Raw genomic sequence first — 144,179 nt, forward strand, 5'->3', positions numbered from 1 at the left:
GAGGAAAGGAAGATAGAGATGAGGAAGGAGTCCACATGGCCATTCCGAGATTTGGTGAAAGCATATGAGAAGGTTCCAAGAAAGGTTATTTGAGCAGTTCTACAATGGTTCAAAGTCCTGGAAACATTGGTAGAATTAGTGCAGGTTATGTACAAGGACTCAATGACACAAGTACGAATTGTGTTCAGACTCACAGAGGGTTTCCCAATGGAAGTGGGAGTGCATTAGGGTTCAGCTCTAAGCCCACTGTTGTTCATACTTAGATAGACTGAATTATAAACAGGTCAGAGAAGACAGATCAACAAATCTACTGTATGTAGATGATGTGGCATTACAAGCAGACTCTGAGCAGGAACTTCAGCAAATGATGGAAGAATGGCATACAAAACTGAAGGTACATAGGATGAAAGTGAATACAGACAAGACAATTGTCATAATAGCAAATGGGGGAAATCTGAAGAAGTTGAGAAATGAGATAAAAAAGAATATAGTGGAACAGGTCAACAGCTTCAGGTATTTGAAATGGGTGGTTGAGGAGAAGGGAAGTGTGACTCAGGAGATCAAATCTAGAATCAAAAAGGCTTAAGCCATCTGGTTCCAACTGTAGAAACTTCCAAGAAAACAGATTACGGTGGTTCAGGTACCTGTGCAAGATAGCAGAAGATGATTTGATGAAGACAAGTTGGGAGAGCCAGGAAGAAGGCAAGAGAAAAATGAGAATGTCCAGCAAAGAGATGGATGGATTGTTTGAGAGTTTGGCACTGAATCAAGAGAGGTAGCAACAGTTCATAGGACACCCAGCCATGTGTAAAACAAGGGGAAAGGGGTAGATGGAAAGGAAGGTGATGCACTATTTATATTTATTGTAGTAACGTGTGGACTAATAGCTTTAGGACAAATAGAGTGTGTATGTATGTATGTGTATGTATATATATATATATATATATATATATATATATATATATATATATATATATTCTTTATTGCAAGGGCTAAGTCTCACTGTCTCACAACAACATTTAAAAGACTACCTATTTCAGCAACGTTGCTGATACCTGCAAAGAAACACAACATAAAGAAAATGCTGGAAAGGAATCACCAGAGAAATACTACAGTGGCAGAACCTGTAGAAGATTACCAGATTTACAGCATGGAGACCAAGCATGAATACAAAAGCCATTGGAAAATGTTGCAGTCTGAAGATGAAGCAGATGAGCTAACAGCTGAGTCAGGATTCTTTGTTGTTTATGGAGAGGATAGATAACTAAGCAGATGGACTCACAGGAGAAATATCTCAAAGCCAAGGTCACGGGAAGAAGACCAACTGGAAGTGTCACAACCAGTACTGTTACAATAAGATAGAGAGCATAAGAACTGTCAGGAGTTGCAAGAAGAGTGTTGGCAAGCCACACCTACACAATGAGCAAGAAGTGTCTCAAAAGGAAACTCAGATGCTCATTGTAAATAGCCTTGTTAAATATTTTACAGGTAGAAAATGGTTGAAGAAACTGGACATATATGTATGGACTATATGACAATTAAAAGCATTCTAACATCTGAACTATTGCATTTATTTAAAATACCTTTCATATGGAAGACCAGTAAGAAAATTAGGCGGATGTACGGACTGTTTCATAATTACAAATTATTCTAAAGGGTGCAAAGTTATTTTATTTAAAATATCTTTCAGTAGGTTTAGAAATTATACTTTAAAGTGCCTATGACATGTTTTCTTTAGAATTGTGGTTAATGTCAAAATGATCAATGTAATACAATGTATACTATTTTTCAGACTGCACATGACATATATTGACTTGTACATTTTTGTAAGCAACAATGGGCTATATCTTTAAATGCTAATGATCTAGTCACAGGAAATTGCCTTCTTTATGGCATATCTTGATAAAGACCTAATAGAGTTGAGATAACATACTCACTATCTATGTGATATTTATTTACTATCTTGCTAAACCCACATATGTATTACACCCCCACCATAACCCTCTTTCACCACACACAGCCTCTCTTGCTTCAGAATACTTATAATTGAGCTCTGTGTTCAAAATGAATGGAATCTGAAAAGTGATTCTATCATCTACTTAAAGGAAAATAATGCTGCAAAGGACACATCAATAACAAATAAAGTAAGAAGCAAAGAAACCAATAAATGAAATAAGCCATTTTGAGTCTATATCTGCTAAATCAAAGCTTTTTGCTAAGGCTTGCATGCATCAAAATAGATAATTAGTGTAAGATAATGGAAATCTTCCTTAATTTATTGTTACAAAAATTATACTGAAATTTTTTCCAACCATGGCCTAATCAATCAATTCCACCACATATATTTTCAGGATTTTCCTTATTACAGTTATGCTGTCATAGTACAGATGAATAGTGGGGCCAATAAATGAGGAAGGTATCAGTTATGCATAATAACACATGGGTTCTTATATGGGCCTGATTTTTTTGATAAGTTCAAGGTGGAGTTGCATGGGGTCCACCTTTGAAAAAAGTGTTTTTTTTTTCTGTCTGATGGAACTCCTTACTATTAGCTATGCAATGCACTGAGAATCTTATACATTAAAAAAGTCAAACCAGTGGATTATGTCACATGTTTGACCCTGGAATCCACTGGTTTATCTTTTAAATAGCTTGATTAGGCACCGAGTTCGGATTCCATAACACTGAACATTATTTATTTATTTATTTATTTTTGTAGACACCATCATGAAAGTCTTGAGACCTCCTCTCTTGAAAATATACCATCTGTGGTTAAAAGCTAATAGCAGTGTCTTGATGAGCTTTAAAATAAATAATTTTAAAACATGTTTAATAAATTCTTACATCGTAAACAATGACACAGATACACTTATAGGCTTTTGAATGTGAGATCTAAAATTAAACAATGATTCAAAGTTAAAAGTCTTCCTTATTGTAAAGAATTTTGAAACATTTAGAAAGACAAAGTCATTTCCACAGAGGTTTCTAGAAATTAATGTTTTAAGTGTTGTTAAAACAAAAAAAATGTTTTCTCTTGCTCATTTTCTGCCCAATAAAGTGGCAATAGAGAGCAGGTTGATTTAGGAAAGTGAAACCAAAGAGAAACATCACTTATTTGATTTGATTAATTCCAACACTTTGTGCTAGGAAGAAATGTGCCTGAAGGATGGATAATGTACTGTATGCAAGTGTTGGTGATCCTGTGACTAGTTTTAACAAATAAGTCTCTTATATGGTCAATGGTAGGCAGGACTTGAACAATGCATATAATTTTGGAGTGAATGTTAATTATTAAAAGCATATTTGTACATAGCATGAAACTAATGAAAGATGTTTAGAATGTTTTTTTTTCCTTAACAGTTTGTGTACCCTTGTTCAAAATGTGTGAAGTTAATAAACGTTTTAAAAAAGTCTCTTATATATGATGTTAGAGTAATATATTACTTGACAACATATGCCATATACTGTGATTTTGCATAATACTGAGAATGTGGGATCCTAAACCCTCTGCTAAGAGGCTTGGTCTATGATTTGCCTAAGAATCCTACACAAAATACTTCTCCATAAGCCTCTGTGCTAAACCCTCCTGACTGTGTTGTATCATTGTACTGCAAATTGACTTTAATACTTTTTAATGAAAAAAAAACAGACTCGGTAGCAGTTTTATTTAAAAATTTATTTTAGCAATTGATTTTTTACAGTTTTGATACATGCTTTAATGAAGTATTATGAGAATTATGTCAGAATCACCAAGACAACTGAAAATAATGTTTGAAATCCTTCAGCATTTGTGAACCGTAGTGAAGATGCCTATGGAATATCTTAAAGGCTTCCCCTACTACTGATGCTGTAACCAGACATAAATCGTACTTTAAGTTCAAAAAAGTTATACATCTAAACATTCATCTGTTGTATACAGAGCTATAAATTGAAACACTCACCTGTTCTGTAAGAATAATATGAATGTATTTACAAGATCACAGATAAAACTGACACTTTTCCTTTTTTCTCCATTTGTCTGTCCAGAATGGACCATCAGCTGCCCAGCTCTTACTCTCCATTTATACTTCCATAGCTCCACCCACATATTCCTCAAACCAATACTACTGGTCCCAGAAGAAAAAACATCAACAGGAGTCTCCCAATAGTAACACCCACTCTAGTTTACCAACCAAGACTCTCTCTCAAACTGTCCTACTCCTTGCCCCCTATAACTATCACATTACATCTCTACAACCCACCCAAATACCCTCCCAACATTTTCTAATCCTAATTTACAACTAAGATAAAACTCAAGTTAAATAAGATGCCCCTAACTCAGATTATTTTGCTATTACTCCTCAGTCTACTAGCCTTCATCACCAATTTTCAAACGCACCTCCTTCAATACTTAGGAATTTAACAAGTCCTCACAAGGATATCAGCATCTACCCAGCCTGTCTTTCTCCAGTAACACTCTGTCTCTACAAACAAACCACATCTTATTTAGTAATCAATAAATATCTCAAAACTAAATATCCAACTTTATGATCAAATACCAAGCCAAGACCAAAATATAACTGGATACAGTGTTCTGTCTGTAAAATATTGATTCAAAAAAATTAGCAGAGATATTCACCCTAACCCAGGTCTCACTGTTCATAAAACCATCACTTCCAACCACAAAATAAACTAGTCATCTAATACCTCTCAACAAAAAACAGAACCCAAACTCACCTTAGTAAATATGAACCTAAGACGTATGTTCAATAAAATCCTTGACATACATGCCTACCTTGCTAAATACACTCCTTATGGAGTCATAATTTCTGAAATGTTGTGAAAAAAATAAAAATAAAGAACAATGATCTCAGCCGCTCCCCTGATACAATATACTCAGGCATGACAGACAAAACAAGTGTGCAAGCAGTGTAGCAATCATCTATAAAAATTCCCTAACTGTCACCATACTTCCATAGCAAATACCCAAATTTAACAATGCTGAAATTCTTATAACATTCCTAAAAACAACAATAGGAATATGTTTAACAGCAATTTATATGCCATCAGGGAATAACACCAATACTGCTGAAAGCATGCTGTATTGGATATCCCAACAAATTAACCATGGAACTATAATATTTGGAGACTTAAATGTAGACTGGCAATTCATAAATTACACTACCCTCACTAAATCCATAAACTTATACAGCTTCAAACAATTAATAACCACACCCAGTAGAATCAATAAAACTTCAGGGAGACACTCAACATTAGACTGGATTCTTACAAATAAACCAGACAAAGTGGCAAAAGTAGGCTTTTTCTCAGATAGAGGAAGTGACCACATACTAACATATGCCATTAGAACTCACTATAACCTAGATAATCATATTATCTATAATCAAATACAAAATACAACCTATTTCAGCAAAGATGTTTTTAATGAAATGTTAAAACAATATAACTGGAATGTACTTAGAACAATGTCAGCAGATACTGCTGTAGAACACTTTAATAACATATTCTTACAGACCTTAAATAATCTAGCACCAGTACGTAATGAAAGAGTAAAGTCCAACCCTGAATCATGGCTAACAAAAGAAACAAAAAAATGTATGATAAAAAGGGACAAAGCCTGGAAAATGGTATAAAATAGAACTCAAAATGCCTTCCAGAAATTTAGACATTTTAGAAATCTTGCAAAATTCAATGTCAAACAGGACAAGCAAACACACTAAACCAACCTACAAGACAAACATCAAAACAAGCCAAACCTTTTTTGGTCGTCACTAAATAAACTACTCCACTCTGGCAAGAGCACCGCTCCCTCTCCAAAAGCAGACAGTACGACAGACGTTATCCCTCCTACTCCACAGTTTAATTCCCATTTCATACAATCGATATTATCTCTTTTAGGCACTAATACATCTGACCCACTCTCTTTGCCCCTGTCCAACCAAAACCAGCCACAGCTCTTCAATTTTAGTCCAGTACCCACATCACTCATGATAAAGTTGCTCCTTAAACTAAAAACTACTTTCATAGCTATAGACCAACTACCATCAGATTACCTAAAAATAGCCTCAGAAGTTATAGCCTTCCCTGTGTCCATGCTAACTAATAGGTCCATAGCAGAAAGATACATCCCACCACTGTGAAAAAAATCTAAGATCATACCACTGCACAAAAATGGCACATCTATAGAGTTTAATAACTACAGACCAATAACGATTCTCTCCCCCTCTCCAAAATATTAAGAAATGCATCCATATGCAGTTGATGCAATACCTAACCTTAAATACCCTGCTTTCAGAAAAACAACATGGCTTTAGGTCCCAGCACAGCACCACTACTGCTCTACTACATTTTACCCATATAATAAACCAACATAGAAACAACGGTCTGCTTGTGTCCGCCATGTTCTTAGACTTGTCAAAGGCATCTTTTACTGTCTCACACCAGCAGCTGTCATTCGACTCTCCTCAATAGGACTTCCACAGTACTCCTTGTCATGGTTTCTTAGTTAGTTATCTGGAAGGCAACAAGTCATTAAATGGCAACAGACCTACTCATCCTTTCAACCAGTTACTATAGCTGTCCCTCAGGAGTCTATTCTGGGTCCTGTCCTATTTAATATATTTATTAATAACCTCCACACCTCCACTCACCATGCTAGTTTAGTTCCGTATGCAGAAAACTCAACATTCATTTGTGCGGTTTCAAGATATTACCAAAAAAATCTTTTTCCTCTTTAGAAACCTGGCTGAAAGAATCAATCCTCCTACTCATCCCCAAGAAAACTAAGCTAATACTTTTTACTTTAAAATTTGCCAAAATCAAAAGCAACCTTTAACCAAAAAGTCAGCAAATAATGCTGTCACTGAAACTGATACGCAGAAAACTTCTAGGCATTACAATAGATGATAATCTCAAATATGACCAGCATATACTGCACACCATTAACTCTAACCACCAGAAGCTAGGCTCCCTTTATAGGATCAATTGATTCCTTACAGATACTGCAAGAAAATCTCTAGCCATCACCTTCTTACTGCCAGCTCTCTTATACATTACTCCTATGCTAACAAACATAGACAATACTCAAAGAAAGAAACTTGCCTCCCAATAAAATAGCTAAATTTGCTATCAGTATCCCTCATAGGACCCTCGATTGTTTTAGCTTAAAGCAATTAACCTGGCTTGAACTGCACAACTACCTAACATATTCACAACTAACTACAACACACAAACTCATTCATCATCCAGAAAAATTCCCTGTACTACAAATCCTATTACTGCCCCACTGTCCAGCAAGAGACTTCCATTTTTATAATAAATTCTTACTGCTCATAAATAAGCAAAATAATGTTGCAGGAGACTCGCTTTACTCACAATACATTGTTAAACTCTGGAACAGTATCCCCACATAGGCGCCAGAACCATAGAGAGAGGGGGAGGGAGCACCCCCCACACACATTTTTACAGCTGCAAGACCTTATTTTTCTTTAAGGAAGACTCATGCGTGCATCACGCGCTAATGTAAATTTTAAAAACACAAAAGTGCGCGGAAAATGTATTTCCCAATTTCATTGCTGCTAGTGGTAAGCCTGCTGCCAGAGTCATCCACAGTAAAGAGGACTCCATTTATTACTTATATAGCTGGTGCTCCATTTGCTATTTATATGGCTGGTGCTGCACCATTTACAATTTATATGGCTGGTGCCCATTTACTATTTGTATGGCCAGTGCTGCTCCATTTACTATTTATATGGCTGGTGCCCATTTACTATTTATATGGCTGGTGCCCCATTTACTATTTATATGGCTGGTGCCAGTTTACTATGTATATGGCTGGTGCCCTGTTTACTATTTATATGGCTGGTGCTCCATTTACTATTTATATGGCTGGTACCCATTTATTATTTATATGGCTGGTGCTCCATTTACTTATATGGCTGGTGCTGTGTGTGTGTGTGTGTGTGTGTGTGTGTGTGTGTGTGTGTGTGTGTGTGTGTGTGTGTGTGTGTGTGTGTGTGTCCTGCAATGGGCAGGTGCCTCATCAAGGTTCATTTCTATCCTTCATACCTACTCTTACCAGGATAGGCTCCAGCTCCCTCTGCAATCCTGAATATGATTACAGTGCTATCAAGAATGAATGAAACAAACAAATTTCTGTTTGGCTAACATCTGGTAGGTAAATTCATTTCTTTGCATGAGCAGGACTGATCTATGCATGCATATACATGTGTATGTGTGTGTGTGTGTGTGTGTGTGTGTGTGTGTGTGTGTGTGTGTGTGTGTGTGTGTGTGTGTGTGTGCGTGTGTGTGTGTGCGTGTGTGTGCGTGTGTGCGTGCGTGTGTGTGTGTGTGTGTGTGTGTGTGTGTGTGTGTCTGTGTGTGTGGGTATGTACAGGTGAGTTTGGGGACTCTCTTGTTGCTGACAGTATCCTTTCTTCTCAGCTACTGGTGGCCATTGATCATGAGTATATCAGAGTGTGCAGAAGTAAACAAGTTATACCAGTTTTCTCAGTCAGCAGTTTGTTCTTGTTAAGGAAAGACACAAAACTAAGATTTTAGCCAAGCAAAAAAATCTCTTTATTTAAAAACACGATCACGGGAGACCAAGTAAAATAAACCTGTGTCTTCCCAAGCTAATGGAGAGCTCATATTTTTATAGTAAAATCACACAGTATGAATTAAATTATTATTCAATTTCTGCTGACTGACTAGGAAAAAAAGCGTATGCTTTTATAAGATCCTGCTGGCAGTCATCCTCATGCTTTCTTATCATAACCTTGACCATACTGATTAACTATTCGTAATGTGGTATTGAAGTTGCTGAAAAACACTGGAAACATGAGCCACAAAGCATTGTAGAAAATGATGAAGTTTATATCTCACTGGATCACCCATTACCAACAGTTAAAAAAGTACATGCGAGAAAAAACAGATATAGTAGTCCATGAAAAGAAGACAAAAGTAGCATTGATCGTTAACATAACTACACCCAATGACTACAGTCTCTTATGTACAGAGAGACACACAGAAATGAGGGCAATGTGGAAGAAGGATACCCAGACAGCTCCAGAAATAGTAGTAGGGGCAATGGGTTTTATAAAAAAAATTACACTCACACTTAGATATGTTACCTACACATGTAACTCCATATGAATTGCAGGAGTCATTATTGGGCACATTGTGGGTGGTGGTGGTTAGAATTACCCAGGTTCAAACCATGTATCTTAAGGTACAGCAGCCTGCATTTTCTACCCACACCACCACTTGTGATTCAGGGAGTTCATCCCATAGCTCTCAACTGCCTAGATTTTCACAGAATATTTGGCTCATACTTTTGGTCTGCTCCTCTTAAAATCTGTGTGGTTTTCTGGCAGGTCTTTGGAAACACATGGTAACACAAAACACTATTTTAGCAACTTTCTAAGATTATACAAGCCATATTTAAAATGTGTACCTGGTTTTGGGCCTTTGCCCCCCCCCAAATAATTTTTGGCTTTTTCCAGATTTCTTCTGCTGTGAAATTGAGAGCTTTAGCTGTGTCAAGTGGATGGTGCAGTGGTGGTGCTGTTGTTTCACTGCCAGAGGTTCTCTGGTTTGATTCTTGGCTGGGGTAGAGTATGTATGTCTTCCCTGTGTTTGTGTGGGTTTTTTCCCATATTACAAAGACATGCATTTGGAGCATTTCTCCCTGGGCCTCTGGTGAAAATTGGCTTTGTTCCAAGTTGGATTTTCCTGTTAAAGAAATGCAAACTTTTACAAGGAGCTGAGAGCTACAGGGGAAGACTAGTGCTGCTTATTCCAAATCCGTTTGCATTGCTAGTAGCACAGCAGGTAATAGCATTACTTTTGATGCAGAAGGCTGTGGGTTCTACTCCCACAGTATGCAGATATATTGCTGATACTGTACTGTGTTGTACTTTAAAGGGAATGAATGCTGGAGTCCTGTGAATGTCCTCCTTTGGAGGAGTTACCTAGTAACTATGAACCTGTTATCAGTTTGTCATCCATTCCCTATTGCAATATTACTAATTTATCATTTTTAATGTAACATAGGCAATTTATTCTTCAAGGGCAACAGCCACTTTATTTTTAGATGAAAACAATGAAATATAAAGTTGTTTCCTAGCAGCAACCTGTCTGAAATCCCTTTAATGTGGAATTATTTAGATGACTTACTTCTACAGACATTTTGCATATTTACTGATATTGGTGGAGTGTAATGACAGAAGTTTGAGTGACCTTTTATACTTGAAATTTTCTGAACTGGGTAATTTTGTCATTATTGGCTCATGCATTTTGTTTCATTGCTTACTAGAAAACTGCTCAAAACTGCAAATTTAAAACACATTCTAACAACTGGTGCTGTATTATACAAGGAATATAATTTAATACAATCAGGAAGGTGTATCAAAGAATGCATACATGTATGTATGGCCCTAAAAATGTGTTTGAAAACAGCCCAGAGGAAAGTGTGAAAGGCTCAAAATCATGGGCAAATTTTAAGCTTTACTCTTGTTACCAAAGCAGTGGATGAAGGTAAAACAGTTCACACCACATTACCTTCACCTGGCCAAGACCTTTGACACAATCCCCTACTCAGGTGTAGTGCAAAAGATGAATAATGTTGGAGCAAACACTTGCATCACTAGCTGGATTGCCATCCTGCTCACAGGATGCAGGAAATCAAAATAGGGGAAGAGACCAGTCACCAATGATTTCTCCAAGGGGTCAGTGCTGAGACTTTTTCTGTTTGTCATATACATCTCAAAAGTAAAAAGAAATAACAAAGGGCTTTGGCTGGCTAAGTGTGAGATGACTGCAAGCTAGGAGCAGTTATTGAACCCCCAAATGACTTAACCATCATGCAGGAAGGTTTGTCCCAAATAATAACTGGTGTCAAAATCATGACAATGCCCTCTGAGAACTGACCCAATTGTTTGGCATTTGGGAACTTGTGTGTACAGTGACCTAACTTTTGACCAACATGTTCCCAGAGTCATAAGAAAGCCTTTCTATATTGCACAGCTTATAAACAAATTGATTGTGACTAGATCTAGAGATGTTATTGTCCCCCTTTACAAAGCTCTTATTAGGTCAATCATTTTGTATAATGCCCACTTTGGTATGTATCTGTCCAGCCCCATGCAACAATTGGAATACCCACAGAGATACCTTACTAAAAGGGTACAAGTCCTAAACAGTAGGTCTTGCGTGGACCACCTCAAAGATTTGTTACTATACTCAGTATCCTACAGAGTACTTAGAAGTGACATGTCTTGTATACAAGGCATCCTCTGACCTAATACAGATGGACCTACTTGAACATCAGCAAGTCAAATGGCATCAGAAATACTGAGTCCAGGTATCTAAACTGAATGTTGTGGAGAGATGGATATATATCACAGAGGCTACCACTGTTCCAGAACAGACTATCCATAAAAATAAAACAAAGCTCATCCGTCCATATTCAAATGTAACTTGGATCTAAGGATGGGTAATAGAAAATGTACTCCAGGATTGCCCCTCATGGTGCTAATTGGTAGAGGCCATTACTAGATGCTGTATCCCTTACATGGGTCCCCTCAAATTATGTATGGTATTATCACAGTTATTCTCACTAGGGCAAATATACAATTATCAGCCATGGGATAGGTACGACCAATCAGAAAATGTTAATTCAAGCACCAAAAGGGAATTGGCTAAGCTTAAAATGTCCTCCAAGTGAACCTATGTTGTGGTAGCAAATAGTTGTAAAAAATTACCCTTTTTAGATCACTAAGTGCCCTTCTCACCCTCTGCCCCCCATTCTTCAACAGCTTCCAGTGCCTATGTAGCCCTCACAAATAAATCTTTTCAACAAACTCAATAGTTTTAAACCACTACTTAAACAGCATCTTAACCAGTCCTGCTCATCACCAGGTTAAGACTTTGTGCTCACCATACAATACTCTCCAAATACTCTTGTTAAACAGTATACTCTTATCCTCTCACTGAAATGATAAAACATTTTTTATACATAACTGCTGCCTGTATAATCCATTAAGTTACAAATGAGCTTTCTCTTTAGTAACTTCTACCTCTGTAAAATGTTAGAATGTATGATGTGTATAAATATAAATAGAAATGTGACTACTCTGTGTTTTACTGTAACTTAGTATAATGCAATGTAAGCAAATGGAACTTTCCTCTGTGGGCCTCCGCTGAAAATGGGTATTAGCCATTTGGACTTTCCTGGTAAACAAAGGCAAATAAATAAATAAATAAAACCTCTGCTTGCTATGGCCAGAGATATTCAGGTTGATAATGATGCAGTTATTTTATAAGTGCCTGCATTGCTCACTGCTGTGTGACATTCAAGGCAGATCTTCCAGGGTTATATCAGACACTCAGCTTTCCAAAATATCTTGCATATGGTTCCAACAGTAACACCCTGACCTGGCTGTGCAGTAAACAGAACATAATTTTACTGTCCTTTGCAGACCAAGCAGGAACTCTGTGGAGCATTACCACTGGCAACCCATTCCATGAATGTACAGCAGTGCTGCATGGCTGAGTGAAAACAATGTGTGCTTGACTCATGTACAGCACACCACAGTACCCCCTTGATGCACAAAGCATGCTATTGACATACAACAGAACGTATCTGTACCTTATGTCAGTAGGGTGTTTCTTAAAACATGGAGATTCAAAAACAAAACTGAAATTTTGCCTAATTCACATACATAAGATGCAAACTAGTGCTTAATAGCAACTTTCATGTTCAGTCCACTAATTTGAATACCAAAACTCACATCAAGGGAAAATAAATAGCAGACTCATTTGAGCAGCCTTTATGACTTTTTGGCAGTACTGAAGCATTGAATTGGTAAGAAAGAGTCCATGAGAGGTATGTAATGGTCTACATTAATGTGGTAAGAGATATAGTACCAGTGTCAGAAACATGTAAATTTTTGTCTGTAGAGTACCTCTTATATTTGTAAGATTATTAAATGTGCATTACCACTCATGGTACAATAGGAATCATCACTTGTATCCTATTGCAATCATATGCCTTATACAATCCTACCAGGATGGCAGCTGACTGACACTGTACAGCTGCCCCTTCTCTATCTATGCTGTTGTAGACTGTGTTACACCACTGTAATATACTGTGTATGGTAAGCAGGAATAGCCAATGGCAAACATAATGGATGAATGGGATCAGTGCAAGCCCTGAATGTGCTAAACTCTAGTAGATCCCTGCACACAACTGTGGGATGGCTCTGTCAACATCCCACGTAATGAGCTTCCTGCCACAGGTACAGCTGCAGGGAATAGGTACATATTTCTGATGGTATTACCTCCCAACCTCCCCAGACCACCCTTGTACATTTTCTCCAACACGCATGCCATTAAGAACACCTGGATCCCTGCAGTACATTTCCCAGTCATATCTCTACACAGGCCCACTCATAATTCTGCATGCTGTGATAAACACTGGGAGTCCCTATGTGCAGAATCTATGTGGTCCCCACAGTCTACCCATCAAAGAGTAACCCAGTAATGTCCTACTTTGCAGTCTGCTGCCATTGTGACATTACTACCTCTGTACAGCCATTGTATGCCTTTCCAGTTTATGCTGCATAGTACCCCTACTGGTACATTATCCCCCAAAGGTGGTTAATAGCAGAGGATGGCCAAGTTCAGTCTTCCAGAGAATGATGTCTTGTTGCAGGTACTTTGGTGATACAGGCTGTAGCTACTCAGGAGAGGGAGGTACCCATTAGCCTCACCAAGACGACAAATGGGAAACCATATTGCATAATGACACTCTTGTGGGATGGAGGATCCACAGCACATATCAGTGTGTCAAGCCTATAAATGACATCACATGACATGGTTGTGCTCACAGAAGGGACACACTATGGCGGCAGAAGGGATGGTGACAGGATGTTGTCCTCTGTCAGGCTCAGCACTCACCCAGTAAGAATCATTTCTGGCATTCCTGCATGGTAATGATGAGGGTAGACATTGTGCTGATAGGTGTTAACATAGTTCTGTGAGAATCTGCATGCCATGTACCCCTCATGGAGACCAACCCGATGAGCACCCATATTGCAACTGCAACTGCACCAGTGCCACAGTAGTTACACTAATTATTGCCATTGTACTACATAAGTATATCAGACATAGAGAATCTGTGGACCACCGCCACAGAAAGGCAGTTTATATATGCTTGTGAGAATCCAACTGTCATTTTCCAGCACACCATGCAGAATGAGGAGTTGTGGGGTGAGCAGTATCAGATAGTTATGTACTGTACTTCTACCCGCAGGGCACACTACTACTACAATGCCTGTCCCCAGCCAGAGTCTAATGATAGCACCAACATGTAAACTGACTCTCTACCTCAGGACACATTGACATGTCCACATCTGTTCTTGGTGGGCATATAGGTACAGTCCAGGATGACACTGTAGCATCCCACATGCCCCCCCTCCAGACTGGGTAGATACCAAACTGACAACCTTGTCTGGGAGTCCCCACTTTCAGTGATGTCATGGCCACTGGTAAAGGTAGGCCAGCAGGGGCAGTTGAGCACACTGTATCTGATGCAAAGGTACCCCCAGTATAGCAAGCTAGAGGTTCATTACAGCACTGTCCATGGTCACACCAGGACCCTGACATGAGGGTGACAGTCAACATCAATTAACAGATGTGCAAGGCTATAGTCTGGGCACAATTCTTAGCTACCCATGCAGTTATGGTGATGGATGGTGTTATACATGGCCTTCATGAGACAATGGATTCCAGGGAATGATGCAATGATTAGCTCTGTGTGCTCCATGGTGGGACATTTCACTTCCATGGTCACCTTCAATCAGATAATAGCCACTGCTCCCATCAGTGCTCTGCATCCCAGTGTTGCCTGTGATGTTTGGGGTGTCAATGCCCATGATGAATGCATTAGATGACCATCTCAAGATAAATCATCTGCACCTGCCACAAATGAGGGTTCCAACCTACCCAAACTCTAGAGCTGGCCAAGCTGCAGATTCATTCAGAGAGATTCATGTCTGACCTCCATTAGGGAGTGTATCTAGGTCTGCACAACTTTCACTGTCCCAGTGCCCTACAGCACAGTTCCATAGTGCCTGTGTAGCACTTCCTTATCACAGTGACTCCACTAAATGATTTCTTTGTGGCACCACATCTCTGCCTCCATTGACCTGTGTTTTTTCATCCCCCAAACAGCATAGAATGCAATGTGCCCATTTGGCCCTTAAGACTTATGGAAATTATGACAGCTGTGGCCCTTATCACTCCCCTTTCTATGTGGTATATTTGGAGGTGTCTGATGCACAGGTTGACTCAACCATAGACTGCCCAACATAGCCATTAGGTAAGACTGCTGGCTTCAAGATTTCTGACCATTTTTACCAATGCAGTTATGATGAACAAGAAGTGCACACTGCAACCATGGATACACTGCTAAAGTGAGAAACAGAGGCATTGCTTTATATGGAGTGTAATGAGAATTATATCACAGTCAGCAGTGCACCTAAGAACAAGATGAGATATCCTGCAACATTTGCATGGGGTAGTAAAACTTAATAATATAACATCTAAGAACTGCAGTGTCCTAACACTTTCCCCATCTATTGCTGCTGTATTGTGCATAAACTTTAATTTTTGTTAAAAAGGCTATACATTTATAGTATAAGAATGATATCAATGTGGTTAGTACATTCACTGATAAAACTGGCATTTTTCAAAGTTGTAGATGTACCATGAGCAAATATATAAACAAAGCATAAAATGGATACATCCAGTCACTAATAAAGTTTTTCTGTTGAAAAAACTATACAGATCCTTTTCTCTTTAATTTGTTATTTAATGATTCATAACCAGCAGAGTAACCCTATTACTTTAATTAAAGTATTATATCTTTATTGAAATGTTTGTTGTTGTCTGGTAAGAGATATGCAAATGTTTATTCATTTGAAGAGTATACCAGACAGTACAAATTGTATTAGTTCAGCATTTCAAATGTTTTTGTATGTTTGTTCAATATTTTTTATTCTTACTAAATGCATTATTCTGATGTTTTTTTTTTCAATAAAAAGTTGTTTGTTTAAAAAATATCATATGCATGATGCCCTCCCCCCACCCAAAAAAATGAATAGACAGAGAGGAAGCTGAAAATTAGAATAACAGAACATTTTTTTTTATTCAAGAGGAAGGTCAGCAGCACTGTCCTGTTTCACATATTGTCAATAACAGTTCACCTTTCAGGTTTTAGATTTTACTTATAAGAATGTGAGGGGTGGAGACTTGTGTAATTATTCTGAATATAAAGAATTTCACTTGATACTGTTGCAACAAGCGAACACGTTTCCTGGATTAAATGAACATGTATTTGAAGCCTGTGCTATAATGTAAACCACTGGTCCGTTGGATAACTGAATGCCAAGTGACTACAAGTGACTAGGCATACTAAAGTAGGTTCTGAGACTCCTATTTGTAACACTCTGATGTATTTTATATAAAAGCTCAGTGCCTGTGAATTTTATTGAGTATTTGTATATCTTTTTTCTGTGTTATTGAATTTTGTGTAAGTTTGTATTTTGTTTGTAAAAATTTTTGCTTTATCATTTCATGTACTGAATATCTTTATCCATCTTGTGAAACAGGATGACTTTGAGTGAAGTGAAATAATTATTGGGTTGCCACCCATTTAATATCATGTGCAAAGAGTTTGTTATAATTTCTTTTTGCTGCAATTGTGCTTTCATCACATAAAGCAGACTTTCTGGTTAAAAAATACATGTTTTTACCTTACTTCGGTGGTGCTACATTTATTAAGCTTAAAAAACATGTTTGCATTTACTGTGTGCTGAGCAGCTGACCAATTACTTCCTGGTTGTGTACCATCTGGTTCTACCCTCTGATGATGCAATTCTGGGGAAAACAGTTGGTAGTAAGAAGATGCAGCGGGTAGGTGCATTTTGCATTCTCTGCAGTATATTTCAACATATAGGTTCATAGGTTGGTACTAGGCTATTGGCCCTAGGGCCTATACAAACCTAGCCATAACAATTCCCTAGATATTTCTTCCCACAATATTTACTTCCCTGGATCCCTGTCTAGCAAGGCGACTGACATGATCCCCAGAGTGAATTTCCTATCTCACATCCAATCGTCAAGGTTCCTTTTGAAGAGGGCCAAGGAGGCGCTCTGCTTGACATGTATGGGCAGTCTATTCCATAGTATGGGGAGTCTCTGGGTTAGGAACCTATCCCTCGAGCAGGTTTTGTTCATTGTGATGACAAGGTTTAGATCCCTGCAGCGTGTGGCTCTGAGGGATTGGGATTTCTTTAAGTGGAGCATGTCCAACAGCTCAGGGTTTGCCATGGCCTTGTATGTTAAGCAGAGATCGCCTCTGAGTAGACGATATGCCACAAAGTATAGCTGGAGTTTTTTTAGATGGTCAGCATAGGGCATCTGCTTTAGGCCTGTGATTCTTTTAGTGAGGTATTTCTGTGGCCTTTCCAGCTGTTGCAGATGTCTTGTGAGGTACATACCAAATGGGGCACTGTACTCCATAATGGGTCTAATGAGGGATGAGTACAGTGGGACAATGACCTCCTTTTTTCTGGATGAAAAGCCCTTCATGATGAGGTGTGTCATACAGAAGGATTTAAAGGATATAAAGTGATACACAGAGCAGCACGATCACTCAGTCAGTTATTTAGGCAATGAATAAGCCAAAAACTAAATGCATCTATAATCAAGTAAAAAGAAACAGAAGCAAAATGGAACACAGTACAATTCCTACTAAAATGTATAGTGCTTGGCATTCATCAGTTCACTCTTACCATTACAACTGATCCCTATAGTGACCTGTGAGCAGCTACCACCATTCATGGAGTTTACCAGGCTTGGGGGAAACAGAAGTAGTGCGCAAGACCTTTCTTCCGTATCACACATGCATGGACCCACAAATTTGGGTTATTTAGAAGTCACCAATTGAACTACCACATGTCCTTAAAATGTGAGAGGAAATCAGAGCACCTGCACCTGCAGAAAACCCATGCAAGCACAGGGAGGACATGTAGACTTTACACAGAAAGCACCTCAGTTGAGAGTTGAACTAAGGAACCTCTTGCTGAAAAGTGGCCATAATGCAGGTGTAAAACGGTAATAAACATCTATCATGGAATGTTGGCTTTTAGGAAGAAAACTACAGATATGAAGTAAGATACCATGCAATGAGCAGTGGAGTTGCATGTTGATAGTGTATGTATTAAATAAGAATATTGCATACTGGCAACTGCAGGTGTTTTCTGTTAATTCTTCAGTGGAATTCATATACCCAAAACAAATCCCCATGAGTCCAGATAAAAATAAAACTTTCTGCTAAACAGGCCAACAGTTAGTTAAGGCTAGCTAAATTGCCATCAGGAAGAACATGGTAATTAAGATAGAGTGTGTTGATTCATAGAATGTCCTACACGTTAATGCATTTCACTGGGTAATAAGTACTTGTAGATACAGCTTTCCATTTGACTACTGACATGTTACACTATAGTCATGTTACTGCATGTTACATCATAGCAATTGTAACATGGCATAGCAACCCATGCTGGCAGCATAGTGAATGTAGCACATCGGAAACTATCTCCAGTTTAAGTATTTACTTCTGCTGCTTGAATCAGCAGTTATGTGTAGCTGACTTTGTTCCTGTATAGTAGCAGAGGCTTAATTCAGCTGCAAAGTGGAATAGTTATCATGGAGTTATTAGGAAAGTATTAGCAGAGTTTCATTTTTTATACATTACTTGAGTACAACATCCATTTATACAGATTTAAGATACTCCCAATTCCAAAAGGACTGAAATGTGAAACTGAAGGAATTCTTGGTACTTTAGAGAGGTACATGTTGGAGTCCTCTAGCAAGGCAGCTCTTTAAGACTGAGGGAGCTAGCAGTGCTTTCTTTGGACCTGACACTATCACCATTGTAAAGTTTGAGAATAGTATTGAATAAGAGATAATTAAGCCAGAAAGCTTTGCTATCATTATGGATGTTTTGTCTCTAGTTTGCATGTGATTGCATATGAATTCCTTTCATACTCTACAGCAACACCTGATGAAGATGATCAAAGTATGTAATGACTGTAGAACTCCTGGACACTAGATTTAGGGTTTATTCGGTATCTTCATCGTATCTTAATCTAAATTTTATGGAATTCATCTGTATATGTATGCTTGCCCATCACAAATCATTTCATCATTAGTCTGCATTTTACTTGCCACAAGGAATGAGAATGACTTTGAATGCAGTGCACTGTGGTTTCATGTGCCTTTGGTCATATGGTGATGATATATTGTCCTGTGCTGTGATTCCTCCATCTCCTACTAGTTGTAAGGAAGTATCTTTAGTTGTCTGTCTCTGAGCAATGATGGGTGTCACAGGTGGAAAAGCGACACACTGAAAGGCTTCATCAGGTTGATGATCCAACTGTTGCACTCTGCTGCTTTGATGTCACTCTTTTTCTGTGACCTTAATTATGTTGGAGTGGTTCTGTAGGTTCAGTTTTGATGGTATGGACAAACTGAAGAACTGAACCTGATAGTATTTTTTCTGATATGTTAGGCATTATTGTGAAGACTGTGAACTGTATTACTATTTTTATTATTTTATTTCTGCAGTAAAGTAACATTTTAATCATTACAATTTTACTTACGTTCATTTATAGAATTTTTTTCCAGTTCTATTGCAGTTTATTCATACTGCTTTATTAAATTTCTATGCATACTGAGGTCCATGCTTTGGCTTTTTATGCTAGGATTTACTCACAACAGTAAATTTATTGAGACCACTGATCTGCACATCACATATGGTACACATGTATGCATGTATGTATATATGTATGCATGTATGTATCTATGTAGTTATTTACTAACCAGCTAGGAGTGATGTTAACATCTTAATGAGGGTGCTTACCTTTACAAACTTGATTGAGTCATAGAAGTGTGAAGCAGATTGAGAAAATAAGGACTGACAGCATAACTTAGAAATGACATGCTTTAACATTCATATTAAACTACAGAAAGCAATGAGAAGCAATGCATAATAATCCCATTTGGGAAAAACAAAATACCTACAAACTACCACATAGATGGGAATCCACTAAGTACAGAAGAAGTAATTAGGGACCTGGGTACCCAAGTAGATAGCATGCTCTCCTTTGATAACCACATAGCCAAAATGGTCAGGAAATCCTTCTATGTGGCACACCTGATCACAAAGGGTTTCGCATCCAGATCCAAGGAGGTGATTGTGCCCCTTTACTCCTTACTCATTAGGCCCATAATAGAGTATAATGCCCCATTTGGGATGTACCTCACTAGACACCTGCAACAACTAGAAAGACCACAGAAGTACCTCACTAAGAGGATTAAGGGCCTTAAACAATTACCCTATGAAGCACGACTAAAAAAGCTCCAGCTCTTCTCAGTTGCTTACCGTCTGCTCAGAGGTGACCTATGCCTGACCTATAGGGCCATGTCAAACCCTGAACTAATGGACATGCTTCACATCAATAAAACGAGATCCCTCAGAACCACTCGTTCTAGCGACTTGAACCTATGTACAACAATAAACAGGACATGCTGGAGGGATAGATTTCTGTCCCAGTGACTCCCCTCACTCTGGAATAGAAACCCAATCCTTATTCGACAGAGCCCCTCTCTGACCCTCTTCAAGAGAAATCTTGATGAGTGGATGGGTAATCATAAGTTCTACCCTGGGATCACTTCAGGAGCCCTGTTGACAGAGGCCCAGGTTACTAATCTAATGGGGAGGCGAAAGCCATCACTCTGTGGCTAGGCTTATAAATGCCCATGGGCAGATAGCCTAGTACTTACCTATGAACCTAAGAGTAAGTATTTAGCAGGGGTGTTAATGAGAGAGTAGAAATTTGGAAGTAGGGCTAATGTTTTTAAACAGAAAGAGAAGGACAGGTGGGATTAGAACTAAAACAGGAGCATATAGAAAATTCCTGAAGATATTCTAGCAATGTTATGGAAAAAAGGGTTTAAATAAAGACATGTAAAGCACACACTTGTTTATATCTATTTAAAGTAAAAAAAGCAAACGTATGCCAACACCATGTTTATAATAATAATCTAAAAATCTGGAAATATTGGAAAAGACTCCTTACATAGTATTAAAAGTTACTATGTTGAGTATCTAGAATGCATTTATCCTAAAGGATACATTGTCAATGGAAAGTTGGGTAATGAAATATATTTATGGAGTTATCTATCTTTAGATTTAATGGCCTCTGTCAGGATTGGTATCTTTGAATATTTAATAAATTATACTAGGATGATAAGGTTCTGTCCCATTTTTGAATTACATTTTTTTCAAGATATATATATATATATATATATATATATATATATATATATATATATATATATATATATATATATAAAATGTATTAATCCATTATATTCCCTAACAGCACTCCTTTAAACACAGACACAATAGTGTCTTCTGCAATGCATGTGTTTGGTAATATATGACTTTTCTGAAAAAAATTCTTAGCATAAATTAGCACAGGGTCTACTGCATCTCATTTAATATTCTCAAGTGATATATGTGGACTTAAGTATTCATAATCCCTTGAAAAGTTAACTAGTTTAAAAATATTCAAAGAAAAAAAAGTCCAACAGGCTGGTAAAGACAGTTCTAACAACAATGTACTTAAAACTATATCAAAAAGAAAGAACGATCACCATGATTCAAATAAAACCAACATTTTTAATAAAAAATAAAACAGAACAACCAAGAATACAAAGTAAGCACTTTCACAGTCCTCAGACTGCTTCTTCAGACCTATTAAACAGTGCTACACCTACTTTTTATTAATTGGTTTGGTTTTATTTGAGCCATGGTGATCGTTCTTTCTTTTTTGATATAATTTTTAGTTTAAAAATATTGTTTTAAATTTCTGCCTTTCTCAATTGTATTTCCATATGGTAGAGTATATCACTGTATTATGCATTTTTATTCTAAATTAATGAATAATCTACAATAACTGCCATGACATGTGATTTTGAAATCTTGGGCTAACTTCACAGTCTTGAATTCTGAACTTGCATCCTTTACATGATAAGAAAAGTAATGCACAATGTCGTGAGCTGGAAGTTGTATAGCTTATCTTCATATAAAATATGACACTGGCATACATTTTTTTATGTTAAAATGCTTTAAATTCATTTGATTGCTGTGTCTTCACTTCTATGTAAAATTTTTAAGTAATCCATATTTCAGTTTCATCAAACTCTCTAGTGAGAGTATTTTTTTATTTTCTTTCATTTCCAGAGTTTCATTGTTTTTTAATATTTAGTTAATGTTGCCAAATAAGAGCACATAATTTCTAATTCATTATTTAATTAACTAGCTAATTTAATAGACCAATTCACACTAATGAGGCGTTTCATTAGCTTTATATTAACCTCTGTGTGTGTGAATGTATTAATGTTTCAACAGCTTTGAGATTTGTGAATAATTTAATAAAATGATAAGAGCTTTATGATCTAAAGCTCTTTTATATAGCTTCTATGTTGTAAAATGTTGTTTCCTCCTTGTTTGCACTGTCTTTATCTCAAGGGGTTTCAGTTAACAAAACAAACATTTGGCAAAGCTGTTCTACATAACCATGGCTTGCATACGCTTTTTTTTTTTTGCCTTTACTGCAGAATTGGAAAAACTAAAGTAATCTAAACTTGACATTATGTTAAAAGAACGTAGCAGGCATACTCACTGAATAAAATTGTAAATTTATTGAATGTTTCTCTACTATCAAATGGATTTGTACAATCATGCCGTTTAAGTATAGACTACTGAAGTAGTTATGGGGCACCACAACATTTTCATATGTGATTAAACTGCCATTGATAAAATAGCATTACATGTAACCCACTTACATATGTAACTTCTCATCTGAAGGGAATATTTTTAAGATAAAACAAGAACTAAAAAATATGTGTACATTTTCTAAGCTGAAAATGAAACAGGTGAAGTCTATATGCACATTTTTAAAACAACAAAAAAAACATTTTTCAACAAAATAGGTAGTTAATAGTCAAAAGAATGGAAAAGCATGTATTCTGGATGTTTAGGAATTTTGTTTAAGAGGGAGTTTAAGAGGGAGTCTAAAACTGTCCCACTGGTTTTGGTGTAAAGAGATTTTTTAAAGCTATGATGAAAAGTCATGTTTTGTCTTCTTTAAATTCTGTAGAACAGCTTTGCATACACTGCAACTTTTATTGTTCTATACATATGTGTGTGTGTGTGTGTGTGTGTGTGTGTGTGTGTGTGTGTGTGTGTGTGTGTGTGTGTGTGTGTAGCATGGTTCCTCTAACTATTGTTTGTTTTTCTTAAGAAGATAGTGCTTACAAAGCACTGTAAAACAAAATAGCTGTTTTTATGTTTTCTATTAAAATATCACAGAGTTCAGATAACAGTAATATTTTTTACACTATGCCTATTGAATGAATGATACATTTTCTAGGTGTTTTTACCTGCTAACAATCAGACATCTTTGCCTTCATCATTTCACATTCATTGCTAATTACTTCTGCATAGTTGTATTCCACATCGACCTATGGAGGATCCATGGTCTTTGAATTTACTTAGCAGCAGCTCCCGCTTACATTATCTGGGGATAAGAGTGTCAGCTGTGTGGAAAGGAAACTATCGTTCAAGCATTCAAAAACAGTAGTTTGGATTTTTTCCCTGTCATATGTGCTAATCCGGATTTCTGTCACAACCTCGAAATCTGACAACATCGAAAGTCAAAAAGTCGAGGCAGAATGTTGAAATTGCAAAAGCATGCAACCTGACAACAGTGAAGTGCAGAACATCAAAAACAGCACGATTTAACTGCTGAAGTGGAAATATTCGCTGTTCAGCTGTAGATGCCAGTATGAATACGTCACAGATGGCTGCAAAGTATCCCGGAAAATTGGGCAATACTTATCAGCTGACAATGTCACAGAAAGGCAAAGGAATGGTTGTTTTAGATGCTATTTATACCACCTAGAATAAGTTTATAAGGAAATAAAATATTGGGCATGCAGATTGAAACATGTGCAAAAATGCAAAGGTTAAGCTGCCATTGAGACTGTAGCTTTAGGTGAACACTTGAGAAAAAGCACCATGAATCACCACCCAGGTGATGCAACTATGGTAGAAAGTTATGTAGCATGTACTGAATTAAAGTGTAGAGCTAAATTATCCAGTGATATGCCATGTCTTGTAGTTGATGATGTAATGGTAGGAACATCTTTAGAAAGTACTGCTGCTATGCCAAATAGGAAACGCATAGGATTAGATGACAGCACAGTATAATGACCATGGGGGTGGAAGTTGCAGTAGAGAGTTTAAATGTTACTGAGTTTAAATTAAAAACAGGTGAATTTATTGAGAGACATATGTCTGATGTTAGCACGTGCACTTATGTACTTGTACTTTCAGCCTTACAGAATTTAACAGGTCTTCTTTGCACTACAGTATGGTTGATGGATGGAACTTTTCTAAAGAAAGAACAGTGTGCAGACAGTTTTACAGTATACATGGTTTAGTTAACTACTGTGGAACTCAGCGTATGATACCTCTAGCTTTCTGTTTAATTACTAAAAGATCTTTTAAAGCATACAACTATTTCTAACAATGTCTGTTTGAGCTATTGCCGTAATGCATTTGGTCTCTAATGTGCAATATGTAATCTGTGACTTTGAGATAGCAGCTGTGAAAAGTGTAAGCAATCACATCAATGCTGTTGTCTCTAAGGTTTGTTTATTTCACTTCAGCCAGAATATCTGGTATAAAATGCAGTCATTGGGTTTAGCTCTTATTTATGGAAACAGTGGCAATTTTTAATTAACAGTGAAAAAGCTAATAGCACTGACATTTTTGAGCAAGTCTGACATTCTGTCATGTTTCGGTACTGTAGCGAAGGAGTTTCCTATGGAAGCAAAGGAGTTAATGAAATACTTTACTTATTGGTATGTGCTTGGAAAACCATGGAAATTTGCTACATGCACCAGTAAGTAGATCTTCATATTTTCCTTCATTAATTCCAATCAAGCATCGGAATATATCAGATTTGAATACCCTTTTTCTGTCTCAGACACCGAATTCTGTTGAAGGCTCTCAGACAGACATTCATAACAGAGGTAAGGTCAGATATACTGTTTCCTAACAGAGCAAAACAGAGCGATGAATTGCATATTCGCATGAATACTAGATATCCATCTTCACTAAAAAGTGGAAACTTCTTGCTCAGCAGGAGCAGTTTTCACATGTGCTGAAAAAGTAGGAGCAATATTCTCAGGAGGAGTTTTTGAAAGCTGTAGCCTTACTACTTTGCATGTATATGTTCTGCTTTTTTGCTGATCCATGCACTCGTTCTTTATGCTTAGTTGCACATGTGCAAATATCATTTGAAGTGAAACTGAAGGAGTCATCTTTTGTTTATTTTACTTATTGATGGTGTTTTGGACAGGTCGCTATGTTTCATGGACTTTACAGGACTCTTGCATATGATTTAATTTAGATTGGATGCATGTGGAGCACACATTAACCTTATTTGAATTTGAAAACAAGACAGAGATGTATCACAGCAGAAAGTTCAGCAACGCTGCTATTTGCAATGTTCTAAGATTCAATGTTTTGCATTTTGCTGTTTTCGGGTCTTGTGCATTTGCAGTTTCGGCATTCAGGCTCTACGTTTTGACTCTTGTTGTTGTCAGATTTTGAGGTTGTGACAGGGATTGACTTATCCCTGTGGCAGTGTGACATTTGAATACACTCCTAGAATGCTGGCTTGTAGCATGTGAATCCTCCATTGTTCTTGACCAATGTATCTGCTGTGTTATGCACAGCTTTGTGGGCGGATACTTTTTCCCATTCACTGTATACTTTATGTCCTGCTTCCATTGACTGTCTTGTACAAATAATGAAGACAGCGCCCTGGTGTAACACTAAGTGTGCACCATAGTGTAGCACTGTCCATATCACACATCTATACAACCAGCATATACACACAGTAGTATTTATCAGGATTCGCAAATACTATGATTTGAAAATACCATGCTTTTCAGGCAGAAATGAGGGCAATGTAGAAGAAAGACATCTGGACAGTTCCAGTAGTAGTTGGAGGAACAAGTCTAATAAAAAAGAATTTGCAGTCATTTTTAGATATACTACCAACAGATCTAATTTACTCTATCGAATTACCACATCTCCAAAATCTGCATGATTGAGTTGAGATGAGATGAGAAGTTTGAAAGTTCAACAGAAAAAAGACCACAAACATCAGAAATTCGAACATCGAACTAGGTATATATTTTAAATGCAGAATGCCTTTCAGTCAGGATCGGGAAACCTACTCTTTTACTCACCATAGGGCGATCTCATATATAGTTATGTGAAATAGTCAATGAGTTACTGCATACATACATACATACAATGTTCACAGAGGGTCACAGAGACAGATAACCCTTATAAAATTGTTACAAATAGTTATACACTTATTAATAAAACTTTCAACACAGGATAATAGTGAAAGGTGAGTAAACTTATAATGCAGACATTAAGTGGTAAAGTATTTTAACAGATCATCGATAAGACAGTTAAACTTGCTAACTTCAAAGGCTACCGAGATGCAATTATAGCAGCTTCACATACACTCAGCTCTAGCAGCACACACCGCAAAACATGAAACTATAACTTATGGTGCCTAAATTCTAAATTCCTTAAAACAAACCTCCATACAACCCAAGTTCCATTGTGAGAAACACTCATGCATCACGCACCAGGCTGAGCACAGTAAGGGGCACGGTCAGTTGCTAATTGGGGGGAAGGATTTTTCACATAATGCACACACTCAAGTCCTTGCACCACACACACACACACACACACATATATATATATATATATATATATATATATATATATATATATATATATATTTGTATGTGTGTATATATATATATATATATATATATATATATATATATATATATATATATATATATATATATGTATGTATATAATATATATATGTATGTATATAATATATATATATATATATATATATATATATATATATATATATATATATATACATAGATTTATATAAAATATATGTGTGTGTATATATATATATATATATATATATATATATATATGTAGACACACACACACACACACACACACACACACACACACACACACACACACGCGGAAGTACTGCATTATGCTGACACACCACAATGTTGATGGCAAAAACATCGACCACAAAAGCTTGACAATGGAAATGCCGACATTCAACCATGCTTGAGTAAAATCCTTGCAACATGCAACCAAAAAAAAAAAAAAATAAACAAACAAAATAACATTTTTTTTGCACAACCTCTGCTAACTCCGAGACCGTACAATCACCAGTGAAAGGGAACATTTCCCCACCCAGGGACTGTCAAGCTATCCCTCCTGTTGACTATCTGCATATGTCAACCTTTTGTGGGTGATCAATCGGTCGTCATCATTTGTGATGTAGCCCAAACCTCTTCACCAGAGATGGCCTGAACCTGTCCGTAAAGGCTTTCGTAAATTGCAAAAACCTTATCTACCCTCATAATGCCATTTTTAGACAAAGTCAGTGTTTAAAGTATCCAGCATAACAAAACAATATTCAGATCACATGAAGGTACTGATGTTCAATGCTTTAGCTTTAGCAAAAAATCCACTCCTCACAGGCACTCTTGACCCTAGAATGTATTGTCACAGTGACCTTTGGAACAAGCTTCCTATTCATGTTAAACAAAGCCCCCTGTTGGTCCTATTTAAGCATAATTTGGATGATTGGATGGGTAATCAGAAATTCACCCCCAAGGGTTCCATCCGTGTCCCACTTGAACAGGGGCAATAGGTGCTGATTTTAGTGTCTGCTTGAACCAGACACCCTTGTGAACACGGGCTGAAGCTGACTAAGCTTGTATGGGCCCTGAGGCCATTAGCCTAGTAACCTCCTATGATCCTATGATCCTATGACCTGTTTAAAGAAAACTGAAAGCACTCCATCAGTTCAAGGTTTCAATGACAACCACGTGTTCAGACCCACTGCAATAGATGAAGGAACTAAAGGCAGCTTGCGCTCTATATTTGTAAAACAAAAGTTCACCTCCAGGCTCATTATGCAGGATAACAACTTAGAACTCCTCCATGCCCAACTTTCAGTTAATAAAACCACATAATACAGTGTACCAAACTTCTAAGTCCTTCTTGGCCCATACCTCCTAACTGACTTGTTTGGAATCCCTATGCATTTAGCCAAACACCATTTTCTTAGAGGACTACAACTACCTCTTCATTACATACATTCCCAAATATGTATGTCCATAGATTTTTGAACTTCATAATTACAAATTTGCTGAACCAGTTAGTTTGCATCTGTAGCAGGAGAGACAAAATCTTGGACTTTGTTTTCACCAATATTGGACAGCTCTGTTCCCTACCAATTGTAAAAGCCTCCTTAGTCAAAATCGACCATAAATCATTCATATTCTCCATAAGACTGAAGCCAGAAGCATCCTCAAATTAACTCAGTATTCGAAGATTATGCTAAAGTTAATCTGATAAAACTTAGTGATTACCTGGAAAAATTCAACATTCCCTACCACACTGATGACCATTCTACAAATGCAAAATCCATCACCATCAAATTCTATGCACACGTAAATAGCTGCATAGAAGCATCTGGCCCTCGCCAAAATAAATATAATGACACATTTAAAAATAAACCCATATGGTGAAACCCAAATGTTGACTCTACAAAAAAAGGAAATAGCTCATTGCATGTAAAAACATATGTAGACCTCCAAATGCAAGAAATGCTCCTGCCAGACTTAACAAGGAACTCTGATCTCTGATCAAATCTTCCAAAGCTAGATATGACAAAAATAGCTGCCAGGCAAAAGATAATCACAAAGTCTTCCTTAGCTATGTTGGTTAGTTAGTTAGAAATAATGCTCGAAACTGTGCAGAGATAATAGTAAATGATAATGCATACTGTAATCCTGAAGATATAGATAATCTGCTAGCAGATACATTTAGGTCTAAATTTACCCCCACCCACAGGCACACACACACACACACACACACACACACACACACACACACACACACACACACACACACACACACACTTTCCCAGATCACATAGCAGCATCAACATACACCCCATCTCCCAGTAAGAAGTTACCAAAGTGCTATCCAAGGCCAAGAACACTGCTTCTGTGGGGACTGATAACATACCAGGATACCTACTGGTAAGGCTGAAACAGGAACTGTCAAACCCCTACAGAAGCTCTTCAATATCAGTGTCCAATCAGAGTTTGTACTGGACAAGTGGAGTGGAGGACTGCATCATCAGTCATCCTGCTACACAAAAGTGGAACATCAACTGACCCAGGTAGAGACCAAAATATTTTTTTAAATCTTGGTTACACAGAAGCTCACCTTGTTGATAAAGTCTTTCTGTAAATAGCTGTTGGACACTCAGTGTAACATTTTTGGTAGCCAGGTAACTAGAGTGTAATAAAAAGTTTCAATAATGACCCTATCAAAGATTTAAACAACAGCACAACTATTTCATTATTATGAGATGTTATGGTCCCAAATATTACCTTTTCATTTCAGTGGGGTTCCACATTGGCCATGAATAATACACAGTTGATGACAAAAAAGCTCTCTGAACAAGAAATTTCCCATCCATGGTTCATAGGTTCGTAGGTTCATAGGTTCATAGGCTGGTACTAGGCTATCAGCCTTAGGGCCTATACAAGCCTAGCCAAACAATTCCCTGGATATTTCTTCCCAGTAGCCAAAGTATTCCATCTTAATTCACACACATGTGTAGCCAGATTACGGACTATGTAAAGAAAGACAAGATAAGAGCACAAGGTAATTTCATCTACAGAAAGCCCCCACCCCTACCAGCAGTTACAGCTACCTTGCTGACTATATACAGTCCTTATTGCTATAAAGAAGTAAAGTACATGTACTTTATTTGTAGTTTGAGATGAATTACATGACACTGTATAAAGATCACTTGCATCATACCAAAGAGAACTATTACTTATGCAGTGGTTGCTTCTGGCAAACAACTTTGCATTCCAGTCCTTTATCTACAAATATGGTGCCTGCTCCCCTTGAAGAATAAATTGCCTATGTTACGTTAAACAATCTGTGTGCTGGTGATATTGCTGTAACATTTCCTGAACTAGATCAGATATGCAATAGGGAATGACTGGCAAGCAATGACAACAGGTTCAGAGTTACTAGGAATGCAGTCCCAGAGGTCATTAAGAAGTCCAGCCCAAATTCCCAAAGCACTGTCTGATTAAATAACTTGCTCAGTGTCACACAGTAGATAAATGAAGATGGAAAGATTCAAACCCTTTACCCTTGCCACAGGAATCAGCTTCTTAACACGTTAAAGCTTTTGTCCTCTGTGCTAAATACCAGACAAACATTTTTAACTAAATACTGAAACTGTTTACTGGCAGATCTTGTAGAGAAAACTGCATTAAAGTAATATGCAATAATGACTACATAATGGACGCTGAAGATCAAATTGTTGTGATCATCACTCCAAATAATGCAGACTATATGATCTGACAAATGTCAACCTCTTTCCAGTTGCTGGAGGCTGTAAAGAAGGTACTTTTCGCTTGTCATATGTTATGATTCAAGATGAACCATAATAAAGCATATAAACAAACTACCCTGCCTGTTCGTCTTGAATCATAACATAGGACAAGCAACATGGTATCAGAATGGGATCCAGAATTAAGACCAAAAGGCACTTAGTTAACGTTGGAGGAATATAGAGGAATGGATCATCCTTACTGCATGTACAACTCGCAAAACAGGTCAGAAACAAAGTCTACATACTAAAACTTGCTTAAATGATTTCTTACACAAAGAATATAAAACAAAGCACTCAGAATGCTCAAAATGGATTTCTGATTAAATGAAATGTCCAAAACTGCGACATATTGATAAGAAATATTCAAAATAGTTAATGAAAATATTTGAAACAATGTCCAAATCCCATAAAATGTATAAAATAAGGAAAATTACCACATTTTTCACCATGTGCTACTTTTTCACATTAATTAAAGCTATTCAAGATATCTGAAGTATACAATGTGTTTGCAAGTTTGTGCAGTACTACAGTGCTGTTATTTTACAAAATACAGCCATTTCCAAGCATATTTCACAAAGTACAGTATTTCAAAGAGTTTATTGTGCATTTGAATGTTATTACAAGTACCTGGCGTGTCTGCATGTTTGTATATAATTACAAGGGCCATATTTGCAGTGCGTCTAAACATACTTTGTTGTCATGGCTGAAATATTTCAGAAACCTGGTCCACTTGTGTTTGATAATAATATGGCAGAGAATTGGAAAGTGATTGAGCAAGAGTATGATATTTTCATACACACTGCATTTTCTGACAAAGATGCATGTACAAAGGTATTTATTCTGCTTAATTTACTGGTTCAGAAGCCATTGAAAGAGAGTGTTTATTTGTGTATACACCTGCTGTGTTTGCAGGGGAGGGGGAAAACCGCCATATAGTGGTACCGGCTGAATCAAGGGAAGACCTCAAGTGATTAAAATGTAAATTTAGAGAAACATGTAACCCCCAAATGAATATTACAATGGAAAGACACTTATTTTACAGAAGGGATCAAAAGCCTGGGGAAGCTTTTGCAGCATATATAACTGACTTGAGAAACAAAGTTAAAACATGCAGATTTGGTGATTTATGGGATGAGTTGATAAAAGACAGACTTTTTGTAGTATTAAGGATGATGCTATCAGAAAGATTTTGCTTTGAGACAGTGATTTAACTTTGAAAATGGCCATTTAGATTTGTCAAACATATGAGCTCACAGAAAAGCACACAAGTATGCTTACAAATGAGAAATGCATGCTTCCAGTATATTCTAGTGCTAATGTTGATAGTATGCAGCACATGGTTAAAAGAAACAGGCCCAAGCACATGGTGGCAACTGTGAACCCTGTAACAGTCCCTGGTAAACCCCGTAGCTTTCTAGCAAATTCCAGAGTATGCATAGTCTCAGTGAAGCACAAGGGTTAGTCAGGAAACTCAAAGCATGTGCCCTCACCTAGCCTCATAGTCAGCTGTCATAACTGTGGTGGCAATCATGAGTCTAAAAGAGAAAAGTGCTTAGCTTTTGGTCAGCAATGCAACAGATGTAAAAAGTGGAATAATTTCCAAAGATTTTGTAAATCAAAAGGGGCTCATTCTTTTATTAAAAGAGAACATTCAAGGAGACAAATTGATCAATTAAAAAGCTGTGACCCTACTTTTTATTTTGATAGTGTGTCTGTGCTTAATGAAACAGTTAATGCAATAGATTTATGGTCAAAGAATGCAGTATTTTGTACTGAACGGATAAATGGAAGACCCATAGAGCTCAAAGTTGCCGCAGGTTCAAAGTGCAATGTTATGTCAGCAGAAACATTTGCTAGATTATGTACTGGTGAGAAGCTTGATTTGGCAAAGCATGCAAAGCTTGTTGCTTATGGTGGTGAAGAAATTCACACTGAAGGTTCAGTAGTGCTTTCATATTACTCTGCTGGGAACAGCTATGACTTGTAATTTTACATAGTCAAAAGGCACGTACAGTCATTATTAGACCTCAGAGACAGTTTGAAAATGGGACTGCTTTCATTTAATAAGGAAGTCCACCATGCAAGCTTGAAAGACCACTGTTCTAATTTTGCCCAGACTATTTTTCTACCTATGCTGATCTTTTTGAAGACAATCTAGGCAAACTTCCAGTTGTGTAATCCATGAAGTTATTCCCTGAAGTCAGTCCAGTTGTCAGACCAGCCCAAAAAGTTCCTGTAGCTATGCAGAACAGAGTCAAGGATGAGACAGATAAGATGGTGCAGCAAGGTGTGATTTGTCCAGTTGACAAACCAACTGAATGGGTATCTTCCATGGTGGTATCTCATAAGAAAAGCTCAGATGATATCAGAATATGTATTGATCCAAGAGATTTGAACAAAGCACTGAAAAGACCCCATTATCCAATGTTCACAGTCAAGAAAGTCACTGCTATTATTCCAAATGGCACTGTTTTTTCTGTCTTAGATGCAAAAAATTAATTTTGGCAATTTTTGCTTGACTGGAGTCATCATTGCTAACCACTTTCAGTACTCATTTTGGCAGGTACAGATTTTTGAGAATGCCATTTGGAATAAATTCTGCCAGTGAAGTCTTCCAATGTGCCATGGAACAAATTCTTTCTTGTTATCCATGTGCTATTATAGTAGATGATATTCTAGTAGGAGGTAATGTAGAAGCCAAGCATGACAGAAACCTGAAGAAAGTTCTGGAAAGAGCATGTGACGTGAATCTAAAGTTGAATCCTCAGAAGTGCAAATTAAGGCTATAAGTTACTTATGTTGGTAATTTGTTTACCAGTTCATGCTTATGACCAGATCCTTCCAAGCAAACAGCAATTCTTGAGATGCCAACTCCAGACAATGTTCAAACCTTATATTTTCTTGGCATGGTTAACTATCTAGGCAAGTTTATTCCAGACTTGAGCCAACTTGATGCTTCGAAGTTTGGTCTTGGTGCAGTCATTCTTCAAGAGGGTAGACCAGTAGCCTATGCATCCAGAACTCTAACCCAAACCAAGATGCAGTATTCACAGATTGAGAAAGAGCTCTTGGCAATTGTGTTTGCATTTTTGAAGTTCCATGATTATATTTATGACTGTCCAATTCAAATCGAAACAGATCACTAACCTCTAGTCTCTATTTTGAGAAATCTTATGCATACAGTTCCTGCCAAATTGCAAAGCATGATGCTAAAATTGCAAAAGTATAATTTCAATCTTGTCTACACAAAAGGCAAACTTCTTTATCTTGCTGATACATTATCCAGATCACCCAGAAATACCACTGAACAGCATGAAAATGAGAAACTTGATTTTGAAATCATGAAAGTGAGAACATTTTCTTCCACGTGTCTTGATGAGCTAAGAAGTCACACAGACTCAGGTCCAATACTTCAGAAGCTCAACCACTTTATGAGTCAAAGATGGCCCTCAAAGCAATCTTGTTTACCAGTAGAAGTGCAACCATATTTTCCTTACAGTGATAAGATTTTGTTTGACAATGGTATCATCATGAAAAGTCCAAAAGTGATTGTTCCAAAATACTTGCAACAAGACAATATTACCATCTGGTATTGGGGCCACCCAGAAACTGATTCTACCAAAAGAAGAGCAACAGGGCAAGTATTTTGGCCTTCTATGTCAAAGGATATCTAGAGAGTACTTTCATCTTGTTCTGTCAGTGATAGTACTAAGCCATATCAACAGAAAGAACCACTTCAGCAAAATCAGACTCCTGAACTACCTTGGTCAAGAGTAGCTATAGACATTTTTGAATGGAGTGGTCAGCATAACTTGGTGTTAGTAGACTCTTATTCAAATTGGTTTGAGATTGACCTACTTCCCAATCTAGTGTCCATTACTGTCATTCCTAAGTTGAAGCATCATTTTGCAGTCATGGTAGTCTGCACAAAGTTATTTCTGACAATGGTACACAGTTTATAAGCCAACAGTTCGAGAGATTTGCTAAAGGGTGGGACTTTATTCATATTACGAGTAGTCCTGAGTACCCACAGTCAAATGCTTTGGCAGAATGTGCAGTTCAAAGTGCAAAACAAGTTATTAGAGAAGTTGAAATGAGACAATAGCGACGTTTTTCTGAATCACCTGAATCTCAGAAATATTCCTCATGATAAACATCTTGGTTCACCTGCACAAAGGCTTTTGCTGAGACAAACCAGAACCACTCTTCCAATTAGTTGCAATCTATTGGTTCCCTGCACTAAGAACAGCAAAACAGTGAGAGCTCAACTTATGAAAAGGCATTTGTCCCAGAAGTCCTATAATGATAAGCCCAGCAAAATGCTCAGTCCATTACAAGAAGGGGAGATACTGAGGATGCAGACGTCCAAAGGTTTTGATGAGATTGGAGTTGTGAAAAGTGTATGTCCAGATCCGAGATCGTACATTTGGGAATCACAAGGAGTAGAATGTAGATGGAATCAGCAACATTTAGTACCAGTGTCCAAGCCTGTATTGTAGCATCTTGCCTGTGAAAAAGACTCTAGATCTTTTTTAATTTCTCCAAATTTTTTGGGTTTCTAATACCATAATAGGAATGGACCCCATTCCTAAGTCAAGGTAAATTAAAGTTCATAAAATTAGTATTGTTTCACTCTTTGATGACAGCCAAAAGTGCTCTTCACAGCACACGCAATGTGCCCAGTAATGACTCCTTCTGCAATTTGTATAATATCCCCTTTGAATTGTTATCCCTGGGCTAATAATTTGTCCTTTATCATGGCTTAATTGCAAAGTGGCCTGCTACTGTTTCATGGTCACTGTAACGTAGCCGATCAGTGTAGGGTGTATCTTATACATTTTTAAGTGCTCTTTTAACCGTGAACGAGGGATACTGTCAAAGGCTTTTTTGTAGTCAATCCATGCCATACTTAGATTCTTCCCCTTTTTACAGTTCTCCACTATGACTTTATTTAACAACAAATGATCCTTTGTTCCATATTACTTTCTTTTATTGCCCTTTTGTTCTACTGCCATACATTTTCTTCTAAATGACTATAAACTCTGTCTGCATCAATTCCCATGTATAGTTTATATATTGTCAGAAGGCAAGTTATTGGTCTATAATTTTTGGGATAGCTTGCAGGTTCACTCTTAAGTAGGAGCATTGTTTTTCCTGTTGTTAGCCAGGTTGGTGTCTGTTCGGGGTGCGCATATAAATAGTTTTTACTCATGACTAAATCTTTGTGCAAAGATGTTAGTACTTTTAACCAAAAGTTAGGTACTCCATCTGGGCCTGGGGTTTTCCAACTAGAGGCTTTTCTAAACTTTGTTTCAATCTCTCTGGATGTTACTTCATCCCATTTCATATCCTGTAGCTTTAAACTTCTTATTTTTTTACTTCTTTTATCCATTTAGCATCTTTGTTATGATCCATAGGATCTTCATAGCTACTTCTCCAAAATGCATCTATTTTTTTCTTTTTTGGTGGTCTTTCAATTCCTTTTACCTTGTTTCCCAATTCTCTATAAAACTTTTTTGGGTCATCAATAAATTGCTTATTTTGTACTTTTCCTTTATATTTATATGTGTATCTTCTAAGTTTTTTCACCTGTACTGAAATTTTTCGTTTGTTATTTACGATAATGCATTATAGATCCTGATCTGTTCTAACACTGCACATTGCTTTTATTACGTCTATTTTTGTGAGCATTTCTGTTGCTCTGTTCCCTCTTCTATACTCTTGTAATAGTGACACTTCTTGTCTTAGTTGCTTTATGGTTTTCTCTATTCGATATTTCCATGATGGTATTCAATTTCTCCCCTTTCTTTCCCTCACTACCCTGTGTTCTTGTAGTAGAACTTTATCAGTTATTAATTTAGCTGCACAGTAATATATCCTGCTTACTTCTGTTATATTGCATGAATCTCTATGGACAGTCCTAATTACTGTGTTCATTCGCTTTATCAAACTTCTGACTTTTTTTGGTTTTATTGACTTTCTGCAGTCTATTTCTTCATTGATCTTAATATGTCTATCGATGTCTATTGAGTCAAGCAATTGCTTCCTGTTCCACTGGTTTCCCCTTAGTTTGGATATCCATTGCTCTATCCTGGTGTGGTGCTTTCTGAATTAGATTTTCTACACTGAATCCTTCACTTTGCAGGTGCTCCATAACCTCAATTTCTATTTCTTTGACTTCTCCATTACAAATCTCCTTTTCTACTTTTCCACTTTGTCTTCTTATTTTTTGTATTGTAAAATTTTACATATCCAGATTCCTTTGCCAGTATTTCTCTTCAAATATTCTTGGTGCTGCTTTTTTCATATTGGTTAATTTTGCTTTCTCCTGTGCATAAATATTACACTATAGTAAATCTCCTTTTCTTTCCCATGTCCATATTTCTTCTTCAGATGTCTCCTGATCTTCCTGTTTCTCCTTACTTTGAGACCTCACTCCATCGTGCTATAACGTAATCTGTGCTAGACCTTCTACTTTAAATCCTTCTCTTTGCAGGCACTCCATAACTTCAACTTCTATTTTTTTAATGTCTACTTTACTAATTTTCTTTTCTCCATTCCATCTTTGTGATATTATTAGATTTCAGAGTGAGTCATCCAGTTTCAAGTTCCAGAGGGCATTCCAGCAAATATCCCTGTTCCTGATATGATTCCCGAAACTCCTGAAACTGATTAACCAATGACTGTCCTTGTTGCTAAACCCAGTCCTAATTGCTATATCACTAGATCAGGTCACATTTACAGACCATGTTCCAGATACATGGCAACCTGGACAAGAAAGTTGTTTATTTCTCAGTGTCTCTATAAATTGTATTTCTTTTTCAGTTGTCATTTTATTGTGAGCAATTCACTAAGGAGGGAAGATGTAGATCAGTATGTATGTATACCTTTAAGAAGCTTTCCATGGGCTTGCACATGTATATAAATACTGAGCATGTGTGAGCCAGACTGCCATTTTGTACAGAGCTGTTGAGATGTAAGCATGCATGTATGTAATGGTCTGTCAGTTAATCAGTTTGTTTATATGTTATGTTACTGCTATCCATTCTGATGTGTGTCTATATAATAAAGCGTATAAACAAACTACCCTGCTTGTTCATCTTGAATCATAATATAGGATGAGCAATAGTACTGCTAAAATATATTATGAAAATCCAAGTTTATTTAAACGCAACATAGACAGACTATATTACACAAATCTTAACCAATTAGTGAATGCATTCATTCATTCATTAGTGCAGTGAATAAAGTAAAACAAATAATCATCTTTTCCTCCTCTTACACTTGCTATTTCTCACCAAGAACAGTAACCTCCATAATTTTCACTATAAATAAGAATCTTTCACTTACCTCCTTCATCCATATTACACAGTAATAGTAAACACCAGAGAATTACTCTTCTTACTGCTTCATAGACTACATTGTATTTATTGATTTATTGTCATATATATTGACTTGTAATGTAATTAGTTTTTCTTTCTTCTTGCTTTTATATTCTTAGTGTAATGTTTTCTGCTCTTTAATGCTATTTTCAATGTAATGTCTATTTGTGGAGCTTTTCTCCCCAGGCCTCCGCTGAAAAAGGGGTACTATTAGCTCAGTCAGACATTCCCGGCCAACAAATGTAAAATAAAAAAAATAAAATAAAAATAAGTTAAATATAAATTCTGCAGAACCTTTTATTCAACAGCCCTTAAGTAATACAAAATCAGAAATATTACCCATACAATTTTATTTGGGGGGCTTACATGCTTGAAGGACATGAAAATCTCATCCTGACCTCTCTGTCTTCTCAGTCAACAAGAATAGCTATCTTATATCACTCAGTACAGGTCTGGCCTACATGAATGGCTATGTGACACCACTGCACTGGCCCAGTAATCAAGGAGCCTCAATCCTCACCACTAGCATCATTGAGGAGAGTACACATTGGGAGGATGACAATTACACACACACAGTAAAGTACAGTTTCCCTTAAGAGCACACAAAGATCACAGTCAGTCTGGGGCTGGTTTAAAGTACAATTTCTTTTAAGGGCACAAAGTGATCACAGTCAGTCTGGGTCTGGTTTCTCCCTCTTAATCCAGATCCCCAATAAGACTCCCCACTAGCACAGCTTTAGAGTTGAGTCCTTAGCCAAGATTCCAAGCCAATTCCTGCCAGCATTATCTCTGTCCAACCAGTGCTTCCTGTCCCTGCACAAGAAGCTGACACACGCACACACACACACACACACACACACACACACACACACACACACACACACACGCACACACACGCACACACACGCACACACACACACACACACACACACACACACACACACACACACACACACACACACACACACACACACACTTTGTGATTTGATTTATAAAAAAAGCAAATACCTGGGAAAGGCTAGCACAAGGTTACTAGCTATGCACCCTTCTGCCCAGAACATAAGGTAGTTAGCATTGCCACCAGAACCCCTTATCAGCTACTTTAAGGCCCTTCCCAAAGGGTGACCAATCTTACTGTGTAATGTTACTATTATTCAAATGGTAAGTGTGACCAATACTTTCAAGGCTATATAGGAGTGGCCTGTACAGTGTCACCAAATACATATGCAAGTACTGTAAGAGATTAAATGTCTCTAAACAAACCAGCCATAATTAAAATGTTTAAATATATTTAATAATAAATATAAAAAAACAAGACAATATTCAATAACTCAGCACAGTGACTACAGAGTTCAGAATCACAGGAAATATGTTAAAACAACATTGCAGGGCAGTCTCAAATAAATACAGAAAACATCTAAACTAATCTTTACTATATTCCTATCTATATCTAAGGGAGATTACTGTATCCTGGTTACTTACTATTAGCAAGGCAAGTGTTGATGAGAGGATGTTTCCAGGTCCAAAGACAAATACAAAATGCCAGGCTCACTCTTTGAGATAGTTCTTAAATTAATAATACACATTACTGCTGGGTTAGCCAAGATGGCATCACTCTTTGTCACCTGCCTTCAGTTCCCAGACTCACTTAAAATTTAACATTTCTCTGTGATAAGTACATATCTCTTAGAAGTTTGCCTAGAACTGTAAAACATTTAACACTTTTACATTTGAAACCTAGTAATTATTTCTGTTTCAAGACAATATAAAGAAACTTTTAGCTCTAGACATTCAGTCTCCTTGGTGCACTGAAACACAATCGTAAAACACTTTACTTTTCAAATTATTTTCTTGAGAGTTTGCAAGTTAACTCTGTATGTTCCAGCTTTTACCATGAAAACACACATTTGCACAGGTACACAGTCCATATACATTTCTGTTCTTTTCCAGTAGGGTACACTGTGGTTACATTCTTGAAGCTTAGTACATACACACCACACACGTCTGCACAAGTAGTTTAATATCCACATAACACATAGTTCTCTTACATTTGTAAGACATGCCTATGGATCATATTAATGTTCACAAACAACATATGATTATTTACAAAATTCCAGATAGCTGGGCTGCTGTTGGGCTTCTGTCAGGTTCTCCTGGGCCAAGACCATGGTTTCTCTGAACCTTGTCCTGAGGTTTAGGACATGTGCTACAACAGACTTCTTGTAGGATTCACAATCACCCTCCCACTCATCTCGAATCAAATCTAGAGGTCCCCTTATGCTATGTCTATATAGCAACTCAAATGGTGAAATACCTGTGGATTCCTGGGGAATCTCTCTGTAAGTAAACAACAGATGGGGCAAATATTTGTCCCGATCCCTCTTAAACTTGTCTGCAAATGCCTGTAGCATTGTCTTGGGTGTAGAGTTTATCCTCTCAACAAGACCATTAGTCTGGGGATGGTAGGGGGTGGCTTTAGGTGCTTCACCCCACAGTACTTCCACAGACAAGCCAGCAGGTCTGACATGAAATTGGCACCTCTGTCAGTCAGTGTTTCTTTTGGTAAACCTACCCTGCTGAAAGTCTCTAGCAAAGCATTTGCCACCTTTTCTGCCTCAATGGAGGACAGAGCCACTGCTCCTGGGTATCTGGTAGCATAATCTACTACCAGTAGGATATATGTTTTCCCTGTGGAACTTGGGGTACTCAGAGACCCCACAATATCCATAGCTACCCTCTGAAATGGCTCCTTAATCACAAGGGAAAGGCATCAAAGGAGCTTTCACCTTGTCTCCTGCCTATGGTGGATTGGTATTTTTGGATGTTTTCTCCTGCCTTTCCTACCTTTTGGCACTGTTCACAGGATCTGCAGTACACTGTTACATCTCTGAAAGTCACAGGCCAATAAAAGTTCTGCATAATACATCTCTTTGTAAGTTTTATGCCCATATGACCTGCAAAGGGAATATCAGGGGTTATGGCTAGAAGTGCCAGATGGTAAGGCTCTGGGCACTACCAACTGCTGTATTCTCTCACCCTCTAGCCTTCTCTCAGGGGTCCACTCTCTATACAGTAACCCTTTGTCCCAGTATACAGATTCCCCTTTACCTTGAGAATCAAGTGCCTCCATACCTACCTCTCTCAGGTCTTGTAATGTAGGGTCTGATAGCTGAGCCTGTCTCAACTCTCTCTTTGTAACCCTTCCCAGCTCACTTTCCACAGGAAGTCTGATATTCCCTGACAGCGGTGCGTCACTGTCAGGCTGGGTACTACTAGTCATCTCTGCCCTTGCAGTCACTCTGTCCAAGGGAACATCAGTACCCTCAAGCAGCTGTGGCTCACCTTTAGTCTCACTGCTACAGGGTAGCTCCATCTCTGAAGTAACCACTTCACCAGTCCTGGCTGCAAGTGTGCGATCTGTCTGGGTCTGCCCCAGACTACCAGACCCACATGCTTGTCTCCAAGCCTGACTGCATGTAACAGCATGCACACATGGTACTGCATTATCAAAATCATTCCCTATCAAGACATTTGCAGGGATATCCTCAAACACATCTACTTACTGGGTTCCTTCCCTCCCAGTCAAGGTGAACCCTAGCCAAAGGTATTTGGAATGGGGTCCCTCCTAAAGCTCTGACTGGAGTAGACTGCCCAAGCAAGTAGTGCTCCTCCGTAACCATTGCAGGCTTCACAATAGTTAGATCAGAGGCTGTGTCTCTCTTAGCCATGGCCTCTTCCCCATACACTAAGATAGGATATAATCTCTTGTGGTAGTTTGGTACCCTTGTTATCTCGAGTCAACTTCCTGCTGGCATTTTGTCATTCTCACTTACTAGCTCTCCCACCTTTTATTCACCACCTTGCCTACATGGACATCTATATGCTACATGGCCCCACTGGTTGCATTTAAAACATTTAACCCTTGGTCATGGATGTGTACCTGGACTACTGGCTTCCTTTGCTACTGCGGACTCTGTTGAGGCAGTCTGGGCTGCCTACCATGGGTTCCCTTAGACCCATGAGCAGCACTGGGTGCCCTTTTCCTGTGCAGTGATGCCCTGCTTGCTAGGTATAGGTCTCCCTACTTCCCTAATTCATCTACAGTATTGCATTGTCTATCAGCTAACCAGGTTCTCATGTTCTCAGGTAAAGTGCTAAGGGCTTGTTCCCTCACCAAAAGGTCTGCCTGCCCTTAAAAAGTGGTGACCTGACATCCACTCACCCACCTATGAAAACAAGTGCTTAGTTCAGCAATATATTCGCACACACTTTCATCTGCCTTGCATCTATGATAACAAAACCTTTTTCTATAAGCTTCAGGTGTTAACATAAAACATTCTAGAAAACAGTTCTTTACAACATTATAATTTAAACAATCAGTATCAGACAGTTTGGAAAGAACAGATACAGATTTACCATGGAGTAAGGAGGTCAGGAACCGTACCCAGAGCCCTTGGTCAACATTATACTGTTTACATACCCTCTCAAACATATGAATGAAACTATCAAAATTATCCCCCTCTGTAAATTGTGGAAGAAATTTACTGACCTTTGTTGCTTCTGGGGTTCGGTTACTACCTTCCCCTTTACCTCCATGACTCTGGTGAAGAAGTCAGCATCTCCTTTTCATGTTGTGTCTGCCTCTCATTCTCCTCAGCTTCCAGATGTCTCAGTCTCTCTACTGCTTCTATTTTCAAATCCTTCACCTCCAACTCAAGCCTCTTTAACTCCAGACGGATTTTTAAGTCCTCTGTGGAAAGGTTGAGCTGTCTATTTCCTGAGATCTGTACACCTCCACGGCCAGTCTGATTGTCTTCCTGGTTGCAATTCTCTGATGCAGCTGTGACTAAAGCTACAGTCCTTTAGCCTGGCACATCTCAGCGAACTGGCTCCTAGTCAGCTTGCCATACTCCTCTGCTGGCATGCTTGCCTGCTCTCCCTGACTAACTAAACTAACAAAAAATAAATAAATAAATAAAACAATTGTGATATGAACTCTGAATGTTTACTGAGTGGCTGATTGAGAGTACAAACACCTTCAGTGACCACTGTACACTGGCTACAGGAATTCAGTATCCACAACACTACAAGCCAGTTAATATGTGATGTGGCTATCTCACCACAGTCAACCAATTAATATGTGATGTTGCTATCCCACCACTGCCAAACAATTAATATGTGACATCCCTGCACTGGCCCAGTAATCAAGGAGCCTCAATCTTCACCACTAGCACCAGTGAGGGACGTAAACATTGGGAGGATGACAAGTACACACACAGTAAAGTACAATTTCCCTTAAGAGTACACAGAGATCACAGTCAGTCTGGGCTGGTTTCTCCCTCTTTTTCCAGATCCCCAGTAATACTCCCCACTGGCACAGCTATAGAGTTGAGTCATTAGCCAGGGTTCCAAGCTAAGTCCTCCTAGCACTCTCTCTCTCCAACCAGTGCTTCCTGTCCCTGCCCAAGTAGCGGATACATACACACGCACACACACACACACACACACACACACACACACACACACACACGCGCGCGCGCGCGCCTCCTTCTGCCAAGACCATAAGGTAGTTAGCACTGCCACCAGAACCCCTTATCAACTACTTTCAGACCCTTCCCAAAGGGTGACCAAACTTACTGTGTAATGTTACTATTATCCAAATGGCAAGTGTGACCAATACTTTCAAGGCTATTTAGGAGTGGCCTGTACAGTGTCACCAAATACATATGCAAGTACTGTAAGAGCTTAAATATCTGTAAACACACAAGTCACAATTAAAATGTTTAAATATATTTAATAATAAATAATAAAAGAACAAGACAATATTCAATAACTCAGCACAGTGACTACAGAGTTCAGAATCACAGGAAATATTTTAAAACAACATTGCAAGATAGTCTCAAATAAATACAGAAAACATCTAAACTAATCTTTACTATATTCCTATCTATATCAGACCAGCTATTGCTATATGGGTTGGAGACAGTGGCATTGATAAAAAGGCAGGAGTTTGAGCTGGATGTGGCAGAGTTAAAGATGTTAAGATTTACACTGGATGTGACGAGGGTGGACAGGATTAGGAATAAGTATATTAGAGGGTCAGCCCAGGTTGGAAGGTTTGGAGACAAAGCCAGAGAGGCAAGATTACATTGGTTTGGACATGTGCTGAGGAGGGATGCTGAGTATATTGGGAAAAAGATGCTAAGGATGAAGCTAACAGGTTACAGGAAAAGAGGAAGGCTAAGATAAGGTTTATGGATGTGGTGAGAGAGAACATGCAGGTGGTTGGTGTGACAGAGCAAGATGCAGTGGACAGGAAGAAATGGAAACAGATGATCCACTGTGGCGACCCCTAACAGGAACAGCCGAAAGAAGATGATGATATAAGAGAGATTACAGTACCCTGGTTACCTACTATTAGCAAGGTTTTGTGCTGATGAGTGGATGTTTCCAGGTCCAAAGACAAATACAAAATGCCAGTCTCACTCTCTGCGATAGTTCTTAAATTAATAATACAGATTACTGCTGGGTTAGCCAGGATGGCATCACCCTTCATTACCTGGCTTCAGTTCCCAGGCTAACAAAAACTTAAAATTTAACATTTCTCTGTGAGAACTACATATCTCTTAGAAGTTTGCCTAAAACTGGAAGTCATAAAACAATTAACACATTTACATTTGAAACCTAGTAATTATTTCTGTTTCAGGACAATAGAAAGAAACTTTTAGTTGTAGAAATCCTGCCTCCTTGCAGCACTGAAACAATCGTAAAACACTTTACTTTTCAACTTATTTTCTTGAGGGTTTGCAAGTTAGCTCTGTATGTTCGAGCTTCTAGCTTCTACCATGAAAACACACATTTGTACAGGTATATAGTCCATATACATTTCTGTTCTTTTCCAGCAGGGTACACTGTGGGTACATTCTTGAAGCTCAGTACATAACATACAGTTAAACGCACACTTCTGCATCAGTAGTTTAATATCCACATCACATATAGTTCTCTTACATTTATAAGACAAGCCTATGGATCATATTAATATTCAGAAATGTCATATGATTATTTACAAAATTCAAGATAGCTGGGCTGGCAGTGTCACATTTCTATACAAATCATGTTAATATTTTCAGCTGATATATAATTATTTACAAAATTCCAGCTAAATGGGCTGGCAGCATTTCGGTTTGTCACAGGCTAACAATGCTGTCTTATTGCAGCATATACCTCCAGAGTCAATAGATCCAGATCATGAACAAATGGGTCCCTATGCAGGGTATTAAAATCTGACCCCTGCAAGTATTACCAATGTCCCATTACTTGGTTATCATAAACACCATTCCAATCTGTCAGTCTGCATACTATTTCCTTCTTTACGTTTACATTATCAGAGATCTGGATTTCATTTAAACTTTTATTTAAAATTTTACGGAAAAAACACTGACGTACATTTTCTAAATAAGACAAAACAAAGCACACTTACATTTAAACAGACCTAGCATGAGAAATAGTAAACTTCTCTTTCTCCTTCAACTTACATTTAGTGAAAATGCATCTGTCAACCAGTTAAACTACACCAGGAGCCACCAAGACAACCAAGATGTAAAGCACCTTGGAGATACACTATCACCCAAAAAGCACATCAAGGAAGCCAAGCAATAACAAATTAAGCCTAAAAAGACTCCTGTGAGTAGCTGTTAGTTCAGTTAAATATAAAAATGTGATCTGTTTAGCTTTGTGTTGTCTGTTTCAAGTATTATGTAGGTAAAACTGAAAGCAATAATTGAATGAAATACCCTCTTTAGCAGGTACAAAACTTAACGTATCACTCAGCTGGAAAGGCCCACATGATTTTCAACCAATAAAATTAAAGGCATTAAATACTTCAATTATCATGACAGATTTGCTCAACTCTCCTTATCAGTAGCATAACAACTGCTCCATGGTGACTTGAATTTCACTTTTTGTACCATGAAAGACCCAGTCCTAGCTGACCTCCTGTTTCTTCACATAAACAATGGCTCTAGAAATACCCATATCAGTGACCTAAATCTACACCAGATCTGTCAGCTATACCTATTTCAGAGGTATTTCCTATTTTCAGGCTTGATTTACCCTTCTCATGTTGTACCTAGTTTTGAAGATATGTCCCTAATTTTCAGCCTTGATTTATCACTATGATTTTCTGAATCCCCTCCACCAAACCTCACAAGATGTTGAAGTTATTTAGAACACAGGAAGCAAGACTATATAACAAATATACTGCAGGCACCAATAGAAGAAAAAATAAGTTACTTATTTGAGGTACATTTCTACAATATAATTCCTTAAAGTCTACAGATTTTATACTGTGTCTGATTATGCTTATATTTTGGCTTCATTTTTAAACTTAAGTTTATGAACAGTACCTAGAATCCCAATGAATGTGGGAAGAATTGTATGCTATTTAGTACTTAGATGTTATTTTAATTGGGTGTCCAGATTATTGTCTAGATTTCATTCCTTTAAAAGAGCCTTTGTACCTATTTTCAATGTCTGTAGATTGACAGGTATGATCTACACCGACAATTAAACAAGACTCACTAGAGTGATAGGTTCTAACTCAATTCATTCTCAACCTTTGGAATAAGTTACCATTGCAGGTCAAGCAAAGTACAATATTGTCTACCATTAAGAGTAGTCTTGATGACTGGATAGGTATATACAAATTTACACCAAGATGGTCCTACTAAGTTTGGCGGCACAGTGGTGCAGCGGTTAATACTGTCTCCTCACAGCAAGAGGTTCTCTGGTTAGAGTTTGCATGTTCTGGAGCATTTCTTCCCGGGTCTCCACTGAAAACAGGATCTGTGGAACCTAGTCGGACTTTCCCGGTCAACAAATGTTAAATAAAAATAAAATAAAAATAAATAAATAAAGTTTGGGAAATGAGCACTATTATGTCATTGAAAAGGGTCTGCTCATAGGTGTATATAGCTAGGTATCTTATGGTTCCCACGATCGCTTACCTAGTATTGTGCCAATATTCTTATAATCCCAAGTAATCTCAAATGTCAACTAAGGCACAACTGTCCATTCTAGGTTCTGTGTCACAAGTGACTCATGATATGTGGCCACAGGTTTTCTCAGCGCTGAAAAGCTGTAAATAGAATTTCGTGTAAGCAAGCTTACATTCTAGGTCTTTAATATGTGGTATCATATTCTGTGATCTTATGTGAATTGCAAACATAGCAAAAGCAAAAAAAAAAAACTGAATCTGATCAACACATGATATACTGGCACCATTATGGCTAACATATACAGCATACCAGTTGCCATTAACTAGGTATTGTTTGTAGCTCTGATTCATGATAGAGTTGTGACATGGAGCACCTATGTTGAATTTAGCAGCATTTGCTGGATAGTGCTTAATCATAGTTACAAGTTTGCTGTCAAATCACGTAGTGTACGATAAGCAAACTTATTTCCAAGAAATGAAAACATATGCATCATTCTTATCTGTTGTATATAGTTTCTGTTTTGCAAGCTTTTGTCAACCTATTACAGCTGAATGAATTCTACTTTATTCAAGAGCCAGCTAAATAGTGGTGAACTGTAGTGACAAGTTAACACCATTTCATTAGCCAGTTCTTTATTTTTGTACATATTTTACATTATCTTTAAGAAAAGATTAGACCTTGTCCCAAATAAAACATCTTACCACACTGAAGGCAAAAACTAAGGAACTGACGAAAACAAATAACAATTTCAGAAATTAACAGTACAACATTAAGTTTAACTTCTGTTCTTACAATCTGGCACCAATGATTGTAAGCAAAAAGCAATGAACATTCTAAGCACATAACCCAAAACAAATATAAAGTTTTGGTTCATAACATTTATAACATATATCAATGAAATAAGCAGAGCATGAAAAATAATTATGGAACTGTAAAAAATATATATGCCTCAACAAAAATTAAATAAATTTAACCCATACTTCAAAGTATAATGCTACATTTTTAACAGCAGTAAAAGGAACATTTAACACATTATAATTTATAGATATATAATCGGTGATATACAAACATCCCACAGAGGAAGAAGTGGAGCAACCACAAGGTGCTAGAGAAAAAATAATGGACTAGCTGGATAATATGCATGTGCTTAGAAAGATTGCTGTTAAGCAACCATTTTTTTATAATAACTCCAGAGCAGAAAAGCTTTTTGCATAATGGCTCGGGGCAACAGAGTGTAGAATGGATTGCTGCCAAGCTTAGGGAGCCTATAACAAGAAAACTAACTAGAGATTCTGTAGAGGTATTAGAAATATTTTGGAAATTTTTATGCAAATCTGTGTAAAGGATAGAAATGTGGAAATCAAGGAGCAGTACAAATGGAAATGTTTATGAAATAATTAAATATGCCAAGCTTAGAGGTAGATATGGCTCGATTATTAACAGTTGGGATAGAAGGAGATGAGATAAAAATAGTGAACTATAACCAAACGACAGGACGTCACCAGGAATAGATGGTATTCCTATAGAAGTTTGGAAGCTAGTAGGGAAGAAAGTGAGAAACATCTGGAAGGTTTTGTTTAACAGTATTTTAAAAGGAAGAAAAGGACCAACATCCTGAAAGATAGCTGTAGTGGCTGTAATACCTAAAGGTGGTAAAGACGCTTCAGATTCAGCTTAATATAGGCCCATCTCAATTCTAAAAAATAATTACAAATTGTATAACAAAATGTAAAAAGAAAAAAGAGTATATAAGTATATTAAACAATTAATGAAAAAACAAAAAAAAAAAAAAGGTAAAAAAAGCAGGCCTGGTGTGTCTCTGCTGATGGACGTGGAAAAGCTTTACCTACTTTTTAAACATTTTTGTATGTGTTTTTTTTTTCTTAATAAATAGACTTTTTTTTGGAAACCTGGTGGACATTCATTTACAGCCGGTTGCATCCTTTACTTTTGGATTAAATAATTACAAATTGTTTATATTTATAATGGCAAAAAGAATGGCAAATGTGATGCCAAAATTGATAGATATGGATCAATGTGGTTTTGTGGAGGGAAGGCAAACATGACAACATTAATAGAACAATGATGATCCAGAGGGAGGAAGAATGTAAGAAAATGCCACTGTTGTTGGTTCTTGATGCAGAGAAGGCATTCTACAGAGTAAGCTGGGATTTTACGAACAGGACAATGAAACTATTTACATTCCCTGACACTATAATAAGGTCAATTAGGAGGATTATATGAGGGATCGCAGGCAAACATTAACGTGGGGGGGGGTTCTTCTCTGATAAGTTCTGTCAGAATAGAGGAACCAAGCAGGAGCATTTTTCCCCTTTGTTATTTGTGTTGTATTTAGAACCATTGGCAAAGGAAATGAGTGACTCTGAAATTCAAGGACATGGTTGGTATGGTAGTCAAGAAAAGTTGGCATTATATGCAGTTGTGATTATTTTGTACCTGACAAAACCAGAAAAGGACATTTCAGTGTTGTGGAACATTCTGAAACAGTTTCTATGTTTTTGGGGATATAAAATTAATGAAGATAAAACAAAGGCAATATCTATAAACTACATACCCACATACAAATTGGTTGAGCAATGCCCATATTTATGGGGTCATGATAAAATGAAGTACTTAGGAGTATGGGTTAAAAAGGATTCTGTTATGGCAGCTAAGGATATGTGGAAAGAGACTAAACAAAAGATTTTACAAAAATTGAAAAAGTGGAAGCTCTGTTTTATGGATATGAATATCAAGATACAAACAGTGCAAATGTTTTTAATCCCTTTAGTTTTATAAACATGTCAGGAATATTTTTATTAACCAGAGCAGAGGTTGTGGATAGCAAATAATAAAAAGCTGAAGGATTTTATCTGTGAGGAGAACAGGGCAAGAGTCACATGGCATAAGTTGAATAGAACAAGGTGTTTTCAGGTTTTAAATGGGTATTTTAGAGCTACACAGTTAACATTCTTATAAATAGCACAAGAGGAAAACTATAATGCAGAGTAGAAAGGGATGATGATGAAACAAGGGTGACGTTCAAGAAATAAGGAGATACTGGGATTTTGTGTGCAGGTCCTTAAGAAGAATAATAACAAACATACAGAATATTGTATTCATAAAGTAGCAGACACTATGCTAAGAACTATGCCAACACAGAAATGGAGAAAGGAGATTCTGATGATAGAGATGACTACAATTAGAGGTACAGAGGAAAAAGCAATTAGGGCTTGGAATTTACTGGAGGAAACTGGCAAAGGAACTAAGGTATTGGGAGCAAATAATTTAGAGAGGAAACGGTAATAGAATGAGAAAAGGCCAAATATAAATTTGGACTGCAGGCTAGAGTTTGTCTTCCCTATCAAGGACTGATATCAGGATATAGGCAAAGAGAAAGGAATAGGGGGATCCTAAGTGAAAGACCAAGACTGGTAGAATTTTTAATACAATCTATAACAGAAGCTACTGTTAAAACATAGATAATTAGTAGGGCATATAAAATATTGCATAACAACTGTAGGAATCAATCAGATGAAGTTAGAAACGAGTTGGAAGAGAGACTGGATAAGCAATTCAAAAAGAAACAGTGGGAGGATGTATGTCTGGCTCCCAAATATGCAACAAAATCTAGAATATTTGGCATTTTTGTTTGGAAGTATCTGTATAGGTATATTTATGAATCTATATTAGTTCCTCAAAATCTAATTTCAGCGAATGGCTCTTCATTGAACATAACTCAATGAACAGCTGTTCATCAAATATTCACATCAATGAACGTTTTCACAGGGCAGTGAGTTACTTGACCAACATACTGACCATCATACACACTGCAGTATATCAAGCCCACCAAGGTGGGGGGGCTATGCTCACCACATACCTCAATGTGGGGGCTGCTCCCCACACCCCCTATTTATATATACCAGCTCTGTGATTGCACTATAGTGGGGAAAAGGGCAACTTTCCTAATGCTGGCTAAGTAACTCACTGCCCTGTGAATAACATTCAGTGATGTGAATGTTCGATGAACGGCCATTTGCTGATTTATGTTTGATGAACGGTCATTCACTGAAGTTAGTTTTCGACAAACTAATATAGACCCTATTTTTATACGTCAAGCAGACTCCATCCTCAGGCAGATTGAAAACGTTGGATGTATGATGGGGAAGAAAGAGGCAATTGGGAACATATTTTTGGGAGTGTAATGAGTTGGAAGACTTTAAAAATTCCCTGAAAACACTGTGTCAGAAATACTGGGTGAGGAAATTGGTGTAACTAAGGAAATTATGTTTTTGAGCTGTGATATGGAATCAGAATTGTCTAGACGTAGTAAGTCCTTGCTGAGTTTAATTCTGGTGGCTGCCAAAAAAGCAATTATTAGAAAATGGAAATCAGAGTCTAAACCAACTGTACTAGAATTAGTGAATATAGTAACAGAGATAAATGAACTGGAACTGGAATCCTTAAAAAAGGTAGGAGCAAATTACATTGAAAAATGGTATTTATGGGAACAATACATGCAGAATAATGTTTTGGAGAAGGAATAAGGTTTAAGGGAAGGCAGGAATTGAGTAAGTTATGTAATGTTCAATTGACGATGACTGTACAGATTATATGTGATGTATAATGTTTACAAATGAAAATATGTCAGTATGGTTTGTTTTCATTTATATAAATATATGATTGCCTATGTCATAAATGATAATTCAATAAAGAAGTTTCTTATCAAAAAAACAGTGAGTGAGTAACTAGGAAGGGCTGTTATTAAACAAGGGAAGTGCATATGCATGCAAGGTTGCATACATACATACATGCATACAATTATTTCAGGCACAGGCAATAATGCCCTTTTAGCATGCCAGTGTATCAAAGCAGTCATTTAAGTGTCCAAGTTTTTTAAGAAAATCACAAAATGGACCAAAAATATGAGGCAAAAATCTGGACATTCTGCAAAAATCTGTAAAGTTGAGAGGTATGCTCACATGTAGTATTTTTTACTTCTGACAAGCATAACACTATTTGATGTTTATTATCCTCCCAGCAAATGAAGCTATCACTTCTTCTACTAATTGAATTACCAATTACTGGTATATCATTTCTGACTAGCTCTGAAGAATCTCCTATTTCCTATTTCTAATTCAGTAATACCTGCTCTATCAGTTGTAACAGAAGCACGATCGTCATCACAATTAGTCCTATTAATCTCGTTGTCTTCACTGCAGACTTCGGCAAGCACACAGTTCTCACCCAGCTGTCGTTGTACATAGCCATGTTGTCAGCACTGGCCTTTTTCTTCTTTTTTCTTACAGTAATACTATTTCATTCTTTCATGTTTAGTTTTGATTTCTTCCTTTTAGGCTGTATCTTGCTTCTCTTTTCTAACTTCTCTGTTGGAAAAATGATGAATGCTTTATGACTGAACAATGTTCTAATTCCCTGTAATCTGTATGTTACATAACAAAGCACTGTCCTTCTAAGTATATACTCTCTTTCAATTATAGACAGTAATCAATTTATTTTTCTTACTAGTTATTTGTTGTGAATGACTTCCTTTTTTTTACTTTCTTCTACATGCACTGAACTCTCAGATTGCTGAATACTTGTATCCTGAACTCCAAAGTTGTTATTGGTAGTATCATTTTAATAGGGGTTGAGTGATCTTTCCTGGCAGGGGACACTTCTTTCCTGTGTTCTGTTTGCAGTTTGCCTAATATTATGTGTCATCAGCCCAGTCATCAAAACATATAGCAACATTTTTCTGGGATGTAACAATTATATAAGTACAATCATCTTCAGTAAATCTAGATTTACTATTAATAATTGTAAGTAAATCTCCCAACATGAGGAACACAAGTCTGCAATATTATCACGTACTACCTTTATATATACATAGCATTTAGTATACCAGGTAAGTTACGTGTGCTTTAGCAAATCATTAATGGTATACTGTATCCACAGAATTAAAATAAATGAAAACAATTAGTAATTTAAGTCAAATTGTATGAAAAAATCATACAAATAATATGCAGATAAAAGCTAAATTAAGTACACTGAGCTATCCTTGTACAATGAGAAGTAAGTCAAAGTAGTTATTCTGACCTACCACACTAGTTGTGTCAGTCACACTTAAAATGCTGGATGTCCTTTACATTACAAGCAGTAGCTTCTGCTCACTATTGTTTCAGTCACGCCTCATTGTAACAGTAAAAATCACAGGTAAAACATAAAGTATAAATCAAAATAAACCTTCTTTCACTAAGTAGTTGTACAGTAAATCATATACCAACAATGGATGGTTTCTTTTAAGCTCTGGAGTGTCCTGTCTACACTCTCTGTGAATTTATAACTGACTAGACCTCTTGGGATGGCTAGGGTTTGCCTGCCTAAATATATCCCTTTCTTCCAACCAATAGTGAAAATTAGAGGTAAAAAATAAAATATCAATCAAAATAAATCTTTCTCTCTATAGTTTATCCCTTTCTTTAAAAAAAACAGTGAAAATCATAGGTAAAAAAAATCACAGATCAACACTGGATGGTTTCATACAAGCTCTGGAGTGTCCTATCTACAGTCTGCATGAATTTAAAACTTAGTAGGTCCCTTGGGATGGCTAGAGTTTGCCCGTCTACAATCAATCCCTTTCTTCTAAAATCTGAAAATCAGAGGTAAAAAGTAAAATACAAATCAAAATAAATATTCCTGTCTATAACCTATACATTTCTTCCAACAGTGAAAAATCAGAGGCACAAAAGACACTGTAAATCAAAATAAATCTTGTCTTGCCAAACAATTTCACAATAAATCACAAACCAACACAAAAGCTCTGGAGTCTTTAGTCATTAGGTTATCATTAGTAGCAAGAATGGGACTATAAAAAAAAACATTGAAGATCAGAGTTTGTAAGATTAAGTACTCTTATGCAGAGGCTCTGAAAGCCCTTAACTCACTAAGTGTATATTGCCTGGTAATGGTGTGATGTTAGAAAATAGGAAAAAACTGCACTATGACACTCAAGAAAACTAGGGCTTATTCCAAATTCACTAGTTTGTAACAAACCTTCCCCTCTCAGGCTTTTATGATGTTATGTTGTCAGGGTCCTTTGTCAACCTGTACAAATATAACTGATGTGGGCATTGCCGAATAATGGAAACATACACAGTTGCCATGCTGAGCTGAAATGCCCTCTGCTATATGAAGATAGGTAAAGGCCTAGGGCCATATCTGAAAAAATGGAATATGGAGAATGTAATGTGTCTGAACAGGTGGATTAACCTCATGGTGACTGTCTAGAAAGCATAAGCAAAACTGCCCTGATCAGTACTGATGGTGGAGTATAATAACCTGTGCATACAACTCTATAACAATTGTTCATCACAACACCCCCCCCCCCACTATGAGTTTAGACAAAAATAATTGTCTGTTGCTGACTGTTTTGTCAGTATGAGCTCATACTGGATCTGTTCTTAGTACATTAGTGCACAGAGCTATTGATGAATACTGCCTGTGCTGTTTCTTTATAATTAAAGCACTGTAGAAATTAAAGGCAGAAGAGGATAAAGTCTGTCTTAAGAGGATTTGGCTCCAGCAGCTATGGCTTATGAATGCAAATGTTACATTTATTCATATTTCTTAAAACTGGTTGAACCTGCAAATCAATTAGTCAAAGATCTGGTCTGTTCCTTAGAGATTTTAAAATATCAGCTATATAATTCAGGCAACTAAATTGGGAAATTTCAAGATAAATTTTGTTATAAGGAGGAACATTAGTCTGTTTGTTAACAAGTAAACTAGGCTATTGTATGGACTGCACCTAGCCCATCAAAGAAATATGAGAAAGGTGTCATTCTTAAACAATCCCTTTTTGAAAAAATAATTAAAGTCTGCTTGTTAAACTTAAATATAAATATGAATCATATAAACCAACATAACAAAAACTAGAAACAGCATATCATATGTGTTGTGACAAGTAGGAATTATACTTCAAACATACCTAAGATAAAAAGAGCAGCAACACCAAGAAGGAATAAACAAGCAAATGCATGCATAATGTAACAAATTTTATATATATATATATATATATATATATATATATATATATATATATATATATATCATGAAAAAACTGCAGAATTAACAATAAAACAAGCACTGTTCCTTATTAGTCACTTTCTGCTATAGTATGAATTGAGTATATAAGAAAACAAAGTGCCAGGATATTGGTCTGGAGTTCAGATGCATATCTTAGTTTCATTTAATGAGAGAACTATGAAAGGCAAATTTTTGAAAATAAACATAATGTTGCAGTCCTGGCAAAAATAAATGAAAATCCTCTGTGTTTGACATGCACACAGAAACTGCAGCCATGATATTATCTAACTATATTAGCCAAGCAGTATTTCAGTAAATGGAACATACGTAACATAAATGTTTTTTGAAAGAATTCTGGATATATGGACTTTATAAATGCAATTTATCAGCTGTTAGTCATTACAGTAAGGTATATTTTTCAGTTCAGTCATCTCTTCCAAGAACAATAGAATATTTTAGCAATACAGCTAAAAGTCTGCATAAAAAACATGTGGAAGCACTTGCCTCTTCATTTTAACAAACATTTTTATTACAAATGCAATCTCTAAAGCATAAGAAAACAATATAATTTAGCTATAGCCATCATTTTTTTTACCTCCAAATATTTAAAATCTCTTAGACCCCCAAACATCAGAGCTACCTAAATTTGTACTATTTTAAACTCTAAATAAATACTTTAGAAGTGTTATTTTTTTTCTTCTTCTTATGCCTTTGGTTCCATGTATTTGTTCAGTGGTACATCCAACATTTACATCATTTAAGCTCTGCTGATGAGCAGAAAATGCCATTCCAAAGTATATTTTGAAAGGGAAGTATAAACATCTGACTTACATGTGCTTAATAGAATGTAGTAAGAGAACAGCAACTAATCATAGGACAATACTGTCACAGAACACAAAGCGGTATATACAGCAAGGTGGTGCTACAAGCCCCAGACTACCTTACTGGCATCTTCTGCCAGGAATTCTAATTCACTCTGGAAAAATGTAAAAATTGTAAATTATTTAATGTATGTGCCTTGGAGAACGAGAGACGCCAAGAGTATGAAAATATAAAGAGAGATAGAGAAAGAGTGAGACAGTGCAAGGAAATAGCTCCTTTGATAATCATATTGCCAAGGTGGTTAAAAAATTCTTCTATGTGGCCCAGCTAATCACAAAAGGGTTCACATCTAGAACAAAAGAGGTTATTGTGCCCCTCTACTCATCACTCATCAGACCCATCATAGAGTACAACGCCCCATTTGGGATGTACCTTACAAGACACCTGCAACAGCTGGAAAGACCACAGAAGTACCTCACCAAGAGGATTACTGGCCTCAAACAGATGCCCTATGTAGCAAACTCCAGCTGTACTTGGTTGTATACCGCTTACTCAGAGGTGATCTCTGCCTGACATACAAGGCCATGTCCAACCCAGAATTGATGGACATGCTCCACCTAAAAAAAAACAAATCCCCGAGAGCCACACGCTCTAGGGATCTAAACCTCACCACAAAGATAAATAGGACGTGCGGGAGAGATAGATTCCTGTCCCAGAGACTCCCCACGCTTTGGAACAGGATTCCAATCTACATTAGGCAGAACCCCTCACTAACATTCTTCAAGAGAAACCTTGACGAGTGAATGGGAAACAGAAAATTTAACCCGGGGATCACTGCAGTGGCTCTGCTGGACAGAGGCACAGGGAACTAATGGCTCTGCTGGATAGAGGCACAGGGAACTAATCTAAGGGGGCGGTGAAAGCCAACACATTCTGGGTAGGCTTATAGATGCCCTCAGGTAGATAGCCTAGTACTTACCTATGAACCTGTGAACCTATAAAAAAAAGTACAAATATAAAATATATGAGCCATTCAGGGAGTAAAGAACTCCCAATATAGTATAAATCTGTGTTAATAAATGACAGAAGGCTAAAGAATGTAATAGATGAGTTAAAGAACATAACAGAACAGTACCCTTTAAAGCTTTGCTTGATTTATACTTACATGTAGTGTGTTCATGTGCAAAAACATAAATAAATAAACAATCTTCAGATAATAACCAGAGCTCTAAGGATTGTTCTTACTCCAACTAAAGGTAATCATGGGGCAGCTTTCATAAACACCTGTGTTATCTCAAAGAGAAGCATACAGAAAAGTGCAAGAAGAGATGGGTGGCTTTGAATCACAAAAACTATGCGGGATAAGTACACTCATACCACAACTCAGCACACCGAGTGTGCACTCAGCATTCCACACTAACGAAATGTGTAATTCACAAACTCATGAAAGCAATGCTGAGCATGCAAGATGTCCTGTGCAGCATTCATCACTTTTAACAGTACACAAACTTTTACAATGTTACCCATGTGCTACTGCAGCAAATACGAAGCATATATATTTTTCAAGAATTTACTGTATTCATAACTCAGCTTTCCTCCAATGTCTGCACCCAAATTGGACATTACAGGAATATTAGGTTGCCATGGAGACTGATGACAGAAACTCGGGCATATACTAAGCCACCTTTCACTTAGTCTGATGCATTGAAGTGGGTACTTATACATAAGGGCTGCTGTCAGTGTTACTTTTGCAATTAAGCCAGTGTCAGACAGCCTGAGAGATACTAACATTAAGCAGCTTGGAGCTCTGTTTGGACTTCTTCTCTAGATCTGATCAGAGAGAAGAAAGTCATAATTTGTGATGTAGTATTTGCATTTTTTGTTTCTGTTCCATCTATAACTCCACAAATCAGCTTCCTCTCTCAATACCAGATAAAATAAAACTATTTTCCGAACGTATTTCCATACCTGAACATGGTTGTGTTACTTTTGTACTTTATAAATATTACTAGGACCTGTCTGTCAATGATACACAATTTATTTCATAATTCACTGCGGACATTTCTATAACTTTATGAGCTTATGACAAAATGATGTATGGAAAAAGCCTCCTAATACTAAGGATTATACATACTCCTAATGCTATTTTATATATTTTATATATATATATATATATATATATATATATATATATATGTATATATGTATATATATATATATATATATATATATATATATATATATATATATACTCTGTATATAATTGTTCATTATTTGTATGTTTTTATGTTTGATCTTCAAACAATGTATTGTTAATGTGCATCTGTTATAATACATTATAATTTTGTTTGGAAACTTTAATCTCTTTGTAGGGTAAACTGTTTAACAGATGTAGATAAATAAAGAAAGATGTTCTGTTGAATGCCGTGATAAAACTGGAACTATTATTAGGAGGTATGATAATATCAGGTGATGTCATTGCATTGGAGCAGTGTATGAATGGAGGTTTAGGGGAAAAAATATATTTTGCTTTGCTGGGGATCTGGCATATTGTTGTGTATTACAGTGAGGGGTGTAGCAATCTATTCTGGCACCCAGGACCATCTGCTGATCTGATGCCCTCCTTCAACCCTTATCTATCTTTTTAAACTTTAGCAGACTGCTTGCAAAATTTGTTGCAAGCAGTTGCTTCAGTTTATGGCTGCCACACATGGGAGCACTAAAGCACTTCTGTTCTGACTACAGCAATGTGACACTGACACTTGCCCTGTAACACTTTGCACCATGCATGGCTACACCTTTTTCCCTACCCCAGTTATGCCACTGATTGCAGCACTAAAGAATGATACATGTGCGTCTCAAGCTTCATATTCTTCAGACAATATTTGCTAATACAAAATCTGTTATGCTAGCAACTTTCTAAGTATATAAGAGCAAAATTTAAAATCTGTTTCTGACTTTGGGTCTTTGTCCCTGATTCTTGAGCTAAGAGGTTGGGAAGATCCGGGGACCTTACAGTGGATTGCACTGTGTGGTTCTGATGACAGTGAAATGAAATACATTTCTAAGTTATTATGTAATTATTAATTAATTTGATCACAATCTGAGGTATACACATTCATACAAGTGACTGAAACTGATGATCACATCTGTGTGTGTGGTGTGTATGTGTGCATAATTATTACAGATGACAAAACTTCTCCAGTGTTTTGGTGAGCAGGTAGGGCATAGGGTGCGGGAAATGAAATGCATTATACAATGCATTTTATGCAAAAAAATGGAAGAGTTTCTAGGCAATATTTTGATTGGGTGGAAACACTGTTTTAAGATATTGCTCTTACTATGTGTTATATTGCCTTAAAATGAGCAAAATCATTTTCCTCTAGAGAAGGCAGGAACTGAATTAAAAATGACCGAGGCAGGCAAGAAAATTTTAGGCTGTGAGTGGCCTTGTTAGAAATGCTTGAAGTGCTGGTTCATCTCAGGCTGAGTTGTGTTCTACATATGTATTTATTTCATTTCAACATAATTGTGTGTTTAGTGAAAGTAATACAACCATGTTACGCACAAATAAAGTATACAAACTCAGCTTACTAAACTATAGCTACAACTGACAAATAAAGTAAGTGAAGAAAACAGGCACGTATATGTATATGTATGTATATATATATATATATATATATATATATATATATATATATATATACACACACACACACACACACACACACACACACACACACACACACACACAGATATATGTGTGTGTATATATATATATATATATATATATATATATATATATATATATATATATATATATATATATATATATATATATATATATATATATATATATATGTGTGTGTGTGTATATAGTAGAACTTCCATAGTTGACCACCTCCTTAAGTTGACCTAATTTTCATAAACTGGACATGCACCAAATGTACTCAATGGAAGACTGACCTTTCTATATTGACCACCTCTGTAAGCTGTATCTTGACCACTTGGACTGTGACACACAATATTAATTTACCCTCTATAACTTGACCAGTCCACTCTACACCAAGGGTAGAAGGTGTGGCTTTGCCCCTTAGTTGTATTATTTTTTTCTTTAGTATAAGTTATTTTTTCATGTTTTATTATTACCACGTGATGGATTAAGCCTAACATCCTATTGTTTATCATGTGTTGCTGAAGATTTTTTCAACATAAGCACTGGTCTGAAAAGTAGGTACATCCTACGATTATTTAAAAATGTTATAGATAATCGAGACATGATGGCCCAAAGGAAAGAACTCAAAGAGATGACATTGAAGATAAAGGTTGATCTTTTACATTTTCTGGAAAGCAGCAGCCAAATAAAGAAGGCAGAACATTTTGGTGTTAGCAAGACCACAGTTAGCAACATTCAAAAATGTAAACATGAATACTTTGAAAGATATGGTAAAGAAAGTGGAGACCTACAGTGGAAAAAGAGGAAGACTTCCCTCGATGAAGTCAATAAAGCCACATTAAGCTGGTTCAAACAAATGAGGGCAGTTAATGCCCGAATCTCTGAGCTGATAATCAAAGAAGTTGCTAAAAAATTTGCACAGGAATTTGGGGTTGCAGATTTCCAAGCATCAAGTGGTTGCCTTGAAAAATTTAAACTGTGGCACGACATCTCCCAGAAAGTCTTGTGTGGTGAAACCAATGAAGTTCCAGTAGAAGTTGTGGAAGAGTTCATCAAAAAGTTCCTGGACTTCACCAGAGGCTTCAAAGATGATGACATCTTTAACACTGATGAGTGCGGACTCTTTTCCTAGGTGATGCCTGACAAGACCCTCATCATGCAGGGTGATAAATGTAAGAGCGAAAAACTTTCCAAAGAATATTTCACTGTTCTGCTTTGTGCTAGCTCAGCTGGAGAGAAACTAAAGACCTTGGTGATTGGTAAATTGTCAAAGCCACGTGCATTCAAGAACCTGAAGCCCGAAGACCTCCCCGTCACTTGGAGATCAAACAAACACGCATGGATGACTGGTGCCCTATTTGAGGAGTCGGTAAAGGGTGTCGACTGAGAATTGAAGAAGAAGAAATGGTTTACTCTACTGACAGTAGACAACTGTGCTGGCCACCCGCAAGTGAATCATCTCACTAATGTGACACTGAAATTTCTGCCTCCATGCACGACCTCAAAAATCTAACCTCTTAACCAAGGCATCATCAAAACATTTAAAATGCACTACCAAGCCCAGCTCCTGCAGTGCATTACTAAAACACAAACCTGTAGTCCACTTAAGCAACTTCATCTGCTGCATCAGGTAATGCTCCGGATACTGTCCTCTGGATCAGTCCTACTTGGAATAAAGTTCAGCCAGAAACAATACAGAAGTGTTTCAAGAAAGTTGTATTTGTCACAACCCAAGAGCAAGATGTTTTGGCCCCATCAGACAGTCCATCTCCCATAGTAGAATTCGAAGGAGTAGATTTTGAAGGTTTTGTTGCAATAGATGATGAGGTGGTAACCTGTATTGAACCTGACCCAGAAGTAATTTTCCAGGCGATATTGACTGAAGTCCAGACCAACGTAAAAGTGCATGAAGCAGGTGATGAAGTGGAAGAAGCAAGTGAGAATGACACAGAAATTGCAGAGACTCCAAAAGAAGAGGATGTCAAGCATCTGATAATGCAGTTGAAGTCATTTGCTGTGGAAAAATGCCCAGGTATGCTGAGTGGTGTAGCCACCGTTGAGAGTGCTTTCTCCACTTACATTTATAATAAGAATAAGAAACAGACCAAGACTGACTCTTTTTTCAGAAAGAATGATTAAACCAAGAGAAAACAGTAAATGTATGTATGATTTTACTGAGTTTTGGTTATGTATGATTGCGTATGATATTCTCTAATAAAAGCTGTACAAGAAAGTAAAGTACATGTACTGTCAGTACAGAAGGCCTAGTTCCTTATGTTGACCACCTCTGTATGTTGACCAGTTTGTTACAGTCACTTGGGTGGTCAACTTACAGAGGTTCTACTATATATATATATATATATATATATATATATATATATATATATAAATAAAATCCTGAAACATAAAGGTTTGTTTGTGTATTCTGATATTAACATGCCATTTTTTTGGTCTGTCAAAATGTGCTCTAATTACTATTTATTTAAATATTCTAAGAAATTATATAATACATTTGTTTAATAATATAACAAAAGTGCATCTATAAAACCTTTTCACGCAAAAAATAGCTTTAGACAATCATCTAATCATATTGAAAGAGCATATATAAAAATTATATCATGCAGAAAATTTGCTTTTGAAAAATAACTATTATCCTTTGTCATTTTGTAAACAGTGAGATACTTGCAAAACTTATTTTTAGTCATTAGACAGACATATAAAATGGATAGCAATGAAAATATTCAGATATATTTTCATCTTCAGTTTCAAACTTATTTTAAAATTTGTTCAATACTGATATTCTAAGTATCTGGGACCCTTTAAATAAACATGCAAAAATGTGAAATCAAATAGTACCATATTATTCACATACTGATAAAGTTTAAAGTAATTGATTTCATGAAGTAGACCAAATAAAGAAGTCATCAATAATAAAATTAATTAACTGACTCTCTATTATGAGTGCAAACAGCTGACATTTTTCTACATTTTCAGCTGAATTTGTAATTGGATACTAATTAACATGATTTAATTGTTCCACTCATAAAATAGTTGAAATAAAACATCCAGATTTACAATTTGTTTCCCTCATGCCATAAAAATATAATATTAATAATAATAATAACATTAGAGAGGATTATGAACAGGCAACTGATTATAACCATCTTATTATTTGTACCACTCATGGATGTCAAGAAGGCTCTTGAGTTGCGTCTTGGCATACATCTTGAGAACACATAATAAGGATTAAGATCGCAGAAACCCAATCATAATTTGTTGTAGTGCATGGAGCTTTATCTGTTCTATGTGCCATCTGTTACAAAAAACAAAAAAAAAACATTGTTAGGAGTATGAATTGTTTATTGGGTATCACAGCCTTTGAACACCATTGTCAAACAGACAGCAGGCATAAATACTGTGTCTCTCTGAACAGCAAACTGTTTTAAAAGCTGTTAGACACCTTGTTCCACCACACTTTCTGTTTATAAGTGTGGCAGAGTGAATTTTTTTTTAGGTTCTGCCACTAGTCTGTGTAGTCCAGCAGTGTCCACTGACAGCATAAGACTCAATCTCGTGGAAGAGGTGTGTTTGTGTGTGTGTGTGTGTGTGTGTATATCAAAAACAGCTGACGTACAAACTCTGAAATAATCACCTTTCACTGCTTTGAGTACATCGAGTTCATGTCAATTAAATGCACAGCCTTCTACTTACTAGGGAATTCAATGGAGTGAGCTTAACCACTGTCTACATTCTTCCTAGTGCTAATACCAACGAGGCATTAAACATTCTTTATCCTTCCATAAATGACCTGCGGAATAAGAACCCAGAGTTTTCATATAATTGCAGATGATTTTAATCCGGCTGACCTGAAATCTGTATTATCCCACTACCATCAGCATGTGAACTTTGCAATAAGAGGGGAGAACACTCTGAATAAGGTGTACACAAATGTAATGCTGGCCTACAAAGCAGTACCTTATCCATACCTGGGAAACTCAGACCATCTGGCAATCATGCTGTTTCTCGCATATAAACCATTATTAAAAAGGGGCAAAACAACAGCCAAACAAGTAAGGATGTGGCCTGAGGGAGCAGTCTCAGCACTGCATGACTGCTTTGAATGCAAGGACTGGTTGGTGTTTAGAGAGGCAGCTGGGAAGAACCAACATATACACCGGGAGGAGTATACTGAATCAGTGATGGCCTACATTTCAAAATGTGTTGCTGATGTAGCAGTCATCAAACGCATCATTATACATGCAAACCAAAAACCCTGGCTGTCTGGTGAAGTATATGAGCTCTTAAAGGCATGAAATGCCACATTTAAATCAAAGGACAAGGATGCCCTAAGAGAGGCAAGAGCAAATCTAAGTAGAGGTATAAAAGAGCCAAATAGGACCTATGGACGTAAAATTCAGGAACACTTCTCTGACCAAAGGGACTCCAGACATCTCTGGCAAAGCATACAAGCAATAACCAACAACAGGCCTGCATCCACCCCATGTGATGACAACACAGAATTTCTGAATAAACTTAACAACCACTTCAGCAGATTCAACATGGATAACAACACTGTGGTAAGTAAGTTCCCTGTCGAACAGGGTGAAGAAGTGCTGTGTCTCAACACATCTGATGTTCTGAAGACCCTGAGGAGAGTAAACCCAAGAAAAGCAGCTGGCCCTGATAAAATTATGAGAAATGTTCTTAGAGAATGTGTTACTCAACTGTCCATTGTGCTAACCGATAATTTCAATATATCCCTGTGTCTAGCCATTGTACCTAAATGCTTAAAAATATGACAATCATCTCCTTACCCAAGAAATCTCAACCAACAAGTCTAAATGATTACTGACCAGTTGCTCTTACATCTACCGTAATGAAGTGTTTTGAGCAACTAATCAATAATTATATCTCTACAAATCTATCTGTAGCACTGGGCACATTAGAGTTTGCTTATAGATCTAACCGCTGCATGGCTGATGCTATAGCTATAGCACTTCATGAATCCTTGGCCCATCTAGAGAACAAGAACTGCTATGTCAGAATGCTGTTCATCGATTTTAGTTCCATCTTCAACACTGTCATCCCCCAGGATCTGATAGCAAAGCTGATCCAGCCTGGCATCATCACCCCTCTATGTAATTGGATACTGGATTTTCTCATAAACAGACCCAAAAATGTATGAGTGGGAAATAACAGTTCAAACAGTATCACAGTGAGCACAGGTGTCCCACAAGGCTGCGTCCTGAGTTGTCTACTATTTACCTTGCTGATGCATGACTACATAGCCAAGCATAAATCCAACAAAACCATTAGGTTCGCTGATGATACCACTGTTGTAGGTCTTGTCAGGAATGGATAGGAAACAGCCTACAGGGAAGAACTGGAGCATCTGATAGGCTGGTGTGACAGCAACAATCTGGCCTTAAATGTAAGCAAGACCAAAGAATTAATAGTGGACTTCAGAAGGACACAGGAGGTACTGCAACCTCTGGAGATTAAGGGGGGGTGGCAGTGGAAAGAGTCAAAAGTACCAATTCCTGGGGGTGCATATCTCCGATAACTTATGTTGAATGAATCACATTAACCACATAGTGAAGAAGGCACAACAACGTCTGTACTTCCTACGAAAACTGAAGAAGGCAAACCTGGCACAGACCATCCTCAAAGCCTTCTACTGGGGACCATCTAGAATATCCTCACTAATAACATCATCGTATGGTACAGAAACTGACTGCAAGGCTCTCCAGAAGGTAGTGAACGGAGTGGAAGAAATTGTTGGTCCCTCGGTCCCATCCATGCATGAGCTGTATGAGACTAGGTGTGTGGGAAGAGCTAGGAAGATAATAGACGACCCCACCCATCCTACACATGGCATGTTCTTCCACCTCTCCTCAGGTAGATGATATTGCAGCTTACACTGCAAAACATCTAGACTGAACAGGAGTTTCTTCCCTCTATCCATAAGGCTGCTGAACTCAAATGTCAATAAATGGCAGCTGATAACAGGATCAATATGCCACAAGCTGTGGTATACTGTCTATAGTAACTATATGGCAATTGCTTAACAACTGGAGCAGTTAGTTGATCTCTTCTATTACTATTAGTGCAATAGCCAGAGTGAGTCATCACCTCATATATGTGCAGTATGAACAGAGTTTATCACACTACTAATGTGGATGTGCAATATTCTAAGCAAATCACAATGGGAATTCTTAGTCTGTGCAATACCTACTAGTATAATATTGTCTAATGTCTTATTGTCCGATATGTGGTAACTTTTTGTGTTTCAAGTATCCTAATTATTACTGTATGTGAATCTCTCTTACTGTCCCTCTAATTATATATTATGTTATGTCTTGCACTATGACCAAGCAATGAAATTTCATTCATCTGGTACTACTAGCTGCATCTGATCAAAAATTAAGTTTACTTTGACTTTGGCTTGCATATATATATATATATATATATATATAGAGAGAGAGAGAGAGAGAGAGAGAGAGATACAGTGGATATAAAAAGTTTACATACCCCTGTTAAAATGCCAGGTTTTTGTGATATAAAAAATGAGACCACAATAAATCATTTCAAAACTTTTCCCACCTTTAATGTGACCTATAACCTGTATAATTCAATTGAAAAATAAACAAATCTGTTAGGGGAAAATTGTAAAAAATAAAAATGTACAATAAGCTGGTTCCATAAGTGTGCACACGCTTAAACTAATACTTTGTTGACGCACTTTTTGATTTAATTACAGCATTCATTCTTCTTGGGTAGGAATCTATCAGCATGGCACATCTTGACTTGGCAATATTTGCCCACTCTTCCTTGCAAAAGCACTCCACATCTGTTATATTGTGAGGGCATTTCTTGTGCACAGCCCTCTACAGGTCATGCCACAAATTTTATTTTGGATTTAGGTCTGGGCTCTGGCTGGGTCATTCCAAAACTTTAATGTCCACAGCTAGAAGGTTTGGCTTTATTGGCCTGAAATTGTCCATAAATTGACTTAAAAGTAAAAGTAAAAGAAAAAGTCTTGGACATTCAGAATTGCCATTTAGCTGAAATACCCGATATCCTTAAAGGGTAATTTGCATATATCCCATGTTGCCTCTGATACAAGAGGTTTAAGGTATCAATCACACAGTGGAAAGTCTAGATTTGCTAGATTTTTCTTTTTGTGTTTTTTAACCAATTGGTTTTCCTGGTTGACATTCTTACTCATTGTTTTAGTTTGTTAGTTGCAATATTTTGTAGACACCCTAATGTTTATGGATATCAGTTGGGTATGACAACCCTATGTTTCTAAATGTCAAACATTTCTCTTATCTTGTACTGATGATGATGCCATATGAAGGAAGAAATATGCAAGTTAACAGTTACAGGGGTTTGGCTTTATTGTCCTGGAATTGTCTGTAAATAGATGTAAAAGAAAAATTCTTGGACATTCAGAATTGCCATTAACTGAAACACCTGATATTCTTAAATGGTAATTTGCATATATCCTGTATTGTCTCTGATACAAGAGGTTTAAGGATTCATACAGTGGAAAGTCTAGCTTTGCTAGATTTTTCATTTTGTGTTTTTTTAATCAATTTGTTTTCTTGTGTGACCTTTTTACTCATTGTTTTAATTCTTTATAGGTTCATAAGTAAGTACTAGGTTAGCTGCTCTTGTAGGCCATTTGAAGGCTAGCCAATTTCCATTTTTCTTGCTTAAAATAACCTATTCCATTTGGTTATAGATTGGCCTTACCCATCCCATAGTCAATAATTATATATTGCCCCTAATGAAAATAACTAGTATTATACCATAGATGATTTGAAGGGACCTGTGCATGGGATAAAGCATTTAGGAGATGACTCTGCCCATTAGTAATACAGGGGGCAATCCTGTGGTAAATGTTCTATTTCCCATGCATAGATCCAAGTTACATTTGAATATGGACAAGGATGAACTTTGTTTTATGTGGATGGGGAGTTTTCTCCACAGCAGCAGCATCCTCTGTGAGGCATTACTGTCCATCCAAACCATTCTGTTGATGTTGCAGAAGAGGTTTAGATCCCAAGGACAAGTATTTCTAATGCCATTGGACTTGCTGATGTGCTATAAATCCATCAGTAATAGGTTGAAGGATGCCTTATATGCCAGGCATAGATCACCTCTTAGCAGTCTGTAGGATAATGAGTGCAGTGACAGGGATTTGAGTCTTTATATGAGTCTTTTATTCTTTAGCTGAGTTTTTTATTTATTTTTGAGGGCTTTATTACATGTGACAAGCATTGATGAGATAGTACACCAAAAAAAGGGAAGAGAGAAAAAATTGCAATACATGAGGAACTGTGCTTACTGTAGTGATATATTTCATAACTGCCTGTTATATATCTCACTACAGTTCAATTTGCAATCCTGCCAGTAAAACTATCACTGTTGCTACTTAACCCTAAAGGCTGATCAGATGATGACTTAAGCAACTTTCTAAAGTAACACGTCTGATTTGAAGAACAGAAACAAAAAATGTCAGATTTGCAGTGCCAATTGACCATGCACCAAACGGCATACCTGGGGGGTATGTTTAAAATAATTTACACCACAAAGGTGAGTATGGAAAACCTCAGTACTCACCAGGTAGTCACCATCCAAACCCATGGCTTTTTTGATTGTTATGTATATAAAACAGTAATGTGACAACATCACACACAAAAAAAAGAAACATTTAAACTATCGTCACTTCAACAATGTTTTGCTCATATACTTCTTTAGTCAGTGCACTGGAAAATGTTAATAATACCTGTGTGCATGCTAAAGTTCACCTTATGTTGTAATATTGATTTACATCCTGCCAGAGTACCTGTGACACATATATCACTCCTGCTCCCCCATACTAAATTGAGAAAATTACATTTGAAAAAATGAGTTAAGCAGCATACGAAAATATGTTGCTAATTTGACATGTTCAACTTTATTGTTTATGCCTTTTTCGTTGACTATTTTGATTACACTTGAGAAGTATGCCTGAGCACTTACATCAATACAATGCATAATAAAATGCTCAAATAACTTTCTGAGAAAAAAGTATCTTTTTGTATGAAGAGAAAAAAGATGTCTGATGTACAGTATTAGCTGACCATGCATCACACATTGTAGTCCACAAGTAACATTGCATGCTTCAAGTCTTATATGTGTAACTGTTTTTACTTACTGTTACTAAGTGAATGTTTTGGCCCATAGTTATGGATTAGATGGTGCCCTTTGCCTGTGCAGCTGTGAACCATGCACAAGCCTACTGCAGGGGATTCCTATATTTCGGCAGTTATCTGACCACCATGACTATCATCACTGGTTGTAGGAATGATAGCGGGAGCTGCATTGCTTCATGGGGCAGTTGCACACCAGACCGTACATGTTGTTCAGAATGCAGCATGCAGTAAATGCCATGCATGCAGTAGCAGGATCATTCTGAGGAGAGCCTCCAGACTCATCCAGGCAACAGAACCAGGCTTTCAGCAGGCCAAACACTCAATAAGTGACAATCTGTTTCTGGGAGACAGTAGTGTGTTGAAGCACAGCATCTCTACTAGGGATACAGACTGGTATCATGAGATAAGGTTACAGTGGGTAAAATGTGTCATCTGTAAATTAAAAAAGGAGGGAAGACAAAACAAAAAGGGAGTATACATTTACTCAATAATTCATTTTATAATCTAAACCTATAGAAATTAGTATGATTAGAGAAAGTTTGCACTTACCAACAAGGTAACCATGGGAAATCCTACCATATTGGAAAAGGTTGTGAAGTGAGCTTGTGTGCCAGATGTGAGACACATGGTCACTCTCAGGATACTGAACTGATGTGTTATTGATGCACCTACTATACATCATACACTACTTGGATGCTGATGGAATTTCCTGCCTAATTAATGCTTATCCCCCCCATGGTCCAGATTGGATTCTAATGGCGACATGAGTGCAATCCATTGCATCAAGCTCCTCAGGAAAGCATGTCATTCGGCAGAAGGTATGCATGGCCCAGCGTCAGTCCTGAGGCAATATTGGCAGATAGATATACTGATCCACATGTGCCAACAGTGTGTCATGAATGTGTGTAAATAATGTTGAGGCAAAACCTGAGAAATGCCTAAAGTGTCACTAGTTTGTCTCTGGGTGATCCCCATGGAAACTATAGTAAGGGCTATACATACTCTGGTGTTCAAAGGTATAGGAAGAGCACACATCTCCCCAGTCCTTGTCTGTGGGCCATACAAACTCAGTAAAGCCTGTGTTTTATTCCTGTCATGGGATGTCATCAGAATTAATGAAATACGCATGGCAATCAGCAGTGTTAAGAATAGGCAGTATTTAAATCTCAGACAATGAGTTGGGATAATGTGGAAAAGAGTCCATTCAGGCAGCAGTTGCAGGACCTACAAGACAAAGCAGGACAACATGAACTGGTGTTAATAAGGGTGGACCTGAATGCTCATATAGGGACAGACAGAACAGAATATGGGGACTGCCTAGGTCCACATGGCTGAGTCAACAGCAGTAGGGTCCTGTGACAGTGCATATCACTAAGTTACATTAGCTATGCCTCTAGACTCCCATATTTGCATACAGTGTTACCCAGCAGGCCAACACATTGAGCAGTCCTGATAGAAATTGGATTGTGCAGTGCATTAAATGTTTCTGAATACCCACTCATGCCTTTTCCAAAGCTTGGATAGTCCAGGATCCAACATTTTTATATTATTTTATCTAAAAATTATGTCCCTGACCATTTGTCTGATAGCATAATTAGTTTCAATGGATTGTAACTTAAAGTTCATAGGTAAATACTAGGCTATCAAACTGCAGATTGTTACAAGCCTAGCCACTGACCAGAGATTAGAATCAAATTGGGTGCCTTGTATCTGTAAGGTAAAGACCTTAACTATTATGCCAACCTTCACCCCCCTACTTTTTACTTTCTTTTCCCATTGTTAATGCTTTCAAAAATAGAAGTGGTCTTATTTTATTTACATTTGTAAAAGAGGTACTCTGTTACAATGAGAATAAAATCTAGAGTAAATGAATCAGCAAATTTTAAGCAGCAACTTTTGTATTATGGCATTAGCAATTATAATAATAAAATAATAGCAAGTATGCATGTCTGTTTAACAGTTAAGTATTAAGCTAATATCATAGCTAACAACTCCTCATTAGGTTATTTACATTATTGTATGCAATGTATACTAATGGGATCTGATTAAATAAGAAAACTATAACATAATAATTCATTAAGTCATGAAAATACAGTGTATTGAAGTGCAAAATAGATATTGCCCCACAACATGTGTACTAAAGCTAGACACTTAAAATATAGTGATATCTTTGTTTTGTGAAATGCTTCTCATATGAGTTCAAATAGATATGGAAAATTATTATTACTTTTTTATCACACGTTCATTAAAGATAAGTTATGTAATATATTTGAACACACAAGAATGCCAACACACAAAAAAAAATGCAAGTGTCACTGTAAACATTTTTGTCAAATGAACTATGACACAATTATTATCCACGGTAGACCCTTGCTATGCATTTTTCAGATTTGTGATTTCCAGTGCTAGTGATATCTCCAGAATACTGAAAGCAACAGTACAATTGTGCTTGGTATGAAAAAAGTTGGAGGTAAATGTTTCTATGTAGTTTTCACATTTATACAAGTGATCCAAGAAAACTATATATTGTACACCACAAACTATATTTTTAATGAGATAGGCCATCGGTTCCAGAACTTTGTTGCCTGTTTGGCTTGAAAGGGCAGTGTACATGGTTACTTTACATAAACACCTGTTGGCATCAGTGGTGAAGTTGGATTCATACATTCGGGATAGTTTTGACTTTTTGGCGAAAATTAAAACCATGCAGTGATTTGAGGAATGTTACTGGCTGGTACTGGATATTAAAAGCCTCTGTACCAACATTCAGCATTGCTGGGGTATTGAAACATTAACTGTTTTTTGGGGGGAAGAGTCCCTTTTCTAATTTTTTAATTGAGTTGGTTCATTTTTGTTTATTGAATATTTTTTTTGAGTTTAATCAAAATGTTTATCATCAGATTAAAGATACTGCAATGGGGGCTCCATTTTCCCCATGTATACAAATCTGTTTATGGGTTTATTTGAGATAACATTTTTGTATCATTTGGATTTTTTAAGAAATATGTTATTAAATATTTCAGATTTATAGCTGATTTAATTTTTTTATGTAATGGTGGAGAAGGTTTGGTGGAATTTTTTTTACAGGATTTACAACAGAATGATTTTGGCTTGCAATTTGATGGTATACAGTGTGGTAAAAAAGTTGTTTTTCTGGATATGGTACTTGAAGGTATAGTTGGGTGTGGTATTAAAACATAGAAAATTTGAAAATTATATGCATTTTTAGATGGCAGAAGTTGCCACCCACCCCATTTGATTAATTCATTACCTTATGGAGAATTACTATGTATCAGTAGGCTATGTAATGTTCCTGAAGAACTGGAAGTAGAATTGTCCAGAACGTGTAGGATGTTCAGACAAAGAGGGTATAATCTGCAAACCATTGATAATGCCATGTCCAGATTAACATTTAGAGACCAGTATGATAGGGTGCTTGACTGTCCTAGTGATGTGTCTTTTTTTGGTGGGGGCAATGCAGTTTCTGTAAAGAGCATTTATTTTGTGACAATGTATAATATATTTACTGAGGAGGTTTGGGATATTATTAAGTTTTATTGTGTTATTTTTTTATTTAAGTCCAAGGATTTAGTTACATTTTTGCTCTATAAGCCTTGTTTTTCTTATAGGAGAGGTCACAGTATAAAGGATATGATTGTACACAGTTATTATAAGATACCTGGCATTAAGATGACAATAGAACTTAGTAATTTAGGTTACCTTTCCATGTGGTAGTTGTTCAATTTGTAAGCATGTTGTTAGATGCTTTAGTAGAATTAATAATGTTAGATTTACACTTAGTTTTCATTTGCAATACTGAGGGTATAATTTATGCCTTGAGGTGCTCCTGTGGTCTTTTTTATGTAGGAGAAAAGTAAACAATCTTTTAAGGTAAGATAACAGGAGCACCTAAGAGATATTACAAATAATAGAGTTGAGAGTCCTTTAGCTTCACTTCTTTTGGCTTATCATTGGGGAAATAATGATTGTTTACAAGGGACTATTTTAAAAAATGTTATGAGTTTCTAATGCAGAATTGAAAAAAATAAACTGCTTTATAAAGAAACTGTTTTCATCCTGAAATATGACATGCTAACACCTGTTGGTTTGAACTCAGAATGCAACTGGAAAATGATTATATAATTAAGTTAATGGATTTTATGTATTAATTGGTATAGATTAATTGATTAGTATGATTATTTAAATGTGAAGTGAAGTGTTCTTTTTTATATTCTTGAAAGGCGTTTTGTCAAGGCGCTAGAGTCCTTCAGTTTATGTGGAATAAAAGTTTTCGTCTTTTTTACTGGCCATGGAGGTTTTATTTTTACATAGTTACTTTCTCCTACCATTGTTGTTGTCTGGATATGCATCAGAGGGTCTGCTCACCTCTTTTGCTTTCTTAGCTCATTAATTCTATTGAGGTCAGTAACCTTTATCTTAAAGGTCGCCTCTATACTGACAGCGTGTTATCATTAGATTCCCTCAGTCAATGGATATCATTCATTATTGTCGTAAGTATGATCTGGCCTGTTTATGCCTCTGGTTCTCAACAGAGGAGCTTTCTGTTAACCCATCCAACACTAAAGCCATGTTGTCTGATACTGCTGATAAGCTAAGTAAAGACAACTAGGTACTAGCCTAGTTAGTTTCTCAATGGTTGATCTTTGGAGTAGTTTCCTCAAATGTACTGCAACCTGATTTTTAGATCACTTTAAAAAAGGAGCATTATGAAATTAATTTTATATATACACACACACACACACACACACATATATATATATATATATATATATATATATGTGTGTGTGTGTGTGTGTGTGTGTGTGTGTGTGTGTGTGTGTTTGTGTACAATCTACAGAGTTTCAATCCAGAATACTTCAAAATGCTGCTGAAGGAATGGACTACAGCAAAACAGTGCACACCACATGTCTAGACCTCACAAAGTCATTCCGCACCATCCCACACTTAGGTATCATACATAAATTCTCAATCCCTGAGTAGCTTATTGGATAGCCAATTAGCTCACTGATAGAACCCAAGAAGTTAGGGCAGGTGGATATACTTCCTCCAAAAGACCTGACTCTAGCAGCTTAGCCCAAGGGTCAGTCCTTGGGCAACACCTCTTTCATATTTACTTCTTGGAGACCAAAGCTAACATTAAGGGTCTATGGCTGACAAAGTTTGCAGAAGATCCTGCAAGAACACCTGCCCCATGCAAATAGCTGTTGTCCAACCATGGACTAAAACAAAATGCCAAGAAGCGTATAATTATATCCTTCAGCAATCATGATTCCCCTTGTAACTATCATATGAAAAACACACACCTGAAAATTGATCCCATAGTTAGGGATCTGGGACTCTATATTGGCAAAGAACTGCCCTTTGATTAGCGCATATCCACTATTGTAATGAAATCCTTTTTCATCACATACCTTATATCTAAAGGCATTGCATCTTGATCCAGAGTTCTAATCATTCCTCTGCACTCAAACTCAATAGCCTGATCTTTTGAGTATAATGCCCCTTTCGATATGTACATGTCAAAACACTTGTCACAACTGGAATGACCACAATGCTTTCTTACTAAAAAAAAATATCAAGAACCTCAGTCATAAAAACTATACAGGCCATCTCAAATCCTTGTCCCTCTAATCAGTATCATACAGACTGCTGAGAGGAAACATGTGCCTCATGTAGAGAGTTTCAACAGTCCCTATTCTCTCAGACGTATTACACACTTTTGAGGGCAATGGTATCATAAACACCCACTCACAGCATCTCAGTCTCTTCTGCAAAATAAATAGAATAAGTCAGAGGGATACACAGATACATATGTATCACAGAAGATACCACTTCTATGGAACCATCTTCAACTTCAACTCCACATAAACCAAAGTACTTCTCTTACTCTGATCAAACATCATTTGGATGAATGGATGGGTAACCATAAATCCACCCCATGTCCATCACAACCACCCCTCATGGATAGGGGAGGCATGCAAATGTCCCCCCAAAGCCTTGGTCATACCATCTCTGGGTTATTCATTTGCAAAATATAAAGGTAAATATACCACTGGAGTGTAAGACTAGTCTTCTTAAGATCCTCACAGATAAATTGCCTCGTAAGTACCTATAAATCTATAAGTTTAGTTCTAGCTTGAGTACCATTGTTTCAAAAATTGAACTGTGATTCTCCCAAAAAAATGAAACAATGAATTGGGAAACTCTCTGTTATACTTTTCACACATTTTTATGGGGGCTTCACCCTCCCTGACAAGGTTCCTGCACCCTTATACCCCTGCTGCTCATATGTTAAAACTCCATGATCACTGTACTTCTGAGAAAGGTGAATACTAAAATATACTGCAGTCTTAGATTTAGCATACATCTCCATTATTCACTGTTTTAGTTTCTCAGTTCTGATTTAACAGGCTCAACAGAAATATTTTTCTACATAAATTTAGGTGTGAATTGTACAGGTGTGACAGGAAGGACTGCAAGCTTTAAAGCCACACCACAGGTACTGCTAGACACAGACATGAAAACATACTAAATAAAATATAAACCAAGATCAGTGAAAATGTGTGGCAGTTTGGTTTTAAGAGCATTTAGAAAACCCACATTGCTGCCTTGTGTTATGACCTACACCAGCCACATCCAAATAAGGTACACACTAAGACCTGCAGATCAGGGTTATATACACTGACTTCACAGGACTTCCCCTACCTCAGTTTGAGGTCCACGTCTTATAATATTAGCTTATCCACAGTAATTGCAATTTGATTAAACCATTGCATACACACACACACATACACACACACACACACACACACCCACACACACACACACACACACACACACACACACACACACACACACACACACACACACACACACACACACACACACACACACACACACACACACACACACACACACACACACACACACACACACACACACACACACACACACACACACTCACACACACATGCACACACACGCACACACACCCACACGCACCCACACATGAACAGTAATTTCCAGGAAAGACTAGTAACACCTTCAGTGCTGCAACCCTGTCCTGCATTCAAAGTAAATTGTACTACCAGGCAAAACAATTCTGGGACACTGAAGTTACCACATTTAAAAACATGCCAACTGAAAAATAGCAACTTACAGTAGTAATTTATAGATGAGTAAGCTTGCTCTAATTTGTGGAAGAGCTTATAGCTAAGCGATGTTTCTCTTCCTCAGAAGAAGATGCCAACAGGCCCATCTCACACAGTATGGTACAGTACCATTGTATAAATTACACAATAAATAACCAGCCACAAACTTTACAAATTAAAAAATAAACATTTTTACTTAATAATGTAGCAATAAAGTGAGAAAATGAAGCATGCAGACAGGCTGTTGCACAGTGGTATGTAAGACAACATGTTTCAAATAGATAGATTGCGTTAAAAATACCCTCTATCTGAGCTGACTAGCTCTATCCCTTAACCCCTAACTAAAATAGCTTTAGAAATTACAGGATATAAACAGCCAAGGCAAAATAAAACTAAAACCAACGGTGTAGTGATTTCCAAGCAAAATCTGTTGAAATACATCTCTAAAGCCAACATTTCTGCAGGTGTTTCCCATTACTCATACTTTATAGCAAAAAAATGGAACACCCTGCCCACTCACATGTCTACCATCACTTCACTTACTCAGTTAAAAAAAAAAAACAGAAGTACATGTTCTACACAACTGGATTTGTAACTGTGACACCCCTGGCTAGACTAATCTCTAACTTCCACGTACTCACACAGGGTAGAACTCCTCCGCTATTACAGACAATATATATTACTGTATTCTACAACAACTTCCTCTCCATTCACATCTCTGGATCTCAAACTCCCTTGCATGAAACATCTTTCCAACTGACGTTTTTGATTGTATTGTTTATGGTGATTCAACTTTGGTACATGTATAGAATGCTCTATTCATCCTAAAAGTGTTGCTGTACATGTCAAAACATTTTAATCTAATGTTACTAGATGCATTATTTTATAATCCTATGTTTCTGTAACTGTTAAATTTTAGTTTGTATAAAAAATTAGACTGTTAAATGTGGAGCTTTTTTTCCCACGCCTCTGCTTAAAAAGGACCTATGTCCAGTCTGACTTTTCCAGTAAACAAATGTAAAATAAATAAATAAATGCCAGATCCATTGTTCACTGGAGAAGGTCATTAACCCCCCCCCCATGGATGTCCAAGATATCAATATCAGAAGATATACAGTTGGTATAATTCTTTCAAACTAATCTTGTCTTAAGTGAGTCAGAGGCCATGACACTGTCAATGGTAATTAATATTTGAACTGCAGAAAGTTGCTCTGGTGATGTAGAGGTAGAAAGCCCTGACTACAGTCCTGGCAACCTGATTTTCATTAGCAGCTCAGGTGACATATGGAGTGGCAGGGAGAGATAGGCATGCCCATCCTGGGTTGGAGGGGGCTTGCTGATGACACTCCCAAAGGGGAGGCATGGTCTAAAGAGGGGAGTTGCCCTCAGACATAGTCGATGAGTAAGGGTGGGGTGGGGAAAGGAAGTGGGTAGAAATTATAAAAGACCCCCCATTAGGAAGCACAGACAGCTGAGCCCCCATGATGCCCTTGGGATCCATGACAGTTGACAGCAATACCAGAGCGGTCTGGAGGGGGTAGGAGCATGGCTGGTGGGCCCGGCATGGACATGAGGTACTGGAGGCTTGGCAAGTAGGATGAGGACCAAGGGACCAAAAAAAATATTTAAACTTCAGACAAAAGATGTTTTAAAACGCTTTTGTAAAAGGAAATGCTGGTTCAGCCTACTAAATGAATATGTATGTGCTGGTGTGTGTGTGTGTGTGTGTGTGTGTGTGTGTGTGTGTGTGTGTGTGTGTGTGTGTGTGTGTGTGTGTGTGTGTGTGTGTGTATTTATGGCTGCCCTCCCCACAGAAAAGAAAATCACAGTTGCTTTTACATTTATCCTTTCTACTTTGCTTCATCACCACAAAACGTAATTGCTTGTGCCTTTACTTTCATTTTGCTATTTTTTTTCACATGTAGCATTTATAATTTTAGTATCCATAGTTTACACTTTTTCTACATCTTTACAGAAACAATTATATTGTAGGTTTTTAAACTCTACACAGGGTGCAAAATAAATTTTATTTTTTTGTATGTGTTCTTCTGTCTCTAATCTCGTAGTATAAAGTTATATTTTAAACATGACCTCTATTGTCAGCCTTCTGTTTTGAACTAGCATGTAGTTCATAGTTATAATCTAGTTAGTCTGACATAGTAGTTGTTGCTTCGTGGTTTACGTTAATAACATCTCTTTTAATGTTTGTTTTATTACATGTTGTCTTAGATAATACACATACATATTGCTCTACACTGTTTATTTATTCATTGTTATTCATTATTAGCTTGTTAACCTCTCTATAACTGTAACTTGATTGATGTTGTATACATAGCTCATATTATTATGTAATACTTTTTCTGGAGCTTTTCTCCCCAGGACTCCCCACAACATGTGAAAATGGACACTAGCTGCCCAGCCGGACCATCCTGGTAAACAAATGTTAAAATAAAATAAAATAAAAATTTAGTTAGTTAGTTAGTTAGTTATGGATGTATTTATTTATTTATTTTTATTTTATTTTAAATTTGATAACTGGGTAAGTACACTAACCCAGAAACCATTTTTGAGGTACAGCCTGGGTTCTGGAGACAAATAACAAACACAACGCAGTATATATCAAAGTCCCAGTAAGACAACAAACTTGCAATATAAATGTGTGAAACAGAGAGTATATAATAATACCATCATATAAAATATAAAACATAAATATTGCATCTGAGACAAATTCCTGTGAGTAAGTACAGATCTTAAGTAGCACAGTAAGGGAATGCAGTATAGAGTTACAGTATAATGAAAGGTAAAATGATGATGCAAGACTTAGAAATGACAATGAGTTATGAGTGAGGGGTCTAGAAGAAATATAAGTGTCAGTGGATGGCAAAGGGGGAAAGTAGTGGAAAGGAAATTGGTGGGACAGGGGATTAAATAGTATTGCCTCAGAAAATAAAGCTAAGGGAATAAGGTCTTAGAGTGTGTGCAGGTTTTAGCTATGATTATCAAAACAGTGACATTGAGAATTTTTTTCTAGTGTGTTCTTTGAGAGATTTCTAGAAGTCTTCAAGAGTAAAAATACATTTAATGTCCTATAGTAGTTTGTTTCAGTACTCAGATGTTAATTTTCTAAATACCTTTTCACCTACTGGTAGAGTATAGGGTGGACTGACAAGGAGATTGTTATCTGCATTCCCGAGTGTGAGGGCAGAACTTCTAAGGTGTAGGACTTTATTGAGAGCTGGGCAGTAGTGGTCATTTAACAATTTATAGGTAAGGGCATTCAAGGGATACTCTTCCTTCAACATTATTACTATTTTCAGTCCGGTGGAAAATATGTTGTTTTTTTTTTTATGAGAAGATCGCAAGGCAAAGACAACCTTGTACACATGCACATGGTATAAGGTTTGATTCTGACCTTTGGCTATTGGCTAGGCTTGTAATAGTCTGCAGAGTGATAGCCTAGTATTTATCTATCAACCTCCCTTGCTTAAATATACTAACGCCATCCATGGTCAAACAACTCTGGAGAAAAGAGAAACAGTTTTTCTCAACTGCTAAATCTCTGTAATACAGTATGTGATAGGGGACACTTTGTGTTTTCATAGTTCTTGTCCTGCTAGCTACTCGGTACTCACAACTTTATTCATGATTTTGCACCTTCACAGCAACTTGTAGAATACCCACTACAGTAAAAATGTTTTTTTAAGATACACCTCAATCTCCTCTAAACAAGTACACACATGTACACACAAACACCCCCCCCACACACACACACACACACACACACACACACACACACACACACACACACACACACACACACACACACATAATATAGCAATACTAACAAAAGTAAAATAGAATCATGCATTTCACTCTTTTATTACAGTTAATGTTCTTTCACAGTTCACGATTCTTGAAACGTCAGTTAGGTGGCACTTGGCTTTTCCGCCATCTTTAATGCAGAAGGCAACAGTGCAGCTCAGCCATTAACCAGACCTATGGAATTTTTCATACTGACATTTTTAGTTTGACATTTTTACTTATGGAGCGTGCCATTTTCATGTAAAGGACTGCTTCTAGTGGACCTTACCCTCACACCGTATTATGACTGCTCCTGGAATAGCCTACTTTCGTAAATCATATATCTCTTGTATCTGTTCCATCCTAGAAAGGCACTGCAGGTTCATTCTACTGTATTGCTATGCTCTTCTTGGAACTGCAGACTTAAGTCTACCCACAGCTCAGCACTAGCTATTTCTATTTAATTAGATACCTTGTCACTTCCATTGCTCATTTACATTCCCTGCTGCAGTCTTATTGACAAAATGAATGCAAAGATCCTGTTCTACGTAACTATAGCTCCTTAAGTGATGGATCAGAAATCACCTGGCTTCAGGGAGCAGCTATTTTTATTAATAAAAGCAAAATTATATCCCTGTTGCCACCGAGTATATCTGGGATTTACTTGGCGGCTTCTGCAATATACTTTTGCTTGGATTGTTTTATTAGTGGAGCCAAGAGGCAGGTCTGAACCCATTAACAATGAACTTGAGTATATTCCTGAATTGCTTCCTGATTATGTTCCTGAAAAACTCTTGCATAAATTTTTGGATATACTTAGCAACCCACTTTTACATGACACGGGGTGATAATGACTCTTAAATTAATGGAGTGTTTATTGTTCTAGACTCAATTAAAGAACTTAAGGAAAAACGCTGAAATAAAAAGATATGCTGTGGCAGGGATTAACCTTCAATGTTTAATTAATGCAAATGATTGTACCAAAAGGTCTGTGTACATTGAAAATTCCATCCTATGGAAATGGATATCCTGAATTGTTAAAGGACTGGCAATACCTTAATTTACATTGAAGTTTGATTACAGGAAATTAATGAATGAATATTTTCCTCAAATGGATATTAACTTGTTAGATAAGATTAATGATTTACATGTGAATGTCAGAATAACTGCTAGTTTTGTCAGTTACATACGTCAGTATGGAGAAGTGCTTGACAATCTGACAGTGCCTGAGTGCACTTGATAGCTTTAAAGTAACTGAAATTACAATGTGATACAAAAGATTTTAAAAATGTATTTTTTTTTGTGACCAAGGAATATACTACCAGAGTGATGACCTCAGAAGGAGTAGAGAATATAGTTATACCTCCACATCTGGTTCTCATACTCTCCTTGAATGATAGCTCAGGGATCATTGGACTTCAATTAACAGTTATCGTTATTAATAAAATTGCCTCTGACTTACCTAAAATGTCCATCATACTCTTATGAGAAAGTCATTTTTCATTCAGGCCCTTACCTTTAATCATCAAAACAGAACTCAAGAGTGACATAAATAAATGGTCCATCTAGCTATAAAACTTGGTATTTGTTGTAAACCTAAATAAAACATAAAATCTGCTTTTTATGCAGAAAGAAAATAAGAAATGGTTACCCCCCTCATCTGGCAAATACTACACAACTATCTACAACCTACTGAGCACACAACCACTTCCATCACTTTGGGATCTAACTGGACCCCCAACTAAAATTCAACAACCATTTAAGTGTATCGAAAGCAAAATATTAACAAAACTCTATTCTGGACCAGGAAATATTTCATTTAATCTCCTGGGAAGAAAGAAATGCAATCAGAAAGGCATTGTACTAGCACAGTTAGAATATGGCCCAACAATTAAATCAGCAGCCTCAGGAAAGAATCTAAGCACTGTTAAAAACTTATCCAACCAGATAAATCACTTCATAATGTTCTCCTTAAGCCAATTGCACTAACATTCACAAAAGTAAAATGGTTTCCTGTCAGACAACAGGCATAAGTCTTGATGTACTCTTTCTTATTTAAACCCCTAATCTTAGAGCAATTTATACACTTTACTGCTGACTAATCATAAGTCCTTCAGTTTCTTCCTTGGGTTCCTTCACTATAGTAACAACAACTTATGTGTGTCCCACTACAAACTCCACTCCACTCCACTGACCACTGATTCTCAATATAGTTCCAAGCTCTGCAAATCCCTACCTTCAGTTTCAAAAATCTTTATTATCAAGCCTAACTCTGTTCACAGCTGAAAAAATATTGAAATGATAAATCTAACTGCATTATAAAAAAGCACAAATTCTGCATTACCGTCTTTTATCAGACCACACTATACCTCAAGTGCTGTTAATGTTCATAACCACTGCTGATCCACCTTTTCTCTTTGCTTTGGTCCTATAGATATTATTGTATTCCAGCATTATACCTGTCTGCTGTTTATATATTGTACAAATTGCACTTATCGTACTTTAACAGTACCGTACTTGTCTACCATTTCTCTTTTTCCTGTCCTTTGTGAACTTTGTCAACTCTCTGTAACTTCTGCTTACAATTGTCCATTCCAGATACCTTGCAGTCTGGCTGAACTACCATAAAATGGCCTGCTTGGATCAGTTCTCTTCCCTAGTTAACAAAGCCAGATAAATAAATTGTCTTCCATAGCTCATGATTTCAGTCCTAATTTCTGCCTCTGCTTCAGTTAGCATTTGATTTTTATTGGACAGATTCTGAGGAGGCACTACTCAATTGCACCTTGTAAGTGCTATTAACATTCTGTTTATCACTCTAAAGCAACTATTTTGGTGTATTGCTTTTTATGTGGCAGTAACCGTTTACTTCTTATGAGTGCTGCTTAAAACTCTGTTATCTCTGTAATGCAACTGTTTTTTTTTTAACACACTTTAACATTTTTTTCTGGTACAATATAGCATTAATTCAGTCCCAGCTATTAATACTATAAATATTCACATATATTATGTTTATATTTCATAGCTGGAGCTTCTAATGTGCATTTCTCAATGCCTTGTTCTTATACTTTATTTAATATGGAATTAACCCTAACTTCTGAAATCTGTCTAAATGAGTGACACCCCATACTAAAATAAAATATTCCACTGCAGATGCATGAATAATATGTGGAACTGTTTGCCTTCTGGTGGAAGTCACTTTACAATGTGTAAAACCAAACTTTCAAATAAAATAACGCTAGAGCCAGAGACTAAGGAACTTCCCAAACAAGATATAAGGTATAAAAAAGATGTTTATTTAACACTGTAAATATTGGAAGAGTGTTGCACCACAGGTATTAGTATTTCATCTGAGTGTTCAAAACTTGCTAAACAACCAAAATGGCAGAAAGACAGCTTCAAAACAACAGCTTCAATAACAGGCTTTTGCCATGTTGAATCCACAATATATGAAATATAGAGCTTTGCTGTTGTAAAAGTCAAGTGGCGTTGTAATTCTACAGCTTTAAAACATGTGGATGTCATAAAAACAGAAAAAACGAACATAAAAGTGAAGAACCCTTCTGATGTAAACAATGGACAAGCGCTTTCAGCTTTTTCAAGCCTTCTTCAGATCCAAGTAGGTAAGCTGGGTTCAGTTTTTAAAAGTTGGTATCATCCAATGAAACACCTCAGTGAATGATAAATGTTAACCAATCAAGTTAGTCCATTGGTACACACCTCCATAGCTTGAAGTTAAAACTCTTTATTTAAAACTCTTTGTTTAAAACAACATGACAGTTTGACATTTCTAAGACAGACTCAGATATATTTTCAGAAGGAATATTAATAAAATCTTTACAGTAGGTTCTGGTTAAAAGAAAAAGGTGAAAAATTAAAAAAAAAAGTTAAATGGTCATTTAGGGCGCTTCTTTTTATTTCATTTCAAAAGTTTCTTTGGGACATCAGAGCCTAAGTCAGTATACCTAAGGTTTCTGTCAGTAAAAACAGATCATAAATGAGCATAGCTCATTGCTCGTCTATTTTTAAGAAAAGGTTTTAAGGGAACACAGCCATTAAGGCCAGGGGGGTTATCTGCCCTCAGCCGCAATATCCATTTGGCTTCCTCTCTCTCTCAGTCAGATTGGTCAGGTCTCCTTCTCTGGAAGTAAAATGTATCTTTGAAATGACCGTGTAAACAAAGCGCTGTCCCTCATGCTCACGTAAATGAAGAAAAAGAGAATTTGTTTCCTTTCTGCCATTTTGGTTGTTTAGCAAGTTTTGAATACTCAGATGAAATACTAATACCTGTGGTGCAACGCTCTTCCAATATTTACATTGTTTTTTGTTCTGCTGAGCGTTCTTTAGCGGAATTCACTTCTTTTTCTGGGTTTATTTAACACTTTGATCCTTACACAAACAGGACTTCATTAGAATGTCCCATAATGCCACACACAGCAATTTATATGATTTTAAATTTAACTAATTGAATAATTGCATGTGAGATTTAAAAAGATAAAATACAATTTTACTACAATGACTAAATACATTAAAATTTGACCAACACTTAAATCAATACAAGACTTATATAAACGTATATAATAAACTTTAAAAATCACCCCTTATTTGAATCTTTAGCAGGGGATATCCTAGCTTCCTGGTACAAAGTATTAGACATCTAGTAGAAGGTGAACAGGTGCTAGATATAAGCCATTACTGAGTATTAAGTTGCCCCCGAATATCCAGGCCCCACTAGCAAAAAAACTATGAAAAAGCTCTTGTGGTTCAATATATTTCTCAGTCAGTTGAAATTAAGAACATTATTTGAAAAAACTGGAACATTTTTAAGACTAGTCCTAATGAACTTAACAACCTAGGGGAAGAACCCCTATTCATTCACAAGACTGCATTCGACATGAAAAAATTGTGTGAAGGAGGATCAAATAGTCAGGGATTTGAACATGAAAAGAAAGGTACTGTAAAGTGTGGTGCATGCAATCAGTGGTCATTTATTCTTGAAGAGAAAAGTTTGTTTTTAGAAAACAGTGTTCATTCTAAAGTATACTTTTGCCAATGTAACTGTCATTCAAAACTAGTGCTGTATCTTGCTAAATGTTCAGGATGTCCTGCATTTTATGTAGGCAAAACTGAATGCAGCCTTTGTAAAAGAATATATGAACACTGTTATGATATTTCTAAGCACAATGAAAACTACTTGTCTGTCTTTTTCAAAGTTTAAATTTGCAATTTTGGATCAAGTCACTTTAAACCCCCAAGGTGGGGATGTTAAAACAGCATTAGAGAATAAAGAACTTGGATAGCAACTCAAGCTTCTTGCCATTTATTACCTAGGAATTAATGATTACACATCTATTCAGCCTCTTTTGAAGTTGAAAGCAGCTACATTACAGTAAAGATCCACCTAAGGGGTGATTTTTAAAGTTTATTTTATAAGTTTATAGAGATCTTCTATTGATTTAAATGTTGGTTGAATTTTAATGCATTTAGTCATTGTATTAAAATTGCACTTTATGTCTTTAAATCTTACACGCAATTACTCAGTTACATTTAAAATCATATAAATTGCCATGTGTGGCATCATGGGGCATTCTGATGATGTCCTGTTTGTGCGAGGACAAAAGCTCTAAATAAACACCATTTATTATACCTTATATCTTGTTTGGGAAGTTCCTTGGACTCTGGCTCTAACATCATTTTATTTGAAGGTTTGGTTTTACTATAATGCTACACTTGTGTTTTTAACATTGTGTAAACACCTTAAGGCTTCATGAGGATTATGGACTGAGCACATTAGGGAGCCTCATCTATTTTAGTAAGAATCTAATGGAATGTCACATATTTTTCAAGGATTTATCTTTTCAAAATATCACATCTCTGCAATTGTGTAATGTTATTAAAATCATAGGCAGAGGAGGACAGTACTGTTTTTCAAAGATGGCACCACCCAGAATGTCATTTCAGCCACTGACATTGTGCATTAGTCCCATTCAAGTGCTGACAAAAAGACATACAGTTCATGGTCAGTATGGTATAATTAACAGCAATAATTAATTTAATATGCAATTTTCAGTAAATCTCTCTAATGGGCATCCTAAGCCAACCTATAATAATTCACCAAAGATTTCTAGAAAGAAATAGATCTCACTCAGAATTACAAAAAACAAAAAAAGTCCAAAAATACAGGAGAACAGTGATTATAGAAAATCACAATTATCCTTTAAACTTAATATTTTCTGGGGAGGGGAAGCTTCCCCTTCTGTATCCCTCCCCACACCCCATGAACTTATATATACCAAATCTAAGATCACATTACCTTGGAAAATAGGGAATATTCTGAGAAAATGACATCTCAGACTTAATATATGTAAGTCCGCATTTTCAATCATTCTGTCTTGCTATTCTGGAATTCACAGTACCAAGTCTTGCAGTATTGTATGTTTACCTTTTTGTCTGTCTCCTTCCCCTTACTTTACTCTCAACTCAGTAATGTTCCTTTTATATAATTTTTACTTAGTAAATATCCTTTGTAGTTTGTACCCTAAGCCTATAAATGAGATTCTATTTAAAATATAATACAGATTTTAGTTCCTTTTTTAACATTTGTGGCAAAATAGGTTTTCTAAGAACTAAAGATGTACTTTAATATTGGTCAAATCTCTTCACAGTTCTGGTGGACTTCTGCACAGTCTTTATTTGATGTCATCTACATGGTTTTGCTAGGATATTTGCTGTTGACCTGGAATGTTGCTCTCATTGCACTATTACATGTGAAGGTCTAAAATGTTTCTGATTTCAGAGGACCCTTTTGGAGAGACTTCTGTTTTGATATAAGTAGATGTCTATAAATAACCCATAAAGTCACTATGATGCAGCATATGACATCATGAATCAGTTGATAAAAATTAGTAAAGTATACCCTGTTGCGTTTTCAGAGCTGGGGGGTTGGGGTGGATTATGTTTTGCCAGCTATGGTCTTGCCCTCCAACTGCAGACACATAGGGTTGTTTTTATGCAGTAGTTAATGCTATTTACAGAACAACCTTCAACCAGATGTTCAGTGGATCATGTTAGGTCTGGCCTTGGCTGGGGGACTCAGGCCTGATGTGAGTAGATAGAATATGGTTCTTGTTGACTGTAATGGCCATAAAGTTTTACATTAACCACAAATGGAAATCTTTGCAGCTCGTTTCCAGGGGTTGTGACATCATTGCTTATCGATCTTGTTAATAAGATCATAATAATTGGCCGTATTAATCAGCTGAAGGTGAGTAGGAGTGCCAAGCGTGGGGAAAGTATTTGATTTACCACCTAAGGGAGATATCCGACCAATGTGACTGTCTTGTGGGGTAACAGACTTCAGTGTTATTACTTCTCCTAAGGAGGTTTGTCTTATGTTACATTTGGGGCCTCTTTTATCATATTGATGGTTCACATGGAGTGGTCACATTAGAGTTTCAGAAGCATTTTTGATGACTACATTTATAAATAATCTTTTCTTTATATATCATTATTAATTTTATGAGAATTGTAAAACTTATACAGTTCTTATGTTGCTTTTGTGTTTGAATATTTAATATAAAGAATATTAGATTAGCAAGTGTAGACCACTTTTTTTCAGCTAATTTTATTATGTTATTTTTATTAGTTAAAATGTACTGAGTTGAATAAATAATTTAACATTTATTTACTGGGAAAGTCCGACTAGGACAGAGCCCATTTTCAGCAGAGGCCCAGGAAGAAACATTCCAGATGCATATAACGATCAATTACTGGACTTTTTGAACTTCACTTGGTCTGTGACTTTATGTGTTGTTTTCTTCTGAGAAAAGTAAGGCACATTTCTTGATAAAAAAATCTTATATGTAGGAAACAACCGATTAAAAATCTTTAATATTTTCAATAAGACATTTTGTGAATACTGCCCACAAGTATGTTCATTAAGTACATTTACAAGAAAAGGGACTTTTAGATTTTGTTTCCTAACACAGAAAGTACAATTATTAGATTTATCTGAATGTTACTTTATATGGTGAGTATTCAGTCGATAGGCTTACTCGGATCAAATTACTGATTTATAAGTCTTAATATTCTCCAATACCTGAACCATTGATCAAAACTTTAAATAAAATGCACTATTTTATTTTCGCACATCATATTCAGAAATGTGTCAGAATTATTTATTTATATTTGTTAACTGATTCAGAGCATTGATCCTTTTCGGCCCTGGAATCAAACAGATTTATTGTACATGATGGAAATGTGAGGAGGTGTTTAACATATCAATCAGAATTAGAGATAATTTCTCAGATATATTTTTTATATAACCTGGAAGGCAAAATGTATGCTTTTTGCCTGAAATTAATGATCAGGTTTATTCTATTAAAACTGGTTTATAGATGGTTGAAAGGTACGTTTAGTGGCAGCATGACTGAGCAATCATACTGCTAGTACACTCTCCTTAAACTCTTTCCCTTGGCTACTTTCACCTCTATTTAACCCCTCCCCTCCAACACACACTCTATTCTGACAAAATTCCACTACTCCCTTTTATGGGCTTTTTATAAACTGTAATCTTTAGCTTACACTTTCTAACCCCATTAGCCAAGCTGTCAACAATATATTTTTTTACAACTCTGCAGCCCTGTATATTATATACATACACATTCCTTTTTGTTTCTCTATCTGCTATGTTTGTTCTACTCTGGTGTTTAACTATAACATTTCTTTGCTAGAATATGTTGCATTTAATAATAATGATTGTTTTCATCTTCAAAAAAAAATTCTTGTATTTCCACTGTTGGAGCTTTTCTCCCTGGGTCTCCACTGAAAATGAGCCACTTAGCTCAGTCAGACTAACCCAGTCAACAAATGTAAATAAATAAATAAATAATAGTAACTATGCCTCGCACGTCTCCAGAGTTTTGAAGAACATCCTTGATTGTCCTCATATTTTTGCCCTGCGTTTCATAATTGTTTTCATTTTCTGGTAATTCACTGTAGATTTTTATTAGTGAATAATGACAGACATTAAAGCTTCCGTCTTCGTGTTCATCAGAGAATGCATTTTGATGCCAACACTTGTTGTTCGATTAATATTTTAACCAATTCCAACAGTGCACAGAAGGTCAAAACCAAAATGAATAACAAGGGAAGTTGCTGTAATAATGACAAATTTATTGACTACACAGAACCTCAGCAGTAAACAATCTGCCGAAACATATACACCAACCTTTTGGTGCTCCTTTCGTGCATTGTTGGAACTGATTAATAGTGCAGCTGGTGCACATTTTAAGTGACTTGCAGTAATATTTAAAAGTACTTCTGATCCTGCCTTTTGACCTCCAAGTATTTTTGGCTTTGTTCAGAACTCTTCAGCAAAGGATAATGACAGAGAAAGAGAGAGAGAGAGAGAAACAAACTGCTCCATAGATATCACCTCTCTTGGACTTCATTGATGTACTGTGCAAGTGTGTCTGCGTAGGTGCCATAGAGATGCCCAGGGCATCAGGATGTGGAAGAACACTAAACTGACATTATTCAATGAAATTATTTAGGAAGGATATGCAGTTTATCATAATAATATAATTAATAGCAATAGTCCACACTTTATGTGGGTACCACAAAATTTACCCATGGCTAGCCTTGTTTAATAACTTGGCTTTTACCCTTGTTAACAAAACATGTCAGCCATGGGTGAATCCTATAATACCTGCACTCTGTCATGAATTATTTGTAAAATATACAGTCTTGTAAATGTTAGTATTATGTATGATTATGGTTACATAATAAAAGTATTTGAAAAAAAAGGAAGAATGAATAAAATATATGCTAAGAAAAAGGGCGTACTGAAATGTGGATTGAACATCATAGCTGCAAGTACCAGCTCCATAACATGTGTACTTCCTTTCATACTGCTGCAGTACATGTGCACATACCTATGTTAGTTCTACGGATAGAGCCACTGTGTAGCAGCCATGGATCTAATCATGATAAGCTCTGTATGAATTCATTACTTTAACCTCTTTGACTCAGAATGCTTCTTAATATATTGGGTTTACGACTGTGGTTTCATTTAAGAAACATGAACTGAATAAGAGCGAGTTATATCATTATTCTCTCATCTCGTATCACGCCACGGTAAGGAAGCAAGAGAGCTGGTTACTAGTTCTTTGTCAGAGAAAGATAAAGCCCTTACTGTACCCCAGCCAGCATTATTTTAGTTAGCAGCCTGGACATTGATGCAGAAGTGCAGAGTCTGATCCTGTGGTGTAAACTCCATCTAGAGAAGCACCCAGGACTGCACTGACAATACAGATTGAATAAAAAGGATGGCATCATCCAAGAAGTATTTGGAGTCTAGCCTAGGACATTAGGTACATAGAAGCATATACGTGCACAGGGGTTTGGCAAGTAGGCATTGTACTGGGTGTGTCACACAACATGACAGGCTAGTATTAATCTCCTAAACCCCAAAGTCCAACAGCCACAATTCCCAGCTCTTACCTTTCCTTTGTGGCAGCTTCCAACTCCAAAAGAAGGGGAGGAAATAATGGACCTGTTGGGAGAGAAAACGTCAGGGGTTTCAGGGGACTAAAATGACTATGAAAAGAAGATGTTAGGCCACAGTGACCAGTGACAGAAATCTACAATACTTAGTTCTTGGGGGTACTGCATCATATTATCCTCTACCCAGTTCCATCTATAGAATAATGATAAAGAAAAAACAGTACCTCTCTCCCACCATTGCTCCAAATCTCCCTTTCAAAATTAAATATATGTGTGTATGTATGTATATATATATATATATATATATATATATATATATATATATATATATATATATATACAACTACATAGGCAGAAGCCCAGTAATGATAAATATCTGCTGTTAATCAAATCAGTATTTATTATTGTAAACAATTAAGAGATGAATAAGGTTTTTTCTGGCCTTAATAAAGTAAAATCCAAAAGATATCAAATAGGAGAAGTATTTAGCAGTTAATAAACATGAAATGCAGGTAAAAATGATTCTTAGCTTCTTTGTGATGCATTGTATGCATATACAATGTGTGTACCCATAAATATTCTGAAAACTGCAGCTGAAGTTGTCAGAACAGTAAGTCTGCTGACATGAATAGGGTGAATATATGCAAAGCTGTGACACATTGGAGGATTTTCCCATACTCTGAGGTGCTTAATAAGGGTGCAGCACCCTGCATGTATGTCAACTGTTACAGTAAATTACAGAACTCATTGTAAGTTTATATAATTCACACTTTATTTTCCAGAGTTCTGGAGCCTGCAATTACAGGTTCTATGCTTACTGTAGGGAATCATATAATCCAACCTTAAGGTATGGTGATAGAAAAAGTAAAAAAAAAACTAAAACATCGTCTGAGAGACTTTATATGAGCAGCAGAGGCAGCATTCAGTGAAATGCTACTATTATATCAAAAGGTGACTTCCAGGTGTATGTAAAGCACCACAACGTAAAGGTGGCACATAGTACATTTAGTTAGTTACAAAGTGAGCATTGTAACTATGGGTGTACAGTTTAATAAATCAAATAGAACTCAATTATATCACTTACTCACAAGATCTATTCACTCTTATATGGTGCACTTATAAATAAAAAGATAAATACTTTTTGCTATCTTCATGGGGGTTGGTCTAATGGTTAAGGTATTTACCTCACAGACACAATATACAGAGTTTGAATCTCACCTCTCAAAAGGAAATTGACAATGCTTAAAATGGTCCACAAGTGCAGCTAGCTTAGCATTTAACAATGAAAACTATGCAGAATGAGTTTCAGACCTGCAGAAGATGTTAAACTGAGCCAATAACATGATGCCAAAACCACAGCTATATAGATGGGATGGCTTTATTTATATATTTATTTATTTTTTATTTGTATTTGTTACTGGAAAAGCATAACTAGGCCATAAAAGACTCAATTTCAGCAGAGGCTCAGGGAGAAAAGCTCCTAATGCTTTAACACAAAAAATACAAAGAATTTACTCAAAACAGTTTAAAGTACAAATTTATACAGTGTGCTGACAAATAAAATAGTTACAGAAAATGACAAATGTTAATGAACACATAATTTTGGGGGGGGGTAGGACAATATGTGTGGGCAAATGTGCATTCTATAAATAGTTTGCTCCTCTCAAACCTGGGGACAAACTATCACAGGAGAGAAAAATAGTCAGTGTTGTTTATCATTTTGTCTACGACTGTTATGGTATAGGTATTACTAAGCAATGGCTCTCCTATTTATATATCATTGCCGATTAACTTCTTGACTCTAGTGTTACAGAGACCACAATTAATTCATAGGTTTTGCCAACTACCAACCAACAATTAAGCAAACAATGGAAAGTAGAAGTGATAATGATACTTTTCCTTAGACCAACATATGTTTTGTAGCACAGTCCACATTTCAAAATAGCAGGGTCCCTTTTTCAGGAGCTAATAAATTCAGTTATGTGCTTTAAAACCTACTGGGCCCTAGCAATAGAGAATGGAGTACATCATTTCTTTCCCACTGACTAAAAGACACATTTGAAAAAAATACCAGTGTGAGAAAAAAATTAGCAACATAGATGGTTAGACCTCTGACACAGATTATAAAGAGAAATAAAAAGTGTGTGTGTGTGTGTGTGTGTGTGTGTGTGTGTGTGTGTGTGTGTGTGTGTGTGAACATCATAGATAGTATGCATGGCCTTATCGTAAAAGTGAAGGCCTTTCACAAATGATGCACTAAAACTAGTGTCCATTTAGGAGAAGGAAAAAAAAACTGCTTCTTTTACTTCAGGTCATCCAGCATGACATAGCAGTTAATGGAGATGTACTGGAAGTAGTTAAAACTGGAGAACAGAAGCAAAAACATGTATTAGTCTCCCATAGTGTGAATGTTCTGTGAAACAGATATCTCATTAAAGTGTGATAGTCATAGTAATGGCCGTGTTATAGTATTGTGTTACATAAAAAAGAGGTCTTCTCATGAGATTAAGATGCTGCCTTAGAATGTGTGTATAAGTCTAAACTGGGAAAGTGGATTTGTGTGAAAATGACAACCTGACATCTTATGAGTACTTAATATACCATAAAAAACTAATTCTGAATACCAGGAAGGGCAGAAAAGAAAATGAAGGAAAACAAAGAAAGAAACTGAGTAGCTGTCCTGAAATCAAAGTAAGTATGTGGTACATTTATTACACTTAGTCATAGTTTTCTACCTTTGAAGAGTAACAGTACTCAGAAGACAAATTTGTTATAATGTTAAAATACAGAATAATAGGGCCTTACTGACTCTCGGTGATATAAACAGTACTACCTTTAGAACTGTAATAATATATTAACTACTGTATTTATAAGAATAAGTTTAGAAGCCTGTAATAATATATTAATGCGTCTATATTATCTTGTCGAAAGATGACAATATCGAACAGCTAAAACATCAAAAATGCTATACATCAAAACTGTTCTTGTGGGAGGGTTGTGCCCCCCACACCCCTGCTAATTATATATACCAACTCCAAGATCGCACTACAGAGAGGAAAGAGCAAATTTTCTCATCCCCACTGTACCATGATCCCGCAACAACACTTTTGTTGTACGGCATTTTCAATGTTTTAGCCGTTTGATATTTTCAACATGTGATATTGTGAAGTAGACCCTATATTAACTACGGTATTTATAAGAATAAGATTAAAAGTCAATTCTGTGGAGCAACCCAGCAATCTTTCATGTATTATTAACAGGTTGGTAGTTTGGGGTCAACGTAAAATCATCATAAAAGCATACATTTTCAGTATAATAGATATCTCTTGTGTATCAGATTACCTAATATTTATTTATTTATTTATTCATTGACAATTGATTACCTGGAAAGTGTGATGGCGCTGGTGCCCATTTTCATCAGAGGCCTTGGGAGAAAACCTCCAATGTATTACAAAAACAATTTAAAAACAAAAAAATTACAACGCACAGTTTAAGTAATTATACCAAATTAGACATAATGTGAAAACATTGGTTAAAAATATAGACAACTTATATAACAATAATTTAATATTTAGAGCAATTTTAGCCAGTTTAGAGACGTTAAAGGTAAGTTACCAAAATACAACACGAACTGCAATGTGAAGTGAGAGAAAAAATAGAGTTGTGGCATAACTAGATAGAATCAGGGGAGAGATACATTGATTGAAGTTAGGAAGTGAGTAAAGAAGTGGGAATAAGGGGTCTATATCAGTTCATCGAAACAGCTCAACATCGAATACCACAACCTCGAACTGCTAACCACGAACTCTAAAAACATCGAAGGCTCAGAACAGCAAATTTTTTCCCTGGGAAAAAATTCTCTGTTCCGAGAAACACACACACAACACAAGCACACCAAAAAAACAGCAATCCACACACATACACTTAAAATCCTACATCTAACCCTAAACTAAACTGTACATACAGTACTATCTATACACTATCCTTAACCCAAACCTTGACCTTAAGGTCCGTCACTATCGCACACTCACCTCACCCACGCCCTAAACCTAACTCACATACCCCGCCCAAACCCTAACGTCCACATAATCGCACACTTACCTGAACCCAACCTGTAACTTTCCACCACAGTGCTGAAAATAGCGAAGCCACAGTAACGGACAACCAAATTTTTTCCCTACGAAAAAATTTGGGTATCTGCAGCTTCGCTGTTTTCAAGTCGATATTAGACCATTCGAAGTATTAACACTTCGATGATCTAATATAGACCCGGAATAAGGAGGTGTAAGTTATAATTAGATACATACTCATTTTTAGGGATATAGTTTATCCTGGGGAAGAGTGACATTTTGGCTAAGAATTCTTTCAAAATGGTTTTAAAGGACTCAGAGGAGGGTATTGATCTGATGAATACAGTTAAGGAGTTCCAGGCCTTAGCAGCAGGGTATGAGTACAGGCCATGCCAAGCAGATTTGTTAGCTTTGTGGACAGAGAGAAGTTTTTGGTCATTGGATCATAATGACTGAGCGAAACATAGTTGTGTAGAAAGGTACTTAGTGCTGGACAAGCAGAATTTTATAGGTGGCAAGAAGCTGTGTATATGTTAGGTGATGGGATCATTCTAATCAATCTAGACTTTTTAGTGCTGTACAGTCCTGGGTTCTAAAAGGAGTATTTGTTGCAAAGTTAACGACTTTATTACTGTTCAGTTTTTGCTTTTTGTGATGCCTGGAGGTTAATAAGGATGGGGATGCCATAAAGTAGTGAGGGGAGAAGGTAATTAGTGGTAAGTGGAAATTTAGTTGCAGTGGAGAGAAAGTTTTTTTAGTGAGTATTAATATATGTACACTTTTACTTGTTCTAGAGATTATAATATCTCATGAAACCCGTATCAATGTTCAAACCATTCATTGCCATGTCAAAATATCCCATTAATTCTACCTCAACTGTTCTTCTTTCCATGGGACCATAAGTCATATGTTCAGAGAAGTATGTATAAAATGCATAAAGTAGATATACTCTACCATTTCATCCCACTGTTTTGGGCAGCAGGTGTATTATTAAGGCAGTTTCATATTTTTGGATGCCTTTCTTAAACTATTTATTGTCAATACCTTTAACTGTTTGCGAGACATACATTAGCTATAAGAAGGCTTAAATAACCGAAAAGCAGTAAACTCACTGTGGGCATTAGCTCACGTTAGAGCAGCAGTGAGCATGAACAGGGACTTAAGGTGGTAAGATGGCTGTTTAATGTGTTTTCTGATTATCTCACTAGAGTTACTAAATTCTGATTAATGTTGTGTGTTTTTTAAGTAAAACACATTTTTTTCCTGTTTAGTGGCAAATGGTTTAAATTAGGATTGATTTCTGTCATGAGTTCTCTCATTGCTCTCCAGCTAAGTCTGTGCCTTTTTCGCAATTAAAGAGATTATAGATGATCAATGAAGTTTTATTCTAATGGCTTAAAGTATTCCATAGGTTGAGTGCCATAGGTAAGTCATCTGGTGTGCTGGAAAAAAGGTCATCCCTGAAGTCAAGAACCAAAAGAAATCAAAGTTAAAGGCCAAACAAAGTAACACAGAACCGTGTCACAACTCAAAAAAAAAAAAAAACCTCATGCAAGCTGCTTGCTAAAGTTACTAAACATGATGTTGATTAGTTTGTTAGTAACTTTTAATAACAAGTGAATGGGATCTTCTTGGTAGTATGTTAGATAGGAATCCATCTATTGCTAATAATTTGTTATATTATAACAGCTGTCATCTGCAACCAGTGTTGAAAGAAGAACGAACATGATTAACAGCTTAGATGCCGAATGTGAACTTAAAATTGTAAGCAAGAGGTTCAAAGAATGTGTTCATCCTACTGATCTCATAGCCAGGTAAGGTGCTAGCATCTATACTCTTACATGAAACTGTATTTACAGTAGCTGGCATTCTTAATGAAGGCAGTAGAACAAAAGAATTGGTGGATTTAAGAATGGCTTTGTCGTATATACCATCCTGCTAGTAAATGTATATATATATATATATATATATATATATATATATATATATATATATGTGTGTGTGTGTGTGTGCACAATATTGCAGAGCTTTTGAATGACTATAATACTTGTAGTATGAATTCTGGCACACATGCTGGGGCATTTAACTGTGATACATATGACATTTCCCTTATATTAAAATGGCTGACCATTTGGCCTTCCATATTCAAATCAAATATTTTATAACAAAATGTTACCTCTGTGGCACAGATGTGTAAGGCCCTTACCATGACTCATGTAACCTGGGATTGACTAGAGATCTAAGTGTTGGAATAGCCAATAACAGGGAATTGAAATGAGTGGCTAATACCGGCTTTCCAATTGTGAGGGTGAGGATGGTCTGGCTTACTGAATACTGACACCTACTTGAGACGGAGGTAAGTAGCATGCAGTATATGAGCAGGGGATGTGTGTTTAGTTCTACCAAGCTCTTTCAGTAAGGTATCTTTCATATAGTATGTGTGCATATGAATGTGCACATTCAGAAGGGAAGGCATTAGAGGCCCTCACACCTGCAGGAGGGCATATCAACCACCAGAGTTGGGCTGAAGAGTAAATTCCCTCATACCTGTAAAGATGACAGTTATACCACCAACATCTTTTATTTATTATTTTTATTTTTTTTTATTTTTTATTTCATTTTACATTTGTTGACCGGGCTAGTCTAACTGGATACATGTCCATTTTCAGTAGAGGCCCGGGGAGATAAGCTCCAAGATAGAACAATGAAATTAACACAATAACAAATAAGGAAACATTAAACAAAACAAAAAAAATCCTATTTACAAAACATATTACAGGTTATCACAGTAAATGTAGCAGTGCAGAATAATCCTATTTACAATACATATTACAGGTTATCACAGTAAATTTAGCAGTGCAGAATACAGGCATAACATAGCATGCTAGTACAATCAAGATATTCTAGAGGTAGATAATATTATGGTTAATAAGGAAGGACTTACAGTTAATGAGTAGAAGGGGTAGGAGGAGCAAAGTATTAAGAGACACATAAACTAGTCAGGCTTAGTACAGGGGCATAACCAGTGAGTTCTGAGGAACACTTTCAATTTGTTTTTGAAGCAGGATAGTGAGGGAATTGAGGAGAGTTCACTGGGGAGGAGATTCCAGGCTTTTCCAACAATATTAGAAAAAAGGGAGTCTCCGGTCTTGTTGTTTGGTTTAGTGGTATGTATTAGAAGTCTCTGAGAAGACCTTAAGGATTTCAGGTTTTTATAGGGAGTGATGAGTGTGGATAGAATAAGAGTTTTGGAAGGTTTGTAAAAAGTGTTGTGGGCTATAGATAGTTGATGGAATTTAATCAGATTTTGTAGTTCAAGCCATCCCAGCTGCTTTAAATTAATGCAATGATGGGTTCTAAATGGGTTGCCTATAGCAAATCTGGAAATGTTATTGTAGGACATTTCCAATTTGTTAAGATTATTTTTAGATAGGTTGGTAAAAATAGGTGAGGCATAAAGAAGAGATGAGATTAGATGAGTGTGTGCTATAGTGGTTTTAGCTGAAGGTAAGAGGAAGGATTTTATTCTATAGAGAGAGCCTAGTTTTTTGTTGACAGTTTTTATAGTATTGTTAATATGGATATCAAAGTTCAGATTGTTGTCAATGGTAATACCCAATAGTTTGGTGGTTGGTTCTGGGGGTATAATAGTTTTGTTGGTAGAGTTAACTGAAAAATCCAGAGGGGGGGACTTCTTAGTAGGAGAAAAGAGGAAGAGTTTAGTCTTTTTGGGGTTTAGGAGAAGGCATCTATGTGTGAACCATTGCTCTACTGTGTCAAATACTTGCTGGGTAAGAGATTGAAGTTCAGAAGAGGAGGGGGCTGAGCATATCAGTGTGGAGTCATCTGCATATTGTATACATGTGGCTTGGGGGATGGCAAGATGAAGGTCATTAATAAATATGGAAAAAAGTAGAGGTCCTAGGATGGACCCTTGAGGGACACCAAGGTTGACGGGCAGGTGAGTTGAGAGAGACTTGTGCCATAGTACTGCCTGTTGTCTTTTATCAAGGTAGGACTGGAACCACTTTATAGAAGATGTATCTAGTGACAGGGATTTCAGTATTTTGATGAGAATTTGGTGATTTACCATGTCAAAAGCTTTAGACAGGTCAATAAATAGTGCTGAAGACAGCTTGTTTAGATTGCGTTTTTGTTGATACAACCTGTGAAGGAAAGAAGGGCAGTATTGCCCTAGTTATGGGAAATAAACAGGTGACTACAGCATAGGCTAGATGGACAGCAGGCACGAGAGCTAGAAAAAGAAAAAAATATACAGTAAAAAATGTGATAGCTGTAAAATGTGTTGTGACGCCCCTGCACTGGCCCAGTAATCAAGGAGCCTGAATCCTCACGACTAGCACCAGTGAGGGACATACAGATTGGGAGGATGACAAGCACACTTAGTAAAGTGCAATTTCCCTTAGGAGCACACAGAGATCATAGTCAGTCTGGTGCTGGTTTCTCCCTCTTTCTCCAGATCCCCAATAAGACTCCCCACTGGTGCAGCTATAGGGTTAAGATCTCAGCTTAGGGGTCAAGCCAAGACCTCCAGCACCCTCTCTGTCCAACCAGTGCTTCGTGTCCCTGCCTAAGTAGCTGACACACACACTTTGAGATTTGATTTATATACAAACACATACACACACATACACACACACACACACACACACACACACACACACACACACACACACACACACACACACACACACACACACACACACACACATCTGGGGAAGGCTGGCACAGGTTTACTAGCTATGCCCCCTTCTGCCCAGACTATAGGGTAGTTATCACTGCCACCAACCCCTACTTAGCAGCTACTTAAGGCCCTTACAAAGGGTGACAAATCCTACTGTGTAATGTTACTATTATCCAAATGGTAAGTATGACTAAGACCAATATTATTTAGGAGTGGCCTGTACAGTGTTACCAAATACATAAGCAAGAACTCTAAGAACTTAAATATGTCTCACAAATATCAACCACAAAGATAGGTTTAAATATATTTAATAATAAATAATAAAAGAACAAGACAATACTCAATCAACACAGTAACTGCAGAGTTCAGAATTACAAGAAATATGTTAAAACAACATTGCAGGACAGTCTCAAATAAATACAGAAAACATCTAAACTAATCTTTACTATACTCCTATCTATATCTAAGAGATATCACTGTACCCTAGTTACTTACTATTAGCAAGGCAAGTGCTGATGAGAGGATGTTTCCAGGTCTAAAACAAGATACGAAATGCACAGTCTTTCTATGAGAGTGTTCTTAAATTACTATCAAACATTACTACTGGGTCAACTTGGATGACATCAATCTCTGTCACCTGCCTTCAGTTCCCAGGCTAACAAACACCAACAGAATTTTATCATCTCTGTTTGAGTACACATCTCTCAGATGTGCAGCTGCTAGGAAGCAGTAAAACACTTTACATTTTAAACCTAGTAATTAAAATTACTTTCAAGGGTGTACAGTTTAATAAATCAAATGGAACTCAATTACATCACTTACTCAAAAGATCTATTCACTCTTTTATGGTGCATTTATAAATAAAAAAATAAATACTTTTTGCTATCTTCATGGGTGTTGGTCTAATGGTTAAGGTATTTACCTCACAGACACAATATACAGAGTTTGAATCTCACCTCTCAAAGGGAAATTGACAATGCTTAAAATGGTCCACAAGGGCAGCTAGCTTAGCATTTAACAATGAAAACTATGCAGAATGAGTTTCAGACCTGCAGAAGATGTTAAACTGAGCCAATAACATGATGCCAAAACCACAGCTATATAGATGGGATGGCTTTATTTATATATTTATTTATTTTTTATTTGCATTTGTTTACTGGAAAAGCATAACTAGGCCATAAAAGATTCAATTTCAGCAGAGGCTCAGGGAGAAAAGCTCCTAATGCTTTAACACAAAAAATACAAAGAATTTACTCGAAACAGTTTAAAATACAAATTTATACAGTGTGCTGACAGATAAAATAGTTACAGAAAATGACAAATGTTAATGCACAAATAATTTTTGGGGGGTAGGACAATATATGTGGGCAAATGTGCATTCTATAAATAGTTTGCTCCTGTCAAACCTGGGGACAAACTATCACAGGAGAGAAAAATAGTCAGTGTTGTTTATCATTTTGTCTACGACTGTTATGGTATAGATATTACTAAGCAATGGCTCTCCTATTTATATATCATTGCCTATTAACTTCTTGACTCTAGGAGTTACAGAGACCACAATTAATTCATAGGTTTTTCCAACTACCAACCAACAATTAAGCAAAGAATGGGACGTAGAAGTGATAATGATACTGTTCCTTAGACCAACATATGTTTTGTAGCACAGTCCACATTTCAAAATAGCAGGGTCCCGTTTTCAGGAGCTAATAAACTCAGTTATGTGCTTTAAAACCTACTGGGCCCTAGCAATAGAGAATGGAGTGCATCATTTCTTTCACACTGACTAAAAGACACATTTGAAAAAAATACCAGTGTGAGAAAAAAACTAGCAACATAGATGGTTAGACCTCTGACACAGATTATAAAGAGAAATAAAAAGTGTGTGTGTGTGTGTGTGTGTGTGTGTGTGTGTGTGTGTGTGTGTGTGTGTGCGCGTGAACATCATAGATAGTATGCATGGCCTTATTGTAAAAGTGAAGGCCTTTCACAAATGATGCACTAACACTAGTGTCCATTTAGGAGAAGGAAAAAAAAACAGCTTCTTTTACTTCAGGTCATCCAGCATGACATGGCAGTTAATGGAGATGTACTGGAAGTAGTTAAAACTGGAGAACAGAAACAAAAACATGTATTAGTCTCCCATAGTGTGAATTTTCTGTGAAACAGATATCTCCTTAAAGTGTGATAGTCATAGTAATGGCCATGTTATAGTATTGTGTTACATAAAAAGAGGTCTTCTCATGAGATTAAGATGCTACCTTAGAATGTGTGTATAAGTCTAAACTGGGAAAGTGGATTTGTGTGAAAATGACAACCTGACATCTTATGAGTACTTCATATACCATAAAAAACTAATTCTGAATACCAGGAAGGGCAGAAAAGAAAATGAGGGAAAACAAAGAAAGAAACTGAGTAGCTGTCCTGAAATCAAAGTAAGTATGTGGTACATTTATTACACTTAGTCGTAGTTTTCTACCTTTGAAGAGTAACAGTACTCAGAAGACAAATTTGTTATAATGTTAAAATACAGAATAATAGGGCCTTACTGACTCTCGGTGATATAAACAGTACTACCTTTAGAACTGTAATAATATATTAACTACTGTATTTATAAGAATAAGTTTAGAAGCCTGTAATAATATATTAATGCGTCTATATTGTCTTGTCGAAAGATGACAATATCGAATGGCTAAAACATCAAAAATGCTATACATCAAAACTGTTCTTGTGGGAGGGCTGTGCCCCCCACACCCCCGCTAATTATATATACTAACTCCAAGATCGCACTACAGAGAGGAAAGAGCAAATTTTCTCATCCCCACTGTACCATGATCCCGTAACAACACTTTTGTTGTACGGCATTTTCGATATTTTAGCCGTTCGGTATTTTCAACATGTGATATTGTGAAGTAGACCCTATATTAACTACTGTATTTATAAGAATAAGATTAGAAGTCAATTCTGTGGAGCAACCCAGCAATCTTTCATGTATTATTAACAGGTTGGTAGTTTGGGGTCAACGTAAAATCATCATAAAAGCATACATTTTCAGTATAATAGATATCTCTTGTGTATCAGATTACCTAATATTTATTTATTTATTGACAATTGATTACCTGGAAAGTGTGATGGCGCTGGTGCCCATTTTCATCAGAGGCCTTGGGAGAAAACCTCCAACGTATTATAAAAACAATTTAAAAACAAAAAAATTACAATGCACAGTTTAAGTAATTATACCAAATTAGACATAATGTGAAAACATTGGTAAAAATATAGACAACTTATATAACAATAATTTAATATTTAGAGCAATTTTAGCCAGTTTAGAGACGTTAAAGGTAAGTTACCAAAATACAACACGAACTGCAATGTGAAGTGAGAGAAAAAATAAAGTTGTGGTATAACTAGATAGAATCAGGGGAGAGATACATTGATTGAGGTTAGGAAGTGAGTAAAGAAGTGGGAATAAGGGTTCTATATCAGTTCATCGAAACAGCTCAACATGGAATACCACAACCTTGAACTGCTAACCAGGAACTCTAAAAACATTGAAGGCTCAGAACAGCAAATTTTTTTTCCCTGGGAAAAAATTCACTGTTCCAAGAAACACACACAACACAAGCACACCAAAAAAACAGCAATCCACACACATACACTTAAAATCCTACATCTAACCCTACACTAAACTGTACATACAGTACTATCTATCCACTATCCTTAACCCAAACCTTGACCTTAAGGTCCGTCACTATCGCACACTCATCTCACCCGTGCCCTAACCCTAACTCACATACCCCGCCCTAATCTTAAAGTCTGTCACTATCGCACACTCACCTCTCCCACGCCCTAACCCTAACTCACATACCCCGCCCTAATTCTAAAGTCTATCACTATCGCACACTCACCTCACCCACGCCCTAACCCTAACTCACATACCCCGCCCAAACCCTAACATCCGCACAATCGCACACTTACCTGAACCCAACCTGTAACTTTCCACCACAGTGCTGAAAATAGCGAAGCCACGGTAACGGACAACCAAATTCTTTCCCTATGAAAAAATTCGGTTATCTGCAGCTTCACTGTTTTCAGGTCGATATTAGACCATTCGAAGTATTAACACTTTGATGATCTAATATAGACCCGGAATAAGGAGGTGTAAGTTATAATTAGATAAATGCTCATGTTTAGGGATATAGTTTATCCTGGGGAAGAGCAACATTTTGGCTAAGAATTCTTTCAAAATGGTTTTAAAGGACTCGGAGGAGGGTATTGACCTGAGGGATACAGTTAAGGAGTTCCAGGCCTTAGCAGCAGGGTATGAGTACAGGCCATGCCAAGTAGATTTGTTAGTTTTGTGGACAGAGAGATGTTTTTGGTCATTGGATCATAATGACTGAGCAAAACATAGTTGTGTAGAACTGTCATTATTGCTGGACAAGCAAAATTTTATAGGTGGCAAGAAGCTGTGTATATGTTAGGTGATGGGATCACACACACACGCACACACATCTGGGGAAGGCTGGCACAGGTTTACTAGCTATGCCTCCTTCTGCCCAGACTATAGGGTAGTTATCACTGCCACCAACCCCTACTTAGCAGCTACTTAAGGCCCTTACAAAGGGTGACCAATACTATTTAGGAGTGGCCTGTACAGTGTTACCAAATACATAAGTAAAAACTCTAAGAACTTAAATATGTCTCACAAATATCAGCCACAAAGATAGGTTTAAATATATTTAATAATAAATAATAAAAGAACAAGACAATACTCAATCAACACAGTAACTGCAGAGTTCAGAATTACAGGAAATATTTTAAAACAACATTGCAGGACAGTCTCAAATTAATACAGAAAACATCTAAACTAATCTTTACTATACTCCTATCTATATCTAAGAGATATCACTGTACCCTAGTTACTTACTATTAGCAAGGCAAGTGCTGATGAGAGGATGTTTCCAGGTCTAAAACAAGATATGAAATGCACAGTCTTTCTCTGAGAGTGTTCTTAAATTACTATCAAACATTACTACTGGGTCAACTTGGATGACATAAATCTCTGTCACCTGCCTTCAGTTCCCAGGCTAACAAACACCAACAGAATTTTATCATCTCTGTTTGAGTACACATCCCTCAGATGTGCAGCTGCTAGGAATCAGTAAAACACTTTACATTTTAAACGTAGTAATTAAAATTACTTTCAAGGCAACAGAAAATGTTCTAGTTCTAGATGTTGTCTACTAGCTGCATTGAAACTGAGAGATAACATAATCGTAAAACATTCTGATTCCAACCTATTTTCTTGAAGCCTTGCAAGTTAACTCTGTATGTTCCATCTTCTACTATTAAAACATACATTTGCACATGTATAGTTTATATACCTTTCTGTTTGGTTACATTCTTGAAGCTCAGTACATAACATACAGTTCTGTATAAATCCTAGCAATATTCACAAATGATATAGAATTATCTACAAAATTCCATCTAGCTGGGCTGGCAGCATCAGATGTGTAGTGATTTATTTGACAAACTTTGATGAATTTATTTGGCAAACTTTCATGATTTGCTGTGCATGCTACATTTTCAGCCAGTTATATAACTTCTCTTACAGTTTAAATTTTGACAGGTTTTTTTTTAGTTTATATATTTTTTAGTTGTAGTCATATTTTGAGTTATAGCAATGAATAGCTTGCTTATCAAACATTCTTAAGTATTCAGTCCTTCGCATGCATCCATTTGAAAATGTCAGTTCTATTATTTTAATTCATGTGTGCCTAGTGGAACACTTGCATGACATTACAATATGAATGTTATTAATTTTTATAAAAGCATATGAATGCAAAGCCTGCATTGTTATTTAAGTTGCAAATTTTTGAAAAGTTGAAAAGAAATGTTAGATTGAAATATGTTTCTAATATTTTACTGAAATATGAAGTTATGTGGAAGATGATCTGTAATGCCCACTGGTCACCAACTAAATGAAAATATTTTGTTGAAAAAAATCCAGTACTTATATATTATCGCAAACACATTTTCGCGCTAATGCTGATTGCTTCTCCTTTTCTCAACTGGGACCAATGAAGTATGACAAAAACCTCAGAGACATGTTTTTTTTTTATGTGTTCCGGTTTTTAGGAAGATTTCTCACTTCATTGGCTGAAAAAATAAGGCTTGAAAAATAGGTTTCCCCATTTACTGCCAGCATCTCATGATGTCACCCCCATTCCACATAAAACGCGTTCCTTTTTCTCAGCCTTTGCCCTGAGAACAGAAAGCCATCAGAAAAGAGAAGCAAAGCAGTACCCTGTCTAACTTCTTCGAAAGTAATCTGGAAGGGTAGACTGTTAAAACACTCTCTTGTGGGATCTTGGTGGTGGGTTTGTAAAAACGATTAACGGTTTGCAAATGTGAGGATTTGTGGCTAGCCTGCTCAAAAGTATCTAATCCGTTGTGTGTGTGTGTGTGTGTGTGTGTGTGTGTGTGTGTGTGTGTGTGTGTGTGTGTGTGTGTGTGTGTGTGTGTGTGTGTGTGTGTGTGTGTGTGTGTGTGTGTGTGTGTGTGCGTGCATCTAAACATCGTACGCTATAAGTTGCCCACACTTCTTTCAGGCCAACGTACATATATACGCGCAGCCACTGTGATGATCGCTGAATTTAATGCTTGACATTTTTCAAGCACACTAGCCACAAATCCTGAAATTTGAACCCTTACTCTTTTTACAAAGCCACCACCAACATCCCAGAAGAGTTTTTACCAGTTGACCCTTCCTGATTACACTCCCTTGCTGTTGTTTGAGTAAAAGACAAGAAAGTCCAGCACGTTGGAAAATGTGGTTGTGGTAATACGTAAGTACCACAAATCCTTAGGTAGAAGAGTGTGATCAATTTAGGCAACTGCCAGCAGCTTTCAGCTAATTAAAAGGAGCTGCTTCTTTAGGCCAGCTGTGTTTTTTTTTTTTTGTTTGTTTTGTATTACTGCCTGAAAAAGGATCATTTATTTTCCTAAAAGTTTCCACTGTTTACTTTTATAAAGTAGTTGCTAAACTATGGTACCATTTATGAATTATTGTCTTTGTGGTTCATTTTGTAGCTGGCTTGACTTTTTGCTCAATGTTCCACTTTTGTCTAACACAAAACTGCTGGCAAAATCATACATTTTTTATTCTGATAGCTATCAAAATTATGCAATTTACACAATTCAACAGGTGCAATACGCATCCTTAATGCACTCTTCAATTAACATTTACTACATTTTGAAAGTCCTACCACATACAGTATAGTCATAATAATTACACAAAGTTAATCAAAGGATAACATATTTGTTCAATTTTAACCTATTAAATATCTCATTTATGTCATTCTGTTGTGTTTGGACTTTCCCCTAACCATGTCCACTCCTATGATGCCTGAGATGTTGCCCCTATATATTTAATTTAGAACTATTAACTTATTTATCCCTCCAATTCTGTTTTTTTTATTGCATCTCCCAAAGTTTACTCATAATTTTTATTACCTCATCTATTGCTTGGGGATCCACTGTGTTCCACTTCCTGATTACATCTTTCTTATTTACTAATATAAACAGCTCCACTAGCTTCTTCATATATTCCATATGAACTGTTTTCCCACACAAGTTCAAGAAATAGTGATCTTTTCACATCTGCCACTCATCTCCCAAAATACCAGTAATTAACCTCTGAATGTCCATCAAAAATACCATCAGTTCAGAAGAAGACCAAACAATATGGTCCCAGCTGCTCTTTTGGCTTGATCTACATCTCCAACATTGCTGACTTACCTGTGGAAACTTTTTACTCAGTCTCTCTGGCATATAAAAATTCTTGTGCTAACAATTCCGTGAAAAATTCTAACCCTTATTGCCTGGGTCACATATCTAGATGCTGTGTAAATATCGCCCCACTGGGATCCCTAGGAGGCTTTTCCAGCTGTTTCACCCACTGTCTTACCATTACTTTTGTCACTTTCTCAAATTTCCCCTTTAAGGCCCTATATAATTTGCTTATCAGCCTTTTGTTGTTCATGTCCCCCCCTGGCTTCTAGCTATCAAGATATCAAGCAGAGTTGGACAAGACAAGCCCTTCTCCTCTATCCCTCTTTCTAAACTCATTCTCATGCTCATATACTCTTCCAGGCATATTCTGAACCTTTCCTCTAATTCCCTCCACTCTAACAAACTTAGTATTTCCAGTGTACCAGTTCACTCTTTGAAAACCACCAGCTTCGCAGTAGTTAATTTCTCTGACCGCTCACTCCCTTGTCTAGCCCAGTGGACCAAACTTCAAATTTCCAAGGAGTCAGAAACCTTGTATTCGATACCTTCTTCACTACATTGTAAACTGGTTATAGCTATATCTTTTCTTGATAGTTCAGCTGTCATCAACCACAGATTTACTTTGTCTATAGTCTTTGGTAGGCCCCTAGTTTAACATGACGCACTTCCATTTTGCACTACACATTCTGTTCTGAACCAAATATGCCAGCCTTAATTGTACACACTTATGATAGGATCTTAAATCTGGTAAGGTTAAACCTCCCTTCTCAATGATAGCAGTATTGTCTCCCAGTTTACTCTGGGTTTCTTCTCCTCCCATTAAAAAAATAAAAAACCTGTATAACACCTTCTTTATTGTTTTCTCATAATTCCCTTCTGGGTCAAAAAAAGCCTAACTGACATACTGACATGCAGTATTTGGGTATTACAAACATTTATGTATATGTGTGTGTATATATATATATATATATATATATATATATATATATATATATATATATATATATATATATATATATATATATATATATATATATATATATATATATATAAATCATCCATTTCTAGAGTTAACTTACTCCACTTTTTTAAAAGTCCAAATATCCTGTTTTTTGCATCAGCTATGGTTTCCAATGCCCCCTGACTCACTTTTGGAGTTATACAAACACCAGATATCTCATTCAATGACCCACAGAAAGGAGAAAGTCTCTACTAACTCTGGTGTTGGTGTACAGTTCATAGCTATAGTCTTTGTTTTACCTTCATTAATATTATAATCTGATGTTAAAGCAAACCATACTCAAAATGTTAAATAGCACATCTCTCCTTCGATCCATTAAGTAGACACTTGTATAATCTGAATGCTATCTGAGAGCCAGCTTCTCATCATGCCCTTTCTAGTACTTTCCTCTAATGTCTGCCTGTCTTATCTTCTGCACCAGAAGCTCTACAAAAAGAACAAATAATAACAAGGAAAATAGACAACCCTGACAGCCAGTAATATTTTGATAGCTAATTAAAAGTTTGTTTACATCATGGATAGGAAATTTATGGTGAGATATAACTGAAGACATTTTCATCTCTGCCCGTGCCAATATGATATTCCTAAGGGATCATTCCCCAACTACAGTTTTTCCTTTTTGTTATATGACCTCATTTTCCTAGTAATATCTGGTTAGAAAAATATGCAGACGATTTAAGCATAACATTATTATAATTAACTGATGCTAAAAGAGCATCCTCTCACACAATCCTAGGCAGTCCTTATCTATGAAGTATAAAAAAATCCCTTTAAAAAGCAAAATACACTCATACCTGAATGTGATACTGCCTTGTCTTACTGAAAGAAGAAAGACACTGTTAAGTTTGCTTTCCTTTTTTCAGAGAAAAAATGTAAACTTTACTTAGGAATGTGTAGCTTGCTACTTCCTGATAAAATGTCATGTCTGAATTTAGCAGGTATGATTCATAGTCTTCCATTGGACTGATTTAATGTATAGTGTAATGGTCATAATAATAAATAACCATGCCACATAGAAGTACACAGCCATTTGTAAGGTTAGGTGCAACACAGCATAGTCTGAAGGAGCATTTAATCAATTAAAATTATTATGTCAAAGATGTTGTTATACACGTTTATGAAACAGCATTTGCTTTACTCTTCTTACAATGCTATCATAAATCCTATGGATTTTGGAGCAGATCTTGAAGAAAGTATCACTTTCCAGCTGACTAAGTCATTAATCATATTAGGAAACTATGTATAGTTTTACTTTTTTCTCTAGAGTAATAACTTTGACGTTAAAGCACCTTTGTTCAGCTTCTTAAGGTATGACATAAACAGCTGTATGTTCATTGTCCTTTTAAATAGCAATAAATACATTGATACATACTTACAGGAAATAGTCAACATTATTCTTTTTTTCAGTACAGCTCTCTACCTCTTATTCCAAAAATATCCTTGGTTTTGAGGTTAAATAAATTTAATACTGATGAACAGTATGGCTCGTGACTAGCGCATATAACGTTTTGGTGTGTTCTGATATATGAATATCATCATGTTACTGTTTTTGCACTAAAGCCTTTAGCTCTGGTTATTATTAAGACTGCAGGCATGTTGTTGGCTCTTATAAAATATCTTACAATGTTAATTTAGAAAATACTCAGAGGCACTTTAATAAATATAGCTTGATATGGAAACAAATTGTCAAAGGGAAGAAATTGGCATTTATCTGCATAATGTCTGTCATACCACCGGATGACTATGGGATGATTTTTGTGATGACAATATTGTGGGTTACCAAAACCTGGAAGACAGAATCAGGATTGTTGACAGAGAACTGCCAGATATAAAATTGCCAGAAAATACAACTTTTCTGTGGTGGCTGTGTCTCAAAAAGGCCAATATAACCTCTTGCCAAAGTAATTATTTTCACTTTGATATACCGGTAATCTTGGAGCAAGAATAATAAAGTTATGTTTTAATCTTTCCATCGTCCCTTACAGCAACAGAAACTGCATGCCATTAAATTTCAGGAAGTGTATCTTTCTAGTATGTCTGTTTTAAGCCAGATGTATTTAACTTCTTTCTGGTGGTCGATTTTCCCTTAATATTGAGGGTTTCAGTATTGTTCAAAACAACCCCATGTATTTATCTGTAAATGAGCATTACATGTTTAACTTTTAATGAAAGAGTACAGGGCCTGATTCCAAAAGATGTGCTCTCAGTGTAATTGACAGCTTACATTGACAGCAGGCTGAGAGCACATCATTTGGAATCAGGTCTGTGGTGTAAGCCTGTTTACAGATAGGCTTTACACCAAAGTAAGTCACTTACACTGACAGTAACTCTTTCAGAATCAGGGCAGACTTACACTGAGAGCAGCTCTTTTGGCAGATAGCCCCAGAGCTTTTTGCATGCATTGTATATTTTTCAGCATTAATATCTTAATATTATTTACATAGTTATGGGTGGTATTCATAGTCACTATGCAAATGAGTTAAGGTAATCACCTTTGTTTACACGTAAGCACATGTCTGGCATAATTCACAGAGGCCATTTACTCTTATTCTTAGTCATGATGGCCACACATAAACTTATTCAAATGAAGGAATGAGAAGTTAATGAGAAATGATATAAAACGTCTTATTCTTATAAGCCCTCTTCCCACTTAAATGCGATTCCTAATCTTATTGTGACACATTTCTGCACCTTCCACAGGTACGTTATAAAAGGTGGGATTGCTCCTTTTCTGTTTACTTTGCAAATGGCAAACATGTTCTCTTGCTGCTAACATAGTTATTTCTCAGTGTGAACTGCTTGCCTAGCTGAGGCAAAATCGCTTGAGTCCAGTGGTGCTTACTGGCTAAGAAGGCAAAGATATTGACTGAGGATTACTTGCTATAATTTTGATAATCAGGAAATCCTTGACAGGTTTAGGGTGGACAGAGATACTGTAAGGATCTTAGTGATCTTGTATGGCTCACAGACAGGAAATGGGGTAATGCATGACTTTCCTATCACTGTGGATACTAAGGTATATATTGCCCTCACTATACTTACCATGAATACCTTCAGAGACAGATGGGAGACACGTTGGGTGTTTCTTGGTTGCTTGCCTTGAGGGTACTTTGGCAGTCCCTCGATATACTCTTGTTATGTGCGGATCTATTTTCTATTGTCACCTCAAGACCAAGCCCAGACTATGAGTGCTTTTTATGGGGGTGGCACACTTCCCTGAGGTATTTAGGTATGATAAATTGCACCCATGTTACCATTATGGCCCTATAAGCTCCACATGTGGATTAGTACCAGAACAGGAAAGGCTTCTGTTACATCATGAAGTCTGTGATACATGGGGGAGTACATCACCAGTGTATCTGCCCAGCATCCTGGCAGTGCCCATGATTCCCATACCTGGCACACTAGCTCACTCTACTGCCTGTTACTGAATGGTAGGACACCCAGTGTTCACTGTGTTGATAAGTAGAAAGTGTAATCTTTATCATCTAATGAACTATTCTTTGTAAAATGTATTGCTTAATACTAAACCACATTTCCTTTGTTTGGTCTACCCTTCCCTCATTTTTTCTTCTGTTTTTCAAGTGATGCAGCATAGCCACTTCAACCATGGTTTATGACTCCTGTGAGAAATCCAAAGACAGCCAAGGAAGACAATTTCAATACAACTCTGTCCCAGACTCGTTTTCTCATTGAGAAAGCTTTGGGCATGTTCAAAGCCCATTTCAGATGCTTGCATGAGTCTGGGAGTGCCCTGCATTACAACACAGCTGCTACTTGCAGGATGTTTATCACATGCTGCATTCTGCACAGTATGATGATGCAGCAGTCTGTAGAGAAGTGACCCTCCGAGTGCAGGTACTACTATGATTAATGATGACCAGCTCTTAATGTGGACCACATGTGGCAGGCTTTTACATGGTATATGGCTGCTCAGGTAAACAAGTGATGTCTACTCCAGAACTATGGGCCATGACATTCAAGTTAGTGATTTCTTGCTTATAAAACAACACATAGACTATAACTAATGCCTGCAGTGATGTCTGTGGTCTTTGCTGTATATGTTACTGTTCATCAGACATACTCTCTTATCTTTACATATATTTTTCCAGTGCAGTTAATTGTATTACTGTTTATAAAAGTTATGCCTGTCTGTTCACTGAGACCTGTTCAGTGATTTTAAATGACATCATGTAAGGAAGACTTACATTTTTTACTGGTTTGCTGAAAATATTTTGCTTTAGGACTCCATTTCTGCACAAATGGAATTGTATTAAAAAGTGTCATTTGAGTACTTGACAGATTTGATTTCACAAAATTGTATGCACTGCAATCTCTAAACTTGCATTTACATGAGTTCAAACCTTGGACCGAAATGGAAAATGAATCATCATTTTTTTTATATTTTTCACTGGGCACTGTTCTCCAGTTTTACTTATGACATATCAGAAATGAATCACTGTTCTTTATTAAGGTACTACACATCAGAACAATTAGTTATGTCATACATATCGACTGGTGTCATCATAAAAAGCAATCATCAGTTGCCCGGTACTGAGGGTGAAATGGTAACAGTGCTAGCACTGATGACAGGATTCATATAATTGATGTTTTCAGGTGTTTGTTGTCCACTTGATAGCATGTATTATTTTATTGTTTTCTATGCAATTGTCAGCTTTACCATTAGCCATCAGAAACTCTTGATAATGGATTGGCCCTTAACAGTGTTAAACCTTGCAATTTGCATGTTGTGCTCTCTACTTTTCTTAGGTTCACAGGTTCATAGGAGTGTCCTAGGCTAATGGCCCTGGAGCCTTTACAAGCCTAGCCTATAGGCATCGTGCCATCTGACCTTAGTTTTCGGTGTCTCTGTCGAGTAGAGCCACTGGAGTGATCACCAGGGTGAATTTTCTATTTCACATCCACACATCAAGATTTCTATGGAAGAGGGCCAGTGAGGTGCTCTGCTTGACATGTAGGGAAGTCTATTCCATAGTATGGGCAGTCTCTGGGTTATGAACCTGTCCCTCCAGCACGTTCTGTTAATTGGGATAATGAGGTTGCGGTTTCTGGCGCATGTGGTGCGGAGGGATTGGAACTTCTTAGATGTAGCATTTCTAACAGAGCTGGGACAGACATGGCTTTGTAAGTCAAGCAGAGATCGCCTCTAAGTAGGCGATATGAGATAGAGAATAGCTGGAGTTTTTTGAGTCTGTCCATGTAGGACAAGTGTTTAAGGCCTAGGATCCTCTTTGTCAGGTACATTTGTGTCCTCTCCAGTTGTTGCAGGTGTCTAGTGAGGTACATGCCAAATGGGGCATTGTACTTAATGACTGGCCTAATGAGGGAGGAGTAGAGGGAGACAATGACCTCTTTTTTCCTGGATGCAAAGCCCTTAGTAATGAGATGTGCCACATAGAAGGACTTTCTGACCACAGTGGCAGTGTGGTGGTCAAAAGAGAGGTTGCTGTCAGCCTGTGTTCCCAGATCTCTTATAATGCCTTCTGTGTTCAGTGGACTACCATCGATGTGATAGTTCATGGGAACTGGGTTTTTCCCAAAGGGGATGAAGACCCATTTTTTGGCATTGAGCTTAAGGCCATGGTTCTGACACCAGTCGTTGGTCTCGGTGAGGCCTTTCTGTAGGATGTCAACATCACTTGGGGAGTTAATAATGGCTCCCAACTTGCAATCATCTGCGACGTTTGTCAGCCAGAATCTCTTCATGTTGGACTGGACTTCTGAGAAGTAGATACCAAACAAAAGAGGACCCAGGACCGATCCCTGTGGGACTCCACTCATGACTGGTCGGAACTGTGGGTTCTATCTGTGAGCCAGTTTGCAACCCACCTAGTGATATAGGGGTTGATGCCTAGCTTAGTGAGTTTTTCTGTGATTCCTGAGTGGGGAATGGTATCAAAGTCCTTGGCCAGATCAAGGTAGCTGTATGAACCACCTTGCCTTCATCCACAGCTCTGGTGACTGACTCAAAGAAGTCGACCAAGTTGAGCAGGCATGATCTACCCTTCACAAAACCAAACTCTGTGGGATCCAGAGTTTTGAGAATCCCTTTATCCCTGTTTATTAGGTCCATGATGAATCCATAGCTTTGCATATCAGACTTCTCAGGCTAATGGGGCAATAGTTCCCAGGGTCAGTAGTCACTCCTCCTTTGTAGAGAGGGATGACTATAGCAGTGTGCCATTTGGTAGGGACAAAGCCTGAGGTGAGGCTGTGATTGAACAGGGCACACTGGTGAGGTGCCAGTTCACTCTGTAGTTCATGTAAAACACAGCCAGGGATATTGTCAGGTCCCATAGAAGCTGTATTCTTGGCCTTGGACAGTGCTGTTTTAACCTGTGCACCTGTAATACTGGGTGTCTGGCAGTCTACTGGTATAGTGATTGGTCCTTTGGGGAGGGTTGGCACTGAATCTGTCGGCCAGTATATTGGCAATATCTGTTGGCTTGGTGTAGGAGGTAAGAAACCAAACGCCTCGCAAGTACGGTATGCTCGGCCATACCATTACATAGTAAAACACCAGTGGCCAGCATTTGCAGCATATAAACACTTGGAAACAAAAATAATAAAAGTAGATATTTATTTAAGCATAAATGCAACAAAGTGCACTAGTATCAATTCAAACCGGTTTCGGCTATCCAACCTTCATCAGTGAAAAAGCATTTGTGATGCCAAATAATTCATGAATATTTATAGAAACTGCCAACCAATGGAAACATGGTTTAGTCCATCCCAAACACTAATTTGCAGTCACATTCAAATGACTGTATAGCCTTACTGTAATAGAGGCATTATAAACATAATAATAGTACATCATATGTCTAATACAGATTTCCACCGAAAATACAGCATGTAATAATATATAAAGTTATATATTATACATAAATTTAATATTATACAGACCCCTGATGAAAAATTCTTTAAAATTGCATCCAAAGTATAGTCATACACTGTAAGCAAAGTAAAAGATCCACAGAAACATATAAACATGGGGTATGCTAATATATAGTCTTTTACCAAAGTAACACTATAGTGTAAATATATGATATACTTCTGTCACAAAAATACAATATATCACAAAAACACTGGATATTCAATACCAGATACATAATTATACATAACAGACAGCATCAACACAAAAATGCAGTTTTAGTCAACCAGTAGGGTTTAACAATGGTGCATAATATTGAGACCCACATGATAATCTCACAAATATATTTTTTATGAAAAGACAATATGATATTAAAATACATTGATGTATGGCAAGATATGTTAAACAGCCCATTAGGTAGATTCTGTTGCTATCTACCAATAGGCTTTAACAATGACAGCATACAAATATAATGCCCTCATCATTATCTAGCACATATATACAAATAATATTTTATTGGCATGCGTCAATATGCATAGATAAGGCATGAACAATGTCAATTGTATAATAAACCACATGGATGAAGGGCCCATATCTTAGTTCTATAAACATAATTCATAACTATATATCATATATATATGTATATTCTTCTTGGATTTTAAACATATCTTGTATGTATTATGGTTCCAGCATGTGTTATCCCATTTACCTTTCACAAAAATATATTATAAGTGGTCATTAAGACCCGGGGGAAATAATGCCCCAAGGTGAATGATCCAATATTTTTCTTTATGGTTCAAAATACTATGCCAACCCTGTTAATTGCTCCTATCACCAGTAATTTTATCAATAACCATGAACATAAATCTAGCATTGGTATGTTTCAAAGTGTGTCTATAGAGAGCATTAGTCTCTGTTTTGTTTTTAATGTCACTTTTATGTTCACTCATTCTTACTTTAAGTGATCTTGATGTTTGCCCTACATAGAATGCTGAACATTGACAAGTAGCTAAGTACACAACCCAGCTACTGCTGCAGTTACCAAAGACTCTTAGATCATATACTCTACTGGTATTGGCACTAGTGAATTGTTTGAGTTTACTAACCTGGTTACAAGATCCACAACGCCCACATGGAAAAGTACCCAAACATCGGTTTCCAGTCACGGTCATCTGTTTATAAACAGCACCCCCACTTTATTTGTGCTTATAGTGGGAGAACAGGGCACCTAGCATTTTGCCCTGTCTATATGAGAACTGACATTTTGGTCCCAAAATATTTCTTAATTCTTCATTTGCTAAGAGTATGTTCCAATTAGAATCCAAAATGTTTCTGATTACATTATGATTTCGTCCATATGTAGTAACAAACCTCAGTGTAGGCTCAACCCCTGTAGTTTTATGTTTTTTGTATTGTAATAACATGTTCCTGTCCTGATTTGCAGAGCATGTACTAGCTGTTAGTATATCAGATTTGTTATATCCCCTTTCCAAAAATCTATTCTGGAGGTCCAATTTCGCTTCCTCAAAGTAATTTTGAGATGAACTAATGCGTTTAATCCGCAAAAATTGAGATTTTGGTATGTGGCGGATGGTGTGGCGTGGGTGCATGCTAGAAGCATGGAGCAAGGTGTTATATTGTGGATATTTCCTATATGTTTTAGTATTTAGGGTATGATCATCATTCCTATAAACCGTAACATCCAAAAAAATCAATGATGTACGAGTTATATGTTATTGTAAACTCTATACTCCATATATTGTCATTCAAATATTCCACAAACTCTAGTAGATATATAGAATCTACCTGCCACACCATCCATCAATCATCCAAATAGCTGCGCCATATGTCAATTTCAACCATATATAGATTATGTAATGGGTTGTAAATCATGCACTCTTCAAAGTATGCCATAAATAAATCTGCATATATGGGGGCAAAAGATGCCCCCATAGCAGTACCTTGAAGTTGCCAATAACACTCCCCTTGAAAGTAGAAAACATTCTTGTTTAGCACATGTTCAGCCATACACACAAGTAGTGTATTGAATCCTGGTGGATATAAACCTGATTGTTCCAACCAATATTGGAGTGCCTGTAAACCCGCCCAGTGAGGTATGCTGGTGTATAAAGATTTAACATCCAAGGTGCACATAAGCCAGTGTGGTTCTAATTGAATATCTTCTATGATTTGGAGAAACTGAGTTGTGTCCTGCAATCGGGCCCTGACCACTGTAAGTAATGGTTTCAGATGTTGTGTCAAGAACACTGATAAAGGTTCTGTAAGGGAACTGATACCAGACACAATGGGTCTTCCAGGTGGTTTGGAAATGGATTTGTGTATTTTTGGAAGCAGATATTAAATCTGTTTTTGGGGATCTGTTACTAATAAATGTTTAACCGTATTATTAGTAATGATTCCTTCTTCTTCTGCCAAACTCAGGAAAGTGTCTATCTCTTTTTTAAAGTTAGGGGTTGGATCAATGGGCATATGCATGTAACATCTGGTATTTGAAAGCTGTTCCTGACCCTCATTCAAATAATAACCCATGTTCATAACCACAACCACCCCTCCTTTATCTGCTGGTAATATAGCAATGTTATGATTGTTTCTCAGTTCCTCTAAAGCCATTTTTTCAGATGAGGAAATATTTTGACCCATAATATGAGATTCCATATGTGGAAAATGTAAATCCCTGAGGACTGATTGCTGGAATATAGACACATGTTTGTTCATTGGAGGTTGGAATTCAGATTTCCGAAATCTGAATTCATTAGATCTTTGAGATGTTTGAAGGTTTGTTCTGAAAAAAACAGTTTTAGATTCAAATTACGACAAAAGTTAATCACATGTGACACAATATTGTATTCATTAGAAAAAAAGCCTGGTACAAATCCAAGACCTTTATTTAGTAACTTTTCTTGTTCTTCAGTCAATGCAACATCTGACAAATTCAAAACATTTTTGTATTCGTTGTCAGTTATCTCAACAGTGTTTGTATCAATCCCTCTACAGAATCTATTCTGCTTCCCATGTTTATGTTTGCGGCCACCCCACCACCTTTTTCTACATCTAAAGGGTGTGCTGAGTTGGACTTTTTGCGCATAGGTGACTCCTGGGGCTGGACACTTTCATTGTCCGTGTAGGAGGATTCCTCCCCTAATGTGCTGGCAAAAGATCTATCATTAGATTTGAGAATGGACCTAGGTCTCTTCCTAGTTCTGCCCCTTGTTGTCCCCTGGCTGGTATCCACAAATCTAACCGACCTATGTGATTCAAATGGGCGTCCCCTTTGGTAATCAGTGATATCCCTGTTGAATTTTTTAATTTTCCTCTCCCTTGTTTGTTTCTCATAGTTGGCCAATTCCTTTGACAGCTTGGTCACTGAGCCTTCATATATAGATAATGATTCATATTTTTTACATTCCTCACAGACTACTTTAACTTCCGACAAGTTAATATCAATCATTCTCTCATAATATGAGGCAAGAATTTTGACAAACATCATGGATGCTTGTTGTAAGGCTGTGTTCCATTCTGTGGTTAGTCTCTCTTCAGATCTACCAACCAATGGCTGTAAACATATTCTCAGACCCCTAGGGGCCATATCCCTATTGATATATGCACAAAATAATCTAAGGTGCCAAATATTGGCTCTAAGGTTATTTAAACCTTTGCTTAAATTATTGAAAGCCACATCACAGCTATCTGATGGATCGTTAATAGTGTCATTCAGATTACTGCCTGAGATGTTGTCTATCCCAAAGACACCTATGTCATCCCGATTGGCACATAATCCTTGAAGAATTTTTTCCAAATCCATTTATATTTGTTGGTATCTAAAATATAAAATAAATTGGCCAAATCAGTATATTGGACCCAGAAATATTGGTCAAGCTGCCAACTAAATCAGCCACTTATTAATCAATTTCTAATATAAGAGAACAAATGTAGAAAAGAGTAGATCATTGATACCAAAGAGCTGATATACTAAGAATAAGGATATCAGTCAGGGAACAACAACGTTTCAAAATCCAAAAAGAGAACAAGCCCAAACTAACAGCACATAAATTTAACGTTAGTTCCTATTCCCAATAATATCCATAGAGTATCAGAAAATCAGTGTTTCTATAGCAAACAAAAAACACATGATGTTATAAGCCAGGTCTGAAAACTGTATACAATAAATTTCAATACCTATGTCTTTTAGATTTAGAAAATAGTCTAATCTTAGGAGATTAAGATCTTCTCTAGTTATTCATACTCTGTCCATAAAAATAACACATATCCAAAATACAACATGGAATATTGCACAGGAAATGACTAGTAGATAGCTTCAAGATCCTAACAATTCAACTATATAATATTTCTACTGGTTTAATTTCCATTTCTAAAAGTAGGTGTAGGAGGTACCATTGTGCAGTAGCTCAGAGCAAATCTTGTTGAGGCTGATAAGGGAGTTTTTCCAGCCTTGGGACTTCACCTTATTCCGCATCAGTTTCCTCCTTCTGTTGTAGAGTTTGTTTATGGCAGGGGACCACCAGATTGTCTTTCTTTTTTGGAGGAGAGTGTCTTGGTTCTATTGGGTATGGCGAGATCCATGCATTCATGTACGTGTTCGTACAGTGCATCGGTGTATGATTCAGTGGTCATGCAACTACTCTCCATTTGCATGGGTGCCGTGAAGTTAGCCACCTCTGTTCTTAGGAGTCCAAAGTTAGCTTTGGAGAAGTTTTTCATGGTGATTACCTTTGTGGGAAGTGGGGTGGGAGGGATGTGGATTTTCAAGGTGATTAGTTTGTGGTTGGATCTAACCAGGGAGGAGTTGACTATTGGTGTAGAGCAACGGTCTCCCATGTTAGTAATGACCTGGTCAAGGATGTTGCTACCTCTAGTGGGGGTAAGAATGAGCTTGTCCAGGGCATTGGAATTAATGAATTCCAGGAAATGTTGGGCAAGTGTATTGGTGCATGAGTAGTTTTCCCAGTTAATGGAGGGGTAGTTAAAGTTGCCCAGTATGAGTGTGTTAGGTTGGACCCTAATATTCTCCAGGATGCTTAGGAATGTGGAGCAAGTGTCTTGGGACATGGTTGGGGACCTATAACAGGCTACAACCTGAATCGCTGTCTTATCCAATGTTAGATGCACCTGAAGTATCTCCAATGCATTATGTTGGGCTACCAGTCTGGAGGTGTGCACATCCTTTATGAATATGGAAACACCACCACCTTTGGAGCTTCAGTCCAAGTTCTGGGTAGTGCAGGGGTGCTTTCTGCTGCCTTAAACCAGGTCTCTGTTACAGCACAAATGTCGATGTTCTCGATTTTAAGGAGTGCTTCCAGTGAGTGCATTTTGAGATTTAGACTTCTAGCATTGAGCAGCATGACCCTCAGATTGCATTTGTTTGTAGCTATTACTGTGGTAATTTGGTCTTTGGAACACCACCTAAAAAAGGCAATATAGGTGTGGCAAGAGCCTTGGCCACTATCTGGAAGCCCAGGGGTGACAGATGCAGGCCATCTCTGGCAAAGCATTGAGGTCTGTCAATCATGTCATCCCAGGCAGACAGATACTGGATCCCCTTAGAATGACACCAGAAACTTAGCCAATTGTTGAAATCAATCATTTTCTGCTTCTACTGTGGTATCATTCTGGGTAATGGTAGGATGCTGCTCAGGGCTAGGGTCGTACCCGCTTGGGCTACATAATCCAAGAGCTCCTCCATATCTCTTTTCATGTACTCCAGGGAGGTACATCTCAGGTCATTCACACCCACATGTACAATGACAGAATCATATTTGTACCTGTTGTTGAGAGACCTGAGTGCAGATGTTATATGGTGGATTCTGGCACCTGACAGGCAGCTGACTGTTATTTTCTCCTTACTTAACCTAGTGAATGGGACATCAGTGTGCCTCACTATCGAGTCACCTATGACTAGTGCGCTTGGCATGCTGTTTTGCCTTAGGGGCTTTGGTTGAGTGGTACACTGTTTAGGAGAGTTATGTATCACATGATTAGTGTTGTGTTGTGGTGGTCAAGTGTGTTTCTGCCTTGGAGGTCTCTGCTTTTTGGGTAGATTTTTACTGAGACCCTCCATGAAGGTGGGTGTGTGGTTTGTGTTTTTATGTGAAGGCAGTGCTGGTGTGTGTTCTGGAGGGCTATGTGTTCCATGTGGTCTGGCGCAAGTGTTGACCCTCTCCTCTTGACCAGCTATTCCGGTCTTGGCTGGATAGTGCGTGGCTTCCAATTTGGATATATAAGTGCATCTCTCACAAGTCTGAGTGTTGGGAGGTAAGATGAGAGGGCTGTCAATGTACATGAGGCAGTTGCTACATTGTCTCAGGATGCCCAAGTTCACCAGGTTAACAGGAGAAAGCACAGTGAACTGACCTTTAGACATGCCTGGAGGGTGGGCATTAATAATAAGAACTGGAGCTGTTTCCTTGTAGAACGTTTAGTGCTGGTAGCACTTTTGTGTGCTACAATAATTGCTACAAGAAGTCTAGTATGATAAAGTGCTAGACTAATAGGCTAGTAAAAGTGCAGGAGAGGAGAGAACTAGCAGATCTAATGGAAAAATTGAAGAGCAGACTTTGGCACCTCTCTGAAGCTTACAATCAGTCCTGAATGCAGCAAATCTGTATCTGGACTAGGCTAGTTACAGGAAAGGAGGGAAACAAGTGCAATGCGGGCTTTTAAACCAGAAAGTTGAAAGAGATGGCAAAACTGCCCAAGCGGCCAATAAACTACAAATTCTGGGCCAGAAACCTCTTCTCTTGTTGTAGATAGGCTACCTAGTACTTACCACTCCCACTGATAAGCTAGATGGCTTCCCTCCAACACAGAAAGGCTTTGGGGGGGGGCTCAGAAGCTTACATGCAGTCCTGGATACAGCAAATCTGTATCTGGACTAGACTAGTTACAGGAAAGGCAGGAAAAGCACAAATATGGGCTTTTAGACCAGAAAGTTGAAGGATATGGAAAAAACTGCCCAAACAGCCAATAAACTACAATTTCTGGGCCAGAAACTACTCCTCTTATGGTAGATAAGCTACCTAGTGCTTACCACACCCACTGACAAGCTAGAAGGCTTCTTCCCGATACAGAGATGCTTGGGGGGCTCAGAAGCTTACAAACAGTCTTGGATACAGTAAATCTGTATCTGTACTAGACTAGTTATAGGAAAGGTATGAAACAAGCGCAAGTGTGGGCTTTTAAGCCAGGAAGTTGAAGGAGATTGAAAAAAGTGCTCAAACAGCCAATAAACTACAATTTCTGGGCCAGAAACTACTCCTCTTGTCGTAGATAGGCTACCTAGTGCTTACCAATCCCACTGATAAGCTAGAAGGCTTCCCTCAACACATAAAGGCTTGGGGGGCTCAGAAGCTTGCATTCAGTCCTGGATACAGCAAATATGTATCTGGACTAGACTAGTTACATGAAAGGTGGGAAAAGTGCATACATGGGCTTTTAGACCAGAATGTTGAAGGAGATGGAAATAACTGCCCAAACGACCAATAGACTACAATTTCTGGACCAGAATCTGCTCCTCTTGTGGTAGATAGGCTACCTAGTGCTTATCACTCCCACTGACAAGCTAAAAGGCTTCCTTCCAACACAGAGAGGCTTGGGGGGGCTCAGAAGCTTACAAACAGTCTTGGATACAGCAAAGCTGTATCTGGACTAGACTAGTTATAGGAAAGGTGGGAAACAAGAGCAAATGCAGACTTTTAAACCAGATTAGTTTCTTTTTTGTAGCCATTATCATTAATCAAATATTTATTTAATTATTAGTTTATTTATTGACTGATTTTTGTTTACCGGGAAAGTCTGGACCAGGGAGAAAAGCTCCACAATGCATAATTGCATAGCTTAAATAAAGAAAAAAAATGAAAATGAAGCAAGAATATTAATTTTATTAAGTTTACAGTATAATAAATTGAAAACATTGAGATTATTGTTAAGTGACACCAAGATTTTTGCTAACTGTTTTACCATTGGTAGTAGAGGATTGGTAATACAGAAATAAAATTTAGTGAATTGGGAGTAGACACCTATATGTAGTAATGAAAGATAAGAAGGAATAGTATAGGAAATAAATGAGATACAGAAGATTTAGCGGACAGTGTAGAACAGAAGATGAGGTAGGAGGTGTGAGTTGAGCTACGAAAATAGAAGAACATGGTTAGGTGGGTATGGAAGAAGTTTCTTGTGGAGGAATGGAGATTAGTCAAGCTGTGAGCATGAACAAAGCCAGGAGGAGGTTAGTGTTGAGATGTTTTTTAAATCTCACTGTACTGCTGTCCTGATTTAATGAGATGAGCTTGGAGTTCCACTACCTGATGACACAGGAAGAATACAGAGAGTCCCCTGCCGTGTTGGGAGATTTTGAGGGGATTAGTAGGCTTTTGTTAGAACAGTGAAGGCAAAGTGCGGTGTATTGCTTGAGATGTTTTGTAGAAAGGGGCAGGTGTTATGTTTGTATACTGTGGTACAGGTGGTAAGTAGTTGGAGTTTGTTAGCTGATTAGGTAATATGAGCTACTGTACTGCACAATAGTGAGCATGGTAAAGTGTGTTAAATGTGAATCTGGCCATTTTTGTTATAGCAAGCTTCACTTTTATATAGTGAGGTAAAGTGAAAACATAGACATGGAAATACACTTAATACTGGGTTATATTGTACACAGACATCATCATTCACTTCTTGTATTCTAATGTTTATATATATATATATAATATATATATATATATATATATATATATATATATATATATATATAATATATATATATATATGTGTATGTGTGTGTGTGTGTGTGTGTGTGTGTGTGTGTGTGTGTGTGTGTGTGTGTGTGTGTGTGTGTGTGTGTATATATATATATATGTGTGTGTGTGTGTGTGTGTGTGTGTGTGTGTGTATATATATATATATATATATATATATATATATATATACACACATATATATTTATAAATTATCTTTGAAGTTAAACATTGACATCAGTATACTGAAAGGCATGGTAGTGAAATGCAGCATTTCATAATTTAAGTATTTGAAATGTTAAGCCTGAGTCACAGGAGGTCCAGGTCAAATGTGTTACTCACAATATTTCCTAAAGATAGGGTAGGTGAAGGTGCTAGTGATCTCGAGGAGGGACTGTCATGTCACCCAGATGCAGACTTGCCATGATGACATGACCTAGTGGATGCAGGTGATCCTATAGACACTGATCTCACAGTGCTGTAGGAATGAATGACCTTGAATCAGAGGTTCTGCAATGTTAAGTTGAACACTGATGTGGACTGCATGAATTTTGCTGTGTTTAGTTCCCCCTGTTATTTCCACTACCTCCTTGAGAAGCACTTGTAGTGTGACAAGCTATGCCCCCACATGTCTGGACTGCCTCATCCTCTTCCCTGTCCAACACTCCTATTTGAGTCTGGTAGGTCCTCACAAGTATATGAATGGAGGCAGACATGGCTGTGTGTGTGTGTTCCCATACTGCAGTTCAGTGTGATCATGGGATTATCCTTACTCTCTGCCATTTCCATGTAGGGCTGGAAATCTTCACGTACACCCTAGAGTACTCTGACCATTTCTAGAAAACTCTCGGTGGCAGTGCACTGAGCCTGAACAATATCTTGGCACATTTGCTGCTGAGCAGCCAACACATTGCATGTTTGAGGAAGTTATCACATGTGCTTGAACCTGTCATCCCATTGTAAATGTGTCACAGTGGATACTTTTACCACAGAGTTTCTGCTGTCATCCAGAAGTGGTTCTTGTGGTTCTGGAGACATTGGAGTTGAGGTGCATGCTTTTTTTCCCCTGTACAATGTGTGATGTCCCCATGTACTTGACTTTGTTGTTCAGTGTAACTTCCTGCAGTTACTTGCATGTTGTAGCTTGTGTGATCCTACCATTAAACTTGGTGACATTGTGCCACTTTCCTTAGGCTGTCTCGTTAAATATAACTCTGTCATCATCATCATCAACATAAGACATTCTGCTGCTATCTTCTAAATTTACTGGTCTGGTGGAATTGCTTCTTTCTGCTGCTGACCCTGTAAAGAATTAAGTGATTACATTACTACTCAGATACTGAAGTACACCACTGTATGCTTCAATATCATCATGTGCAAAATTTGTGGGCTCGCAAATCAATCTACATGTAATCATTTCATATGAGCAGTTATTTCCTTATGTAAATATGTTACAGAGGTCCGACTAACCTTCCTGAACAGAGGTCTGTTGATGCTGCAGATGTGTATAATATTCAGTGCCCACACCACTGCTAATAATGCCCAAGCCATCCTCATTTGTTTCATAGTCATCCCGATGCAAGGAGATGAGGTACTTTTCATCAGGTGTTAAAGGAATAAGCGTTTAAGGTCCTCTCTCAGTACTGCTATGGGCAATTGAATTTTGCCTTGGTTTTGCTCTGGCACATCCCACCACATCACTGGCTCTCTTCTTGTAGTGTGTCAATGTCCAGTTTCTTCTGCCAACAGCATTTATATCCATAAGCACATGGTTAGAGACCTTTGTCCATTCAGCTTGTTTGGGTCCCCCTTTTCCAAATAGGTGTTTGCTATATGTCCTAAGGGGCTGCCATGAGGAGGCAGTTTTCCTCATGGCTGAAGTTATCTTTTCTCTGTCTGGATCCCTGCTGCTAATAATTTATTTACCTACAACAACATGCATAGGTAATATACTGAAACTTGATCTACTCATCATCTAAGAAGCACAGCAATGAAAGCATGCCTGCTTTCATCACAAATTGATCAACAATCTGAGTACAAAAAGCTATCATCCTGTTATAACAAAATTTCTGTTTGCTACCAGCTATAAATCCACCTCCCACCACTGCATTGTCCTACAGAAACTAAATTGGCTCGAACTTCCCAACCATCTTACCTACATTCAACTTACTCATGCCCATAAACTCATCTTTAATCCCTCCATCTGCCCCTCCCATGCCTCCTCCTTCAAAATGCACCTACCCAACAGACTTCTAAGTTCCAATAACCAGAATTTGCTTGAACTGCACAAGCCTGCTCGTCCTCCAGGCAAACACCTACTATCCTTTCCCTAGCTCGCCTCTGGAACTCCCTGCCACCTCTTATTCGTACTACAGGCAGCCACTCTACCTTTAAGACCCTGCTTCACTCCCATCTTAAAACCTTCTGGGAATGTTCCTGCTCTCATCCCACATGACTCACCTCTTTTTTCCCCCATTTCTCACACTCCTTTACTTTTCCATTCTCTTCATCATACTGACCTTCTCTGACTACGACCATCTTCATTTTTCTCATTTACTCCCACTCTTGCTCTACTTTTTTTTTTCTTATTGCCCCACCCTTCTTACATTAAACAATTAACACCTCTTACCCCCTATCCTACTTTAACTCTGCTAAGATTTCATGTAAAGCTGTAATGACAACCCTGTGTTATTTCACATTGTAACAAATCTAACAGGAATATGCACCAATGGATTTTTCTTATTTTAATTGACTTATTTATGTGTGTGTGTGTGTGTGTGTGTGTGTGTGTGTGTGTGTGTGTGTGTGTGTGTGTGTGTAATTTTACCTTTTACTTTTTTAGACTGCATTTTCACTGCAATTGTGGATTTTTTGTCATGTTGTGTAGTACCATCGTTCTTCAATAGTATTACATAAATGTAAATGCATTGTCTTCATATTATATTGTTGTTCATGGAGCTTTTCTCTCTAGGACTCTATTGAAAACGGGTCCTTCTTGGCCCAATGGACTATCCCGGTAAACAAACTGTAAAATAAATAAATAAATAAATAAAAGACATTTATGCTGACACATCACCCATGTTCACGCACATACTGCAAATCAAACTTGACCCAGTTAAAATGGTGTAGTATTAACCTAAACAACATCATCCACAAATGCATAAAAGTACTGAAAACACTAATCACTACATGGCCATCTTATGCTTTTGCTAACAGAGTTGAAAGCCTTCCCGTACTATTTTTTCTGTATTTTTACTGCCATGATTTTTTCATTCATAAGTGACCACTCTTGTTCCACAGTACAGCAACATGTATCCTGACAAATCAATACATTTATGTAAATCAGACTTTCAGACTTCACATACTTAAAATTCTGTACTAATATCTTGTACAGCATAATCTACAAATACAAAAAAAACAGTTGCAAACATTTGTTTTTTCATGTTGCCATCAGTAATCCTTCCCCAGAGGAGATTAGAAATGATTGGGAAGAGAGATTGGATAAGCAATTAACAAAGAAAGAATGGGAAGATATAAGTATGTCTCCCAAATATGCAACAAAATCTAGAAGATTTAGGATTTTTGCCTGGAAATGTTTACATAGATAGTTTTATACCCCAAGTAGACGCCAGAGAATTTTTCCTCAGGCAGACAGCAAATGTTGGAGGTGTAAAGGGGAAGAAAGAAGTAATTGGGATCATATTTTCTGGGATTGTGGTGAGTTGGCAGACTTTAAGGACTCCTGCGGGATTCATTGTCGGAGATGCTGGGTGGGCATATTGGTCTGAGGAGGGAGATGATTTTTCTCAGCTATGATACAGAATCAAAATTGCCTAGACATGGTAAGGCCTTGCTGTGTCTAATAATGGTGGCTGCCAAAAAAGCAACGACTAGAAAATGGAAACCAAAATCTAAACCAACTATACTGGAAGTAGTGAATATAGTAAGAGATAAAACAACTGGAAATGAGACCTTTAAAAAGAGTAGGAGCAAACTACATTGTTGGAACAATATATGCAAGGGAAGAATGAGGTTTAAAAGGCAGCAGGACTTAAATGAGCTATGTAATGTTTGAGTGAGAAAGAGTTGGTAGATTATAAGTGATGTATAATGTTTGCAAATGAGAGTGTGTCAGTATGGTTTGTGATGTAAAATGCTTGCAACTCGGATTGTGTCAGTGTAGTTTTTTTTTCCTTTATATAAAAGTATGATTGCCTGTGTGGCAAGTGATGATTTAATAAAGATGTTTATTTTTAAAAAAAGGCAGAAATTGAATAATTCATGTAATGTTGCTTAGTTTATATGATATATAGCAATATATGTGAAGTATAATGTTTGTTATGTTAATACAGTTTGATTACTTTCATATGAATGTAAATGTGCCTATGTCTCAAGTAATAATTCTTGAAAGGCTCACCCAGACTCTGCTACATTTTGCTGTGAGGGAAAGGTTAGTTTGCTTTTTATTTTTTGTATTACTTTATTGCCTTTTTCTGTTTTTAATACTGTGATTTGTTTTTAATTACCTTGTGTTTTACTTGTATTCTGCTTTTAACTGCATATTAAAACTTGAAAAGAGACCACAGCTCTGTCTCTTATGAGTCAAGCAGAAAATAGTACAGGTCAATAGAACAGGTCAGTTAAGGTTACTCATCTGTGTATTGAGGGGGTGGAGCTAGGAACTAAACCTTCTATTTAAGGGGTAAAATAAAACATTTCAGAACTTTACTAGAAAGGCTCACCCAGACTCTGCTACACTTTGCTGTGAGGGAAAAGTTAGTTTGCTTTTTATTTGTTGTATTACTTTATTGCCTTTTTCTATTTTTGAATACTGTGATTTGTTTTATTTAGCTTGTGTTTTACTTGGATTCTGCTTTTAACTGCATATTAAAACTTGAAAAGAGACCACAGCTCAGTCTCTTGTGAGTCAGGCAGAATTTTTTCCCCACCCTCTCACCCAGTTATTGTAGCGTTCTTAAACACCACTGAATTTCTAGTTGCCTTCCCCTTATGTTAATTTGACCATATATCTCATTTCCTCTCTGTTTTTACTGGCTTGTGTAAGCACAAAATTATCATTTTGTGAAATCACTCCCCTTCAACTATTTAAATTTATTGGCCATTCTACTGTATTCCATACAAAAGTGACCACCCCCTTTCAGTCTATCTTGCTGTTTCAAAAATAGTGACTTTCCACTAAAACTTAACTTTTTAGACAGGTAAAACTTGTTACCTACTTTCACATCTAACTCCTCTAGTGCACACTGCAGTGTTTAGGATACACCATTTTTTTTCATATTACCTTTAAGCATCCCTGTGACTAGCACTAGCTTTAAAACCTGCTGGAAAGCACTAGGAAGTCTTAAACTGATTTAAGCACTCAACTCTCCTTGTTAATAAGGAGAAATTAATTGTAGGCACTAAACAGCCTACAATTGCAAAGTACCTTGCTATGGTAAGGGAAAACAGCTCTTGTACTTTACAAAAAAAAAAAAAGAACCAAACCAGGCATGTCCAAGGTTCAGCTTCTGATGATTTCTCTTGTCCACCTGGTGAATCTGGGCATACTGGGGCAATGCAGCAATTGCCTCATGTACATAGACAACCCTCTCTTCCTACCACCCAACATACAACCTGCAAGAGATGCACTTACATAGCCAAACTGGAAGCAAAGCTCTCTCCACCCAAGATTGTGATAGACAGTCAAGAGGAGAAGGTTAACAACCACACTACACCTCCAGCAACACATAGCCCTTCTAAACCCACATCACCAACACCCACACATAGCAACACAAAACCCACATATGTGGAGGCCCTTAACAGTAACCTGCCCAAGCAACAAGGACCTCCGAAGCTGAAACGCAAATACCAGTCACAACCAAAGTGTCACATAGTTCACAACACCAGTGTGGCACCCAACAACAGCCCCTAAGGCAAGACAACATACCCAACACTTTAGTCATAAGTGACTCTATAGTCAGGCACACTGATGTCCCACTCACCAGGCTGAACAAGGAGAAAATTAGAGCCAGCTGCCTGTCGGGTGCCAGGATCCACCACATAATGCATACACTCAAGTCACTCCACAACAAGTACAAATATGACTCTGTCATTGTCCATGTTGGAGTGAATGACTTGAGATGTACCTCCCTGGACTACATGAAAAGAGACATGGAAGTGTTCTCGGATCATGTGGCCCAGGCATGTATGACCCTAGCCCTGAGTAGCATCCTGCCTTCGCCCAGAATGATACCACAGTATAAGGACAAAATGATTAACTTCAACAATTGGCTAAGCTTCTGGTGTCATTCAAAGGGGAGCCAGTATATGTCTGCCTGGGATAACATGATTGACAGACCATGATGCTTTGCCAGAGATGGTCTGCACCTATCACCCCTGGGATTCAGGTTACTGGCTAAGGCTCTTGCCACCCCTATAGTGGCTTTTTTAGGTAAAGTTAAAATGATAAAACCACCACCGTAACAGGTACAAGCAAGAAAAATCTGAAGGTAATGCTACTCAATGCTAAAAGTCTAAACTTCAAAATGCACTCTCTCGAGGCACTCCTAAAAATGGAGAACATCGATATCTGTGCAGTAACTGAGACCTGGTTCAAGGCTCCACAGAGCACCCCCTGCAATACCAGGCTACAACTCTTACCACACTTTTCAGCCACCAAACCAGGACAGAAACACAAAAGGTGGAGGAGTGTCCATATTCACCAAGGATATTCACAACACCAGGCTAGTTGCCCAACACAATGCGTCTGAAATTCTCCAGGTGCAACTAACACTAGGTAAGACTGCAATCCAAATTGTAGCTTGTTGCAGATCCCCCACCATGCCCCAGGATTCTCACTACGCCTTCATAAACATACTGGAAAATATTAAGATACAATCAAACACCCTAATACTTGGTGATTTCAACTACCCTGCCTTTAACTGGAAAAACTACTTGTGTACCAACACCTTTGCCCAACGGTTCTTGGAATTCATAAATTCCAAAACCCTGGATCAACTAATCCTTAGTCCCACCAGGAGCTCTAGTATCCTAGACCTGGTCATTACCAACATGGGAAATCAATGCTCCACACCTATGGTCACCCCCTCATTGGTCAGGTCAGACAATAAGTTAATCACCCTTGCCATCTACATCCCACTCCCACCCCCACCCCCCCAGTAAGGAAACCTCTGTAAAAAACTTCTCCAAAGCCAACTTCATGCTACTCAAGTCAGAAGTGACGAACTTCATGACACCCATGCAGATGGGAACTGAAAGTTCGACTGCTGAATCCTACACTAAGGCACTGTATGAGCACATCCACTCGTGCATGAATTGTGCCATCCCCAATGGAACCAAGATGCTGTCCTCCAAAAAAAGGAAGCCAATCTGGTGGTCCCTTGCCATAAACAAACTTTACAATAAAAGGCAGAAGCTGTTGCAGCAAAGAGGAAAATCCCAGGATGCAGAAAACTCCCTTACCAGCCTCAGTAGGAAGCTGAGATCCCTCTTAAAATCCTCCAAAGCTAGTTATGAAAATAAAATTGCCAAAGATTCCAAAGACAACCACAAGGCATTTTATAGCTGGGTCAAGAATCTAAATGGCAATGCTCAGATCTGTTCTGAGCTACAACAGAATGGCATTAAATATACTGATCCCAAGGATATTGCCAAAATCCTGGCAGATCGAGTCGGTGCAAACTTCACCACCCTCTCACCCCCTAAAGGCCCCATCTCAATACCGAAAGATTGCCAAATTCCAGTAATAACGGCTGCACAAGTAAAGATGGCACTCTCCAAAGCTAAGAATACAGCATCCATGGGACCAGATGACATCACAGGCTGTGTACTACATGAACTACAAAATGAACTGGCACCTCACCTAAGTGTCATAGCTTCACCACAGGCTTTGTGCTCACTGAGTGGCAGACAGCTACAGTTATCCTACTCCACAAGGGTCTATATTACGACATCGAAAACCCGTATAATCAAACACCACAACACAGACACACATAGCGTGAACCACAAATATTCTGAACGCCCTAAACTGTGAATTTTCAAATCTTGAACAGTCATAGTCGGCCAACACCACCACGCGTTACATGCTACATACCCAAACATAGTAAATAAAACACATACATACACTAACCAAACCCTACTTCTAACCCTACACTAAACCTTACATACATTACTGTCTATGCACTTACCTTAACTCGCACCCTAAACCTAAGGTCCGTAACTATTGCACACTTACCCTACAGACATATACCCAAACAAAACAAATAATCCACACACATACAGTTAACAAAACCCTACTTCTAACCCTACATTAAACCTTACATACATTAGCTATCTATGCACTTACCTTAACCCATACCCTAACCCTAAGGTCCGTAACTATTGCACACTTACCTTACAGAGCTATACTGCAGACGGGCCAAGCATTACACTTCGACATTTCATGTTTCATGGTTTTGAATGTTCGCTGTTACCATAGTTCACGCTATACGTGTTGATCTTGTGGTGTTCGCGGAAACAGGATTTCGATCTCGTAAGATAGACCCCTCCACAAGGGGGGATCCACCTTGGATCCAGGGAACTACTGCCCCATCAGTCTGATGAGCCTGATCTGCAAAGCCATGGAATGTATTATCATGGAACTTATAAACAAAGATATTGGCAACCTTCAAACACTGGACCATACACAGTTTGGGTTCATGAAGGGCCAATCTTGTCTCCTGAACCTGATTGACTTCTTCGAATCAGTCTTCAGAGCCATGGACAAGGGTAAGGTGGTCCACACAGCCTATCTGGACCTCACCAAGGCCTTCGACACCATGCCCCCCTCTTGAATCATAGATAAACTTACTAAGCTGGGCATTAATCCCTACATCACTCAATGGGTTGCCAAATGGCTTACTGATAGAACCCACAATGTAAAAGTAGCCAACTCCAAATCCATCTCCAGACAAGTGACAAGTGGAGTACCTGATGGTTCAGTCCTGGGACCGCTCTCTGAAGTACAGGCCAACATTAAGGGACTCTGGCTAACAAAGTTCACAGATGACTGCAAACTGGGAGCCATTATTGAATCCCCAAATGATGTGGATATTCTACAAAAGGGCCTTTCAGAAACAGATGCTTGGTGCCAGAGCCATGGGCTCAAGCTCAATGCCAAGAAATGTATAGTTATCCCCTTTGGGAAAAAACATGTACCCATGAATTACCACATAGGTGGCAGTACACTAAACACAGAAAGTGTGATAAGAGACTTAGGGACACAGGTGGACAGTGGTCTCACCTTCGATAACCACATCACCACAACAGTCAGGAAATCCTTCTTTGTGGCACACCTCATCACTAAGGGCTTTTCATCCAGAAAAAAGGAGGTCATTGTCCCACTGTACTCATCCTTCATTAGACCCATTATAGAATCCAATGCCCCGCTTGGTATGTACCTCTCAAGACATCTTCAACAACTGGAAAGGTTGCAGAAATTCCTCACTAAAAGAATCACAGGCCTAAAGCAGATGTCCTATGCTGACCGTCTAAAAAAACTCCACCTATACTCTGTCACATATCGTCTACTCAGAGGCGATCTCTGTTTAACATACAAGGCCAAGGCCATGTCAAACCCAGAGCTGTTGGACATGCTACACTTAAAGAAATCCCAATCCCTCAGAGACACACACTCCAGGGATCTAAACCTTGTCATCACAATGAACAAAACATGCTGGAAGGATAGGTTCCTGACCCAGAGACTCCCCATACTCTGGAATAGACTGCCCATACATGTCAAGCAGAGCGCCTCTTTGGCCCTCTTCAAAAGGAACCTTGATGATTGGATGGGAGATAGGAAATTCTCCCCAGGGATCATGTCAGTCGCCCTGCTAGACAGGGGTCCAGGGAAGTAAATACTGTGGGAGGAAATAGCAAGGGAATTGTTATGGCTAGGCTCATATAGGCCCTAGGGCCGATAGCCTAGTACCAACTTATGAACCTATGAAAGGTGTTTGAAAGAAAAAAACACTCATGTCATACACATTTACATGAATCAACTGCATCTGACAGTCGCATCAATGAAAAATATACTCTCCTGGTAATAAATATTCTACAAACTCAATGTGTATTGTTTGCCAATAGCTTATAAATATATTGCCATTTTTATCTCACTTGAGAAATATCATTATTTCCCAAAAACACTTGCCACCTAACTGACCTGATTGCAACTAAATATATTAGCATTGAAGTTATCCATGTAAAGTCATGCTTACCTATGCATTTTTATGCAAATTAAGCTGAGCTCTGCTCATCTCTATGAATTGCAGTAAATATGTAACTGTGTACATCAACAAATTCACATAAATAGATCTCAGGTGTTGTAGACAAGCTGTGCAGAACCAAGCTGACCTCAGGAATGCATGAAAGTGCCTAATGTATTTCAAATTTAGCTTTGCATAGAAAAGGAAAAATTGTGTGAATAACATTTAGGTTGCAGAATAATGACACCTTATCCATGCCCATCTTGTATACTCTCACACAATTTATAACCGTATACCACACAGTAGTTTTGATTAAAGCAAAGTGGCACCAGCTGTAAAGGTTATTTCTAAATTGCATTGAAAAAAGGATTAACTGTTGCACTGTTTTCAAAAAATTAGTAATGCATGACCTTAATGTGAATTGTGCAAAGGTTAAAACATTCCTGTGCAGAAGCAAAAGCACATATAAGCAAATTACAAACTAAAGATTTAATCACTGACTTTTATTTGCCTTAGCACAAAAATGTAGAAATATTCCTTTAAAAAATAAATATCCATATCTGTTTGTCAATGCAGTCTGGTAAACCAAACTTGCCAATAATAGATGTCCAATGACCCTGCATGGTAGTTGTGGTTGATTATGGTGATGTCACACCCCAGAGGGTGTGGTTTCCACTCTGAACCACAGCCCTGTAGTTACATTACATAGTTACATTGATACTAGTGCTTTGAATGATGGCAGTACCTGTGAAGGCAAGAGGCTGAGATCCAAGCTGGTCTGATATGGAGACAAAATTCATGGTCTACCTCCTGCAGAACATGTCCCTGGACACAATGCAAAAAGCAGTACCTGGCACTACATGTTTGACATCTGACAGAGATCACCCACTCTGGGCCACAGTGCCACCACAGGTATGATGACCTGTAGAGGAAAAGGCCTGATCCTTTAGCAGAGTGGGTAGATCAGGTTAGAGTAAGGCGGCCATAATTCTACAGTAAGTATTTTAAAATTTTATTATTATATCTTACCTCAAATAGCTTTAAAAATGGTTGATAAATATTGCATATATACAGTTAAATGCAAGACAAAATGCATAAGTAAATGGATGTATGTATCTGTACGTAATAAAAATGTAAGTAAACATAAACATTTGTACACAAAAATGCATCTGTATGTGTGGTATGCCCATCTTACTTGTGAGTATAAATGTAAATGTGTATGTATGAGTAAAAGGCTGTACATAAGTATACATATAAAAGTGTAAATTTGCAGAAGTATATATATTTTATATTGCAATAAAAAAAAATTCCTTATACAGATGTATTCAGTGCAAATACATTATGAGATGCTGTGCTTTGCTGATTAATATATGTAAGCATGTAAGGGAGACACGATCTCAGATTCAATAAAATAAAATAGAGAGGTTCTGTGACTTACTGATTAAAACAAGTGCATAGATTCAGTACAACTACAAAAATAAATTCTGTGCTTAGCTGATTAATAAATGTAAGCAAGTGAGAGAGATTTGAACACACATATGTGATAGATAAGCAGCCATGCCCCATTTCGCATCTTCTTTATACAGATGGAGGAAATTGCCTATAATTCCTCCCAGAAGCAAAGACACTTGAACTGACTTACTGAATTTGCTGGTGAATATGGAGACGTGATTCTTAAATAATAAAACAAAAACAGTATTATTCACCAAAGCAATGTGTTGGATAACATTTTTTTCTTCAATTTATTTTGACGCTATTAATCCAGACCTAAGTCATATACAAATATAATAGAAGAAGTAATGTGCTTTCAGTACACAACCGAACCACAATTCTTATCAGCAAAATATTTTAAATATGTTACAATTTCATACATTGCATCAGTTTATCTCTTATTATCATTAGACTGGAAATAATGGCAGTTCCATGTCTAATGACCCTGCATGGTAGTTGGGTTTGATTAAGGTGATGTCATACCACCGTTTGTTCACAGTTTTCCACTACAATTTCCTAGAATATTTTAATATATACATATTTTTTATGAATAAAGGCTTAATAAAAGTAAGTGCTACTAATAAAGTATGTACTGATGTATTAAATTATGAGTCAAGTTATTGTCTCCATTTTTTGTTTGTCTCTCTACCCTCCCTCTCTCTTTTTATTTTAATTATGCATTATATGTTATTCTTATTTCCTTTTTCTCCAATTTATATTCATTTTTCCACAGGTTCAGAAGTCCTAGGGGCAGACCAGGTCAGGGAACATTCACTCTCTGCCCATCCAGGGACTTCTTCACATGGTCGGGGCAGTGGCACCGATTCTTTATGTACCCAAGCATGGCACAGCCTGACAAGCCATGCAGACCATAAGACATATTCGGCTAGTCCAGCATGTTTTTCATGGGTGTAAGATTTGCTGCCCCAGTTGGCTCTGACCACTGAGCCACTATACACCTCCATCACCTCAACATCGGGGTCCTCCACTGTACCACAATCCTGCAGTGGAAATGTTTGAGGTCTTGTTGACAGGGGTATTTCTGTGAGGAGCTCTTCTTCAACTGTCTCCTTCCCTAATCCTCTCATACATTCTCTAACCTTCTTCCTAACCAAAAACTACCATCTTTTATAAAAACTTTGAAAATTAGGGGGGGTCTATCCCTGCCAGAAATATAGAGCTCCTCCCTTACTGTCTCTCCCACTTCCTCGAGCACAACCCTCTTGTGTTCCTTTTGTGTATCCCACTTTTTTATATTGCCCACATTCCAACCTTTCATAGCTTCCCCTTTCCAATCTTTTAAAGATGCAATTGGTGTGTCCACATAAAAACACCACTATAGAAAATGTATAAAACCCCTTTATATTTTTTAAAAGTTAATATAAACAGATGTCCTATGTGCCGCTTGCCATAAATATGTGTCAATGTGCTTTGCATAGCTATGTTCATCCAAAGGTGTAGCGGTGCTCTTCACAACAAATACTACAAAAATACAGACCTCTGAACTTTGAATACCACCCTATTAATTAAATGGATATATTATTTTATCCAATCAATAGAGAAAGATTTGCAAGTATAGGACACATATTTAAAACAAAATGCAAACAATAAGCATGTTTTGTTGTGGAGACGCTAAGCAAAGACCGATTTCAATTAAGATGGATGGATGAAATAAAACATTAATCATTTTTAACTACACCTAAAAGCCATACTTGCTTATGCCATAGTACGACAGCAAAATAATATACAGTCAAACAAGAGACTTTCGTCGAGAAGTCAGCCAATCGAAATTAGAGAGCTTTAGACTTAAATTACAGAGACACTAAAATTGTGGCTATGTCATTTTTACCTTCCCTCTAAAATTCAGATAATGTTATTTTAATTTAAACTATGTTTAATAGGGCTTAGCATTTTTCTCTGGTTCAAAATGAACAATTCACTATTTGTCTTTTGGCAGCTGGCAGGGCTATAAACCCATTCACCCTATAACAGGGCAAGAAAGGCCTAAATTAAAAAAATTAAACTATCCCTAAACTGAACGTCATTGTCTAGTCTGAACCTCATTTAACTACCACGGTCCACATACTCAGCAGAAGTATTGGCCTTTCTTAGTTCTTAGTGTTTCTGTCTAGTCTGAACTTCCTTGAACTAATATAGTTCATATTTTCAGCAGAACTGTTGGCCTTTCTTAGTTTTTGAGTGCATAATATTCCTGACATTATTGGCAAATGGCAAACTAGTTAGACATGCAGGAACTCAGTGCAGAAAAGGCCTTATCACTAATTGCATTCTCTGAGTTGGATAATCAAAGCAACCCAATTTTGTTAACAAAGAGGACATTAGGAGTTAACTAAATGCTAGTCTGCGCATGCAAAAAGGCAGCAGACCTCACATATTTTAACCAGCCTTCACACAGCTTTAACTTACAATATTCCAATAATGAGATTAGTTTCAGCCTGACAAAACAGTTTGACAACTAAAAAATGTGATAGTGAGTGTATTATATGTTCATAATGATCATTTAGACTTTTATTTTATTTCATTTGTTTGTTAACACGTAAGCCCAATATTCACTAGTGTGTGTGTTTTCAAGGGAGCCCCAGGACCACTGTCTCATTACATGACTTGATCAGAATCAGAAACACTGCAAGGGGGGACAGATGGAATTAAACCAAAAGCTACATTGCTAACTTGTTATCGTATCATATTTATTTACTTGTTTATTTTTAATTTGTTAACAGTGGTAAAGCACTGCTCCCTTTAATCCCACTTCAGTCATAGCCATGGAAAACACAATAGTTACATGAAGATTGAATGACAGAATGCAATATATACATATCTATATAATATAATAGATAAATGGCATTATATAGACTGAGTAAAAAAAAACACAATATATACATGCATTATACCTAGAGTGGAAGTCAGAGTTAGCCCGCTGAATGGATGACAATCAAAAATAAAGTCAGAGCAAGGTATGTCGACAGAAGAAAAGAATGAAGAGGTTACGTTACATGACTAGGGAGATAGCAGTTGTATTATCGCAGAATACGGGAACGGGCTTTTAGTTATGAACAGAAAATGGAGTTACAGCAATGATCTTTAAAAATAGAAGGAAGAGATTCCCTCAGTTTGGGACCAAGGACTGGCATGGTCTGTACGGATAAGCCTAGTTTGCGGGGTTTGAAGTAGAGGACGTGAGTGATTAAGATGTCTAAGGCTGTATGTCGATGCATCTCTGAATAGTCTGGATATTACTGCAAGGAAGGTGTCGTTCTTTTTTTTCTAAATGTTTTTATTAAAATTATAAATGAATAACATACAATTTCATAAATGAGAATTACATATATAGATAGGAATGTGTCATTCTTGATAAGCTGAAAATGTTGAGGGTCAAGTAGAATGCCAGCACATAGTTTCACTGGTAGGCAGTCAGCTTTTTCCATGCTTTTGCAGTGATTTTCATTTCTTGGGGAAAGAGATGAATCTGCAAATGGCATTTGAAATATAATATCATGTAATAGCCTTGGCCTTCTAAATTATCAAATTATTAGAAACACACATTTTCTGTTGGGTTATTTGAACAAATCTCTTTGTCAAGAAGTTGCATCTGGTCAGTTTTTGTACATCACATGTATTCTCAACAATGCTTGTCAAAAGAGTTATATGACTGTTCCATAGCAATGCACCGGAAACTATTTAATGAATTTTATGTAGTTAGTAAGTGATATAACTCACATTATGAGCTGCAAGAAGACATACTTAGCAAAAAATACATTGTCTTCTTTCCAAACATGTAGGTATGATTATTTTTAGTTAAGAAAATCAAGTAAACACAAGAAGAAATCTATCATCCATCCCACTGTCAGCACATGCATTTCTATGTGAGGCTAACTCATGAAACATTCTGCTCATTTTAAGTCAAGTGAAACTTGGTTTGTCTGTTGGTGAAGGATTGCTTCCTAGCTATTAAGCTTATGAATTCAGGAACCAGAGCATGTGATATCTTTTTCATGGCTCACTGGATTCTTAAATACAGATCTATAGAGTTAATATATACGATGCATGTACATTTTACTTTGTACTTATCTCTGGAATTATATACATGCATACATACAAATATTCAAGCACGGCATTAATACCCTTCTAGCCTGCCAGTATACCAAAACACTTGTTCGCATAATAAGACCAAACTAGTGCTTGCTTTAATGTAATTTGGTAGCCTGTTTCATGCATCAGCTGCTCTCTCAGAAAACCAATTAATACACTTTTCATTTCTATAGAATCTTCTACATAGGTTGTATGATGATTCCCTACTACTTTTTGATAACCCCAAACATTCCCATAGGTAGTTGTCTTTAAATGCCCTACATACCTGAATAAGATTTCCTCTTAGATATCTATAATGGACACTGTACAAGTCCAGATATTTTAGTCTTTCATAATAACTTAAATGTTTGCATCCACAGATGCCCTTGGCATATTTCTGCTGTACTCTTTCCAATTTACTCATGCTTGTTTTCTTATAAGGTTTTCATAATGTTATTCCATACTCAAGCTTGGGGTTGGGTTTAATGTAAATAACAATGACTTCATCATTTCTGATTTCTTAGACTTTATAATTTTTTTTTTATGCAACCTATAGTTCTATATCTATTATTAACCAATTGGTTGATATGGTTAGAAAAACTCAAAGCAGGATCTATCCATATACCCAGGTCCTTAAATGAATCTAGTTTCAATCGCTGTGTGATGTATTAAATATTCACCTTTCAATTTATGTCTTCCAAATCTCATATGCTTACGTTTTGATGTATTTATCAGCATATTATTCTCCTGTGCCCAAATGGTCAATTTAGTCAAGTTCTTTTGCAGACATGTCTTATCTGTGACACATGTAATCAGTTCACCCAATTTCAGGTCTTCTGCATATAGACTGCAGAGCACCTCAGATGAAAAAGTTAGGTCTGAAAGATACAATCTAAACAAGTAAGGGCCAAGGACAGTGTCCTGGGGGACACCATGACTATAACCAAGAATTTCACCTGTCCAATTGCTGTATGATACTTGCCATGTCCTATTTGTAAGCCATGCAGCTATCCATTTTAACAAGAGTAGATATATACCTAATTGTTCTAATTGATCAGTGTTTTGTGTATAACCCTGTCAAATGCTGAATTTAAATCTAAGTAAATTACATCAAAGCACATTTTTTCATTCATAGCTGTTATTATATTGTTATAGAACATCTTGTTACAGGTGGTAATCGATCTATTTTCAACAGATGTATGCTGATATATGGTTTCAAGTCCCAACCTATCCAGTTCTGACAATAACTTATCCCATATTACCTTCTCCATTATTTTTCCACAACATTAAAGTAGACTTAAGGGTCTATATGATTCTGGGTTTGTCCTACTCCCCTTTCCATTAAAGACAGGTTTAATAAGTGCATGCCTTCAATCTCGAGGAATTTTCCCATCTTTATATGACCTAGCAAATAATACATATAATGGTACTGTAAGTTCTTGCTGAAGTGTTTTTTTTTTCAATATAATCTAATTTGACTCCAGTATCTAAGGTTATCTGGATGTCACTAGAATTACTTATCACCACCTTTGCGGAGACAAACTGTTTTGCATAAGATTTTGTAAATATATATCTGTTGTGTCTCAAAATAAATTTTAAAATCTACATACGGTTTATCAGTTTGTATGTCTTTACTCCATCCATATCTTAGGTTTCTATACAAAGGTTTCCTATTATGCTGAATATCTTTATATACATTTTCTTCAAATTTTTCTTGATGTCGTCTCACACTCTGCTTAATTTGTTTGCCCAGCTTGTTTATTTCAGTTTTCAAAGTTGTAGTTCAACCTTTCTTCAATTTCTTATATTTTTTATCGTTCACCTTAATCAGGTATCTTGTTCTTATGTAAATATATCCCCCTGACATAGTATGCCTAGATCCAGATGTTAAACATTATTGTTTTGTACTCAAACAATTTCTCTTTCAAAACTTTCCACATTCCATCTGCAGTTTTTCTACTGAACACCTCACTCCAGTTAGTTTTACATAGTGACTGTTTTGCTTCCATATAATCTGTAACTAATCTTCTGTGTATTGGTTTAGATTTCAATTTGGCAGAATTATCTACCAGTAAATTAGCTTTTCTAACCACATGATCACTGCACATCAATAGTGGTAAAACGTTACTTGAGTAACAGTAATTTTGTTACGAACACAACCAATGTCTAGTATGTTCCATTCCCTGGTAGGATTTTTTACAATCTGAAGCAATTGTTTTTCCTGAATTGGTGACATCAGTTGCCTGATCGTCACATATTTTTCACTGAGTGATTTCTGGATGTAAACAAAGGACCAGTATGGGCAGTTTTTTTTCATCAACATTTTTAGAAAGAACCACAATATGAAAGCAGAAGGTAAGTATTGCACCCTGGGGTGATACTAATATTTGTAATCGTGTAAAACTCTGGTTAGAAGTGTTTTGTAGAACCTGAAGATTATGTTAATATTCACAAATATAAATGATAAGTTTTAATATAAGAATGTAACACCATATACTTCCTATATTTGCTGAGGAAATGGAAGGCAACTAAGCACATAAACAGATATGTATTATTTCCAAATGAAACCAGCTAACAGACTGCACACCACAAAATGAATAGTGCTTTATTTTCGTTCTATGCAGCAAAATAATTTATATGAGTGTGTTACTAGTTGCAGCTTTCAATTCATCCTTCATTAGTATAATGAATATTTACGTGTCAGTGCTTTTGTACCTTACAGCAGATACCAATACACTTCTTTCCATGGAAAAGTACAAGATGCCAAAATGTGTACTGAAATTGCTCAGTGTCTCATCAGAGAAATTTTCAGATAAGAACTTCTCTTATGTTGGGAAATCAGACACATAATTACAATGGTGGACATATCTTTTTACTTTTTTTTCAGTATAACAATATATATATACTCAAGCCAAAGTATCTTATATTTATTTATTCAAAGATTCAGATACATAAGAAGAAACAATGACAGCAACATATGTAATATTGTCAAGACAAACTAATTTTCTAGTGATTCATGATACATCGCAAAGACCATGAAAACTATTTCCTTGAGCTGTGAAATCCTACAGTGTCTTAACTAGTAGTATAATGAGCACCTTTAAGATGCAAATATACATTGCAGTGATATTATATATATGTACATTTTGTTCATAGATCCATAGGTTCATAGGTGTTTACTAGGCTAACTACCACAAGGGTCTCTTTAAGCCTAGTCATGCATCCCAACTCACTGACAAATTCTGCTTCCCTTGATAAGTGTAAACAGGTGCTTGGGAGAAGAAACATTTAAAAACAGAGGCCTGGGAGATGAGCCATTTACAGGTCGCCTGTGTCCATTAGAGACATATAGGTCAAACTCTGTCTGGATTTTGTAAATAGAAACAATGTAATTATCATTCCAGCAAGAGATGTAGCAGCTTAGATATAATATAAACAAATGTGGCTAACAAATACACTGAACTGAAAAGCAATATATCTGTGTTAGACTCTGATTATAATCCTAAAATGTTTAATATTCTTTCAGAATATTACTAATAGTTAATTATTTAATCTTGTTTACTGGGACAGAGCACTGTTCAAATCTGATCACATGCGGGCTCAGCCTGCATTACATACATACAAAGTAACAGACGTAATGTAAGATTTAATGTATAAGTAAATTACACTGTATGGTGACATACCATAACATAGACATAATATATATATATATATATATATATATATATATATATACATTTTTAATATGTGTGTGTGTCTATTTATTTTAGAGCAGAAAACATCAAAGGAGTTAGAATTCCATTACATCAAATCCAATTTTATTACAATAACCACTTTTGCACCCTTTGCTTCTCTACCAAATCCATGTTAGTTATTTGGGAAGCAAGCAGTGGTAAAACAACTCCCTAAGGCTTCCGAATCAGCAACTGCTACTCACGTCTGGCCTACCTCCCTACTTCCATTTTAGTTACGCTAGACTAGATATATGAAAAATGTGTTAAGACACAAATGACCACTGACATCTAAAAAAAAAAAAAACAAAAAAAAAAAAAATATATATATTATATATGGTTCTACTTTATATCAGCAATTTCCCATAATGTCGACTCGCTTAGCAGAGAGATGACAACACTGAAAGTTCAAAAGAGTGAAATCCAGGAATGGAGAATTTCGCCTCCGGGAAACTAACCGCTTGGCCACATCTGACAATAAAAAAAAATAAACAACTTAAACCCACCAAAGTGGCAGGGTACCTTGCCCCCACCCCCCATACACCCCCCCCCACTTAAATTTTCCAACTCCAAGATTGTACTACAGTGGAGAAAAGGGCAAAGGTTGTCAGTGGTTGCCAAGTAGTTATTTTCTCAGATGCGAAATTCACTGTTCTGGGAGATCGCTCCTTTGAACCTTCAGGGGAATCATACATGCTGTGTGTGAATATATATATATATGTATATATATATATATATATATATATATATATATATATATATATATATATATCAGAATGAAAAATCCCAACCTGGAAGGTAAACGATGTCAGCAAATGATGTAAAAAGTCTTTTATTGCAAAATAGAACAGAAGTAAGTGCTTTCGCTGTCAAACAAACTGCTTTGTCAGACATATTTACAATAAAAAACACAGCATCTCTTATATACAAACTCCCCAAC

Source organism: Protopterus annectens, chromosome 2.part0, assembly GCF_019279795.1.
Source record: "Protopterus annectens isolate FY-2018-M chromosome 2.part0, PAN1.0, whole genome shotgun sequence".
Lineage (NCBI taxonomy): Eukaryota > Metazoa > Chordata > Ceratodontiformes > Protopteridae > Protopterus > Protopterus annectens.